Source organism: Pongo abelii, chromosome 19 (assembly GCF_028885655.2).
Source record: "Pongo abelii isolate AG06213 chromosome 19, NHGRI_mPonAbe1-v2.0_pri, whole genome shotgun sequence".
NCBI lineage: Eukaryota > Metazoa > Chordata > Mammalia > Primates > Hominidae > Pongo > Pongo abelii.
Genome location: NC_072004.2, coordinates 15948866 through 16073231, shown reverse-complemented (window position 1 = coordinate 16073231; position 124366 = coordinate 15948866). Strand labels below are relative to the sequence as shown.

At 45.3% G+C, this 124366-nt stretch overlaps 2 protein-coding genes, 1 long non-coding RNA gene and 1 pseudogene across 3 annotated transcripts; 2 read left to right on the top strand and 2 right to left on the bottom strand.

The window, feature by feature from the left end:
- The first annotated feature begins 3781 nt into the window (after positions 1-3781).
- Positions 3782-101409, top strand: LOC129051223 (ubiquitin carboxyl-terminal hydrolase 6-like). Its single transcript, XM_063718390.1, has 51 exons — positions 3782-4362; positions 7082-7223; positions 8401-8625; positions 9927-10042; positions 11762-11876; positions 13270-13371; positions 14269-16671; positions 17393-17570; positions 23702-23906; positions 24276-24348; positions 26387-26742; positions 27544-27666; positions 28039-28125; positions 32799-32933; positions 34077-34199; positions 35368-35492; positions 36354-36450; positions 36867-37578; positions 39579-39768; positions 41037-41160; positions 42355-43620; positions 43898-43970; positions 44133-44215; positions 45925-45964; positions 46438-46518; positions 46971-47078; positions 47406-47515; positions 48761-48809; positions 49335-49455; positions 50146-50240; positions 50627-50692; positions 51156-51255; positions 51626-51778; positions 52757-53178; positions 54368-54449; positions 56518-56656; positions 56914-57019; positions 58458-58631; positions 59173-59347; positions 59793-59944; positions 60863-60974; positions 62335-62546; positions 69517-69701; positions 75559-75636; positions 77795-77915; positions 82843-83034; positions 85025-85313; positions 86732-87168; positions 87837-87929; positions 89068-91483; positions 101046-101409. Exons 22-50 carry the CDS (start codon positions 43899-43901, stop codon positions 89239-89241), a joined length of 4221 nt encoding a protein of 1406 aa, XP_063574460.1. The 5' UTR covers positions 3782-4362; positions 7082-7223; positions 8401-8625; positions 9927-10042; positions 11762-11876; positions 13270-13371; positions 14269-16671; positions 17393-17570; positions 23702-23906; positions 24276-24348; positions 26387-26742; positions 27544-27666; positions 28039-28125; positions 32799-32933; positions 34077-34199; positions 35368-35492; positions 36354-36450; positions 36867-37578; positions 39579-39768; positions 41037-41160; positions 42355-43620; position 43898; the 3' UTR covers positions 89242-91483; positions 101046-101409.
- LOC129051145 (protein FAM106C) lies at positions 93968-95265 on the bottom strand. The gene is made up of 2 exons (XM_063718671.1): positions 95247-95265; positions 93968-95167 (listed from the first exon to the last, which is right to left on the bottom strand). Exons 1-2 carry the CDS (start codon positions 95263-95265, stop codon positions 94647-94649), a joined length of 540 nt encoding a protein of 179 aa, XP_063574741.1. The 3' UTR covers positions 93968-94646.
- A 1341-nt stretch (positions 101410-102750) lies between the features above and the next one.
- Positions 102751-103727, bottom strand: LOC134760585 (uncharacterized). Its single transcript, XR_010138360.1, has 2 exons — positions 103575-103727; positions 102751-103004 (listed from the first exon to the last, which is right to left on the bottom strand). It is a non-coding gene; the product is annotated as an uncharacterized LOC134760585 (long non-coding RNA).
- Positions 103728-120283: 16556 nt separating this feature from the next.
- LOC100434298 (zinc finger SWIM domain-containing protein 5-like) lies at positions 120284-123219 on the top strand (annotated as a pseudogene).
- Positions 123220-124366: the final 1147 nt, after the last annotated feature.

Below are 124366 nucleotides of genomic sequence, written 5' to 3'. Positions count from 1 at the left end.
AAAGCTCCTGCAGCGCAGGGCTCCAGGTATGCGTCCTTCCAGCTTGGCAACGCCAGCAGAAAGATGGCCTGTCTTCTCCAGCACTGACAGTGAAGGCTGGCCTGGCTTTGGTCAATGTCCATCCAGCCCTGGAGTCAGAATGCCACATGGCTGAGGGTGTTTGCCGGGGATGGCTCTCCAAAGGACAGCTGAGTTGATGGAACTGGAAGAACACAGAGAAGATTCAGGGCAGGCAAACACAGACGTTCACTCCAGCTGTCTGCAAATCAGCAGCCTAGATTGACCAGCAGTCTTGGCTGTGATCATCTGTAAAGAGAAGATGGGAAGGGAAGAGAAAACAAATCAGAGCAGGGACTTACTAAAATTTTGGGAAAATGTCTTCGGATGCTGGAGACTCAGCCTATGTCTTTCAGCCAAAAGTTCAAACCTTGAGCAAAGGAGTTAAGTCCCCAGGCAGAGCCCTTTTCTCTGGCCATAGGAACTGGCCTAGCAGGACACGAGGCCAGTTCCCCTTGCTCCCAACCCCAAGTGCTCCCTGTCCTTACCCCAACCCAAAGCAAATGCCCGCTTTAGAGCAGGGCAATGGCTTGATTACAGAGGCATGTGAGGAAGGTGGACACAGCAGGAGTGAATTAGCAGGGAGGAAACTAAACGCTGGGACACCCACCTAGGAAGATATTTCAAATAGAGTGGGGTTTAAGTATTAAATATTTGCATGAGACTTTTGTCAAAGGGTAGAGAATAGAACGGAGGCAGAGTCATTATAAAACCAACAACAACAACAACAAAAACAGGCTAAGCCAGCCATCAGCACATTGGGCCGGAATGGGCCAGAATGAGTGAGAGAATTCAGCAGTCTACCCCAGATGGAAGCTCCCAGGCACACACATGGCTGCTTTGCTTTGACTCTAATCCTACCCTTCTTGCTCTCTCTCTTGCTTTCTATGTGATGTGAAGGTGTGAAGAACTTTTCACATCTTCTCCCAACGTATCAGCTACTCTCTTTGCTTCCTGCTTCCCTTTGCTAGCTAGCACTTTGGGAGATCAAGGTCAGGAGATCAAGGCCATCTTGGCTAACACGGTGAAACCCCATCTCTACTAAAAATACAAAAAAATAATTAGCCGGGCATGGTGGTGGCTGCCTGTAGTCCCAGCTACTCGGGAGGCTGAGGCAGGAGAATGGTGTGAACCCGGGAGTCGGAGGTTGCAGTGAGCTGAGATTACGCCATTGCACTCCAGCCTGAGGGACAAAGCAAGACTCCGTCTCAAAAAAAGAAGAAGAGAAAAAATAGGAAGCAAGCTGGGTATGTGCGTTTAGAGGTGCTGTGCATTTTCAGCATTATAAATGAATAGAGATGAGTGGCAATAGTTTTTTTGGTCCATAGATTTTTGGTATCTTAACTAGTTTTGGATCTCTTCCACTAAAGGGATTGCCTGTTGAACGTTGTTAGGAATGTAAGTACTGAAGGCAAACTGCCTGGGTTTGAATTTTGTTCTGTCCGTTGCACCCTGCCTGGCTTCAAATCCTAGCTGTGCTTATTATGTTCTTTTAAGGGGATGACCTTTGAGCAAATGTCTTAGCTTCTGTTTTCCCAAGTAAATGGACACAATAGTTGCTACCTTGTGAAAGATTCGTGTAATTGACCAGCGTTTACCAAGTAGCATCAGTGTTTATTTAGTTTTAGTCATTGGTGATTCTGCAGCTGGACTGTGAGGGGGTGCTGGGGTGGGGGTGGTGTGTGTGTGTAGTACTTAATTGCATGCAGAAAGGAAAAGATACTTTTGATAACTGAGAGGCAGCTTTTCTCTGCTTTTGTGTCAAAAGGGAAGGGAGTTTGGAGAGGGAAACGAATTCTCTTTAATACTAAGCTCTCTTCCACAAAACCAGAGGTAGATAGGATGTGCAATAATTTACAGAATTTCTAGACTTCAACAATCTGATTTTTTAAAATATATTTTTATTTTTTCAGGTTGAGACTGAGCTATGAAGTTAATCTGTGGCAACATTCTGGATGCACTGGACAAACACCTCATCCCAGCAGCTACCACTGGCAAGTCCAGGGTTTTCTATTATGAAATGTAGGTTCTACACTAGAAAGGAAAATGTAAGATTAAAAGTTGGCCTTTTTAGAATCATGACTTTCTTCTATGTAGGTTTCCAACTTTTATTTAAAAATAATTGTTTAATGTTAGAAGGCTAGTTAATGTTGGAATAAAAAGATGGTCAGGCTATTATAAAAATGTATTAGCCTTTGTTTTACTTATTTATATTCTTTTGCTTTCATGGGACTTATCTCATTCCCCTCCCCCAAATGGCCACAGATTGCACAGTGCTGGCTGAATGTTTCATGCAGAAATTTTATGATTAATACGCTCATGTCATTTCTTGGAACCATTTGCTTGTTTAATTCTAGTCTTTCAAGTGATAATTTTGTTGATATTTAGAGGCTCCTCAGTGAATTTCTGTGGAATTTTTGGTTATATTTAATAAGGAAAATAATATGAAATGTCTAAGAAAAAAAAAGAAACAAAGCCAATTATTCCTGAGAGCATTTAAAATTATTGAAGTACACTTGTTAATTGTTAGTATAGAACCTACATTTCATAATAGAAAACCTTGGACTTGCCAGTGGTAGCTGCTGGAATGAGATGTTTGTCCAGTACATCCAGAACGTCGCCAGATTTTTAGCTCAGTCTCAACCTGAAAAAATAAAAGTAAATTTAAAAAAAATCAGATTGTTGAAGTCTAGAAATTCTGTAAATTAATACACATTCTATGCACTTCTGATTTTGAGGAAGAGAGCTTAGTATTGAACAGAATTCGTTTCCCTCTCCAAACTCCCTTCTCCCCTTTTGACACAAAAGCAGAGAAAAGCGGCCTCTTGGTTATCAAAAGTTATCTTTTCCTCCATCCCAACACCCCCTCACAGTCCAACTGCAGAATCACCAATGACTGAAACTGAACACTGATGCTGCTGGGTAAACGCTGGTCAATTACACGAATCTTTCACAAGGTAGCAACTATTGTGTCCATTTACTTGGGAAAACAGAAGCTAAGACATTTGCTCAAAGATCATCCCCTTAAAAGAACGTAATAAGCAGAGCTAGGATTTGAAGCCAGGCAGGGTGCAAGGGACAGAACAAAATTCAAACCCAGGCAGTTTGCCTTCAGTTTACATTCCTAACCATGTTCAACAGGCAATCCCTTTAGTGGAAGAGATCCAAAACTAGTTAAGATACCAAAAATCTGTGGACCAAAGTAACTTGCTACTCATCTCTATTCATTTGTAATGCTGAAAAGGTACAACACCTCTAAAACGCACATACCCAGTTTTGCTTCTTTTTTTTTGAGACGGAGTCTCGCTGTCACCCAGGTTGGAGTGCAGTGGCGCGATCTCGGCACTGCAGGCTCCGCCCCCCGGGGTTTAGGCCATTCTCCTGCCTCAGGCTCCCGAGTAGCTGGGACTACAAGCGCCCGCCACCTCGCCCGGCTAATATTTTGTATTTTTAGGAGAGACGGGGTTTCACCGTGTTAGCCAGGATGGTCTCGACCTCCTGACCTCGTGATCAGCCCGCCTCGGCCTCCCAAAGTGCTGGGATTACAGGCGTGAGCCACCGCACCCGGCCTTTTTTTTGAGAAAGAGTCTCGCTGTGTCACCCAGGCTGGAGTGCAGTGGCAGGACCTCAGCTCACTAGAAGCTCCGCCTTCCAGGTTCACGCCATTCTGCTGCCTCAGCCTCCTGAGTAGCTGGGACCACAGGCGTCCGCCACCACGCCCTGCTAAGTTTTTTGTATTATTAGTAGAGACGGGGTTTCACCGTGTTAGCCAGGATGGTCTCGATCTCCTGACCTCGTGATCCGCTGGCCTCGGCCTCCCAGAGTGCTGGGATTACAGGCGTGAGCCACCGCGCCCGGCCTCCAAGCCAATTTGTGACAAGCATTTGCGGGGTACTAGTCAGAAGGGTCCCGTAGTCATGGAAACCCCTCTGCGTCCCAGTCCGGTCTAAAAAAGGTACTTCCGGAACTAGCGCGCGGAGCGGGATGATGCCCCCGAAGTATTTCCCTGGGACTCTTTCCTCCCCCGCCCCCGACCCCAACCCGAACCACGTAGAAAAGATGGCTGCTGTGCAAGTTGCTTGCTGGTTGCTTTCCGGGCACCGGCGGGAAGCACCGCGAGAATCAATCCCTGAGTGAGGCAGTGGGTTTCGCCGCTTGTCCGCCAGGCTCTGCGCCCTGCGCCCTGATGACAGCAGCTCCACCCGCACCGAGATCCACCTGCTCTTCGATCGGCTCATCTCCGAGAACTACAGCGAGGGCAGTGGCGTGGCCCCGGAAGTAGTCGGCGCGCTCTGGAGAGAGCCGGTGCGGTCCCTGCTGGTCCCGGCATCACCCCTCGGTGAACTCAGCTGGTGGCCTCCGCCTTCCTTTCCCTGCTCTTCCCACTCTCGCGCCTGATGATTTAGTTTCAGGCTGGCGTGCCCCCTCCTACCTTGGCACATTCTTAGTTCTCCATTCGGAAGACCCTGCAGCGCTTGGCATGCTGGAGTCATTCAAAATGCAACTTGAGACTCCTACTCTGATAATGCGTCAGGTTTCCTCTCTGATACCCCTTTCCATCGGCCCGCACCCTCCTTGACTCTCTCTCTATGCACCCAGAACACTTTGTTGACAAAATGCATTACTACTGTTTATTGCCTACATGGTACATGGACCACGTGGGAATCTTAGAACTTGGGTAGTATTAGGTCTTTTTTGCTTATGAAAATACTGAAGCTCATAAAAATACACTATACAAAACTCCGCCACAAAGCCCCTGCGTTTTCTGTTCCTACACATTAGCTCTTCCCCTCTGCCATCTTTCTGAGTAATCTTACACACATCAGGCCTTAAATTAATGAATTCTTTCAACTGTTGACACCATGGCCTTCTGGCCCTATGTAGGAAAGAGGGAAGTGGTGCAAGTTGCCTGCTTACACAGGCATCTCAAACTAGACAGTTCCAAAAGATGAAATTCATTAGCTCCAAACACACATTCCCGTCCCCAGCCCATCCCACCTTCCAACACACATGCACCATCCACCAAGTCACACAAGACACAAACACTGGTTCTTCCCTCCTTCATCCCAGATCCTGTCCAATTCAGATATTTCAGAATGTGTCTCATATATATTTCTCAGTTCATCCTCTCCTGTCTGTTCCCATAGCGAGTGTCTTAGACCTCAGGCAAGGCGACTTATGCCTGGACTGTTCTGCTGGTCTCCTCTGACTGATCTCCTGCCTGCTGTCTCGCTCCTCTCCAAGCCAGTCATTCCTCTGCTGCCAGAATGATCTTTTCTTTAGGAGGCAAAAAAATAATTGATCATAAAATTTAAAATGTGCTTTGGAAAAGTCTTCAATACGTATTGGTAAATGGTTGGAGCAAGTTACAGAACAATTCATACAGAATGAGATCAGTATGAAGCTGGAGGAGGGATTTTAAAATATGTGTGTTTATATGTGCAAAGTAAAAGGTCTGAAAGAATTGACAACAGAATAATAGTGTGTGTCATTAGGAAGCAGACTGAGATTAAGGCAGTAGTCGAGGACTTTAGCTGTATTTGTATAATTTGATACTTTTGCAACAAAACTTCGTGCCTTTCCATTCTCTCCTTTTACTCCCCCGTTTGTTCCTGTGTGCAGTCATTTAAAACTTGCTTTTCTTCAGGCACCTACCGGTGTTTCACACCTCCAGGTTTTTGCATACTCTGTCCACTTTGCTTGCAGTGTTTTTTGATGCCCTATCTGGAAAATTTCTCCTCATCCTTCAAATCATTCCAGATTCTGCTTTACAATCACCTCCACAAGGCCTCCCTAATTACTGTTCCTGGACAGAGTTTGTACGTTATTCTTTCAGCACTTAATTCACCTTATTTTAATTATTTGTTGTGTTTCTTTCTCTCTCACTAGTTTGTGAGCTCTTTGAGTTTCAGGAACATGTTTGACCTTTGGAGCCCAAAAACCTAGCACGCTATGGCACATAGTAGGTGCTGAGAACCTTGTCATTCTATAAACATCAATGGATGAATGAAGAGTGGGACTTGCAAATAGGTCCCTCTTTTTTTTTTTTTTTTAAGAATTCCCTAATTATTCGTAAAATCCGTAGAAGTGTTAGGAGTTAGGACTGATTTTTCCCAACGGCATTGAAAATCTGGTTCACTTACCTTTTGATATTTTTAACTTCAGTTTGTGCTTTTATACCCTAGAAGCCTTTCTTTGGTTATTTAATTATACTGTCTCTACATATGTAGAGAACAGAGTCTTCAGCCTGACCAAAACCATACTGATTGTTTTCCTTTTTTTTTTTTCTCTTTTCTTTTTTTTAAGAGACAAGGTCTCAAATCTGTCATCCAGACTGGAGTGCAGCAGCAAGATCATAGCTCGCTGTGACCTTGAACTCCTGGGCTCAAGCAGTCCTCCCGCTTTGACCTCCCAAAGAACTGGGATTAGGTGTGAGCCACTGTGCCTGGCTTTTTCCTTCTTTTTTAGCACATCCTATTTTTGTGCTATCACTTCATTTTTTTCCTTCCTGCCTCACATTTTCTTTCCCCATTTTGAATGTGAATATTTACTTTTATTTTCCCATTTGGCTGTGTTTTGAGGATCCTCACTTGACTAATAAGTATTTTACCTCTTCTTTACCTTTTTTTGTTTTTTGGTAGGACGTTAGCACTCTTCTTGTCCAGGCTTACCGACTGGTACCTCTTAATCAGAATCATCTTGTCAGCAAAGTGTCCCAGCTTATCCACCACTTACTTAACAGATTATGGGTAATCATGTGGGTAACTCTAGAATTCATATCATGAACTTTGAGAGTAAGTAGATACCTTTGAAATACTACATCTGTAGTAGGTATGATAGGCTGTTGTTGGAGATGCTATAAGAATGCTTTTAAAGCAAATATAACTCTGATCCAAAAAAAATTATTCTGTAGAATTCTAGAAGTTTGTCTATTAGTTGTATGCCTTTCTGTTTGGTTCAGTAAACCAATATCATTCAGGTCCCCCAAGCTTATAATTTCCTTTTTTTTTTGTTTGTTTTTGAGATGGAGTCTCACACCGTTGCCCAGGCTGTAGTGCAGTGGCACGATCTCAGCTCACTGTAAGCTCTGCCTCCCGGGTTCACACCATTCTCCTGCCTCAGCCTCCCAGGTAGCTGGGACTACAGGCGCCCATCACCACGCCCAGGTAATTTATAATTTCTTATGAAAGATACACTTGAACAAAATATATCTAAGAATAAATTGAAATAATCCCCTGCCTCTCTCCTACCAATATTTTTCCCCTTTCCTGAAGCTACCATTTTTGTGGTCTACTTTTGATGCTTCTAAAATATAAGAAGTAGCTTGGGGCCAAGGGGACAGCAGGATAAAAAGACTCCAGTTATTTATTTAAGACTGTTACCACATGAGTATGTGAATATATTTAAGAGCACAAAACATATCAACTAGCATTATGTGAATTAGGATGCTTTTGGATGCAAAAAACAGAAAAACCATCCCAGAGTCACTAAACAATTTTTTTAAAAATAAAGAAAAAGGAATCACTCCATGTCCCAAGTGCCAAGGGAGGCATCTGTAGCTCCTTGATAATAAGAGGCTCATCTTTCCCTTCACCATCCTTAGCATGTGGGTTATCCTCAGCTAGCATCTCTCACAGTCGTAAGATGACTGTGCCAGTTCTGGACATCCCATGCCAAAGAAATGATTAATGTTCAGCAGAAGCTAAATAACTTTATTTTATGTTGTGTCTCTTGTACTTAAGAGTAAGGAAACATGTCCTATAAACTCTCTAGCAGACTCCCCAGTATCTTGCTGGAGAGACTTAGGTCATGTAAATACCTCTCTAAACCAGTCTTTAAGCAGGAGAATGGCTCCAGCTGGTAGTTTCAACATTCACTACACATTAGAATCACCTGGAGGAGGGCTTAAGCTCCCTCGATGCTTAAAATGTGCAGCCACAATTAGCCTACATCAGAACTATTGGTATTTTGGCTCAGATGATTGTTTTAGGGGCTGTCTTGCACATTGTGCAATGTTTAGCAGCATCCTTGGCCGCTACCCACTAGACTCCAGTAGCACCTCTCCAATTGTGACAGTCAAAAATGTATACAGCCATTGCCAAATGTTCCTTGGGGGTTAAGGTTGCCCCAGGTTGCCCCACTCTCTTAAACTAATTAGTGTTTACCCTTAGGTCTCACATGGGAGAGGTGGACATGTAATTAAATTAGTACTCTGCCAGTAGGGAAGGAAGAAATGGATGCTAGTAGGTAACCAACAGTGTCTGCTGCATGGAGTAAGGCTGTTTTCAGTTTAGAATCTTTGAAACTAACATGGGGTAGCTTCTGTCTGTTTACTATTCTTAGGTGTATCATCTTTGTAACACTGGCAATTGGAGATGTTCCGGATCACCAGTGGCACCTATAGCGCCTTACCAGCTTTCCAGCACTTGGTGACAGTTTCTCTCAATTGTCCATGAATTGACACTTGGATTAGCCTGGTCTGTCCCAACAACCTTATCAGCTCCTTGACAGGAGGGATATGCCCTCTCTTCATGGTGTATTCCTCATGTCATGTTAGAGATGCAGTAGGTATTTAGCAGTTATATTGGTTCACTGTGTATTTGTTGAGTGTTTATTATGTATAAGGCAGTTTAATTAAATTTCAGTGCATTGAAATACTCATATCTGTGTATTCACAGCTGCCAATGTCTGGTTAGTTCAAGGAAAAATTACAAGGACTTTATCAAGTTCTACTTTACTAAAGAGGAAGAAGCGAGCAACAGTGTGGGGCGGGGAAAAGGCCCCTACATTGATCAAACTTTTAGGCCCTTTAGAGGTGATCCTTTTGACACATAAATGACAGACACACACTCTTTTATACAGCTTGATTCAAGTGCACATACATGTCCATAAAAGAATAATATTTTTTAAAAGTTGCATCAGAATATATCTTTTCCTGTGCTGTAAGGTAATTGTTGATGAACAGCACTTGGATTTCCTGTTGGCATATACTATTTCGGCTATTCATCAGTGTAGTTCCTGGACACACATGGAAATTCTTCAAGCCCTGGCAGCTCTGGTGTACTGCAGTGGCTCAAAATGTCAAAAGGTAGTTTAAAGTGCTTTATCCTTCCTTTGAAAGGCCAGGAGCACAGGCTCTGGTGCCAACACTGTGTTCAGGTTTCTATCTTGCCACTAATCTCTAGCAATTCTTATTCAACCACTCTGGGCCTTGTTTCCTTGTGTATAAAATAGTTACTCTGGGCCGAGCACGGTGGCTTACGCCTGTAATCCCAGCACTTTGGGAGGCTGAGGTGGGTGGATCAAGAGGTCGGGAGATCGAGACCATCTTGGCTAACACGGTGAAACCCCGTCTCTACTAAAAATACAAAAAATTAGCCAGGCGCGGTGGCAGGCGCCTGTAGTCCCAGCTACTTGGGAGGCTGAGGCAGGAGAATGGCATGAACCTGGGAGGCAGAGCTTGCAGGGAGCTGAGATAGCACCACTGCAGTCAGACCTGGGCGAAAGAGCGAGACTCCATCTCAAAAAAAAAAAAAAAAATAGTTACTCTGAGGATGAAGTGAGACGATACTTGTCAAGTTCATGGCCCTCGGTAAATAGTAAGCATTATTCTTAATATTATCATTACCCATCAGCCATGCGGCCACACTAAAGAGCATCAGCAGCTACCCAGGCTGGGAGTAATGATTGTTACTGATGCTTTTTGGCATATCTTTGCATATCCATCTGACATTCATCTAACAGCTAGTCTTTTGGTGCTTAACTGCCATTTAGTTTAAAAAAAAGAAAGAGAAAGAAGAAATCTGTCTAAAATGTAATATTTTCCTAGAAGCTTTTCTTTGACCTACATTGACTCTTATTTTTCTTAGTACCTCCCACAGCTGCTAGGCAAGACCGGACTCTTAATGAAGTTGAGTGACTTGGCTCAGTCTGATCCTGAAGTCAGGAGAGCTACAGTACCTTGTATGGCAAACTTGTGTCTCAGGTATGTGGCTCCAGTCAAGTTTCTCAATGGTAATAAGATAGTGCCTCTATTGGGCCCTTTGTAGGTAGTTCCCTCTGCCTGAAGCCAGAACCAACTTAGACAAATAACTAACTTTGCATTTCCCGTGTACTTTACTAATAAAATCATCTTAGGTTGTTTGTTAATGTTAATATTGCTTGTAAAGAAGGAAAAAATAGACTAAGACCATATTCCTAAAATGTGGTAATAGTGACTTAATGTGCAGTATGTCAAAATTTTGTTTTCTATTGGTATAAAGTCTAAGCATATTAAGTTTTTAGAAGGATATATTCATGCAGATTTAAGTGCTGGTGAGATGTATCTGTAAAGGGCAATTTCTTTTCTTTGAAGAAGATGGAAACAGCCCCAGCTGCTCACCCTCGATTCTCACAGTAGGCAGTAGACAACGAGCAGCACAAATGTGAACTCGTCTCTGCATAGCACAGCGCTGTCCAGCGAGTAGGAAGGCAGGCACAGATGTGTGATTCTAGCTTGACAGGACCTGTCTGGATTATTTCCCTCCTAGGACTGAACAGCAGAACTAAAACAAGATTTTTCTTTCTCCATACTTTTTCTACCACAAACTTTTGTAACCTTTCCATATGGAAACCACCCTTCTTCTATATTCATTCTAGCCCTGTGCCTGTCCCCCAGCAGTAACTAATTAACCAAAATAATAATTTTCCATAGCATAGTTGAATTCAAAGGTATGTTCCAACTCCAATAGTCTATATGACTGCTATTTTTTTATTTTATTTTATTTTATTTTTATTTATTTATTTATTTTATTATTATTATTATTATTATTATTATACTTTAGGCTCTATAGTACATGTGCGCAATGTGCAGGTAAGTTACATATGTAAACATGTGCCATGCTGGTGCGCTGCACCCACCAACTCGTCATCTAGCATTAGGTATATCTCCCAATGCTATCCCTCCCCCCTCCCACCACCCCACAACAGTCCCCGAAGTGTGATGTTCCCCTTCCTGTGTCCATGTGTTCTCATTGTTCAATTCCCACCTATGAGTGAGAATATGCGGTGTTTGGTTTTTTGTTCTTGCGATAGTTTACTGAGAATGATGATTTCCAATTTCATCCATGTCCCTACAAAGGACATGAACTCATCATTTTTTATGGCTGCATAGTATTCCGTGGTGTATATGTGCCACATTTTCTTAATCCAGTCTATCATTGTTGGACATTTGGGTTGGTTCCAAGTCTTTGCTATTGTGAATAATGCCGCAATAAACATACGTGTGCATGTGTCTTTATAGCAGCATGATTTATAGTCCTTTGGGTATATACCCAGTAATGGGATGGCTGGGTCAAATGGAATTTCTAGTTCTAGATCCCTGAGGAATCGCCACACTGACTTCCACAAGGGTTGAACTAGTTTACAGTCCCACCAACAGTGTAAAAGTGTTCCTATTTCTCCACATCCTCTCCAGCACCTGTTGTTTCCTGACTTTTTAATGATTGCCATTCTAACTGGTGTGAGATGGTATTTCATTGTGGTTTTGATTTGCATTTCTCTGATGGCCAGTGATGGTGAGCATTTTTTCTTGTGTTTTTTGGCTGCATAAATGTCTTCTTTTGAGAAGTGTCTGTTCATGTATGACTGCTATTTTTAATTAGTCTTTTGCAAGCCTCATTTTTAAGGAGACTGAGTTTGAGTTGTTTTCTCTGTATGCATTTAGTGTGCCAGGACAGCCATATTTGGAGGAGCCCTACCAAAATGTCTGTTTCCAAGCTTTCCTGACTATTTTACAATCTCCAAAATCATCTGATATGAATGATATCACATTTTGCATGGTAAGTGGACTATCATTGATATAGTGAATGTTGCAGATGTGTCTAGAAGCAGATTGGAAAAGTGTTACTAACGAGTTTAATTTGCATTATTAGCTTTGTCTAGAGAAATACACATATATGAAATGTTTGTAACCTAAAAAGATGAAAATCATACCATTTTGGTTTAAATTATAAGAAGCTTTTTATTTGTTATATTTTGCAGTTCTAGGTTTTTAGAGGAAACTGTTCTTTTTCCTTCTGAATATAAAAGCAATAGTTGCGGGCTGGTGACTGTCTTTAAGATGAAAGTGAAGAGAGATTTCACCAAATATATCTGCAGTATTTTATTTCTTTTTTAAAAATATGATGCAAATGACAGTTTGTTAACATCTTTTAAATTTAGAGTAACACATTTCAAATGTTCTATATCTAAGATAAACTTCCTTCTAGTCTCCTGCTCAGATATAGCCACTGAAGACAATTTGTGCTACGTGCCCTTGGATTTTTTTTCTATATGTAAATGAGAATTACAACTTTAAATGGGATCATACTTAACATGCTGTTTTGTAACTTTCTTGTTTTGTTAAAACTTAATATCTCTGGGACATCTATTCGGTTGCTGTTAATATACCTCATACTTTCTAACTGCTATGGCTGGGAGACCTTGGACAAATTAACTTCTTGGAGCCTCCATGTCCCTCCCTGAAAAGGGACTGATATAACCACATTGTGGGGTTCTTATGAGAAGTATATGAAATAAAGCATTCAAAGGGCCTGTTGTTATTGTTGTTGAGTTTTACATTTAGCAGAGGGTTAGCTTCTTTTATAATCATATCATAATCATCAAAATTGAAGTTTTTAAAATTTTCCCACTATTTCAAACAAGGCTACAGTTCACATCATCCCAATGTAGGAAGTGTTTCTTAAGGAGAGAGTTCTAGAAATGAGATTACTGAGTCAAGAAATCAATCTTGGTCAGAATTGCCCTCCAGAAACCAAGTTTTTATAATTTATCATCTGTTCCCATATACATGGCCTTGCTTTTAAGAGGGCTGGGTTTGCCATATTACAGAGCTTCCGCAATTCTGATCTGTGCTATCTTTTTTATCCATTATCACATTTTTCTTGCTAGACATCTTCTGTCTTTTTTCTTGCTCACCATTTGTACATAGTGGTTTGTAAACATGTACAATAAGACCACTTCATTATTCTTTTCTTCTAGAAAAGAATTCATGGTAGTTTATCCCATCTCCTTGGATCTGCATCTCTGCTTTGTGTGTGTATGTGTGTGTCTAAAAGTTTTTTCCATCATCTAGAGACTGTCCCTCTTCTATCCTAAGCGGTGCTAGTAAATTGATTCCTGGACAACCAGATTTTATTCTGCCTTCTAACTGGGTCTCCCTTTTCCCCCTAGTTATTGCAAAATGCATTAAAAGATATACAGTCATTTCTAAATGGTGGGAGAATGAAACTAACACAGACTGATGAACTTGGAGCACTTTTAGCTGTGCTAAAGGTAAGGCAAGTCTTCATATGATCATTGTCTTTCCTGTTTCAACCCATGGTACAAGCACCACTTCACATCCTTATTCTAAGGCTAACTTTGAGGTATTAAAAGTTTTTACATATATTTTGAGAGAGTAGACAAAAATGTTCATATTCAAAGACACTTAATATTAACAGAAAATAATAAATCTCCATTTAATAAATGCATCAAAATTTTAAAATTATCTATGAGTCTTGGGAAGGGAATAGGTAGGGGGGTATGACCTGTAGAAGATTTAATTACAGACTATGTTGTACCTGTTTGTACTTAGAAGAAGAGCCAGTGCTTCTCCTTGGCTTTCTCCTCCAAGTAGTAGGCAGGCCAACCAAGACGTGTGTCAGTGGGCAGCTTCCGAGCGTGCCAGTCAGTGGGAAAGTCAGGCCAGCATCTCCGGGGACCCAGCTTCTTCAGCCAGCAAAGTAAGAAGTAATTCTTTCCTTGTGGCATTCTCTTGCTCCCACATCAAATAGAGAGGTAGCTATAGGTGGAGATAGGTAAATAAAAATGACAAATTGGTTTAAAAAATTATAGACAGATAAAGTAATTGGATAAATTTTATAAATAAATAAGGAAACTAAAACCAGACTTGATTTGATCTGACCAAACCAGATCCAGCTGGAGGCCAGATAAACTTCAGCTCTTCTTTAAGCCCTATGCCTTCAAGGTATCTATTTTCTGTCTCATTTATATTTCCTTAGTAGGCTTTTGAACATTAATCTGTGAGTGTTCTGATCCAGACATGGTAAATAGTTCTGTTTTATGATTAATGGTTTATGATTAATGGTTTGTGTGTGTGTGTGTGTGTGTGTGTGTGTGTGTGTGTGTGTGTGTCCTTATTCATCATTATTAGAAATTCATGTTTCACAGACTCCCTGGACTAAACATAGAGATGCCCACGGTGTTATACCCAACTCCACTTCCTCAGTATGATGGGTGAACACCTATCAAACCACAGCAATCAGAATCCAGTGCTTCTTGACCAACTTTGGTACATTTATGTTTATTTAGATTTAAGTTGTGGCTTATTTTTAATAGATTGCTGTGTGTGTTTTCTATGATTTGCATCACTACTACCCTAAAAGCCTACCTTGAATTTTATTTCAGTTTAGGGTTGTTAGCATAGTAAATTTAAACTCATCTGATGCTCAAAGTACCAGTTAAAGCATCTTATACTTCTTAGAGGTGTAGTCAGTATAACAGCTATAAAAATGAGCATTCACTTTATACCTCAAACCAAGCATTCTCATCCCCGTGATGCTCAAGACCAGGAGTCAACAAATGTTCTCTAAACTTTCTCTACTAGGCTAGTAAATACTTCAGGTGTCTGTCATAACTACCAACTCTATTTTAACAGTGCAAAAGCAGCCATAGACACTATGTAAATGAATGGGCATGACTGTGTTTCACTAAAACTTTATTTGCAGAAGCAGGCTGTGTGCTGGGCTGGATTTGGCTTTTGGGCCATAATTTGCCAACCCGTCTCTAGACCGTTAGAAGCCCACCTATCAGTTAGTGCACCATCTCCACACCTTACATTCACCTGATTTCCCAGCCTTTCCAGATAGCTGCCATCTCCCTCTTGCTTCGGTTGGAGAACGTGGAGCATACAGATGTGTGGCCAAGGATTCACTTCCAGAAATGTCATACCTGATGAAAATGCTTCTTATTAGAAATTATGTCACTCATTCACTCACTCAGCATTTACCCAACATCTGGTGTGTTCCAGACGCTGTGCTAAGCACTAAGTATATAGACTCTGGCTGCTTTTAGGATTTTGAGGGAGAAGGCAAAGATGGATAAATAAACAACTACAATGCAATATTATTGTTTCTCTCATTAGAATATTCACAGAGTATTCTGGGAACACATTGAGGGCACCCAGTCTAAATGCAGGAGGAAGAGGAGGCTTTTTAAAGGTATAGGTAAACAGAGATTTCAGAATGAGTAGCAGTACAGACAAGGAGGAATGAGTGTTTCATGCAGATAAAACAAAAGGTGCATAGATGTAGAGAATGAGAGTATACATTGCCCATTTGTTAACTAGTAGGACTAGAGTTTCAGTGCAGGGAGAGAAAGAGTGGAGCTGTTGTGTAGCAGAGGCCGAATGATAAGATTCTTGTACAGGAGGCTGAGGAGTTTGGGTTTTTATCTCATAGGCAATAGAGAGTCATCAAAGAATCTTACATAGGGGAATGATGTGATCAGATTTGTGTCTTAGAAAAATCACTGTGGTAGCAAATAAAAGAGTATGGGTCTGGGGGCCACAATAAGTAGTTCAAGATACAAGTAATGGGAACTTCCTGCCTCAAGGCCACAGACTTTGAGAACGTGGAGGAAGACACAGTTTCCAGACAACTTGTATATCAGAAAGAAAGTAACAGGGAGAAAGAAAGAAAGAAATTGGCTTCTACTTAGTATCTACTTCTACAGAGACCCAAAGCCCTGAAATGAGCATTGTATGTAATGGACAACTATCTCTTCTGTGCAGGCATGTGGAGTGGTACTAGCTATGTATCTTACTCCAAGAACTGATAAAATAGACACTCAAGTCATTTTCTACAGGCTTTAATGCTCTTGAGAAATTCCAGTTGAGAAGGCTGAATACCTTCACAACACCTGTGCAAGGTAGGAGGTATTAGCCGCATACTTACAGATAAGCAAGGTCAAGCTCAAGAGAGGCTAAATGATTTGCCCCAAGGCACAGAGGTACAATTTAAACCCAGGCCACGTGTTTTACTGTGTCTCGTGTATTTCATTCCTTCTTTCTTGTAGTAGACAGTAAGCACTTAGCATCGTGCCTGATGCTTAGGGTATTAAAGAAGTTCCACTTTTTTCTTTTCTCTTTTCTTCTTTCTTTAAACTACATGTTGGGGACATATTTAATCACTTTAAAATGAAGAAGTAACGATTCAGTGAAAAGCCATTCTGAAGTAGCTATTATATGTGTCTTCATTTGCTCCTAAAATCAGAATAAAAAGAAAAAAAATCCGAAGTAAAACCAAAGAAAATCCAGCAAGGAGAGGAGGAGGAAAAGGAATCCAGTGGTGAAGTAGAGGTGGCCCCAGTCACTGGCACAGGCAGAGTGAATCTGCATGAAGGGAACACTTGGTGTCCCTCCTCCCTGGGTGTCCAGAGTTTGCCTTTAGATGGAAATGGAGCTGCAGGAAAAGATGGAGTCTCCTTACCCTTCAGTTCTTCCAGTTGGAAAAGGGTCAGCAGTAGTGAGTCAGACTATTCTGATGCTGAAGGAGGCATGCAGAGTAAAATGAGGTAGTAGTATTTTGTTACATTTTATACCTTGTATTCTAAGTTGCATGTAAGTTTGTAACTTGACTGCTGCATGTGTTTAACTTGAAGAGCCTGATTTCTGGGGGCTGTGGTGGTATTCAGAACACGACTTGCTCTCTTGATCTGCCATTGCACATGTCATTCCTCTCCTTAGAATATTCTTCTTTGCCTTTTTGTCTTGCTAACCACTACTCATCTTTGATATGGGCTCAGAAATCATGTTCCCCGGGAAGCCTTTTCTGCCTTAGTGTTATTGATAATGTATTATAGTTAACTCCTTAACTGTCCCTTGCTGCCTAGCTTGTCAAGGCTGGGGCTTTGTTTATGTCTGGCAGCCTCAGCATGATGCCTGGCACATACGTAGGTCATTCAGTAGATATTCGTTGAATGGATGGATGGATACTCGGCAGTGTTTCCTGTCTAACATTAGTTTCCTGATATCAGTAGGTTGTCCTTTTGTTCTCCAGTTGTGTTTTTTAATTGTCAGCCTTAATAACTTGTTATAGAAACAAATTGTCTTAACATGTTTTGATTGTGGTTTGAAAGAAATTTTTAATAACACATTGACATCTTTAGGGATTATTTAGAATGTTTAATTTTTGAATGTATCATTTGAATTGGTGGAAATACCATTTCATGTTTGCATTTTGAAAAAAAAAACGATTTTTTAAGTCTTTTTCCTTTTTTCTCTTGGTTATGAAAGGTCTTACCAAGCTAAAGTTCGCCAAGGAGGCTTAGTTTGTTTTCTTTCTACTATGAAATCGATTAAAAAAAAAGTTCTTTATGGCTACTGGTCAGCCTTTATTCCTGATATGCCTGAACTTGGCAGCCCACAGTCAGTGTCCTTGATGACTCTTACATTGAAAGACCCTTCTCCAGAGGTAAGAGAATTTAAACTCGAAGCTTTATAACAGGAAGAAAAAATTTACAGATCCTTACTGTTTTCTCTGCCTTATCCTTTCTGATCTGAATACAGCTGTTAGTAACACTGACCCAAGTTCTGACCTGAGATCCACTGGACAGACAGGAAAATGGGAAGTGGGCTTATGTGAAGAATAAGCCTTATGAGGCTGATCATGTAGGATCGCTTCCTGCCCCAGGGCTTGCTTGAAGCCTGAGCACACTGAATTCTCACTTTGGTGTCTCCCTTGAACTGCACTGAAGCAGCTGTGCTTCTCTTCCTTTTATGAAAATGTTGATTGCTGTGGTATTTATAATAAGAAAACATCAGAAATGGCTTAAACAACTCAGTAGAATATCCTGGTACATAATGGCTATGAAGGATGCATAAGGCTTTGAAAAATGCTCAAAATGTTCTGTGAAAACACAGGATATAGAATTATATATACAGTAGAATCTCAAACATGTTTTTTTCCTTGCAACTTTTCCAGTTTTCAAATCGTGTAATAAATATTTACATATTTTAATGAGAAAAACTTATTTTTAAAAAAGAAGAAAAAAATGGCAGGTATGGATACCTATAGCAAGATATCTCATGGCTGATCAAATATTTGCCTCTGCTTGAATATGTTAATTCCTCTCCAGAATTTAACCACTTAACCAAATAAGGAAAATAGCCTGCTGTTTACAATAGTGAACATTAAAAAGTCATGCTGAATGGCATCTGGGTGTCCTCAGGTAACCAACTGCCCACAAAGAGAGAAGTTTTAATTAGGCCAACAGCATATTGTTCCTTTTCTATTTTTAAGATTACTCCTTAAAGGGTCAGGGGTGGTAACCATAATACGTTGGAATTCCATATGAGTCATCTCCTTGAGTAACTTATGATATAAAAAAATTTCTGGATGACCCATCAGAAGCTTTTACAAGGTAAAGAAAAATAAGTTAGCCTCAATTTTATATACACACAAAAAAATGACTTGTGGGGTATTTCAAATACTCCTTATCCTAGGAAATTAAACTGGCAGAAATTTTACAAATTAACTAAATCGATAGTGAAGGAGAACCTGGGAGAAAAATGGAAAAATGAGTGGTGGCGAATAAATCAGTAATGAAGCCATTAGAGTAATTGAAATAAAAGCTACTAAAAATATTGAAAATATATATATGAAGACCCTCCAGCTAGGCAGGGGAGCTGCCAGCAGTGGCCAAGGAGATGGTGCTGTGGAGCAAGAAGCAGCCCAGCTTCATCACCTGTATCACAGCTGCCCAGCCAAGGGGATGTGAGACATGGGGGTTTAGAACATGAATACAAAAAGGTTATGAGGTCATAGCTGATGAAAATGAATTGGAATAATTTTCATGATGTTTATATCTTCATAGGTTTTTAAATGTTTACATTTCACTTAAAGTGCCATGAGAAATTTCACATATAGCAAAGTGGTCTTATCCATCTTCTTGATTTAGGTACCTTTTAGACTTGTTCTTGCTGTTTAACTTTGGTGAATGCAAGAGATGTGCTGAGGAAAAAAGATACAGAACTTCCTTCTGGAGATGTCGTAGATCCAGTACAAAAAGCCACAAGAAAATTCTAGAGAAATTAAAAAAAAAAAAGTCATCCTACTTAAAGTGGATTTTAAAAGATGAAAGAAATTAAATTAGTTCAGTGTAATGGCAAGTGAAATGATGGTACTTAAGAGATTCTTTTAATCAAGTGTTAGGTTGGAAGGATTTAAATAAGTGTGGTGATTATTGTTTACAACAAAGCTTGGAGCATACCTCTGCAGTCTGTCCATAGTATAATTAACTGTGCACCAAGACATATGCTAGAAGAAAGTGTTGTGGCAGGTGATGTCATGGAACAGGCTTTTTGTTTGTTCGTTTGTTTGTTTTTTGAGACGGAGTTTTGCTCTTGTTGCCCAGGCTGAAGTGCAATGATGAGATCTCAGCTCACCACAACCTCTGCCTCCCGGGTTCAAGCAATTCTGTCTCAGCCTCCCGAGGAGCTGGGACTACAGGCATGCACCACCATGCCCAGCTAATTCTGTATTTTTAGTAAAGATGGGATTTCTCCATGTTGGTCAGGCTGGTCTGCAATTCCTGACCCCAGGTGATGTGCCTGCCTCGGCCTCCCAAAGGGCTGGGATTATAGGCGTGAGCCACTGCACCCGGCCCAGTGGGACGGGCTTTTAAAATAAAGACTTCTAAAAAGTTATGTGCATTAAAATTAAAAATAACAGATAATGGAATTAGAATGGAACAGCATTCTGGATTGACCAGGTTAAAAGAGCTGCTATGACTTCAGGCCAAGTGGTCATGTCAGGTGCTCCTTGTGCATAGAGTTAGATGGCTGGAGTTCCTCTTAGCCAGGATTAAATAAGACAACTGTAGTTTATCTTGTCATTGAAGTGCTTAGTGATTAGTTTTGACTTTATGGCAGGTCTGATATGACCCATGGCATACTCAGCTGGAAGCACAATTTTAACTGGTGTACTAAGAAATTTTCTAAAGACAAATGGATGGAAGGAAAGGTGATTAGACTCTTCCAGTCAGAATGCCAACAATAAACAGAGGCTACTTTTTAGGAAATTGAAACAGAATATGCTAGAATGGTTAATTGGGGAGAAGAAAACTTAGAAATGTCCATTAGGATTTGGCAGTGCCGTGATACTTGGGAAATGATCACGTTTCCATGTTGGAAATGTGCTTCAGAGAGCACATCTTATATGCTTCCAAAAGGGACAGAGCAAATTATCAATAAAAATAACAAGACTAATTTAAGAATTTCTTGTATATGATTTCCTTAGGTGTTATAAAGGCATATTATGGAGAATATCATCAAGACTTGTCTTAAACAAACTACAGGGCAAACCTTTGTCTTGGTACCTTGAGAATTATCCTGATTTACAAATTTCATGATGATGATTTATTGCTCTTTTAGATAACTATAAAAAGTGAAAACAAATCGAAATCTAGATAATAGATGGTATAACTAGAAAAGAGAATGAAAAGGTTGGAATTGTTAACTGTTACGGAATGGTAGATTTTCTCTCATATGGCCAGGCAAGAACAGGCAATCTTTGCTTAGTGTATTAGCAAAGAACAGGCAGTCTTTAATTAGTGTATCTGTATTCACACTTCTGATAAAGACATACCCGAGACTGGAAAGAAAAAGAGGTTTAATTGGACTTACAGCTCCACATGGCTGGGGAGGCTTCAGAATCATGGCAGGAGGCAAAAGGCACTTCTTTACATGGCAGCAGCAAGAGAAAATGAGGAAGAAGTAAAAGCGGAAACCCCTGGTAAACCCATCAGATCTTGTGAGACTATCACGAGAATAGCAGGGGAAAGACCAGCCCCGATGATTCAGTTACCTCTCATGAGTCCCTCCTACAACACAGGAGAATTTTGGGAGATATGATTCAAGTTGAGATTTGGGTGGGGACACAGCTAAACCATATCACTTAGATACCTCCCGACCCAGAGTCCCTGACACAGTGTTGAAATGCCGTTACGTAAAAGACAACTGACTTTGGAAGTGAGATCCAATAAAAGAACATGTGAACAGTCATGTGCCCTGCATGGAAACTTCAGTGGTACCCACTCCCAGCAGGGACTTCTCTGTCACCCTTCCAGAAATATTGTGAGACCAAACACACATAAAGAGAAAAAAATTAGGATTGACTAAGCTACCTCAGCAAACATTTCTGCTACGTTCTTAAGTAGCAAAAAAGGAAAAGTACTTTTCTGTTTTATTAGCTTTAGACAAGCCTTCGTGTCCAAGGAGACGAAACTATACACTAGTAAGACCAAGCACACTGACTTTTGTAAGACTGAAAAGCCTTTCATTCATTATTTTAAATATTCAGACAATAGAAACTTAACAAGATGAGCTCTCTGGAGACTCTACCTGTTACGATTTGCTTGTACATTAGTAATTTCTGCGGAAAGTGCTGATTAGAACTGGAAAACAAGATACTAAATACTGATACAAGAACAAATGAAGCAAAACTTGTACCAGATTCAGTATCTTAAGTAACAATTATAACAACAAATATATGTTAAACAGAGTTTAAAGGAAATTAACTCAGAACTGTGAGAAGTACAATTTGATATAGTATCAAATTTTTATGTAGATTTTATAACTTAGTGGAAAAAAATAACCAATTTCAATGACATTTGTTTTCATCTGTGATAGTCATGATTTTCCCCTGAAGATGCCAAAATTATGCTAAAATGTTTGACTTTTGGAACATTAGTTCAATTCTTTCCATTCAATTCTTAATTTCATTCAGTTTGTGAGCTGTTGGAATTGTGATTTTTAATTGTCTTCTAAAGAAGTGAAGGTTTAGCATAAGATCTATCTTGTTGAGTTTGGACCAGCCTCTGGTAGGGATTGGCCAACTGTGGCCTGTAAGGCAAATCTGGCCCAACACCTGCTTTTACTGTATGGCCTGTGAGCTAAGAACGGTTTCACACTTTTAAATGGTTTTAAAATAAAACAATAGTATCTCATGATATGTGAAAATTGTATGGAATTCAGATTTCATTGTCCGTAAATCAAGTCTTTTTGGAACGCAACCACATTTATTCCTTTACGCATCTGTGCTACAATCACAGAGTTGGGTGGTTGTGACAGAAACTGGCCTGCAAAGTCTAAAATGTAAAATGTGGACACTGGCTCTTTACAGAAAAGTTTGCCAGCCCCTGGTCTCAGTCCTTTTTGGATCAGCTGACTTGTGTTCATGCTCTCGCTCTCTCTTTTTTTCACACATATACACACGGTTTCCTAATACATTGTCAATTTCCCACCTTAGGGGATTATGCTTAATTCTGAAGTCTGATGCTACTGTACTTCAAATTTCTCTTCATAGCAGTAAGTCTAGATTTCTACGACTCCACTCTATAAAAGGCCTGCCTGGTGATTTATTACCTGGTTGTTTGGAGATAATATAATTGAAGGCTTTTGGGAAAACCTTTTTTGCTCCAAACTCAGATACGCTTCACATTGAGTAACTATTTAGGTTAGATTCTAGAATTGTAATGTTGATTCCTTGCTTTTAGATTTTTTGACTGGAAATGTTAATTGTCATTTTTGGATGAGCTGGCCAAAGAGAGTACAATATTATTCCGTATTAATAGTCCTATGCTTATTACCTATATCCCATTTTTGTAAAGTTGGGCTTTCTTTTCCTTTCTGATTTTTAATACTACAAAATTGTCAGAGTACCAATTGAAAGTAATCTTTCAACCTTATATAGAAAATCTTGGTGCCAATGACACCTTTGCTGACAAATACAGCAGTCCATGACAAAGATGTACTTTTTGTCCTTTCCATTCATAAGATTGTACTTAATGGTATTCCTTTTTTGAATTGTCAAATATTGTCACTGCAGGCAATGCTATTTCCTGTACCTAAGAATGTTTCTAAAAGTTGGATCACTAATGATGTCTGCCAAGTTGTATGTACACAAAGTTCCTAAAGTCCTATTTAAGTTAACATTGAACACACATACTTCAGAGTGGAATATGAGGCATAATGTTCTCAGGAACTTTGATAGGAAACAGACTCTAGGCACATGTATTTTTTCTACCCCATGGGCTGTTTAGTTCTAACTTTTCAGTTGGCATTCTGCTTGAATAAACCAGGCCTCTAATCCTTATTCTCATGCTTAGGATTTCAGATTTTTGTGCTATGGTATAGCTTAGGTTTATTTCTTACTGTAAAAAACCTAACAGCAATGGGTTTCTAGATTTTTTTTTTAGCCAGGTGTGGTGGCACACACCTGTAATCCTAGCTACTTGGGAGGCTGACGTGGGAGGATTGCTTGAGCCCAGGAGTTTGAGGCTGCAGTGAGTTATGATTGCGCCAGTGCACTGCAGCCTAGGTGACAGAGTGAGACTGTGTCTCTAAAATAAGAATAAAATAAAGATTTTTTTTTAGGTGTGGGATGCAAGTGACCTAGTTTTTAGGAACTAACAGATAATCCCATTGCCTTTATTCTTCCAATTGAAATGATTGTAAATACTTTGAACATTAAATATGTATAGGAAGAAGGGAATCTGATTCCTAATTTTCAACTAATCAGTGTGAATCATCCCAAAATTTCAGACGTGCCTGTGCTCTGCAAGTTTTATCTGCCATCTTGGAAGGCTCAAAGCAGTTTCTTTCTGTTGCTGAAGATACCAGTGGCACAGGAGGGCTTTTATCCCCTTCTCCGTCATGATCGCTTCCAGCATTAGAGAGTCGCACAGATGTCTTTTGTTAGCTTTGGTGGTTGGAATCATTCTCACAGATCCTTACTCAGATAATTAAGGTAATGTATCAACTGTGGGTTCCAGAGGGGGCTTCTCTGTTTTAACTTTGTATACTGTTTTACATAGCCCAAAAGTCACTTGACTTAAGAATATAACTATGTAATAGTTTTATTAAAAATACACTGTTTGGAAGTCTGTACCTACTTGACTGATCTTACCTATAATCTCTGTATGTCCTAATAAATTATTTGCTAAAAATACTTCTTTATCTTTAGTTGTACCAATGAGAATACAAGTGTTATTTTTTTTTAAAAGGGCTAATTTTTAGTTGTGTGAAAACTTTTCTTTTTTAATTAAATGCTGCAAAATTTGTTTCTATGCTGTGGTTTAATCAAGGCTTTTGATGAACTACTTTTTGTGTTTTACAGTGCCTTGCAAATTTAGTATCAAATGCACCTTATAATCATCTAAAACAGCCTGCTGACCAAAGTCTGGAACCAGGTAAAGCCTTATATTCACCACAAAGGTTTGTAGTGGCTTAAAACTGATGGCTTCTTTATATCAGTCAGATGCAGACTATTAGTAAAAATATATAGATATAGATATATGTATTTATTCAAAGCATTTTTATAACTCTTAAGAGATCTCTGCTTATTCTTCTCAGCTTTTCAGGGGTATAAGCTGTTGCAAGAATTGACCCCTCAAGTCCCAGTGGAAGTGAGCTAGAGAATTAATTGTAAAGTTTAATGCCTGTTTAATGCCCAGGGCAGTGACCAGAGTATCCCTTTAGAATTAAGATTGAGCCAGGTGCAAGCAGCCCCCCTCAGGAGTATGTTAGTTTATATCCCTTATGCATAGGTAGAGGATGGATGGATGGTTAGACAGACAGATGGACAGGTAGATATTACCTACTTTTTGGAAAGAAAAACTGGAATACAAAATTTAACTTCTTTAACGTTATTTCCTATGAAGTTCAGATAAAATCCCAGAACTTCAAATCTTTACTAAGTGCAGTCTTATTATTTCCTCCCACACATAATGTATGTGTGCTATAAACACTTGCCTTTTGTAGATTTGCCTTTCTTTTGTTTGCAAGCTTTCAGATCAGACCACATTCTGATAAGTTCAGTTTTTCAGGCAGAATTGTAACAAGGAACAGTGGATGTTTTCTGTGACATAGTGGGAAGAGCATGGGACCTGAAGTCAATCCAAGGGTCTGGGGCCCACTCCCATTTTTGCCATCTCATGGCCGTGGCCCTCTCTGAACCCTAATTTCTTCCTAACAGCAAGAATTATAACTACATCATAAGATTTTTATGAGGCTCAAATGAGATAATGAGGTGTAACTAAGTCCAGTTCACTACTTACACTAATGTGTAAAAGAGGGACCCAGAAAGTTAAGTCTTCCCCTGAGGTTTCCCATCACATTCATGGCAGAAATAAGTTGAAAACAAGCCCTGCTCATTCCACCGTACCAACTTTTCATTATCTGCATCTTCAGCTGAGGAGAGTGTACCATGTCTCAAAGGTTCCTTTCAAGTATCTGACTTTATCCTCAAGTAACTTTTTTTCATTAAAATGTTCAAAACCCGAAATTCTTAGGTATGAGCCTAACAAAATATGTACAAGATCTATATGAAGAAAACTGTGAAACTCTGATGAAATCAAACAACTAAATGAATGGACCAGAGATTCCATGTTCATGGATAGGAAGGCTCAATATTGTGAAGATGTTACCTCTTCCCAACTTGATCTATAGATTCAGTGCAGTCTCAATCAAAATTCCAACAAGTTATTTTGCAGATATCAGTGAACTGATTCTGAAATGTATATAGGTGTGCAAAAGACCCAGAATAGCCAACACAGTATTTTTAGAGAAGAACAAAACTGAAGGACTGACATTCCCTGACTTCAAAATCTACTATAAACCTACAGTAATTAAGACAATGTGATACTGGCCAAGGAAGAGAGAAACAGATCAATGGAACAGAATAGAGAGCCCAGAAATAGACCCACATAAATATAGTCAACTGATCTACAACAAAGGAGCAGATACTTTTCAACAGTTGGTGCTGGAACAGCTGGACATCACATGCAAAAAAAAATGAGTCTAGACACAGACCTTTTAGCTTTTTAAAAATATTTCTTGTTAAAATCCAGGGTTCATTCAAGGTACATGCATTGCATTTAGTTATTATGTCACTGTAGTCTTTTTAAATCTAGAGTCCCCCCACCCATCTTTCTTATATCAAACTGACTTAGGAAAGAATCCAACCCAATTGTCTTATAGAATGTGAACTCTAAACTCTGTCACCAAAGATAACAAAATAAATCACATTCTCAATTTGTCAGATTGTTTCTTTATGGTGTTAACTTACTCTCCTGTCCCATGTATTTCAAAACTGGAAATGAGGTTTAGAAGTTTGATTAGATTCAGGTTACACAAGGAACTACTAATTCTTAATTGCCTGCAGGGATAACTACCATATTTACGGTAGCTGTTCCCATGATAATAAGTTCTTACTGCTTCCTTTGACAGATGTTAATGTTCCTGTGTGAAGTCTCACACTCTTGGGAGCTATAGGGCCCACCCACACACCTTTACCTGAAGTCCAGCTACTTCTGCAACAGCCGTGTTCTTCTGGACTCAGTAATAGCAATTCAGCAACCCCTCACCTCAGCCCTCCTGATTGGTGGAAGAAAGCCCCTGCAGGACCCTCTCTGGAAGAAACGTCAGTTAGCTCACCTAAGGGGTCTTCAGAGCCCTGCTGGCTCATTCCACTCTGCGTTTCCATTGTCGTACTGCCCAAGGAGGATTCCTGTTCAGGTAGCGATGCTGGCTCTGCAGTAGGAAGCACTTACGAACCATCCCCTATGCAACTGGAGGCCTTACAGGTAGGAGGTTTCATTTCCTCATCTCTGAAATGGAAGTAACCATTCTTCCTTCAGAGTGACCGTGAGGAGCGAGCAGGTAAAACCAAGCCATGTGTCAGTTCGCGGGAGTTGTATTTTAGGTATGGGTGGTGTATTTTTGTTGTTGTTTTGTTTTGGGGAGGTGTTCCTTGGTTGTAAAATAGCAGATTCATTCCTTTTTGTTCTTTGATTGCAAATTATTTTAGTCACTTCAGGTATTATATGACAGGTGGATGTAATAGATTGTAGAATAATTCTGAGTGAAATTGTAGAGTTAATTTTTGATTTTTGCAACTTAAATGTTTAATTTTCTATAAGCTTCTCCTTGGTCTTGTACCTGCTTAGAGTAACAAAATAATTGTTCCTTCAAAGGAAGAAAACAATCCTAGATAAAAGAGTTTACTTTTTCTCTACAAAGATGATCTGAGACTAGGCCTGGTCCTGGGGTCTGCTGCTAATTAACTGGGCCACGTGAAACATGTCCTTTAATCTTGTCAGGCTTGGTTTCTTTAGCTGTAAAATTCAATTAATACCTACCTTAAAGAATAGTTGCAAGACTTACATGAGATTACATGAATGAAAAGCAATCATATACTAAAGCACCATAAAACTATGATACAGTTAATTGGTATTAGTCATGAAATAAAGATTGTGGTTCTTAATTTCATTCAACAGACTTCAGCCCCTGTTAAATTATAAGCGATTTCTGAAATATAACACTTTTCTGGATATTGCAGCCTTGCAATCAGGTCTTAGAGGGTTAATTCCATGCTCTCTTTGCAGCTATTGGCTCTTCTGGCAAGGGGCTACTTTTCAATGACTCAAGCCTACTTGATGGAGCTTGGAGAGGTGATTTGCAAGTGCATGGGGGAAGCAGATCCATCCATTCAGCTCCATGGAGCAAAGGTAATTTTCATCAAAACCACAATGCTTTTTCCTTCTCTTCACTTTATATCCTTCCTTTTCTTCACTTTATATTTTTCTGCCACATGTCTTTCAATTCTGAGATTTCTTAAAGAGATTTCAGGTGAGGAAGACATACATTCTTCTGTTTTCAGCTCTTACGTGTAAACCCCATGAATTGATTCGGTAATAAATTAATAAGATATAGCTGTTGATTTCAGTCCTTGAAAGAATACCTCTGTTAAGAGTGACTGAAAAAAGAAAGAAAATTAGTTGCAAATTATGTTTCCCCTTGATTTGAGGCGATCTCCAGACTAAAATGAAGTCGTTCGTTAGTTGTAATGCTCCGCTTCGGTAATACTTTTTTCTTGGCAGCTTCTGGAAGAACTGGGCACAGGCTTAACACAGCAGCATAAACCGGATTCCACTGCAGCACCTGATCAGAGAGTACCAGTCTTCTTGGTAAATAAATGTCAGTTCATACTTTTCTTTTATTAGTGCTTCAGTTGCTGTTTTATTTTGAAGCTCAGTGATAAGTGGAGTAGATGATATGGTTTCTTCCAGTGTCAAAAATTATGTTTTATAATCCAGGAAAACATGAAACTAGTATAAATAGGTTTTATTTTACATTTCAGTTTATTTGCAATTTAGTGTGTGGTAGGCTTATGTATAACATATAACCAGCAATCGTAAAACTAATATTTCTTTTGCATAAAATCTAGTCTGGTTACTCAGCCTGCCCAAGAGACAAAGAGCCAGGGATTTTATATCCAAAGCCATGGGATCAAATTTAGGGAACATGACTGTATTAGTCCATTTTATGTTGCTATAAAGGAATACCTGAGGCTGGGCAATTTATAAAGAAAAGAGGTTTATCTGGCTCACGGTTCTGCAGATGGTGCCAGCATCTACCTCTGAGGAAGCCTCAGGAAGCTTTTAATCCTGGTGGAAGGCAAAGGGGGAGCAGGCATGTCATATGGCAAGGGAGTAAGCAAGAGGGAGATGCCAGGCTCTTTTAAATAACCAGCTCTCATGTGAGCTCATAGAGTGAGAGTTCACTCATTACCGCAAGGACAGTACCAAGCCATTCAAGAGGGATCTGCCCCCACGACCCGAACACTTCCTGTTAGGCCCACCTCCAGTGATGGAGGTCACATTTCAGCATGAGGTTTGGAGGAGGCACACATCCAAACCATGTCATTCTGCCTCTGGCCCCCACAAATCTCATGTTCCTCTCATTGTAAAATACAGTCAGTCACCTATTCCCAATAGTTCCCCGAAGTCTTAACTCTTTCCAGCATCAACTCAAAAGTCCAAAATCTCAGCTGTGACTCAAGGCAAGTTCCTTCCACATATGAGCCTGTAAGATCAAAAACAAGTTATTGATTTTTAAGATACAATGGTGGTACAGGCATTGGGTAAACAGTCCCATTCCAACAGGGAGAAATCAGCCAAAAGAAAGGGGCAACAAGCCCCACACAAATCTGAAACCCAGCAGGACAGACATTAAACCTTAAAGCTCCAAAATAGTCCTTGACTCCATGTCCCACATCCAGTGCACACGGGTGCAAGGGATGGGCCTCCAAGGCTTCTGGCAGCCTTGCCCTTCTGGCTTTGCTGGGTGTAGGCCGTGTCCCATTCCCAGAGTTCCACTAGGCAGTGCTCAGTGGAGACTGTGTGTGGGGGCTCCAACCCCACGTCTCTCTTTGGCACTGCCCTAGTAGAGTCTCTCAGTGGGGGCTCTGTCCCTGTGGCAGGCTTCTGCATGGGCACCCAGACTTAGGGAATCCTCTGAAATCTAGGCAGAAGCTCCCAAGCCTTCTTCACATTTGCATTCTGTGCATCTGCAGGCTTACCACCACATGGAAACCACTAAGGCTTACAGCTTGTACCCGCTAAGCAGAAAACCAGGCAGTGTCTGGGGCCCTTTGAGCCACGGCTGGGGATGCTGGGAGCAGTGTCCCTAGGCTGTGCAGGGCAGTGGGGCCCTGGGCCTGGCCCCCAAAACCGCTTTCCTCCTAGGCCTCTGGGTGTGTGATGGGAGGGGTTGCCTCAAAGATTTCTGGAATGCCCTCAAGGCTGTTTTCTCATAGTCTTGGCTATTAGCATCTGGGTCCCTTTTAGTCATGCTAATCTGTCTAGCAAGTAGTTGCTCCGAGCTTGGATTCCTTCTCTAGTACAGGGGCAGGGTGCAAATTTTCCACATTTTTATGCTCTGCTAACCTTTTAATGATAAGTTCCAACTTTAAGTCATTCCTTTGCTCCTACATCTGACTATAGGTTGTGAGAAGCTGCCACGTCACCTGTTGAATGAGGCTTAGAATTTCTTTCACCAGATACCCTAAGTCATTACTCTTAAGTTCAACCTTATGCAAATCCCTAGGACATGGGCATAATGCAGCCAAGTTGTTTGCTAAGGTGTAACAAAGGCGACCTTTCCTCCAGTTCTCCATACTTTTTTATTTCTATCTGAGACCTCCTCAGCCTGGCTTTCACTCTCCATATTTCTATCACCATTTTGGTCACAGCCATTTAATCAGTCTCTAAGAAGTTCCAAACTTTCCTTTGTCTTCCTGTCTTCTGAGCCTTCCAAACTCTTTCAACCTCTGCCCAGTACCAAGTTCCAAAGCTGCTTCCACATTTTTAGGTATCTTTATAACAACACCCCGTTCCTTGGCACCAATTTTCTGTATTAGTCTCTTTCCTGCTGCTGTAAAGAAACACCTCAGACTGGACAATTTATTTTTCAAAGAGGTTTGTCTGGCTCACTGTTCTGCAGGCTATACAAGAAGCATGGTGCCAGCATCTACTTCTGGTGAGGCCTCGAGAAGCTTCCAGTCATGGTGGAAGGCAAAGGGAGAGTAGGCATGTCACATGGCAAGAGAGGAAACGAGAGAGATGCCAGGCTCTTCTAAACAATTAGCTCCCGTGTGAATAACAGAGTAAGAACTCACTTATTACCACAAGGATAGCACCAAGCCATTCAGTAGGGATCTGCCTGCATCACCCAAAAACCTTCCTCTAGGCCCACCTCCAACATTGGAGGTCACATGTCAACATGAGATTTGGAGGGGACACACATCCAAACCATATCAGCCACTTAATGGATATGTGGTTATAGGCATGGTTTCCTAGTTGTAAAAAGGAATAATAAACCATAACCCTTCAGTCACAAGGCTGTTGAAAAATCGAATGACATGTAAAGATGCTAACACATAGGAGGTAATTCCGTTACCTGCGTCCCCCCAACCCCCCACCAGCCCCACCGTGATTCTATTCAATTCCTGTGATTTCAGGTTGTTTCTGCTACCCCTACACTGTGCCAGTTCCAAAGATGGATGAAGGGCATGTGATCACACCAAAAAAGGCTTCTACTTAGTGCTGAAAGCAAAATCAGCTCAGTGTTGGTGGTCTTTGCTCCCTCTGCCCTCTGCATTCTGCCTGTTCTTTTCCCTTCACAATTTCTGTCATCCTTGCAGTGAATTAAAGACTCTAACCCTCGTCCCTGCCTTAGACTGCCACTAAAGCTTTCATATAACATGTGCGGGAAAATGAGTTGAGCTTTGTTATCAGACAGAACTAGGTTTGAATTCAAACTTCTCCCTTTGCTAGATAAATGACTTGGGGCAAGCCTCTTAACTGTTCACACTCAGGTATTGTTCATCTGTGAAAAAAAAAAAGACATGTTTTCTGTATTGCTTGTCTATTAGTGAGTAACAAATTAAACATTTAGCAGCTTAAAGCAATGTACATTTATTTTCTCAGTTTCTGTGGGTCAGGAATTAGGAGTGGCTTGGCTGAGTGATTCTGGCTTAGTTCTCACATGAAGTTGGGATCAAGATGCCCCCAGGATTGCAGTCAACTGACAGGTTGCAAGACTTGATGGGGTTGGAGGATCTTCTTCCAGGGTGGCTCACCCATAGACCCAGCAAATTAGTGTGGCTGCTGGCAGACGGCCTCAACTCATTTCCTCCCCGGGAGGACATCTCTAGAGGGCTGCTTGAGTATCCTCTTGACATGGCAGCCAGCTTCCTTCACAGCAAGTGATCCAAGGGAAAGAAAGCAAGACAGAGCTGTGGTGCTTTTTATGACCTAGCTTTGGAGGTGTCATGCTGTCATTTCCACAACATCCTATTGGTTACACAGGTCAGCCTGTTCAGTATGGGAGGGGACTACACAGGTGTAAATATTAGTAGGTGAGTGTAATTGTGTGCCATCCTGGAGACTGACAACCACTTTTTGTCCACATTCTTCTGGAGTGGGGCAGGGAGGACCCAGACTGGGTTTCCAGGAGCTGAAGTAGGAGAAAGACAGAACTGGTGCGTGAAATACACAGCAAAACCCAGGACTAGGTCCATGGGACAGAACCAAAACAAAGCTAAACCACAGAGATTCACAAATGAACATGAGATCACAGGATATGTATAAAGCATGGAAAAGAAACTGTTGACATGGCTACTTTAGAGGCTGTGAAGTGAGGTAGTTCTTCAAAGTGCTGATAACAGAACCTACTGCCCAATTTAAGAGTGTCCACGGTGTACCAGGCCCTGCGCTAGAAACCTTACACAGGGTATTACATTTTATTATCACACGGACTCTGCAAAGTAGTTGAAAAAGCCTTAGCCGAGCGCCAACTGATCTGGATTCTAGTTCACCCCTGCTGCTGATTAGCAAGTTGTATTGTCTGTGCCTCAGTTTCCTTGTGTGAAAAAGTAGGGATGATGCTACAGACCCCATTTATTTGTGCCAAGGAATAAAATGAGTTGATACGTGTAAAATACTTAGGGCAATGCCTGGCATGGGATGAGCTCTCTGAAGAACATTAGCTGCCGCTGCTGTTGCTGTTACTGTCATCACCATCTTCAGTCTCCTCTTGATTATTATCACTGTTGCTGCGTAACTTTATCAGACTGCAATCTCCTAATCAACAGGAGTTGAATGGGAGGCTTAAACACTGCAGTTGTTTTCTGAAGTCCTTTCATCACTGTGGAAGAAGAACCAATGAAAACATTTACAGAAAGCTGCTGCTTTGAGGAAAAATGTTTCACTACTAAGGCCATTTCTGGTAGGCTTAGCTCCGAGTTGGTTCCCCTGTTATGTCTTGGGCTGCAGCTTTTCCTTTGCCTCCGTTCCAGGTGGTGATGTTCTGGACTATGATGCTGAACGGTCCTTTACCCAGAGCCCTGCAGAATTTGGAGCACCCAACTCTCCAGGCGAGTGCCTGTGATGTCCTGTCTTCCATCTTGCCAGAGGCCTTCAGCAATCTGCCGGTAACGTAAGAGTGTTTTCTCACCCTTAAATCATGGCTGGAGCACCAGAGCTAGAATTTGATGCTTTTGCATTTTGAACCAGTATTCAGCAGCATCTCTGATGAAAAGGTGCTAGTTCACTTGAGTTGGGGATGAGGGCACTGGGGAACAGCAAATAGGAAAATTTGAAGCCTTAATATATCAGGAAAGCTGTTTCCCCCTGTGCGTTAGAATGTAGGTGGTAGAGGCAAGGGTAGCAGAAGCTTGGAAGGCAGAGAGATTTCAGGAAGATTTCATATCCAAACTTTAAAAGGCCTGAGTTGAAGCCCAGCTCTTCGACTTGCTAGCTCTTTGACTCTTAACCTCTCTAAAACTTGGTGTTATCATCAATAAGATGATAGTCATGTGAAAAATAACAAGTATGTGAAAATACTTAGATTTGTTGTCCAACACATATGGTATTTGTCTTAGTCTGTTTGAGCTGTTATAATAAAATACCATAAATTGGGTGTCTTCTAAACAACAGAAATGTCTTTCTCATAGTTCTGGAGGCTGGAATTAAGATCAAGTCACTGACAGACACAGATTTGGTGCCTCGGGAGGGTTCGCTCTCTGGCTCACAGATGGCACCTTGTGAGCTGTGTCCTCAAGTGGTAGAAGGGGCAGGCAGCTTTCTGGGGCCTGAATCATGAAGGCACTAAGCTCTTTCATGAGGGCTCTGTTCCCATGACTTAATCTCCTCCCCAAAGCCCCACCTCCTGATACCATCACCCTGGGAGTGAAGATTTCAACATAGGAATTTTGGGGGAGCATAAACATTCAGAATACTGCTATTCAGAATAGCAGTATTCAGACTGCTTTTTTCCTTAGTCCTCAATGACATTTGCATCCATTCTTATTTATATAAATGAGCTTCTATAAAGAAGGCAACTTTAATAAAGGTTAAATGTGATGAGATGCCGTGTGTGTCTTGCACAAAAGTGGGTACTCAGATAATCATGGAATCTGAACTGAACCTGCTCTTTGCCACGGTAGCCTCAAGGTCGCAATGGCGTTCAACTCCCGAATGTGGTCTCAGACACAGATATTTCACATCTTTTATGGAAGCCTTTGGCTCGTAGTTATTTCATTCTCATTTTTCCCTTGTCAACCTTCTCATTGCAGAATGACAGGCAGATCCTGTGCACCACAGTGCTGCTTGGGCTGAATGACAGCAAGAATCGCTTAGTGAAAGCTGCAACTTCACGGGCCCTGGGAGTCTGTGTGCTTTTTCCCTGTCTCAGACAGGTCAGAGTGAGCCTATTTAGCTCTTCTGTGCCCCTTTTGTAGTCCATGACACCCCTATTTTGTGGATATAGAGCTCCTGCATTGGATGGTAAAGGAAACTAAATTGCTTTGTAATCTGATTTCTTTAATTGCTACCAAAATATGGTCATGGGCCAGGCGTGGTGGCTCATGCCACCATGGGAGGCCGAGGCGGGTGGATTGCTTGAGCTCAGGAGTTTGAGACCAGCCTGGGCAACTTGGCGAAACCCTCTCTCTACAAAAAATTTTAAAAATTAGCCAGGCATGGTGGTATGCACCTGTAGTCCCAGCTACTTGGGAGGCTGAGATGGGAGGCTCACTTGAGCCTGGGAGGTGAAGGTTGTAATGAGCAGAGATCACACCACTGCACTCCAGCCTGGGTGGCAGAGCCAGACACACACACACACACACACACACACACACACACACTCTCACACTCTCTTTCTCTCTCTCCATATATATATATATAGTGTTATACGTATAGTTATATATATGTAACTACAGGTATTACCATATATATACCATATATATAAATGAACTAAGGCATTACCATGTATATAGATGGTATTTATTTAATTTTTAATTACTTAGCACACTGCCTGGGACCTTAGGCACCCAATAAATGCTTCAATTAATGAATGATCTAATAAAAATGAAATGGGACATTACCAGGTGATAGTCATCATTTAGAAAGCTGACATAGTTTTTACTAAGAAGGAAATAATGTCCTCTTTCACTCTTACTTGTGACATTTATCTCACTGAGTGGTGTGTAGTACATAGGATGTGTTTTGGAAATGGATTTCTTTTTCAGAACATCATTTCTCAAGATGGAAATCAACCAAGCAAAGAGTTCACAGATAACTGTCCCAGGCCAGGTTATATATTCAATGTTCATAAGAGCAAAATCCATAGGCTTCTCGGGTGTCCATGGCACATACCAAAATCATGGGAGCTTCCCCTGGGATTTTTTTGAGTGTCCAAATTGTAAAATATCAGAAGAACAGTAAATTGATTGAGTAGATGAATTTTTATTTCCAAGTAGAAATGTGCGTGAAGGCTTCTAGCTTTATCTGAAAATAAGTTTGAGAATTTCACAGGTAGCAGCATGACCTGCTAAAGTAACTTCAGTGTTTTGTTTTGTCTTATAGGATGTCATATTTGTTTCAGATGCAACAAATACAATATTGATGTCACTTGAAGACAAGTCTCTGAATGTTCGAGCCAAAGCAGCCTGGTCCCTGGGCAACCTGACAGACACTCTGATTGTCAACATGTAGGTGACTGAGCTTGCTTTCCCCTGCTGACTTCTGAGATTGAGGGCCCAAGAGAATGTCCTCGATCTCTACCATGAAAGAATCAGCAGTAGTTCCCGCATATTATGCAGTCAGTCTTCCTGCTTTGTTTTGTTTTGTTATTCCTTCAGAAAATAAAATTAATAAGCTGTTCTTAATATATATTAGGAATATGTTAAGACATATATGTATTAAAAATACAGTATGCCGATATAAGTAATATGTCCACATTATAGAAAACATAAAAGCAAATCCTTAGTAATGGTTACTGTACTTTTAAAATGCATTTAAAAAAATTTCTTAAAGTAGTATATTCACAGGCTAAAAAAAATCCAGATAGTACAAAGCAGCATTCAGTGTGAAGCCTTTCTTCTACCCTGACACCTTAGTTCCCTTCCCCAGAGGTAGCTGGTTATTCATGTGCAAGTGTCCTGCTTTTTGTCACTTCACCGTATAAGCGACATGTAAAATGTGTAAGCATTCTATTATTGACTTGTTAGAAATCCTTATTTATGATTACATAATGAACACTGTGTGATGATTATTTAACCATTTTTCTATTACTGAACATTTGTTTTAGGCTTTAGGCTTGTAGGCTTTTATATTCAGTGAATATTTTTGTGCATGAAATCTGCATTTTGAGATTTTTTTTTGGAGACATTCCTAGGTGGGGAAATATTGAGTCAAAAGATGTATACTGTAAGTTTCTTGATATAACCTAAGCAGATTTGTTAAACTGTTTTCCTAAACTTTTATGCTTATGCTAAGTGAATATATTTCTATATGTATATATTTAAGTGTATTTACCTTTTAACATGTGTTGCCTGCTTTGGGTGGAACAGGGAAACACCAGACCCAAGTTTCCAGGAGGAGTTCTCTGGTCTCCTGCTCTTGAAAATGTTACGATCAGCTATAGAAGCATCCAAGGATAAAGACAAGGTAGACTCACAACAAAACCCAGTATCTCCCAAACAGATACTTAATGTATTGTAGCTGCAGTGTGGTAGTTTAGTGTGGCTTGATGTTCCTCAGACTATCCCACCAAATATACTCTTGTTCAAAGGAGACTGCGGGTGTGCTCAGGGTGTAAACCCCCCACCCAACCACCCACTCCAGGCCTCCCACATAATCCGGTCACTAAACAAATCCCAGCGGGCCCAGCCCCAGCTGTTACCTGGCTTTTCAGAAACAGAATTCGGTTGGGAATGGCAGCTGCTTAGACAGGTCTGTCCCCAGAAAGCCCCGGGTATGGATGGAGTCCCGTCTACCCTCTGGTTTCCACTGGCACATTTATCTACCAACATTCTGTCCAAGTCTCCTCTTCTGAGCCCTCACCAGAATCACCCTTAATGAAGAGTCACAGGGAGAAGACGTCCACCCACGCATCAGGAGACAGGCCTGGAACAGAGCCTTCCTGCACAGCCTCAGAAGGGACCCACCCTGCTGACACCTTGATCTTGGACTCATGGCCTCCAGTACTGTGAGACAGTAACATTCTGTTGTTGAAGGTGCGCAGTCTGTGGTACTGTAAAACAGCCCTAGGAAACGAACGCAGCCTGTTAGCCCACAGATGGTGAAGGGATGGAATGCTCCATGGAGCTCCAGGCTCACTGTCTGCAGCTCCTAAAGTGTGCTACGGGACCCTTGGGTGGGTGTAGGTACGCAGGGTAATTTTGGGTGGTTCAAGGTGAATAATTTCAATTGACATAACAATGTATTTATCTTGCTGGGTAAATGAGGGATCCCCAACTGTTAGGAACCAGGCTACACAGCAGGAGGTGAGCAGCCAGCCAGTGAGCAAAGCTTCATCTGTAGAAACAGCCACTTCCCATCCCTCGCATTACCGCATGAGCTCTGCCTCCTGTGAGATGAGCGGTGCCATTAGATTCTCATAGAAGCACGAACCCTACTGTGAACTACGCATGCCAGGGATCTGGATTGCGTGCTCCTTATGAGAACCTGATGCCTGATGATGTGTGACTGTCTCCCATCACCCCCGGATGGAACCATGTAGTTGTAGGAAAACAAGTTCAGGGCTCCCACTGATTCAACTGATTCTACATTATGGTGAGTTGTGTAATTATTTCATTATATATTACAGTTAAATAATAATAGAAATAAAGCACACAATAAATGTAATGGGCTTGAATCATCTCCGCATCATCCCTTCCCCTTCTCCTGGGTCCGTGGAAGAGTTGTCTTCAAGAAAACTGGTCTCAGGTAGCAAAAAGGTTGGGAACCACTGGTGTAAATGCTTCAAGAAATAGTTAAGCAGCTTAAGGTTTACATGCTACAAAAAATACAGGTTTAAATGCTAATAAAAATGGGTGCAAATGAAAACACTCTTGCTGTGGTCCAAGGAATCTTAAGCATTCTGTCAGAAAGACTTGCAGCTTGGAGCTGCAGCTGCCCTCCCACATCCTGTCCACTGTAACCCCTGCAACACACAAACACGCGCACACACACACACATGCTGTGCTTCATGCCCTCACTAGAGTGGCCTGGGAGGGAATGCATGTGGTTTTTTTTTTGTTTTTTTTTTTTTTTGAGTTGGAGTTTCACTCTTGTTGCCCAGGCTGGAGTGCAATGGTGCAATCTCGGCTCTCTGCAACTTCTGCCTCCTGGGTTCAAGGAATTCTCCTGCCTCAGTCTCCCGAGTAGCTGGGATTACAGGCATGTGCCACCATGCCTGGGTAATTTTGTATTTTTAGTAGAGATGGGGTTTCTCCATGTTGGTCAGGCTGGTCTCGAACTCCTGATCTCAGGTGATCCGCCCACCTCAGCCTTCTAAAGTGCCAGGATTACAGGCGTGAGTCACCGCGCCCAGCCGGGAATGCGTGCTTTTAGGAGAAATGAAGACAACTCAGGCCCCTCATTCTCCTGGTGTTTGCACAAGTGCCTTCTCCGCAGACCATGCTTCAGTCTCTTTCTTAGTTCTCCTTCTTACTGAAAGAGAGAAGCAGAGCCCCAACATGTACCCAGCTGCTTAGGGCCCAAGCCAAGTACACAAGTTTCCTGGGGAGCCTAGTGAGTGGAAGGCACTGCAGATCCTCCCCAAAAGCGGCGTCAGTTTTTGATGGATCCTTGAGCCCAGGAAGGCAATAGACAAGACATCACGGTTCACCAGAAGAGAAAACAAAAATGCAGTGAGGGAGGGCAGTAGTCAAAGGTTTTCTCCTCCACGAGAAGGGGTTCTCAGGGCTCTGAGCAGCAGGCAGAAGACTTTATTGCACGTGTGGTTAGGTGATGGCGACCTACAGTTTTCACTGGGAACCGGGATCCAGAGTAACTCAACCTCCTACTCATGCACGTCTCTCTCTTGTCTCTTTGCGTTTTGTGTCTCTCTCTCCATCTCTCGCCCTCCTTATCCTCTCAGTCTCCTCTGTCTCTCTCCCAGTCTCTCGTCTTCTCTCTCATTCCCTTCTCCTCATCTCTCTTTCTCCTTTTCCAGTTCTCTCTCCCTCCTCATCTCGCTGCATACTACTGTTCAGGCTCCCGGGGCTCCACGTGGATGGGCGGACATGGGACTCCTAGGCTAATTTTCACGGGACAAGCACAGGGCTGCAGGACCTAGGTCCCCCACCTCCCAGCACCCTCAAAATGAGAGGTGTGGGGTGTGCCCGTGCTCTCCTGGGTGGGCGCCCCACGCTCCAGGAAGCAGAAACTGCAGGACAAACCTGGCACAAGTGACATGCCCACATGGCTGCCAGCTTCCATCTTGGGATCTGCTGAGGCCAAAGCAGAGGACACCTGCCCACGACCGACCCCGCACCAGGGTGGGGGGAGGGGTGGGTTTGGGGGTGGGAATGGGGATGGGAGCAGCCACTCCAAAGCAGTCCCTGGCTGGCTTCCTGCCCTGCACCCTGTCATGCAAGGCCTCTCCTCCCGCCCCACCCCTGCCCCTCACCACCTCCACCCCTAGACTGTCCAGATCCAGGCTCCAGAAGTCTCCCAGGATCCAAGAACTAAGGGCAACCACTGGGCTCTGCAGCCCCTAGTCCATGAGTCAGCCACTCCTCTGCATGCTGACAAACCTTGGCTATCACTTATCCTCCACCCCAAACCAGCCTCAGCCCCATCCTACTGCAGGCCTGTGTGGCTGCTGGAGAAGTTGGGCTCCTTTCCTCACCCCGAGGCTGCCTGATACGCTTTCTGGATCCTGAAGAAAACTGACCCACTATTCTCATACTGGTGCAGCTTCTTCCAAGACCTCAAAACTGGACAACGTGAACTTGTCTTGTTTCTTGTCTCTTCTTGGTAGGTCTGTCATTGGGACAGTACAAGATTGGGGGGTGGGGGGAGACAGTGGATGAATGGATGGATGAATGGACATCCCCCCAACAGCATTACCACCTCCTCCTAAACATAGTCCTGAGAGCTCTATTTCCTGGTAAACTTCCCCCTTCCCACCCTGGTCCAGGGAAGCCCAAAGGCCATCACCCTCCACCCACCCTTCCTGGGGTCCACTCTACTGTCTGCTTGCCCAGATGTCTTAACCCGGCTTTACCAAGCTAGAACAGATAGCAGGGATGAGTCCCCAGCCTCTGCCAGGAAGATTTGCCAAAATGTTCTCAGTTTAGAAGCAGGGGCAGTGACGGGGCCTAGGGATGACCCCAGTGTTGTCACTCAAGTAGCAAGAAGGGCAAGGAGCCCTGTTTCCTGCCCTTACCCTGGGAGAACTTGGCCGGGGCTCCACAAGGCCCTGCAGGGGCAGCAGGAGAGCAAATCCACCCTCCTCTTGAGGAAGTCACCACCATCCCTAGGAAGCAGCAGATGGGGGCACACTGGCAGAGACCTCGTGTGCTATAGGGCAAGGCCAGCAGATCTGTACTCAGCTTCAGTCCCAGGGGAGCTGCAAGATAGACTGATACCCTCACAGGTTTGGCTCTGTGTCCCCACCCAAATCTCATCTGGAATTGTAATTCTCCTGTGTCAAGGGAGGAACCTGGTGGGAGGGGATTGGATTTGGGGACAGTTTCCCCCGTGCTGCTCCCCGGATAGTGAGGTAGTTCTCAGGAGAGCTGATGGTTTCAAAGTGTGGCACTTACTGGTTCTCCACTCACTCCCTCCTGCCATCTTGTGAAGAAGGTGCCTGCTTCCCCTTCACCTTCTGCCATGATTGCGAGTTTCCTGAACTGCAAGTCAGTTAAGCCTGTTTCCTTTATAAATTACCCAGTCTCACGTATTTCTTTATAGCAGTGTGAAAACAAACGAATATAGTCTCCTTCCCTGAGGTGCCTTCTCCTTAGGCAACCAGCTGCCCCCATGCTCCTCCTCTGCCCCCTGGTATTTCCTTTCACCTCATGAGGCCCAAGTGATCCACATGGCCAGCCCCAGCCCCATCCTACTGCTGGCCCATGTGGCTGCTGGAGAGGCTGGGCTCCTTTCCTTACCCCAAGGCTGCCTGATATGCTTTCTGGATCCTGGAGAAAACTGATCCACTCTTCTCATACTGGTGCAACTTCTTTCAAGACCTCAAAACTGGACAGCGTGAACTTGTCTTGTTTCTTGTCTCTTCTTGCTAGGCCTGTCATTGGGACAGTCCAAGATGTGGAGTCGGGGGAGACAATGGATGAATGGACAGTAGTCCAGGGAGATGTCCCTGTGAGTCCTGAACTGGGCCCTTCCTCCAGTGAGAAGCCTTCCTGAGTGAGTTTATACAGTCATCCCTTGGTATCCATGGAGGATTAGTTCTAGGGTCCCCAGGGATGCCAAAATCCATGGATACTCAAGTCTCTGACATAACATGGCCTAGTATTTACATATAAGCTATGCACATCCTCCCATATACATTAGACCATCTCTAGATTATTCATGATGTGTAATACAATGCAGATGCTATATAAATGGTTGTGATACTGTATTGTTTAGGGAATGATGACAAGAACAAAGTCTGCACATGTTCAGTAGAGACACAACCATCCAATTTATTTTCTGAATATTTTCCATCTGCTGTTGGCTGAATCCACAGATACAGAGCTCCTAGATACGAGTGCCAAGTATCCTTTGAGAGTAGGGTGGGTGAGGTTGCTAATGAGTACAGGGGAGCAGGTGTTGATCAGGAGGGCCCTGCACTGGGGCATCTGGACGCCCTGTCTCAGGACTTGAGACTCCGTTTGGATGGCACAGGCAGACTAAGCCCAAGTCAAAGCCCTCCCCTTGGATGTTCATTTTATCCCAAGCTCTCTCTGGACCCTGGAATTTGGCATCCCTTAGGCCGTGGGTGGAAGGACAGCTGAGCCACATGTTAGATAACATGTCTAGAGGAGTGAGCCCCTACTGTGTGCCCGGCACTTTCCCCACAGGATCCTCTAGCTAAAATATCCAAGGGTCATGGAGAGAAATACCCAGTTAAAATACCAGAAATGAAGAAGTGATACCATTAGAGACACTAAAAAAGACCATTAGAGATACTAAATAACCATTAGTTAATAGTATTAGCTTTTGTATTCTGAGATTCAACAGAAACAGTCACTTCCCTCCGCCCCTATGTGTATCCCAGGACCACCCTGGCTAGGGAGGGCTGAGTTCAGGGAGGTCTGATGCTGGTCCTGGGCTCCGGGGATGACAGTGATGAGGAACTGGGTGCACACATGAGTGGGGGAGCCAGGCCTGGCCAGAGAAGTAACACACATGTGCACAGACATGTTTACCCACATACACGTGTGCACGCATGTGCACAAACACAATGCAGGCAGGCATGTTGATGCCTCAGGCGGCGGAGGACCTGACTCTGGGCCCTGCTGACCCGGGCAAGGCCCCATTGTGATGCGTGCCATGACATCAGAATGTCACTGGTGCTTAGCACCTATCCGCTCTCCAGCCTGTGTCTGTGTTCTACAGCAGTTACTCACACACAGTGGTGTTGGTGAGCAGCTTGTGGACTCAAAGGTTTTCTCCCTGAGAGGCATAACCCAGGCCAACTGATTCATCAGAATCAGGTGAGTGTCACCTGCTCTCTTCCCTCCAGGCTGACTTGGGGACAGTGGCTATGGTATGGGCGGTGTTGGCCTCTGGGCAGCTACAGAGGAGGGTCATCCCTGAGCAGTCACCGGGCGCCCGTTCTACACTGCCTGTGTAGATGATTTTCTCTTTCATCCTCATGGTGGCTTCGTAGAGCGGGTGCTGTTCCCGAATGTACCCATTCGACAGGTGAGACATCTGGGGTCAGAGAGGCGGTAACCGGCCCGAGAATCCAGACACGACCCTGGGTTTTGCTCTCAGCCCTGCTGTGTGCCGTGCTAGACTTCAGGCCTCAACCCTGAGACCTCCCTGCTCTAGATCCCAAATCTGCCCAGATTTCCGATCCCGATGGGGCAGAGCCTGGCCGTGGAAGAGACACTGAGATGGATCCACTGTGGGTGGGGAGGAGGGAAGGGTCCTCAGAACACACCTGGGGCCTAAGCTGGGTCCTGATGGTCACTGTGGGACCCACTGGACACACACAGTCCCTTGTCTGGGAGTGGCATGGGGAGCCTTCTGCCCTTGGGGAGTTGTGGAAAGTGAAGGAGCCCTGGAGGGCTGGCTGAGGGGAGACTATCTTCTCTTGTGTTCAAAGGGGTCCAGGCACTGGGGTTCTCCCCAAGTATTTCTTATTCTGTCTGGCCTCGCTTTCCTTTTGCCCCGAGTATTCTCAGGAAGGATGGTCCATCTAGATGTTCTCCAGGAGCGAGGACCCACTGTTCTTCATCAGTGACCCAGGAAAATGAAGCCCCCTCCTGTAGGGACAGCTCAGAATGGTGGAGTCCACAGTCCCTCCCTGAGAGACATGGTTTCCATGAGCACAGTGGCTGCTTTGGAGACAGTAGATCATTTTCATCCCCAAAACCAAACACACTCCTGCTCAAATGGCGTTATTCCTAAAGCAGCTTCACTGGTTAGACTGAAGGGCCACGGTAGCCCAAGTGATGAGCACGGTAGAACGGAGCAGTCAGGAGAGATCTTGTTCCCCATAGGAAACTGGGCATCTCTGTGGCCCTGAGCATCCAAGGTGGCCGATCGTACAGAGACCTCTGGTGCCTGACCGCAGTTCGCATCCACATCCCTGGAATAGCCCATCACAGGCTTTTCACCCTTGGCAAGTGGACACCATTCACCCTGCCGGGGCAGGTGTGTGTGCATTTCCTGGCATAAGGGGACAATGGGATTCTCTGTCCAGGTCCCACTCTTCTTGAGTCCTTGGGAAGATGCCCACCCCTGCTTGGGGCTTCAGACTGCAGAGACCCATGGAGGTGTGGACCACGGGGTTTGGCCCCTTTTTACTGGAGTGCAGTGGTGGAATGAAGGTTATACAACCAGCCAGCATCTGGGAGACCGGCGGGAGCGGTTCAGGAGTTCTCTGAAGCTGTCGGGTACAGTGTAACCTTTAGACAATTTTGTCTCACAGGATGGACATGATAGAGGAGGCAGATAGTTTGCAGGCACAGGAGCGGGAGAACATAATTATGAAGTATCAGAAGGTACAGTTGGGTCTGCTCCTTGGAGGGAGGTCTCTTCCAGTGCACCCTAGTCAAAGGGTCCTGGGTTCCCTAGGAGCACAGGGCAGGGATGGGTGGCCAATACCCCCAGGCCCTTGCACCATTTACCTTGGACCCCTCACCAAGGCTCCCTCTGGGTTACAGGGACACCGAGCTGGGCTGCCAGAGGACAAGGGGCCTGAGCCTGTTGAAATCTACAGCAGCATTGATCGCTTTGGGATTCTGCAGTGAGTCCTCTGTGCTCCCCTCACCCCTAAAGCAGCTGTCTCAGCTCAGGGATGGGTTTGCTTTTAGAAAAGCCTTTCTGATGCAGGACATGTCTCGCCAGGTCTGGCCAACCTCTTTTCCAGGGTCAGAACTCCTCCCTGGCTCCCCTGGAGGTCCAGCCTGAGGTTGTGGTTGGGCCAGAGGTGCAAGGCCCATGTAGGGAGCGGGTGGGAATGGAGACTGGGCTAGGCCAGGCCCCTGGGCTCTCAGCAGTTCTGTCGGCAAGTTAGCACAAGAGGAGCGGGGCAGCCTGAGGTTCTGGCCCTGTGTACCAGGAGACAACCCCGGTGAGATCCAAGGGTTGTGGCCACAGGGTGAGGAGACACCTGGCCCAGCCTCAGGGCTGTTGTCCGGCAGGTCTCTCAGAGCCCACCTGCCCCTGTCCTCCCCCATTTCCCTAGAACTACACCCCTCCCTGTCCCCATGGGGAAGGGGGAAAGGTGTGGGGACAGTGGGGGCTTTGGCCCGAAGAGAATGGGGGAGAAGATGGGAAGGGCCCCGCTCTGGGCATCTCACGGTGAGACTAGGGAGGCAGCAGGGCTTGTGGTTAAAGACCCTGGGTCTGGTGCTGGGAAGGGATCTGGGGCCAGGTAAGAGGAGCCCAACCTGGAGCCCATCCCTCAGGGATCATAGGATGGAGAGAGAGCGGATGCCGGGCAAGATAAGGTGGGAGGGAGCTTATGAGGCGTGCCACTTCTGAAACGCAGGGTGTGTGGCTCAGGTATAGGGAGAGGCAGGTGGATGCTTGGCCAGCCTTGGGGCTGTTGTCCAGCAGGTCTCTGAGGGCCCACCTGCCCCTGTTCTCCCCCATGTCCTTAGATCTACAGCCCTCACTGTCCCCATGGGGAAGGGGGAAAGGCATGGGGACAGTGGGGGTTGTGGCCCTAGGGGAATGGGGGAGAAGATGGGCAGGGCCCCATTCTGGGCATGTCACGGTGAGGCCAGGGAGGCAGCAGGGCTTGTGACCAAAGACCCTGGGTCTGGTGCCGGGAAGGGATCTGGGGCCAGGTAAGAGGAGCCCAGCCAGGAGCCCATCCTTTGGGCATCATAGGATGGAGAGAGAGAGCATCCCGGGGGAGGTAGGGTGGGAGGGAGCTGATGAGCCGTGCCACTTCTGAAATGCAGGGTGTGTGGCTCAGATGCAGGGAGAGGCAGGTGGATGCTGGGAGGTCAGAACCTGCAAGAGCCTTGGGGCTGTCAAGTGGGATGGGTCCCTGGTGCACCCAGAGTACACTGGGCAGGTCTCAGGGCAGGCTCCCTTGAGCCAGGTGGGGTGATGTGGTCACTCCCTGAGGGACTCCTGTCAGGGCCCGGTCGCCCACCCTAGGTGGCCCCCATCCCATCTCAGGGCTAACATTTCTCAGCTCCAGCAGAAAGCACCACCTCGAGTCCAGGATGGGCAGCCCCATTGTGCAGCCTGACCACCCCGCATGCCAGGGTCCCAGTAACCCCAGCCAGGCTGTCCCTGTACTCCTTCTTCTCCCAGGTCCTGCCCCTCCTGGGAGTCAGCCCCACAGGAAGGCCCTTGTCCTCCCTTCCCTGTGCCTTCTCCCGGGCTGAGTCCTGAGCTGGATAGGGACACAGCCAGTCCTTTCTGGGGGTCGGCTCCCAGGCTTGGGTGGCTCCAGGCCTTGTGCAGGTCCTCAGCTCTGCCTGGGTTGCCTTACAGTGAGACGGAGCTCCCTCCTGTGACTGCCCGGGAGGCGAAGGTAAGAGCCTGATGCACGGAGGGGCTGGTCCAGGGACGTAGGGGCTGGGCGGGTTGTCAGTGAGGCAGAGGAAGCAGCTGGCCTGGGTGGTGGCGGGTGAGGGCAACACGCTGTCATTGGGAGGGGCAGCAGAGACCTGACCCCAAGTTGCCGTAACTTTGGCAGTTTGTTAAAATTCCAAAGTGAGAACCACAGTCCTGGCTTGGAGGTGGCTGCCTGCTTGTATCAGGAACCCACCTAGAAGCTGGGACCTAAGACTGGTGTATCTGTGGCCTGAGGATGGCACATCCTGGGGTCCCAAAGCCAGCCCACTGGTGCTCATTTGCTCAAAGGCTCTCAGCCCTTAGGGTCTGCCCTTCCCTGGCTCCTTCCAGCTGGGTCCCACCAGGGATCCAGAGCCCAAGACCCAGCATCCACGGGTGGCTCTGGGAAGCCTGGCAGCTCCGCTAACTCCAACATGTCTCATTTGGCAGCAAATTCGGCAGGAGAGAAAAAGAAAGAACAAGTGGCTGGAGATGCTGGGTGAATGGGAGACATATAAAAACAGCAAAAAGGTAATGTGTGGAGGGAGAGGCCCCTGGAAGTACTCTCTGCAGAGACAGGGGTCAGGCACCCATGGCTTTGGCCTGGCACCGTCAGCCTCTCAGAGCGGGGGTGGCACACTGTCCTCGCCCAGAGGACTGCAGGCCTGGTCGCCAGATTGCCTGCCTATTCGTGCAAGCGTCACCTTGCTGGGAGGGAATCTGAATCTAGGGCTGGGACCACCTGGAGTTCAAGGCTAGGGATGCCCTAGTGACCTGAAGGAAGAAAAAGGTGCAGATCAGAGTTTCGACTCTGAGTGTCCATCCACTCTTTCAGTCCTGGGAAGGCAGACCCTGCCCCAGCTTGATCTCACCTCTACTGAGGAATCATGGGGCCAAAACCGACAATTTCCAGAATCCCCAGGCTCTGGTCCTTGCTGGGGTCACCCCGTGGCCTGTGACACCAGATTGTTTTCTGCCCACAGCTCATAGATCACATCTATAAGGGCGTTCCCATGAACATCAGGGGCCCAGTGTGGTCAGTCCTCCTGAACATTCAGGAAATCAAGTCGAAAAACCCCAGAAAATATAAGGTACTGTCAGCCAGAGCACAACAAACAGGACAGGCCGTGTCAGGGGCCCAGGTCTCCAGCTGGAGGGAACGTCAAGCCCACCCTGTTGGGGGTGGGGGGGGATGGTCAGATGCACATCCTGGGCATGGACAGTGGCATAGTCACCAGAGACAAACTCAGCTCTGGTGACCCTCCCTGGCTTCAGTAACAAGCCAAAAAGCACCTTTGTGCAGAAGGAAACCTTCCTTCTTTCCTTCCTTCCCGAAGTGCTGACTGTGGGCTGACTGCCATTTGGGGCAGGGAGGCTTCCATCTGTTCTGAGGCTGCTTCCTCCTCTTGGCCCTGCAGACCATGAAGGAGAAGGGCAAGAGGTCATCTGAACACATCCACCAGATCAACCTGGACGTGAGCAGGACTCTCCGGAACCATGTCTTCTTCAAGGATCGATATGGAGCCAAGTAAGCCTACGGGAGCCGCAGGGTCCCAGTGGAGATGGGGTGAACAAGAGGGATGGAGACTTCCCCGCAGCAGAAGCCAGGGTCACCCAGCAGGGATGACAGAGCTGCCAAGAGCTCTCCTGGCCCAGGGAGCAGCCGGCACCATGAACCGAGCACCTCCCTGGTTCCAAGCCCTGGGCCAGGCTGGAACATATGGGGCCAGAACCCAGGAGGATCCTGAGGAGACAGAAAACAGCAAAGAAAATCACGCACAATGGTGAAAGGTGCTCTCCCTGACCCATGGGGACGCATGGTAGGACCCACGGGAGGGTGGCAGGATGGAGGGCCCATGAGCCTCCCCAGGCAACACTGACAGCACCAAATGCTGGGAGAATTAGGGGTCCTGGAAACTCTCATCCAGGTCTGCTGGGAACATGACATGGCACAGCCACGTTGGCAGCCAGTTGGGCAGTGGCTCACAAAGCTCAATGGACTTGAACCACGCATCCCCAAGGTGTCACAGATATTGAACCCACTGATTTGAAAACTGACATCCACATGAAACCTGCATGCCACGTTCACTGCTTGATTCATTGTCATTCACACACGGAGCCTTCGGGGATGGCCTTCAACACGGGAATGGGGAGAGACAGGCTGTTCCTCCGTTCAAACGGGAAGACCTGGTGAGAAAAGGGAACAAACCAGTGATGGCTGCACGAACGTGGGTGGATCCTAGATGCATTTTGCTAAGGGAAAGAAGCCAGACCCAATAAGCTACCACAGTAGGATTCCCATTCCTAGGCCATTCTTGAAAAGGCCAAACCATAGGGACTGAGAAGCAGTCTGGGTGGCCAGGGGCTAACGGATCGGGGAGAGGCTGGGTGCATAGGGGAAACCCTGGAGATTTGGAAGATGAAGGAGTCTCTCCAGGAGGGGCTGGAGCAGTGGCCAGGAGACTGCACATTGGTTTGGAACCATGGAGGAACTGTACACCCAAAGACTGAACTGGTGTGTGTGCAAACTGGAAAAAAAATCATTCAGCGTGAAAAGGATCGGTCAACTCACTGTAGAACTGGGCTATTTGCATGTCACAGATGTGGATTTTACTGAAACATTTCTTCAACAGTCTCAGGCCCTGAAGAGCTCACTGCTTATCTTGTGAATCATCTGAACCTGAAATGGGATTTGTTGTTAGGATTTGTAGACAAAGTGAAACTAACAGCATCTGCACAAACCAAACCATAGCCCCCTTTCTCTGTTTCCTAGGCAGCGGGAACTATTCTACATCCTCCTGGCATATTCGGAGTATAACCTGGTGAGTATTCCTGGCAGTGAGGTTCCCGGGCCATATTTCCATCTTCACAGGAGTGGGTGTCTGGTGGGGGTGTCGTTGCTTCTTTTAAAGTTAGTATTTGTGACCCACCAGGATATAGGAGGTAGGAGTCCAGCTCACTGCTGGCATAAACCTCCAAGCAAGGCAGTGGTCTCAAGGGGTCAAGCTGAGACACAAAGGAGTTGGGGCCTGGACTCCTGGTGTCACCTGCGCCTGACCACCACTTCTCAGAACAGGAAATGACACCCTCCTCCTGGGGCTGCCCCAAAGCCCGGGAGTTTGGCAGTGTCACACGCAGGACAGTGCTCTCAGGAGACATTTTGGACAAGGTGCTGAAGTGCCTGATGGACTTGGCTCTTGTCATGAAATGAATTTGCATCCTGAGGAAGCCTCTTCTTCATAGGAAGCCTCCCCAGTCACCTCTGCCCTCTCCAATGACATGAGTCCTCCCAGGTGACCTCAGCCCTCCCAGGTGATGTCCTTCCATGGTGACTCTGGCTCTTGCAGGAAGTGGGCTACTGCAGGGACCTGAGCCACATCGCCGCCTTGTTCCTCCTTTACCTGCCTGAGGAGGATGCATTCTGGGCACTGGTGCAGCTGCTGGCCAGTGAGAGGCACTCCCTGCCAGGTAGGTGAACAGCTGCCCCTGGGGCCTCATGCAGCCAGACCCGGGGACGGCCACTGTGGCCAGATGATCTCGGCTTTCAGCCAAGGCACCATCCTTGTGTCGCCAGCTTGTTGGGAGCCTTTAGGACATCTCTGCTGAGGGTCCCACAGGAGTCCACAGATGCCTTTCATCCCCATCAGCAGAGGGCATCTCATCCTCCCCGTGGCCACCCTCTGTGTCCTGGAGCCACGCCCTCCGGCTCTGATTCTGTGCAGCTGACTCTCCCCTCCCTGAGAGTCCTCCTGCCCTCCAGCTGCCTGGGCTCCTGCTGCCCTTGGTGCCCACAAATGGGCTGACCAAGCCCAGGTGGCAGCATCTCCCCATCCCGTGTCCCCTGGCACGACCCCACTTCCAGGAGATGACCAGGAAGCCCAGCTCCCACCCTATTCTGGCCGCTCTGTTGTGGCCTCAAAGTCAGGCTTGCCCTTTTTGCGCCCTAGCCCGGGAGGCCTCCAGGGGAACCTCCAGCCAGGCTCCAGGGGATGTTCCTGTCCCACCTCCCCAGGGCAAAGGCCACATGGTGGGGTCACCAGATGGGAGGGTGGGAGGCCTTCGGGTTTGGGGGCCTCTGCAGCTGCCCAGCTCTTGCAGCTGATGGCTCCATATCTTGGGGGAAGGCTCTGATTTCATGATGGGCTGGGGGCTTCTCAGGATTCCACAGCCCAAATGGTGGGACAGTCCAGGGGCTCCAAGACCAACAGGAGCATGTGGTACCCAAGTCACAACCCAAGACCATGTGGCATCAGGTGAGTTTATGGTCCCCTCGGCTCTTCTCAGAGGCCCTGCCTCCCGTGGGGCTGTAGGAGCAGGGGGACTGGAGCCCCTCGTGGGACTGGTGACTGGCGGAGTCTCAGCCAGGGCCTGACCTGGGATGTTGGGTTCTCCATGGGCTGGGAGTTGGTTTCCTTTCCTGCCCTGGAGGAGACAGAGGCACAGGGATGGGGGCCCAGCTCCTGCAGAGCAGGGCAAAGGGCAGTGTGTCCACCGGGAGTGTGGGAAGGGGACAGTGTTGTGGGGAGCTCTGGACACTGCCCAGTGTTCTGCACTAGGGGAAGGGTCTTCAGAGGCCCTGGAAGATGGAGGTTTTTAGGGCAGCCCAGGGGGCCCTGAGCACCTCTGTTCCTCCCATCAGGACAAGGAAGGTCTATGCGGGCAGTGTTCCTCGTTAGGCTGCCTTCTCCGGATGTTGATTCAAGGGGTAAGGAGGCATAGGGAGATCCTGGCTCAGGGACCCTCCTTGCCCTGCAGTGCCCTGCTTCCCCATCCCGGGGGTCTGGCTCACTCCCAGCCCACAGGAGGCTCAGGCGGGTCCCCGAAAGTCACACAAGCAAAACCCTCTGCCCAAGAGGGGTCATCCCAGGGCAATGGCTGGGGCTCAGGCCCAGCTTCATGGGCTGACTGGGCCAGGACCCAACTTGAGAGGGCTCAGGGAAGCCTCAAGCCCTGGGCAAGCCCCTCTCTCCAGGAGCCACATCCCCACTCAAATGAGTGCCCCCTATGAGGAGCTGCAAGACCTTGTCTGACCCAGCATTCTGGATGGCTCAGGCGGCCCTCATGGGGAAGGTCACTGACTCTGGAGACTGAAGCCCCAATGTGCGCAGCTCGAGCCACCAGCCCCAGCCTGGAAGGGCCAGGTTCTCTCACACCTGCTGTCCCCACAGATCTCTCTCGGGCTCACCCTGCGCCTGTGGGACGTGTATTTGCTGGAAGGAGGACAGGTGTTGATGCCGATAACAAGCATTGCCTTTAAGGTTCAGAAGAGTAAGTCTACGTGTGCCCAGTGGGGCCTGGGGAGCCCTGTGGTCAGACCCCGACTGGCCCGAGGGCAGCTTCCTCACCCTGTCCTCATGATCCTCTGTTCTGGCCCAGAGGGAGGTCTGGCCAGGTGGGCTGGGCAGGGCACTGTGACGCCGAGCCCATCCCCCACATGACCCAGATGAAAGTCGGAAGTGTGGTGAACACTTCCCTGCCCAGATAACCCCCCAGCCACAATCTCCTGTGTACATGTGGACGCCTGGGGTGGCCACAAAAGGATCTGGCACCGCCCAGTGGGAGACTGAAGTGGCCACAGGGTATGAGCTGTGACCATTCCCAGGTAACTCTCTTGGCCTGATATCCACCCTGTCCCTAGAGCGCCTCATGAAGACATCCAGGTCTGGCCGGTGGGCACGTTTTCGGAACCAGTTCTTTGATACGTGGGCCATGGACAATGACACTGTGCTCAAGCGTCTTAGGGCCTCTACGAAGAAACTAACAAGGAAGCAAGGGGACCTGCCACCCCCAGGTGGGCTCCAGTGCCATGTCCCCTCCCATGTCACCCTCTTGGGCAGTCAGTAGTGGGCGAGTGCCCCAGACCAGCAACCCTACTACCTGGGCCTTCCTCTTCACCTTTTCTTCCTCCTCTTCCTCCTGGACTCTAAGAAAGTACAAGAGGCCCACCGGCCCTCAGGGCAGGCGCTCAGTGCGTGTGTACTGGACGTGTTGTGCATGCAGGAGGGGGATGTGGGCAAGACCCTCCAACAAGCCCCCTCCCACTTTCCATGGTGTCTTGCTCTCCCCCTCACAGGGCCCTCAAAGTTACTAGAGGAGCCAGACCCATTTGTGGGAGACCCTGCCCCTCCCTGCAATCACCCACAGCCTCAGAGAGCAGCAGAGGCCCCTCACTCCTGCACGCTCCTCCAGGGTTGCCAGGACAACAAGACTTGAGCAAGGGAGACAAGGGAATTGGGTGTCCCTGACCCACAGCGCATTCAGGGAGAGGGCACAGGTGGGACCCCGGGCCCAGAGCCAGAGCCAGAGCCAAGAGTTCAGCCAGATGTGGGAAGGGTCAGTCCTGGCATGGACTGGGCAGCCCAGGGAGGCAGAGGGTGACCCACGTCCGGGCCCAATCACCCACTGCGGAGACAGGTCCCCATGTGAGGTGGTAAAGGGCTGGGTGACATCCAAGGCCCCTCCCACCTGAGTTCTGACTGGGGGCCATATCCCAAGCCCAACAGCCGTGGGACGAAGGTGTGTGGCAGGATGCCCCCAGCCAGTCTGAACACTGGGGGCAGTCCCAGGAGCCACCCGCCATGCCCCAACGGCTTCCCCATGCCAGGCAGCACACACCACTCCCTCTGGGATCAGCAGACTACAGGCGTGTCCTCAGTGTCAGACCACGGGGGCCACACAGAGACCCCAAAGACTCCAGAGACGCAGGCAGGTGGGGCCCAGCCCGGAAAGGGCTCACTGGAGACACTGACCACGTCTGTTTTCCTTTCAGCCAAGCCCGAGCAAGGGTCCTCAGCACCCAGTCCTGTGCCAGCTTCACGTGGCAGGAAGACCATCTGCAAGGGGGACAGGCAGGCCCCTCCAGGCCCACCAGCCCGGTTCCAGCGGCCCATTTGGCCAGCTTCTCCGCCATGGGCACCTCGTTCTTCCACATCCTGTCCTGGTGACGCTGTCTGGGAAGACACCTACCCTGTGGGCACTCAGGGTGTGCCCAGCCTGGCCCTGGCTCAGGGAGGACCTCAGGGTTCCTGGAGATTCCTGGAGTGGAACTCGATGCCCCGCCTCCCGACAGACCTGGATGTAGGGGGCCCTTGGTTCCCTCATTATGATTTCGAACAGAGCTGCTGGGTCCCTGCCATATCCCAGGAGGACCAGCTGGCCACCTGCTGGCAGGCTGAGCACTCTGCGGAGGGGGTGAGATTGGCTTTCACTGCGCTCAGCCACAATGTGGACATGCACTTCCGGGCCCTGCAGTGCACCCAGCACTGATTCCAACCAGGACACCCCCTTCAGAGCTAGGGACAAACAGCCATGCGCTCCCACCTCAGGGCCTTGCCTCTGCCACCTCTACTTGGAAAGTGTTCAGTTCCCTCTAGGCTTCTAGAAGCATCTGGGCCAGGGCTCATGGCAGAGGTAATTTCCCGAGGCTTAACAACCCAAGCAGGTTTCGCATCCTCATTTTATTTTTTGTTAAACTTATGAAAATTTATTAAGAAAGTGGGCAGCTCGAAACTCATGCACAGATGGAACACACCAGCACCCAGATCACAAAGCCAACCATGCCCAGCCCCTCCCAGCACCCCCAGCCCTGCGACCAGCATTCTGAATTCTAATGACACCATGAGCCTGCCTTTGTACTTGAAACTCATGGAAGGGTAACCACCTTCATGTTTTAAAATAAATGTTTCTTCCTGTTGAAATGATTTTAGATATACAGAAATATTGAAAAGGCACTATAGTGTCCTCCTACACCTTCCATCTAGCTGCCCCTAATAATGATGTTTTGTAGTAGCATGGCACATAAGAAATTTAGGCCAGGTGTGGTGGCTCACAACTGTAATCCCAGCAATTTGAGAGGTCGAGGTGGGAGGTTCAGGTTCACTTGAGTCTAGAAGTCTGAGACCAGCCTGGGAAACATAGGTGGACCCTGTCTCTAGAGAAAAGTCAAAGAAATTAGCCAGGCATGGTGGCATGTGCCACCTAGTCAAGAGGCTGAGGCAGGAGGATTGGTGGAGCCTATGAGTTCCAGGAAGCAGTGAGCCATGATTGCACCACTACACTCCAGCCTGGGCAACAGAGCCAGACTCCATCTTCAAACAAACAAACAAACAAAACTTATTCATGTAACCAAACACCACCTGTTCCCCAAAAACCTATTGAAATTTTTAAAAAGAGAAAGATAATGCTTGTGAAGTACACATTGTCTTTCTCTCATACTGCCACCTAAGTTATGTTTACGAACAACTATAGTAGGCCAGATATTTGTGATATAAGTTACGTAACTACAAAGAAGTTTTTTTTTTAATTGTTACTCATTTTTATCTCTGTATTTGTTTGAAGTTTACTAACCAAATAATAAAAACATTTCCTCCTCCTTACACAGAACTGCCTTACTCTTCTGGATGATGAGGATCATAGATTGGAATATTTGAAAATCCAGGATGAACAACACCTGGTAATTGAAGGTACAAGATGGAAGCATGCATCTATATTAAATTTTCAAGGGGAAGAATTTAAAGAGTTACTAATAACCCATTTTATAATTTTCTCCAAGACAACTATTATTTGATCATTATGTTTTTATGACAAAGAAACCCTTTGGAAAAAAAAGAAAAAGAAAACCCTTTGAACTCTTATGTAATCCTACCATATGATTTAGATTGCTTTAAAGGGAAAATATTCTGTTTTTAGTCATTGACAAAGGATGGGAATGGTAGATAAAAACAAGTGAATTCAGTTTACAAATTTATACTTCCTTAAAATTTTCAAGTTGCTGCTTTGAGTTTGAGTAGAGAGCAACTTTCTTGCATAGTTAGTAGCACAGGCTTTCATTAGTCATCAACACTGGCTACTCACTGACAGAGCTACTTGTATATTCATAGATTTACACACTGGCATACACATGCCATTAAAAACTTTTTAAGTGTGTCTTTTCCCATCAAGTTTTGTGGCAACGTTGTTAGCTGCCTTTGTATTCAAATGAATAGGCCGGGCGCAGTGACTCACACCTGTAATCCCAGCACTTTGGGAGGCCAAGACGGGTGGATCACTTGAGGTCGGGAGTTCAAGACCAGCCCGGCCAACATGGTGAAATCTGTCTCTGCTAAAAATACAAAAATTAGCTGGGTGTGGTGGCACGTGCCTGTAGTCCCAGCTACTCAGGAAGCTGAGGCACGAGAATCAGTCAAGCCCAGGAGGTGGAGGTTGCAGTGATTCAAGATCACGTCACTGCACTCCAACCTGGAGGACAAAGCCAGACTGTCTGAAAAAAAAAAAAAAAAAAGGAATAAATTACTCTGACAGTTGTTACAATTTAAGAAAGAATTGTAATATTTCTAATGTTTTAAGTATAAGAAATTCCATTGTTTCTGAACTTCAATTACTTCTGTAGATGGTTAAGTATAATTTTACTTCAAGTAGGTAATTGAGGGAAAAGATTATTCAAACCAAGTGACTTTAAAGTCCTCAATATGAAGAATAGGAATGGTTTTAGAGCCAATTACAGGCATGTGCTGCATAAAGATGTTTGACAACAAAAGACCTGTATATAGCAGTGGTCCCATAAGATTATAATACTGTATTTTTAGTTGTACCTTTTCTGTGTTCTAACATGTTTAGATACACAAATACTTACCATTGTGTTACAGTTGCCTACAGTGTTCAATACAGTAACATACTGTACAGGTTTGTAGCCAAGGAGCAACAGCCTATACCATACATAGCCTAGGTTTGTGTAGGTACACACCGTGATATTCACACAAAGACAAAATCACCTAATGATGCATTTCTCAGAATGTAACCTCATCGGTAAGCAATGCATGTACTAAAATTAACTAGATTTTAAAACTTCTGATTTAGGAATAAGATGTCTTTAAAAAAAAAAAAAAAACAGAAGCAATCGAGTGGGTATAAATTAGATAGATAAGAAATTAACACATTCCTATCTGTCCTTCCAGTTCACAACAAAGATATGAGTTGGCCTGAGGAGATGTCTTTTATAGCCAATAGTAGTAAAATAGATAGACACAAGGGTAGGTCTCCAGTATTATTTTTTAAAGAGATTATTTTAAATGTTTTTTTTTCTTCTCTCAACTATTAAAGTGCTAACAACTTTTGGTTTTCTAGTTCAAAAGTAATTAGGGCCCTTCTTTTTCTTTTTTCCTGAAGCAGCATTTGATGTTGGCAAACCCACCATCAAATTATTTTCTAAATTTCTTTCTAACTCTGCAATTAAATAATTTATATGTTTTAAAAGACATACTAGAAGAAGAATTGTTTGAATTATTTTGAAAAATCATAGCAATTAAAAAGAATAATTGCTGCTTCTGGGTTACAAGTGAGCATGGATCATCACTGTTGCCAGACACTCTATGAAAAACCTTCTCTAGCATTTCAAAGACCTGCTAGAGAATTATTAGCACCATTTAGCTGATTATGAGAGTTATAAAAAATCCTTTGATTGAATATAAGTAACTGTTCGTGCCATGGCATATTACTACAGCTAAGCTTTGGTTCTCTTATTGTTTGTTCCAGTTCCCATAGAAAAGGGAGCCACAGGTCTAAGCAACCTGGGAAACACATGCTTCATGAACTCAAGCATCCAGTGCGTTAGTAACACACAGCCACTGACACAGTACTTTATCTCAGGGAGACATCTTTATGAACTCAACAGGTAATCTTTCTTGAGTCACTGGCCTCTTAAGCTGTGACTTTGATATAAACCCAATATCACCTAAATTTCCTCTTTTTTCACCCTGCGGGAAAAAGATTTTATCTTATTTGTCCTATTTAATATGAAATAGGCCAAGGAATACATCTCTTATTTCAAAAAGAAAAGATATTTTGATGTGAGATGCTAGGCATTTTTGTGCCCACATGATTGTAATTTATGAGAATCTTTGGCAACAAATTTTCCTCTCAAACTTCTAGGACAAATCCCATTGGTATGAAGGGGCATATGGCTAAATGCTATGGTGATTTAGTACAGGAACTTTGGAGTGGAACTCAGAAGAGTGTTGCCCCATTAAAGCTTCAGGTAAGCAGGTTAAAATAATATAAAAGTATTTAATTCCTAAATAGTTGTTTAATCATTTTTCTGCACTTGTTTTTTGTGTTTAGCCTTTTGGATCCTTCACTTGGTATAAACAAGAGGCCAAATTCTTTTGCTTCTATAAATATTTGCAAAATACTACTGTATATGTAGTGGGTAGGATAAAGACCAAAGGTACACTCTAAATTGGGGATGTCATTCATTTTCCTAATTTGTCAAACATCTTATATGAAGAGTAAACCTTTTTTGGTAACACTTCACTATTAGCAGTGTTCTAACTGCAAGGTGGACCTCAGAGTCTTCTTAACTACATCCAATCCAATCCATTTTCAACATAACTAAGATAGTTCTATCTGTAGAATACAAAGAAGGAGGCTGGGAGCAGGGGCTCATGCCTGTAATCTCAGCACTTTGGGAGGCCGAGGTGGGTGGATCACTTGAGGCCAGGAGCTCAAGACCAACTTGGGCAACATGGCGAAACCCTGTCTCTACTAAAAAAAATTAGCCAGGCATAGTGGTGCATGCTTGTAATCCCAGCTACTTGGGAAGCTGAGGCACGAGAAATGCTTGAACCTGGGAGGTGGTGTTTGCAATGAGCCAAGATCGCACCACTGCACTCCAGCCTGGGCAACAGAGTAAGACTCTGTCTCCAAAAAGAAAAAAAAAGTAGAAGAATGAATGAATGAAACTAATGAATATAAGTTTTATATTAATATCAGATGTAGTAGATTTTAGTGAAGTTAGGATTATTCATTATTTTTATTTAAATACAAAGCAAAAGCTTTTTATATTACAAATTATTAACTATAACAGCTACACATTTGACTACTTACCTCTTGCCAGGCACTATTCTAATTAATTTGTACCCTCTAAATAATTCTAATGCAGTTAATAAAAGTTAGGATGCAACCAGACCAGAAAATGTAATTGTTGAAGACAACATTACATTATATAAAATAATATATACACATATTATTTTATACATGCTATGTATTATTATATACACATTATTTTATGCATATGTTATGTATATATTATGTACCTATAAAATATACATATTTTATATGCATATAAAAATGTGTAAATCATTATAGAACAGGATGTCTTTCAATGTGAGCAAATGCTGTTTTAGTATTTCTGTCTTAAATAACATCTGTGTGCCTGAAGAACAGTTTGCTTACGTGATGCTGACTGAGGACACAGTATTGGCCAAAATAGTTCTCTCTTTTTTTTTTTTTTTTGGTCATTTGATGTTAAGATTCAAAAGATTTCATGATTATCCAAAATACATTTGTTGAAATGGAGGCAGACTAAGTACTATACTATTTATTTTCTTACAATGGCTCTGATTGGATTATACGACATGTTCATTCCAAATTTTATGGGTAGGAAATAATGACTGATACTTCTCTTATATTTATAGTGGACCATAGCAAAATATGCTCCCAGGTTTAATGGGTTTCAGCAACAAGACTCCCAAGAACTTCTGGCTTTTCTCTTGGATGGTCTTCATGAAGATCTCAACCGAGTCCATGAAAAGCCATATGTGGAACTGAAGGACAGTGATGGCCGACCAGACTGGGAAGTAGCTGCAGAGGTTTGTCAGTTTTGAGTTTCTAATGTAAGCAATAGACAAAATGTTCTGGCCACAAATACATGTAGCACAACTTAAATGCAAACTAAACTATCCTGAGATCAGAATTTTACTGCGAAAATGAAGGAATTTCTGTTCCTGTGGTTAATTGTTATGCAATAATGCCAAAACAAAAATACCTTTAATGAATATAGAAAACTGTTGCCATTTCACATTGTAAACTTTATGGGACTGGATGTAGGAATAATTATCCAGTGGAATTTAAAGAGTCCCCCTAATTGTTAAAGTAATGTATACAGTGACCTATAGGCATGCTTTATAATTGTTAATGGACAAATAACTTTAATATTTACCATTGTTACCTTGATAAGAACAAATGAAAAACAGGATTTTCCATCTCAATTTAATATTTTATGTTAAATGAAGAGTAAGGATTATATTCTTTACATTTAAATGCAATATATTTAACCAGTTTCTGTGAATTTATATAGAAATGCCTCTCTTATGGATTTTGAGAGAAAATTCTCATCTTTTTTATTGCTAGGCCTGGGACAACCATCTAGGAAGAAATAGATCAATTGTTGTGGATTTGTTCCATGGGCAGCTAAGATCTCAAGTCAAATGCAAGACATGTGGGCATATAAGTGTCCGATTTGACCCTTTCAATTTTTTGTCTTTGCCACTACCAATGGATAGTGATATGCACTTAGAAATAACAGGTAGGTCACAAAGTTCTGAAAAATTACTTGACTCCATTAAATTTACTTTATTTAAATAGCCTGAATTTGTAAGTATAGTTATTTGTTTACAAATAAAGACTGGTAGTCAGTATATTATAACTGAGCAAGCTAATTTTAGGCATGACTTGAGGTTTGAAAGATGTAGATTGGGGCATTTTTTTTTTTGTTTCAAATATGCCAGCAACTCTCTTTAAAACCCCGCAAAGCCACTCATACTTTTATGTCAGATGAACACCAAAAAAAATACGGATTTCACTTAATATTATCCCTAAGTACCATCTGTTTTAGTGTTTACACATAAAATAAAAATTCTAGGCTGAAATATTTGCTATTATATTTACAGGTCAGATATATCTGTACACAGCATTTAAGGCTTTCAATGAAACCTGCATTTTACTGATAAAAGATCTTTTCTCTTTACTAGTGATTAAGTTAGATGGTACTACCCCTGTACGGTATGGACTAAGACTGAATACGGATGAAAAGTACACAGGTTTAAAAAAACAGCTGAGTGATCTCTGTGCACTTAATTCAGAACAAATCCTTCTAGCAGAAGTACATGATTCCAACATAAAGGTAATGTTAACTACTCTAAGAAACTTTTGATTCTATCCTTCAAAGATGATATTTTTCTCGATTATTATGATCAGTTGTTAGGTTATGTGACCAAGAGAGATACTAAAACATAGTGAAAACTGAACAACAACAACAACAAAAAATGCCAAGTTTTCCAACCCAGAAACTTAAAAGAGTTTTCTACTAGAATAAAAGGATAATACTGATGGTGGTATTTTTGAAGAAGGGAAATATGTAAGGCTGCCTGTATGGAGTGTTCTAGCTGTGTCACTATAGTATAGGTTTCCTCCAAAGACTGCTGCTATTACACTTCACAGCTCTTCTATATTACCACTGTTACTAGAATTCTTCCTAGGTTAAAGTATTTTATGTATTTATGAATGTGTGTTTTTAGTATTTATGAATATATATACTTGGTCTTTTAACACACTAAGAAATTAAGAGTAAAGACAAATTGACACCAATCATGTCTTTCTACATACCAGCTGGGGAAACAAATAATCTAATAAATATATTGCCTACTCTAAATTAAGCTCCTGCAACTGGTATTATTTATATTCATCTTTGGGATTTCTGAACACACTCTCACCTCATTGATATTTTCTTAATATGAAATGCAAAAATGGGGTGTCTGAGGGTTGGAATTTAGATCCCTGAAACAAAGGACAAAACTGAAGAAGTCAGTCATATACAACACACTTCTTCCTGTGAAAAGAGATAATAGTTCAACAATTGAGGTTAGTTTTCAGTTATTTTTATCAAGCATTCATCCTTTATGTAGTTGAAAAATTATTCAATCATCTCGTTGGTTTTACGGATGAAAGCACCTAAGACATTCTTTTGAAACACATTAGAGAGAGAACTTTTCCTTTTTATCTGAAACATCCCCCCCTTCTCATCTTGCTGCTGTTTCTGTAGAACTTTCCTCAGGACAACCAAAAAGTAGGACTCTCAGTGAGTGGATTTTTGTGTGCATTTGAAATTCCTGTCCCTGCATCTCCAATTTCAGCTTCTAGTCCAACACAGACAGGTAAGATAGAACTAGAACTCCTTCTCATGATTGCACCTTTAAATATTTGTCTAAGAGTTGTCATCTTTGTTATATTTGTTCATGCAGAGGATATTATAGCAGAAGAGTTTTGGAACCCAAGGGAAACCTTACTGATTATTCCACATTTTTTAGATGAGAAACCTAAAATTTAGAGAACCCAAGTGACTTCAGTTAGATAGGTAGTTGTTAGCTAACATACTCTTGGAATTCAGATCTCTTTGAACTTTTATCTAATACTAACATGGCAACAGCTAGTATGAGAGGAACATACTACCAGAAAATATAAACAATAGATATAGCTAGAAAGAAATCCAATATTATATGTAATTTAATGTGGTCACTCACTGAGTCCTTTTAACCGCTAGTATGCTTTGTCTATTCTTTATGTTACTTACAATTAGGTCAATTAGGCTAATTCCCCAACTACAAAGGGCTTTATGAGGCTCCCCTCATTGATGTGTAGTAGGTAGATAGTCCTGATGGTGAGTTGGTGGATGATCTAATTTTAGTTTTAATTTAGAGCATCACTGTCCAATAGAATTCTGCAGTGGTGGGAACTTCTGTGATCTTTGCCATCCAATATAGTATCCACCAGTCACGTGGACTGTTAAGCACTCGAGATGTGGCTAGTGTGACTGAGAATAATGCATTTTTAATTTTTATTTTATTTTATTTATTTATTTTGAGAAAGGGTCTCACTGTCACCCAGCCTGGAGTGCAGTGGCATCATCTTGGCTCACTGCAGCCTCTGCCTTATGGGCTGGAGCAATCCTCCCACCTCAGCCTCCCAAGAAGCTGGAACTACAAATGTGTACCACCATGCCCAGCTGTGGTGTATCTTTTGTAGAGATGGGTTTTCACCATGTTGCCTGGGCTGGTCACTAGCTCCTGGGCTCAAGGGATCTGCTACCTCAGCCTCCCAAAGTGCTAGGATTACAAATGTGAGCTGCCTCATCCAGCCTAATTTAAATTTTAAATGTAACATCTGGGTAGAGTTTACCATATTGGACAGTGTCTTCAAAGGTGAAGAGAAGGAAAAGAAAACAAGTGGTAGAACTGTTTGTGTGCTACAACATGGTGCTGATACAGGTTTCTGCAAAAATTCTGCTTAAGAGTTTCCAGCAGTTACTCTTTCCTTTTCATTTGGTCAAAAGTGTGAGTTAAGGAAGTAAAACTGGAAATTAAAATCTTCCAATAAATCTAGAGTTATTTATACTATGATTTCTCCCTGCCCTGTGTTAAGAGACTACACTGTCTCTGGTCCTCAGGATACTTGAGAAAAGAGCAAAGATGAAAATACCACAAGCTTACGATGCTGTACTTATCTTTGAATTTGTAGATTTCTTCTCTTCGCCATCTACAAATGGAACATCCACCCTAACTACCAATGGGGACCTACCCCGACCAATATTCGTCCCCAGTGGAATGCCAAACGCTGTTGTGCCATGTGGAACTGAGAAGAACTTCACAAATGGAATGGTTAATGGTCACATGCCATCTCTTCCTGACGGCCCCTTTACAGGTTACCTCATTGCAGTCCACCGAAAAATGGTTAGTTAAATGTTAGGCAACTCACTGCCAGTCTTGCTAGTGTCATTTGTGAAATAGCCATTTTCTGTCTTTGCAACATCGTTGAATGCATTTTCTTCTCTTTTTTTCTTTAATTTTTTAAAATTTAATACTTTTACAAATTTTATTTTTTTACTTTTTTATCCTGTCCTCAAAATCTGTTGCTATGAATGCATTTTCAATGTATTATATATGCTAATATAAGTGATCAGAGCCAGGATTTAGTATTACTCATGATGGCTAATGTATGAAATGACATTCCTCATCCATATATTAAGAGGCAACAGGATAGTCAGTGCATCTGAGTACTACTTTCTTGAAAAATTTGTGTCTCCTGGCCAGGTGCAGTGGCTCACACCTGTAATCCCAACACTTTGGGAGGCTGAAGCAGGGGGATCACCTTAGCTCAGGAGTTCAAGGCTAGCCTGGGCAACATAGTGAGACCTCGTCTCTACCAAAAAAAAAAAAAATTTTTAAACTAAGCAGCCATGATGGTGTGGGCCTATAGTCTCAACTACTCTGGAGGCTGAGGCAGGAGGATCACTTGAGACTAGGAGGTCAAAGCTGCAGTGAGCCATGCTTGCTTGCACCACTGCATTCCAGCCTGGGCAAGACCCTGTCTCAAAAAAAGAAAAAGAAAAGAAAGAAAGAAAATGGCCGGGTGCAGTGGCTCACACCTGTAATCCCAGCACTTTGGGAGGCTGAAGCAGGTGGATCACCTGAGGTCAGGATTTCAAGAACAGCCTGGCCAACATGGTGAAACCCCATCTCTACTAAAAATACAAAAATTAGCTGGGCATGGTGGCGTGTGCCTGTAGTTTCAGCTACTCGAGAGGCTGAGGCAGGAGAATTGCTTGAACCCAGGAGGCAGAGGTTGCAGTGAGTGAAGATCGTGCCACAGCACTCCAGCCTGGGTGGTAAAGCGAGACTTTGTCTCAAAAAAAAAAAGACCAAAAAGTATCTCCTAAGCCAGACATGTTTAGGAGGAACTCTTGAGGACAGGATTTTGAAGCTATAATATGCTACAATGCTCACACCTGTAAATAACCACTCCACTCCAACTTGGGCAATAAGTGAGACCTTGTCTCTAAAAAATTAGAAAAAAACAAAAACCAACACACACAAAATTTATGTTTCCTGTGTGTTTATGTAGGTATGTACATCTTCACTGCCACATAAATGCGGATGGCTTTGGAAAAGTTTTTTGTTTTGGGTTATGTTTTTTTTTCTTAGAGGACACAAGAATGTTCTTGGGCAAAATCAAGTTGTGCATAATTCCTCTCTTGATAGTCTAATATATAACTATTGCATTAAAGGTTCACTCTTTGGTAAAAAAGAAAAAGGAAGGTTTGAAAAATGTGGTCAGTGGATAATTGTTAAAGAGGTAGTCTCCGGGTATAGTGGCAACTTGGTAGAGTAGAAAGGGCGCTGAACTAGGAATTTAGCCACCTAGGTTTTAGTTCTAATTCTGCCACTAGATAGCTGATTGAGCTCTTTGGACTTTAGTGTCCTAATTTTGTAAAGGAAAGGAAAGGCCAGGCACAGTGGCTCATGCCTGTAATCCCAGCACTTTGGGAGGCTGAGGTGGGTGGATCATGAGGTCAGGAGTTTGAGACCAGCCTGGCCAATATGGTGAAACTCCATCTCTATTAAAAATAAAACAATCAGCCAGGCATGGTGTCACACACCTGTAGTCCCAGCTACTCAGGAGGCTGAGGCAGGAGAATTGCTTGAACTTGGGAGGTGGAGGTTGCTGTGAGCCGAGATTGTGCCATTGCACTCCAGCGTGGGTGATAAGAGTGACACTCCCTCTAAAAAAATAAATAAATAAATAAAATAAGTAAATAAAATAAAGTAAAGGAAAGCAGGGTTTCTAGAGCAAGTAAATCAATTGTATAGCAGCAACAAGAGAAAATGAAATTGTAAAAAAGGTACTGTATTGGTTTCTTAGGACTGTTATAGCAAATTATCGTAAATTTGGTCGCTTTAAACAACAGAAATACATTCTTTTTTTTTTTTTTATGGAATCTCTCTGTGTCACCCAGGCTGGAGTGCAGTGGCACAATCTCGGCTCACTGTAGCCTCTGTCTCCTGGGTTCAAGCAATTCTCCTGCCTCAGCTTCCTGAGTAGCTGGGACTACAGGCGCATGCTACCATGCCTGGCTAATTTTTGTATTTTTAGTAGAGATGGGGTTTCACCATTCTGGCCAGGATGGTCTTGACCTGACCTCGTGATCTGCCTGCCTCGCCCTCCCAAAGTGCTGGGTTTACAGGTGTGAGGCACTGCACCCGGCCCAGAAATTTATTCTTTCACCTTCTGGAGGCCAGAAGTCCAAAACCAAGGTTTCAGTAGGGTAGGGGCTTCCTCCAAATGTTCTAGGAGAGAATGCTTTCTTGTCTCTTCTAACCTCTGGTGGCTTCAGGCATTCTTTGGCTTGTGACTGCATAACTGCAATCCCTGCCTCTTCATATGGCCTTCTCTCTGTCTTTCTCTGATAAGGATACTTGTCATTGAATTTAGGGCCCACCCAGATAATCCAGGATGATCTCATCTTGACATCCTCAACTTAATTATATCTACAAACATCCTTTTAACAAACTAGGTCACATTTACTGGTTCCAGGGGTTACAACATGGATATACTGTTTTAGAGGCTACCATTCAACTCAACTACAGACACTATTTATCTTAGTATCAAAAAAATTAAATGCTGAGAAAAATTAAGTACCTAAGAATAAACTTTAAAAATGACACATAAGACATCTATATAGAAAATAAAATATTGATAGGAGTTAAAGAAGACTTAAATATTGGAAGGAGTAAACCATGTTCATGGATTAGAAGACTCAATATTTTAAGATATCAGTTCTCTACAAACTAATCTACAGATGACATATTGCACAATCCCAATAAAAATGCAAAGTCTGCATGTGTTCGTGTGTGTGTGTATGTGTGTGTGTGTGTGTGTGTGTGTGTGTGTGGTGTGTGAGTTTATAAGCTGATTCTCACATGTGGAAATACAAAGCATCAGGAATAACCAAGATACTCTCGAAAAAGAATAAGGTATGAGGATATCATCAAGATTAGATATCATCCAGATATCAAGATTTATTTCACAAAGATATGATACTTAATGTCATATTGGTACAAGAAAAGACAAATAGACCATTGGGATAGAATAGAGAGTCCAGAAACCAGTTCACAAATGTATGAACACCTGATTTATAACAAAGATAAATTGCAGGGTGATGAGAGAAAGACAGTTTTCTCAGCAGGTGGTGCTGGGACAATTAGATATCCATATGAAACTTGGCACCTTCCTTTCACCACAATTCCAGGTGGTCTACAGAGCTAAATTTGAAAGCAAAACAATGAAACAGCCCTTGGAAGATAATAATGGTGAATACATTCCTGACACTACTCGTATAAAAGAAAAGATTAAATTGGACTTCATTAAAATTGATAACCTGGCCGGGTGTGGTGGCTCAGGCCTATAATCCCAGCACTTTGAGAGGCCGAGATGGATGGGTCACAAGGTCAGGAGTTCAAGACCAGCCTGGCCAATATGGTGAAACTCCGTCTCTACTAAAAATACAAAAATTAACTGGGTGTGGTGGTGGGCGAATATAGTCCCAGCTACTCGCTAGGCTGAGGCAGGAGAATCGCTTGAACCCCAGAGGTAGAGGTTGCAGTGGGCCGAGATTATGCCATTGCATTCCAGGCTGGGCAACAGAGCGAGACTCCATCTCAAAAAAAAAAAAAAGTGATCAACGACACTAGTAATCAGTGTAATGTAAATTAAAACAATATTATGATATCAGTGCACTCACCTGAACAGGGAAAATTAAACAGACTGGCAGGGTTGCTAAGTAGAGCAACAGGAACTCTCATGCTGATGAGAATATAAATTAATACAACTACTTTGGAATACAATTTTCTAGTTAAAGATAAGCAGTTCTACCTGTAGGTATCCACCCAAAAGATATGTGTACCAGGAGATATGTACAAGAATATTCATAGCAGCGTTATCTATAGTAGCCCCAAAATGAACACATTACATGTCCATTAGTTGTAGAAGGGATTGGGAAGTTAAGATATATTAAGATAATAGAACATTATACAGGAATGAAAATGAATGGACTTGTAGTTATATCCAGTATAAATGAATCTCATAAACCTAATGTTGATGGAAAGAAGCCAGAGAAAAAAGAATTAGGCTAGGCACAGTGGCTCACACCTGTAATCTCAGCATTTTGGGAGGCTGAGGTGGGCCGATTGCTTGAGCCCAGGAGTTTAAGACCAGCCTGGGCAACATGGTGAAACCCCATCTCTACAGAAAATACAGAAATTAGGTGGCGTGGTGCCACACACCTGTAGTCCCAGCTACTTGGGAGGCTGAGGCAAGAGAATCTCTCAAGCCCAGAAAGTGGAGGTTGCAGCAAGCTGAGATCACACCACTGTGCTCCAGCCTGGATGACAGAGCTAGACCCTGTTTCAAAAAACAAACAAAAAAAACAAATTAAGTAATTCTATTTATAAATATAAAAACTTTTAAAACACGGAAAATGAAATCTAGTGTTTATTGACTTCTACATAGGATATAAAACTGTAAAGAAAAGCAAGAAAGTGATTACCGTAACATTTAGAATAATGGTTACCTTTGTGAGGAAGGGAGAATTTGTGATTTGGAGGAAGCAAATGGGAGGCTTTTGAGTGCTCACTATATTCTGTTTCTTAAACTCAGTGATAATGGAAAGCTAGTTGCTTTGTGATAATTATTTGAAATGTCCTTTTTTTTTTTTTTTTTTTTGCAATGGAGTTTCACTCTTGTTGCCCAGGCTGGAGTGCAGTGACACGATCTCAACTCACCGCAACCTCCGCCTCCTGTGTTCAAGTGATTCTCCTGCCTCAGCTTCCCGAGTAGCTGGGATTAGAGGCATGCGCCACCACGCCCGGCTAATTTTGTATTTTCAGTAGAGACAGGGTCTCTCTATGTTGGTTAGGCTGGTCTCGAACTCCCAACCTCAGGTGATCCACCCACCTTGGCCTCCCAAAGTGCTGAAATTACAGGCATGAGGCACCACGTCCAGCCAGAAATGTACGCTTTTACCTCTGATTTTAATTTTTCTCTGAATTAGTAGCCCTTGGTTTAAGGTTTCTTTTTTTCTTTTCTTTTTTTTTGGTGGGGGGGAGAGTCTTGCTATTGTCACCCAGCCCAGGCTGGAGTGCAATGTCACGATTTTGGCTCACTGTACTCTCTGCCTCCTGGGTTCAAGTGATTCTCCTGCCTCAGCCTCCCAAGTAGCTGGGACTACAGGCACCTGCCACCATGCCCAGATAATTTTTGTATTTTTAGTAGAGACAGGGTTTCACCATATTGACCAGGCTGGTCTCGAACTCCTGACCTCATGATCCGCCTGCCTCAGCCTCCCGAAGTGCTGGAATTACAGGCGTGAGCCACTGCACCTGGCCCTGGCTGGAAGTTTCTAACCATGTTAATAACTGGGAGTAGAATTTATCTTGGTAGTAACTGAGAAATTATGGGCCCTAGGGCACTAGGAGAAGTTCCTTAATGAGAGGATGAAAATTGTGTGGGTTTAGCTATGTTTTAAAATTTTATAAAATATTTGTACTGAATTCTGTCTGGATTTCTCTGGGTCTTATAATAATAGTAGCATATGAAATACGGTCTTAAAATTATGTATTTAAGCTTAAATGAAAACGACAAAATAAAATGCTTAATAATCTGAATAAAGAAGGGTCTTTTTACTTAGAAACTAGCTAACTTAACCCCTAGTGAGTTGACAAGTTGTTGATTTAGCTTTTCTAACTACTCAATAAATACCAAACTTCTTAGGGAATTAAATGTTCAAAGGTTCAGCAGCTTTGGATAACCTGCCACTCCCACCAACCATTCCATTATACTAAATGTTTATTAAACAGCCATTTCCAGGATAATTCTGTGCAGTATCTCTATATTAAGGAATATCATAAATATCTCTTTAACATACTCAAAGCAAATTTTTAAAAACTTTACCTTACTTTAATCCTATCCTGTATTTAAAAAACAGAAACAAAAAAAGATTAAAATCACTTAACTGCTTTTAGGAAGGTGGATAAGCTTGCTACAAAATAGTATTACTAGGTTTCACAAATCTCCAAAACTTTGGGAATTGCAACTCCAACAACCACTATCAACAGCTTATTCCTAGAAAACTATAGTTGAGAGAGTCTTTTTTTTTTTTTTTTTTCCACTGGCATCTTTTCATTTCTTTTTCTTTTTTGAGACAGGTCTCACTCTACCTTCCAGGCTGGAGTGTAGTGGCACAATCACAGCTCACTGTACCCTCAACTTGCCAGTCTCAAGCAATCCTCTCAACTCAGCCTCCTGTATAGCTGAGACTACAGACACATGCCGCCATGCCCAGCTAATTGTATTTATTTCTTTATAGAGATGGGGTCTCCCTACATTGCCCATTCTGATCTCAAACTCCTGGGCTCAAGGGATCCTCTTGCCTCAGCCTCCCAAAGTGCTGGGATTACAGGCATGAGCCACCACACCAAGCTTACTGGCATATTGTCTGGAGAAAGAAAGAGTCTTAATTGTTTAAAAGCCTTTAGCTATGAAGCTATTACTAGTTTTTACATGTGATTCAGTGTATGTGAGAAATGTTTATCAGAGAAAACTGTGGTTTGAATATATTAATTGCTGAAACCCAAGTTTGTTAGAATAGACAACGATTCTAAAACTGACAATACCTCAGCGCTTTTAATGACTCCACCATAACTGTTCTCTTTGTGTCAATAAAGATGGTTTTATAAACATAGAGAAGAATGTGATAGTGACTAATCTGAAACGGTGATAATGCCTGTCATTGGCAGGGTTAGAAGAACTAAAGGGAGGAATCAGAGGCCTGTCTTCTCAACTCTCTATTCTCGTTTATACATACAGATGAGGACAGAACTGTATTTCCTGTCACCTCAGGAGAATAGCCCCAGCCTCTTTGGAATGCCATTGATTGTTCCATGTACTGTACATACCCGGAAGAAAGACCTATATGATGCGGTTTGGATGCAAGTATCCTGGTTAGCGAGCCCACTCCCACCTCAGGAAGCTAGTAATCATGCCCAGGATCGGTGAGTTCAGGGGATCCATCTTAACCTGTGGTTTCCAAACTCTAGAAAAATAATTTATATGAATTCTACATGACTGATAGGACCCAGCCTATGGCAACTTAATCACTCTTGGAAGAACCACTCGGAGAGCATACAATTCAACCATTTGGTTTGATATTTGGAGTAGGAGAGATGATACAGCTTCCTTTTGCCAAACATTCTAGTGTCTAATAATCCTTCCATTCTCTAATCTTTTGCCTGGATTCGTCCTGCTAATGCTTCAAGTAATATCCTTGTCTTCTGTGTTGCAAAAGTAGAGAGTATGAATTCACCAGAAAATTTGCATAATCTCAGTCCTCTGAAATTCAGGATGAGAGTAACTGCATAAATGAACTCTGAAAAAGTCTCATGATACAAAAAATAATTCTGTTGGATTATTTCCATACCATGTCATTCTTTTTTCTTTTTCCCTTAGCATGTCATTTTAACGTGAAGTAATTTCATAAATCTAGATTAAAATAATTAACATTTTCTGTTTTCTTTCCCTTTTTCCTACCACTGTTCTATTTGATGAGTAAATGCATTTACTCTGAATAATTTTTGGGATTGTGATGATGTCTTATTTTTATCTCAGTCAAATTGTAGATCATTTTCTTTTCTTTTCTTTTCTTTTCTTTTCTTTTCTTTTCTTTTCTTTTCTTTTCTTTTCTTTACGACAGAGTTCTCCTCTTGTTGCCCAGGTTGGAGTGCAATGGCATGATCCTGGCTGACTGCAACCTCCACCTCCCGGGTTCAAATGATTCTCCTGCCTCAGCCTCCTGAGTAGCTGGGATTACAGGCATGCACCACCATGCCTGGCTAATTTTGTTTTTTTTGGTAGAGATGGAGTTTCTCCATGTTGGTCAGGCTGGTCTCAAATTCCCAACCTCAGGTGATCCGCCTGCCTCAGCCTCCCAAAGTGCTGGGATTACAGGCGTGAGCCACCGCACCCAGCCTGTAGATCATTTTCTTACCATCATGGTACAAATGAGAGTTCTGTTTTATGGTAACTAAAAAAAGTTCTTTACTTATTTGTTATGATATGGGGTCTTTTGATGATTAGGGTAGGGCTTAGGATAAATACATCTTTTTTTTTTTTTTTTTTTTTGAGACAGAGTCTTAATTTGTCACCCGGGCTGGAATGCAGTGGTGTGATTTTGGTTCACTGCAAACTCTGCCTCCAGGTTCAAGTGATTCTTACACCTCAGACACCTGAGTAGCTGGAATTACAGAGGCTTCCAACCACACCCAGCTAATTTTTGTATTTTTAGTAGAGGCAGGGTTTCACCATGTTGGCCAGGCTGATCTCGAACTCCTGGCCTCAAGTGATCAATACCAGTACCTCGGCCTCCCAAAGTACTGGTATTATAGGTGTGAGCCACCACACCTGGGCAGATTTAAATTTAAAGATTTAAATAAATCTTTATTTAAATAAATTATTTATTTATTTTTATTTTGTATTTTTTTGAGATGGAGTCTCATTGTGTCACCCAGGCTGGAGTGCAGTGGCATGATCTTGGCTCAATGCAACCTCCACCTCCCGGGTTCAAGCGATTCTCCTGCCTCAGCCTCCTGAGTCACTGAGATTACAGGTGCCCACCACCATGCCTGCCTAGTTTTTGTATTTTTAGTACAGGCAGGGTTTCACCAGGTTGGCCAGGCTGGTCTCAAACTCCTGACCTCCAGTGATCTGCCCGCCTCAGCCTCCCAAAGTGCTGGGATTACAGGAATGAGCCATCACGCCCGGCCAAAATAAGTTATTTAAATAAATAATTATTTAGAATATTTATTTTAAGATTTAAATAAATCCTAAAGGAAAACTGCAAATAATAGATAAGCAGTTTAGTTAACGAATGTTGTGTTTAGTAAAGATGAAAGTTGGACAAGATTAAATTTGAAGTCAAGTAATTGAATGAAAGAGCTTCTAGATGAGGGCTTTTCCCAGGACTTGCTAATGAATTGGATGTGGAGTATAGGGAAAGAGGAATCCAGGCTGACTTCTTTTTTTTGTGGGGGGGCGGGGAATGGAGTCTTGCCCTGTCACCAGGCTGGAGTGCAGTGGCATGATCTCGGCTCACTGCACCTCTGCCTCCCAGGTTCAAGCAATTCTTCTGCCTCAGCCTCCCGAGTAGCTGGGAGTACAGGTGCACGCCACCACACTCGGCTAATTTTTGTATTTTTAGTAGAGACAGGGTTTCACCATGTTGTCCAGGATGGTTTCAATCTCCTGACCTCATGATCCCACCTCAGCCTCCCAAAGTGGTGGGATTACAGGCCTGAGCCACTGCACCTGGCCCAGGCTGCCTTTTTACCCTGAACAATTGTTTGTGAATGGTGGTACCATTTAATGGAAAAAGGAAAACTGGGGAAGGAGCAGACTTTAGCAAGAAAAGTCAGGAATGAAGTTAAATTCAAGAAGTCTATTATATATTCAAGTGGGAAATTCACTTGAATGTCCTCTGCTGGAGATATAAATATAAATGTCATCAACAAATAGGTGGTATTTAAGGCCCTGAGACCAGATGATTGACATTTAGAGAGTGAGATTTAAATAGAGAAGATTCCCATGATCTATACATGAACTCTGAACTGAGTTCATATGCATTCTGACATTTAGAGATTGAAAAGGGAAAAAAAAGCATCAAAAGAGATCGAGGCTGGGTGCAGTGGCTCATGCCTATAATCCCAGCACTTCGGGAGGCCGAGGTGGGAGGATCAGTTGAGGCCAGGAGTTGAAGACCAACCTGCCCAACATGGCAAAACCCTGTCTCTACTAAAAATGCAAAAAATTAGCCAGGCATGGTGGTACATGCCTGTTATCCCAGCTACTTGGGTGGCTGAGGCATGAGAATCGCTTCAACCCTGGAGGTGGAAGTTGCAGTGAGCTGAGATCACACCACTGTACTCCAGCCTGGGTGACAGAGCAAGACGCTGTTGAGAGAGAGAGAGAGAGAGAGAGAGAGAGAGAGAGAGATTGAGAAGGAGCAGCCCGTAATGTAAGAAGAAAACCAGGAGTTAAGTGAAGGAAGTATTTCAAGAAAGGAGTGATAGTTGTTTCAAATGCTACAGAGGACTGGGAATTGCCCACTGGATTTGATAACATGGTCTTTGGTGATCTTTGTGAAAGCTATTTTAGTATAGGTAAAGGAGTAGAGATTGGAGTGGGTTAAACAGAGAATGGTCCTTTGGACATTAAAAAAGATAGCCAGGCATGGTAGCTCTCACCTGATTCTAGTGGTACTTGGTAAAGTTATGGATGAAATAAGAGTGGCCTGGAGTTGATGATTTTTAGAGTTGGGTAATGAATACATGGGGTGTTCATTGTATAGTTCTCGACTTCTTGAGTGTTTATGTCAATAAATTGGAAATTTTAGATGAAATGGACAAAATCCTGGAATTAAGGGTCTATGTAGAAGAGTGATTATTTTCAGGGACAGTGGGTAAAGAGGCAAGTGAGGATTTCAGGGCAGTGACTGGAGGTTTCTCTTGGGTGAAAGAATCATTAGAATAGGGATGTTTGAATAAGTAAGTAACCTAAAAAGATAGGAGGTTGTGGTTGCAAAGTAGGATACTGGGAATTGAGATTTTGGAGGCAGAAAAGTTTGTATTCACAAGGTCTAGAATATGACATTTGGAGAGGGTTTACATATGGGGTGGGGGAAGTTATTGTTGGAAGAGAGAAGACCAAGTTACTGTTGTATTAATTGCATTGATGTTGATGTCACCAAGGATAATAACAGGAGAAGTGGTGGAGAAAAAACACAGTGAACTGGGTGCTACAATCTTTAGTGAGTAAAGAAGATATGTACCTTCCAAGGAGGAATAGCCGGTGGCATAATTCAGTAGCACATGTTACAAAAAAGCTGGAATGTTTTAGAAAAGGAAGGAAGAAGAGATCATGTACAAGTGGCATAGGAATAAGGAAGAGATCTATTTTACCTCCAGGTTCTGGAATGTATTAGAAAAAAAAGTGCAGAGAGTAGTGTGTGGTGACTCAAGCCTGTAATCCCAGCACTTTAGGAGGCTGAGGCAGGAGGATCACTTGAGCCCAGGAGTTCAAGTCCAGGCTGGACAACATGGCAAAATGCCATCTTTACAAAAAATGTAAACATTAGCCAGGTATGGTGGTGCATGCCTGTAATCCTAGCTACTTGGGAGGCTGATGTGGGAGGATCACCTGAGCCCAGGAAGGTGGAGGCTGCTGTGAGCCATAATCATGCCATTGCACTCCAGCCTGGGCAACAAGAGTGATACCCCGTCTCAAAAAGAAAAATGGAAAAAGTCTGCAGGGGGAGCAGGATTCTCAAGAAAGCCAGGCTTCATTCAGTTAGAGCAAAAGGTAAAAGAAATTTTCGGAAGAGAAGTGCTGCACAGCTTTCTGTGAGAGTGCTACTCGGTTGTTTTATCCTGTTATCTTTCTTTTGATTCCTCATTTATTGCTGGCCTGAGTTGGACATGGTACTAGACAGTACAGTCTATCAGTGATCATTCACTGGATGAGTTATGCAGAAAGATGGGAACTCCTATGCCAGATGTGATTCTCACTTTTGCCCTTACAGTGACTCTTTATCATGGTTTCATTACCTTTAATAGCCCATGTAATAACTCCTATCAGTTGCCAGATGAGCTGTAAAGTATGCCACTCTTATGTTATATTCCTTGCATTGCTTCCTTCTCCCCCACCCCCAGCTTTATTGAACTATAATTGACAAGTAGGAATTTTACATGCATCTAAGGTGTACAGCTTATGTTTCAATAATACGTATAAATTGTTGCACTGCTCCTTGTTAGGGCAAGGATGAGTAAATTTTTTTAAAAGTTGGAAAATCCACAGGGCCATCTTGACATAATCATTGGCAGTTAAAAGAAGTTACTCCATGGTGTATATGTGCCACATTTTCTCAATCCAGTCTATCGTTGTTGGACATTTGGCTTGGTTCCAAGTCTTTGCTATTGTGAATAGTGCCGCGATAAAACATACGTGTGCATGTGTCTTTAGAGCAGCATGATTTATAATCCTTTGGGTATATACCCAGTAATGGGATTGCTAGGTCAAATGGTATTTCTAGTTCTAGATCCCTGAGGAATCGCCACACTGACTTCCACAATGGTTGAACTAGTTTACAGTCCCACCAACAGTGTAAAAGTGTTCCTATTTCTCCACATCCTCTCCAGCACCTGTTGTTTCCTGACTTTTTAATGATCGCCATTCTAACTGGTGTGAGATGGGTGCAGCACACCAACATGGCACATGTATACATATGTAACTAACCTGCACGTTGTGCACATGTACCCTAAAACTTAAAGTATACTAAAAAAAAAAGAAGTTACTCCAAAAATGGTATGTAGCTTATAACTCTGAGTAGTTAAGGCAGTACTTAGCATGTACCACATCAGCGATTCTGATTCAAGAAGACTTCTAAATATACAGCTTTCTGCAATGTGTCAGTGTTCTTGTCATGGAAAGATCTAATTATTTTAGTTTAATGTGAATTAAATCCTCTGATAGAATTAAGGCTGAAGGATAATTGGTATTTGATTTCATGATTAGCTTATCTTGTAAAATTTTCATGGGCCACATGGCTCCCTTAGAGACATCTGGCAGTCGTATGTCTACCCTTCTGTAAGCCCAGATAGAGGATGGGAAGCCAGAGTGTATTTGGTACTGGGCTGCAGCTAATGGATTAGGGTAAGTAACGTTGAGCTGTCAACATGAGCATACTGCTGTGACAAATGCCCCTTCCTAGGATTACTTCAAGAGAAGATGAAAAGGAGTTGGACCTCGAACCAGAAATGCTTCTTACACTCTTTTTGTTCTCTTCTCTTTCCATGATAACAGTATCGGCTGTCAATATCCATTCACTCTACGAGTTGTGCAGAAAGATGGGAACTCCTGTGCTTGGTGCCCAGAGTATAGGTAAAGTGACCTGCAAAAGAATTACATTAGTAGAATTTCAGCTTTAGATATGATACAGTTTTCCTAAGATTTCCAATTTTGAGAAGTAAATAGTGAATAATGAGAAACTCAAGAATTGTGGCTGGGCACGGTGGCTCACGCCTGTAATCCCATCACTTTGGGAAGCCGAGGCAGGTGGATCACCTGAGATCAGGAGTTTGAGACCAGCCTAACCTGGTAACACCCCATCTCTACTAAAAATACAAAAATTAGTGGGGCGTGGTGATACGTGCCTGTAATCCCAGCTACTTGGGAGACTGAGGCAGGAGAATCACTTGAACCCAGGAGGCGGAAGTTGCAGTGAGCCAAGGTTGTGCCATTGCACTCCAGCCTGGACAACAAGAGTGAAACTCTGTCTCAAAAAATGTTTTTCACTTCCTTTTGAGGTCAATAGATAAGTTTTGCTTTTGAGACTTAGCTGGTTTTATAAACTACAGTCCATACCAAATTCATAGCTTGTGATAAACATTTATTACTCTATAACTTCACCTCTCCTTTTTTGTTTTGTTTTGTTCTGAGATGGAGTCTCACTCTGTTGCCCAGGCTGGGGTGCAGTGGCTCAATCTTGGCTCACTGCAACCTCTGCCTCCCAGGTTCAAGCAATTCTCCTGCCTTAGCCTCCCGAGTAGCTGGGACTACAGGTGCACACCACTGTACTCAGCTAATTTTTGCATTTTTAGTAGAAATGGGGTTTCGCCATGTTAGACTGGTCTCGAACTCCTGACCTCAGGTGATCCACCCACCTCAGCCTCCCAAAGTGCTGAGATTATATGTGTGAGCCACCATGCCAAGCTTCTCCTTAAATATAAATAAGTTTGCCAGTTCTGAGCACAGTAGATCTTAGTCTTTACTAGACTTTGCTGGAAATCTGTTCTTGGTTTTTAAAGAGTTACAGAGATTGATTGGTCATTACTGTTACAGCAGGGAAAGTGCCTAATGATACTAAAGTCCACCTTTAGAGAACTGCGATAGACTTAGTAAACTGAGTCTAAAGTAGGCATTGGTCGGGCGTGGTGGCTCACGCATGTAATAACAGCACTTTGGGAGGCGGAGGTGGGCAGATCATAAGGTCAGGAGATCGAGACCATCCTGGCTAACACGGTGAAACCCCGTCTCTACTAAAAATACAAAAAATTAGCCAGGCATGGTGGCGGGCACCTGTAGTCCCAGCTACTTGGAAGGCTGAGGCTGGAGAATTGCTTGAACCCGGGAGGCGGAGCTGGCAGTGAGCCCAGATCGTGCCACTGCACTCCAGCCCAGGTGACAGAGCGAGGCTCCATCTCAAGAAAAATAATAATAATATTAATAAAGTAGGCATTGGAACCATGACTTTATTATATCCTCCTCCCCTACCCCATCTCCCACTCTACCGCTGCAACTCTATAAACTTTTTTTTTTTTTGAAACATAGTCTCACTCTGTCGCCCAGGCTGGAGTGCAGTGGTATTACCTCAGCTCACTGCAACCTCCGCCTCCCAGGTTCAAGCAATTCTCCTGCCTCAGCCTCCCAAGGAGCTGGGATTATAGGTTCCCACCACCGTGCCTGGCTAATTTTTGTAGTTTTAGTAGAGACAGGGTTTCACTATGTTGGTCAGACTGGTCTCGAACTCCTGACCTCAGGTGATCCACCCACCTCGGCCTCCCAAAGTGCTGAGATTACAGGCATGAACGACCATGCCCAGCCTCTGTAAACTTTTATATGCATTTATTTAAACTGCCATTTTACAAACAAGGAGCTAGGTGTTATACCAGATAAATTGTCCTACCTGAGAGCATTAAATAACTGAATTTGGAATTTCTTGCATGCTGTAGTATCTCAAACAGTCAATTCCCATGTCATTTATTTACCATAAAGTTCACATCTTCCTGTGATTAACAGATGGTTATCAAGTACTTTGTAAAAATAAAGACTTGAAAAGTGAAAAGCATGATTCCCTGAAATGATAATAATTATTAATAAGTATCCCTACATTTATCAGAGTCTGAAGTTAGAAGCCCATGACAAATTGTGAGGCCCAAGAGGAAAGCAGAAAAGTAGGAAGGGAGAATATTTTTTATTAAGAAAATTTAAATTCCTTCATAATTATTTCTTCCTCTGTGGATCTTTCCCCCCTTTTTAGATTTTGCAGAGGGTGTAAAATTGATTGTGGGGAAGACAGAGCTTTCATTGGAAATGCCTATATTGCTGTGGATTGGGACCCCACAGCCCTTCACCTCCACTATGAAATGTCCCAGGAAAGGGTAAGTGTTTAGGGCCGCCATAAAATGGTGGATTTTATATGGGAAATTTCCCCCAGTGTAAATCTTAGGCCATTTCTGTTTGAGACAATTTAAAAACAACCAGAAAAGCCTTCATTGGCATCCTCTATGGCACCTAATATATTGACATGTTTGCTTGAGCTTTTTCATTTTCCAGCTTCTGAAGTTCATTGTATTGGGGCATTGTCTTTGTCCATTTTGTGTTGCTATAACAGAGTACGTGAGGCTGGTAACTTATAAAGAAAGGAGGTTTACTTAGCTTACTGTTCCACAGCCTGGGAGGTTCAAGGACATGGTCCTGGCTTCTGGCAAAGGCTTCTGTGCTGCATCATAACATGGCAGAGAAGATCAAAGGAGAACAGACACAGGCAAGAGGGAGGACCAAACAGGAGATCCTCGCTTTCTAACAGCCCGCTGTCTTGGAAACTAAGTTCTCAGAAGAGAACTCACTACTGCAAGAATGGCACCAACCATTTATGAAAGTTTCACCCCTATGACCCAAACACCTCCTACTAGGCCCCACCTCCTAAAAACACCACATTGGGAATCAGATTTCAACATGCATTTTGGTGGAGACAAATAAACCATATCCAAACTATAGCAGGCATGAAATTTCAAAAATATTAATCAGTGAACCTTGAAACCAAACTGTGTCTGGCCATGGCGTATCAATAAGCATCTCTCTGTTAAATATTATTGAAGTTGCAGCATTTGGTAATCACAGTTACTTAGTTCAAATGTGTCCCAGGGCTATAGCTGCTACCTTTAATAGGCATAGTGATCAGAAAAGTTAGAGAAAGGATTGAAATGTTTCAATTTTGGGTACCTAAGAGCACATCTCAATGGCCACTCCACACTTCACATTCTTCTATTGTCACTGTCTGGCCAGAGCAATTTTTAAATTTTGAAAATGTTGCTTCAGAAATAATTTTAACTCCATACCTAAAAATGTTCACCTCAGGCAGTTTTTAATCAACCAAATATTATTTGAAAGGTAAAGACATTAAGAATCTGATAGAGAGGTAAAAGCCACAGAGTCAAAGGGGTTCCTTAAGTCACATGAGGAATTGTAGTGGTTTTTGCATTTTTATGGCTCTTGATAGGCAGAAATTTCCTTTACTATTTTTTAAAGCATTCCCTTTGGATAAGTTAGTAATGGTAACTGACTTTTCTGTCTTGTTATTCTGTGGAGGACTGGGGAAATTACCAATTCTAGACCTAGTTTCCTATTTAGATCCCAAAATATGCCCCACACACCAAGGCTCCTGGGAGCCCTTTCTAGCCAGGAATAAGTATAATTTGTGGATACTTGTCAAATGAAAGATCACTAGGCTAAAGCTAAAGGAAGCTGAAGAGAAACTAGTGTTCTAGATCATGCTCACTAGCAAGGAGGGAAAATTTTACCAGTTGATAGATTCATAAATCTTTGTCAGCACAAAATCTGACAGGGCATTATTCTGACAAGACATTACTGTCAATGATGATAAATTATTTGGCTCTATAAATCTCTTCCCCTTTTTAACAAATCCAGTGTGCAATCTGAAATGCTCTTTAGGACATCCTGCTTGTAGGAAATGGCCTACATGACCTGTTAAATCTCACCCTACTTCCACTTTCAGTGATGCACTTAGGATACCATGGAAAGGAAGGGCTATTGATGCCTTGCTAGGGAGTGGGGCCATATGCCTAATCTGGGCTCCACTGCATGTAGAGTTTCTGCATGTGCTTAGAAAGTCATGTAGACAAAAGAGATACCGTGGTTTAAATTGGGATTATTGCCCATATGCTTTATATTTTTTATTCCAGTGATTTCCCTTTTAGGAATTTATCTGAGGGGAGAATACTCTGTAATTACTCCATAATTTGCAGGCAGATATCATCATAGCATTTTTTAGGAGAGTAAAAAGTTATTAACAACTTAAATTTGTCTCACATTAGAGGAATGGTTAAATAAAGCATGGTGTATTCATTGGATAAAATATAATGCAGTTGTTGAAAATGATTACCAGGGGTTTTTGCTAACATTTATGGGAACATGCTTATGATATGTGAACATGTTTTAAAAACAAGACATAAAGTTGCATGTACTGGAAATAATACCTTCAATATTGAAAATAATACTATTTGGGAAAAAGGACAGAAGAAAATCTGCCAATATTTTGACAGTGGTTGCCTTTGTATTAAGAATATAAAAGGATCCCCTGCCTTTTTACATTTTTCTCTGCTTTCCAAAATTTCCACATGAATATTATACTAGTAATCAGAAAAAAATAGAGGGACAATCACTCTTATCCTTTTTATTTCTCTCCTGTTTGGACCTCAGATTCCTCAGTAGAAAATTAAACTAGATGCCAGCCTGGGCAATATGATGTCACCCTGTCTTTACAAAAAATGCACAAATTAGCCAGGTGTGGTGGTGTGCACCTATAGTCCCAGCTGCTTGGGAGGCTGAGGTTGGAGGATTGTTTGAGCCCAAGAGATCAAGGCTGCAGTAAGCTGTGATCTCACCAGTGCACTCCAGCCTGGGTAACAAAGCAAGACCCTGTCTCAAAAAAAAAAAAAAAAAAGAAAGAAAGAAAGAAAGAAAAAAAGAAAATTAAACTAGACAAATTCTTAGGCCTCTCTCTTTTTTTAATAGTCTTATATGGAAACTATTACTTCATTTCCTGTGTTTTGTGTTAAGATGAGCTTTAAAGCAACTCTGAAAAGAAGAGGGTGCCTATAAGTAATTTATAGAGTGTTTAAACAATAGTAGAGGATCTAAGCATGGATCCCAAGAGGTAAAGGGAATCTTTATCACTTTGGGAAATTTTACTGATAAATAGAAATTATTGTCAGTACAGTCCACAAATATGTTTTTTATCAGCCTTCTTTCCTCCCTGTCTTCATCTAGCACTGTAGCCTGTGTTCCACAGAAAATATAGTCAATAAAAATCAACATTCTTTACTAGCTTACTCTAATTTGTGGTTGGCCATAAAGTATTCCTGGTAGAGATAATAGAGATAATATTTAACTGGCTATGAGAAAGGAAACACTATCGTATATGATACACCCCTTTTTCTACTCATTGCAACAACTATGATACAGCATGTTTGCTTTTGAGGCACGTCAGTTTTTTCCTTGAGTGACCAGTTCAAAAGATGATGACAGTTAATATCTTGTTACTACAGAATTTGTACTCAAAAAAGAAGTCTATAACCCAAGTCCAAGCCAGATTTCCCTTTCTAAAAAAAGAATTTTCCTCTAAGTTCCCCTTTTTAAATGAGCTTTTTAGCCTGGATAGTTATGCAGTGCTAGAACCTTAACTGCATGATCAAACCCAACCTTGCTAGTTTATAACAGCATTTGACAGCCTCGTGACTCTCATATAGGGAAAAAGTCTCGCCTGAAAAACCCATGCTAAGCTGAATGTCCTGAGCTGTGCCAATTTGTATTCCAGGCAGCCTGAGGTTCCCATCATGAGTTTCAGGAAGGGAAATTCATGGAGGAGGTTCACCTCTGGAAGGGAGGAGCAATAAATAGGGTGGGTGATGGACATATGTGATGTTTGCCACAGAGAGGCAGTCAGTGTGGGCCTTGTGGTCCGGGCTCTGCTTTGGGACACAAATATATACTGTGTGAAGTCTTATGGTAGCATTCATAACCCTGATGATTCACCCACCTTCCCATACATTAGAGGGACAAACAGAAGGATCCCAGCTCTATGGTTCTTGATTGTTTGTCAGGTAGCAGCCAGGCATGGAGAGGGAAAAATTCTTTCTTTTCTGCTGCACTCTAGATCCTTCTCTCCTTCTTCTTCATTCTACACCACCCCCAACATACATCCATGCACCCCGCCCATTCTTTGCTCTCTCTCCTTTCTTACACTTAACTCCTTCTTGCTCCACAGCCTAACATGCTGATTAACAGGACCCCAAAGGTTTGGGTGGGTATTAGGGGCCTTCTCAACAAAAGCAGCACACTCTTGAGCTTGTTCTTCCTTTTGTTGCCATCTCAGATAAAAAGGCCCCATGAGGGAAGAGACAGATAATTGTAGACTTGGTATTCTGATAACTCTGTGATACATGGGATCAGATGCAAATGAGTTGTACCCTGTGGTGTTTCATGCTCTGCTGTGTTGTCTTCTCATGGTGAGCTTTTCTGTGCCCTTATTTCATCCGGCTCTGGTTTCTGTGTTTCACGTTATTTCTCCTAGCCTCTGTAAACTCTGCAGCATACTAATAATGCTCTGGCTTTCTGGTTAAAAATAAATGGCTTACAATCAGCACCCCTGGCTTGAGGGCCAACTCACATGTAATCCCTTATAAGATTCCAAAGTTGTTAAATAAATGCAATTCGTTTTGTTTTTGTCATTTTGAAGCATTCGAAAATTTTTCAAGAAAAGCTATGGTCATATAAATAGAAATTTTATCCAGAATGTTACGATGTAACATTTGTGAATAAATGTGTAGGTGCTGTATTTGCTCAGACTCTAGTTTGGGTTGTGTTTTCTTTTCCCTTTTTTTTTGAGACAGGGTCTCTCTCTGTCATCTGGGCTGGAGTGCAGTGGCATAATCACAGCTCACTGCAACCTCTGCTCCCAGGCTCAAGCAATCCTCCTGAGTAGCTGGGACTACAGACGTGCGCCACAATGCCCAGCTAATTTTTAGATTTTTCTTTTACAGAGACAGGGTCTCACTCTGTTGGCCAGGCTGGTTTCCAACTCCTGGACTCAAGCAATTCCCCCCACCTCGGCCTCCTAAAGTGCTGGGATTACAGGCCTGAGCCACCATACCCAGCCAGTTGTATTTTCTTTTTCCTTATATAGAGTAAAAGAAGGGTGAGTGACCGAGAGGTTGATGCATAGCTATATCACCAGTTTAAATGCCTTCCCACATACCCCTTTCCTCCTGTTCCCTCTACCTACAGGTTGTAGATAAGCATGAAAGTGTGCAGCAGAGTCGGCGAGCGCAAGCCAAGCCCATCAACCTGGACAGCTGTCTCCGTGCTTTCACCAGTGAGGAAGAGCTAGGGGAAAATGACATGTACTACTGTTCCAAGTGTAAGACCCACTGCTTAGCAACACAGAAGCTGGATCTCTGGAGGCTTCCACCCTTCCTGGTATGTTACAGTCCTGCCTCTGAGAGAGCAGGAATCTAGCATAAAAGAAAGAAGACATGAACAAACAGGAGGTTTTGTTATTTTTGAGAATAAGACTTTTCCTGCAGCAGCGTTTAAAACACTTTCTGTACAAGGTTTTTATGTTGAATACAGAGATGAATCTGTCTACAAATATTTGGTAGTTCCTTTTCCTAAAAAGCTTATAACCTAGAAGAAGAGATCAATCATGTAGACCAGTAACTGCAATTCAGTGCGATGTGAGAACTGCCACAAGGGGTACAACGTGGTGAATTTGAACTTCAGGAGAGGTTGAACTTCTGGCTCTGTGGAGAGAGGAAGCTTAAGCTAGCCCTTTGTGGACTCTAGAAGAGCAACTGAGCCCGGAGCCCCCAACACCCACTGCACATAGTCATGTGGCTGTGGCACGCTGCTGAGTTGAGTGTGTGTGCACAAGCACACCAGTGCACTAGGGCCTGCGTGTTCTTTTAGATTTAATTTACTTCTGCCTTCTCCCTTCATGGATTAGGAGACTGTCCTTTTGTTTGTCAGGAGAGTTTGAAGTGACAAATCTTCCTATTCATTAAGATCAGTGTAACTGTAAGGTACTGGCATATTTTAATCAGATATTTATATGTATTTTCTTTTTTTGTTTTTTTGAGACAGGGTCTCACTGTGTCACCCAGGCTGTAGTGCAGTGTTGTAATCTCAGCTCACCGCAACCTCCACCTCTCGGGCTCAAGTGATTCTCTTGCCTCAGTCTCCTGAGTAGCTGAGATTACAGGCGCGCACCACTACCACCCGGCTAATTTTTGTACTTTTGGTAGAGATGGGGTTTCACCATGTTGGCCAGGCTGGTCTCGAATTCCTGACCTCAGGTGATCCACCCTCCTTGGCCTCCCAAAGTGCTGGAATTACAGGCATGAGCCACCGTGCCCAGCTGTATTTTCTTATTCCATTCATGTCTCTGTCACACTACTCTGTGAAGCTGAATGTAGGTTTTTCTTAGACCAGAACAGCTTCCTAGGGAATGATGCACAAGAAATTAATAACACTGGTTGTCAGCTAGCTCCACAGATAGGAACTAGAGGGAAGGGGCAGGCTTGGGGACAAGGTGGGTGACGGGGAGGGGGAGACCTTTTTTTTTGAGATGGAGTCTCACTCTGTCGCCCAGGCTGGAGTGCAGTGGCAAGATCTCAGTTCACTGCAAGCCCCACCTCCCGGGTTCACACCATTCTCCTGCCTTAGCCTCTGGAGTAGCTGGGACTACAGGTGCCTACCACCATGCCTGGCTAATTTTTTAGGTGTTTTTTATTTTTATTTTTTGGTAGAGATGAGGATTCACTGTGTTAGCCAGGATGGTCTCGATCTCCTGACCTCGTGATCCACCCGCCTCAGCCTCCCAAAGTGTGGGGATTACAGGGGTGAGCCACCACACCTGGCCGAGGGGGAGACCTTTTAAAAAAACTGAGGTATAATTAACATACAATTAAAAGCATAGATTTTTAATATCCAGTTTGATGAATTTTAACAAGTATATATTTTCATATAATCATCAAATAAAACAAGCAGAGCAGTCATGTAGCCCAGTAACTGCAATTCAGTGTGATGTGAGAACTGCCACAAGGGGTACAACGTGGTGAATTTGAACTTCAGGAGAGGTTGAACTTCTGGCTCTGTGGAGAGTGGAAGCTTAGGCTAGCCCTTTGTGGACTCTAGAAGAGCAACTGAGCCTGGAGGCAATACCCACTGTGCAGTCATGTGGCTGTGCCACACTGCTGAGTTGAGTGTGTGTGCACAAGCACACCAGTGCACTGGGGCCTCTGTAGAGGCCTTTATGAAACCATATTTTTGAAGTCTTTAAAAAATAATGAAGAGTAAATGTTCTGTTATATACTCCCAAACATTCACATGTATTTGACTTGTTTTTTCCATGTAAATTTTGTATCTTCAGAATGCTTTAATGCGATGTTTTCTACCTTTGCTTCTCCAGATTATTCACCTTAAGCGATTTCAATTTGTAAATGATCAGTGGATAAAATCACAGAAAATTGTCAAATTTCCTCGGGAAAGTTTTGATCTGAGTGCTTTTTTGGTATCACGAGACCCAGCTCTCTGCCAGCATAAACCATTCACACACCAGGGGGATGAGCTCTCCAAGCCCAGGATTCTGGCAAGAGAGGTGAAGAAAGTGGATGCACAGAGTTTGGCTGGGGAAGAGGACATGCTCCTGAGCAAAAGCCCATCCTCACTCAGCGCTAACATCAGCAGCAGCCCAAAAGGTGAGGCCTGGGGGCCTTATGCAGTTGCTTTCTTGGGACTCCTGTAGGCTACATATGTTTCTCTGTCTTCTGTTCTGGAACATCAGGTTGGTTCAGTGGAAGGAACCTATCTGGAATCAGACCTATCTGTATTTAAGCTATGTAAGTTTTAGCAAGAGATTCAGCCTCCCTGAATCTATTTTCTCATCTGTAAAATGGAGATAATGCCAGGTTTACAGAGTTGAGAGTTTGACACATGGAGAGTAAAGCACTTCACACAGTGCCTGATGTATGGTAAACAGAAATGGTAGCTGCTGTCTTGTCCCCTTATAGTGAAAGTTCTGAGGTTCCCCATCTTTCAGGGGGTCTAGAGGATCAAAACTCTTTTTTTATTTATTTATTTTATTTTTTATTTTTTTGAGACAGGGTCTCACTCTGTCACCCAGGCTGGAGTGAAGTGGTGCAACACAGATGACCGCTCACTGCAGCCTCGACCTCCTGAGGTCAATCAATCCTCCCACCTCAGCCTCCTGAGTAGCTGGGACTACAGGCATGCACCACTGCACCTGGCTAATTTTTGCATTTTTTGTAGAGACGGTGCTTCGCCATGTTTCCCAGGCTGGGCTCGAACTCCTGCGCCCAAGTGAACCTCCTGCTTCAGCCTCCTAAAGTGCTGGGATTACAGGTGTGACCCACTGTGCCTGGCCCAAAACTATTTTCATAAAAATACTAAGACAATATGTGCCTTTTCACTTTTATTCTCTCACAGATGTACAATGGTGTAAGAGACAACATGACATGGAAGAATATCGTTACTTTGACAGTGAAGTCTGTGCTAATGTATTGTACTTTTTCATGCCTCAGTTTAGTTTCTAATACAGAAAATATTGATAGATAAAATTCACATAAAAGTTCTAAAGATTCTCAATAATTTTTAAATGTATAAAAGGGGGTAGGGGTAAGAGGCTATAACCAAAAAGTTTAAAGCCTTACAGGATTTTTGTGAGTCATAGAGGTAACAATGGACAGCAAGAAATTCCCAGTACCATGCCTAACAATAGGAAGTTCTCAGTAAATGGTGGTCACATTTTTTGTCTAATTTTACAAAGGGGAGGAATATGTATTTGGAGAACTCCTTACTCTAATAGTTAGATTTTTTTTCAACTGAATCTGACATAAATCATCTTTCTGCTATTTTCTGAGTCCCTATAATGTACTTTACATTTTCAGGACATTGTTGCTTATAGGGACTCGGCATTGAAGAAGACAAAAATGTAACTTACTGGCTACATAATAGGAACTAAAGGGTAGCCAGTCACGACTCCCCTGTCTTTACCTTTGTGTGTACAGTTGTGAAGCTAACCTCAGAGTTAGCATTTGGGGCTGGCTTACTTTGTGACATTTGGATTTGTGAATCTTTTCTTCTGTCCTGTTCACAGGTTCTCCTTCTTCATCAAGAAAAAGTGGAACCAGCTGTCCCTCCAGCAAAAACAGCAGCCCTAATAGCAGCCCACAGACTTTGGGGAGGAGCAAAGGGAGGCTCCAGCTGCCCCAGATTGGCAGCAAAAATAAACTGTCAAGTAGTAAGAAGAACTTGGATGCCAGCCAAGAGAATGGGGCTGGGCAGATCTGTGAGCTGGCTGACGCCTTGAGCCGAGGGCATATGCAGGGGGACAGCCAACCAGAGCTGGTCACTCCTCAGGACCACGAGGTAGCTTTGGCCAATGGATTCCTTTATGAGCATGAAGCATGTGGCAATGGCTGTGGCAATGGCTACAGCAATGGTCAGCTTGGTAACCACAGTGAAGAAGACAGCACTGATGACCAAAGAGAAGACACTCATATTAAGCCTATTTATAATCTATATGCAATTTCAGTAAGTGGTTTATTGTACGGTTTTCAGAGAGTGGTCCGTGTTTTGTTCACTTGTCTTCATGTATTCATGAGCAAGTATTTTTCAGGTCCTGCTTGTTTCCTAGCATTGAGCTTAGTGATAGACAAAGTTAACATAGAAATCTGGGTTTGCCCAGGTGTAGTGGCTCACACCTGTAATCCCAGCACTTTAGAAGGCTGAGGCAGGAGGATCGCTTGAGCCCAGGAGTTTGAGACCAGCCTGGGCCCCATCTCTACAAATAATTTTAAAATGGAGCGACGTATGGTGGTATGTGCCTGTGGTCCCAACTACTTGGAAGGCTGAGGCAGGAGGATCACCTGAGCCCAGGAGGTCAAGTCTTTAGGGAGTTGTGATCACTCGACTGCACCCCAGCCTGGATGATAGAGCAAGCCCCTGTCTCAAAATAATAATAATAATAATAGTAATTACATTATAAAATGATTGTTTATCCACACAAGACTTGGAGCTTATGACTTTTGTGTTTTGCTTTTTGCTTATTTTGGTTTTAGAGAAAGTTAGAGGGTTCTAAAATATTTTCTCACCTACTGATCATTTACATGATCAGTGTTCTTCTGCTCAGATCTTAGTGCTATATCCTGGCCATAGTACAGTTAACTACTAACATACCTCCACTCTCTTATCTCTTACAGTGCCATTCAGGAATTCTGAGTGGGGGCCATTATGTCACTTATGCCAAAAATCCAAACTGCAAGTGGTACTGCTACAATGACAGCATCTGTGAGGTAAACATTCTCAATCTTTGAATGAAAGTTAGAAACAGAATATCAACAGAACTGGGGAACATTTGTTGAAATAATGGACTATCTCTTGAATAGGAAATAGATATTTCTTTTAGAATCAATATATAGATGCTGTCGGTATTAAAGGAACAAAAGTGATATGCAGAGTAGGGAATGAAAACATGAGTAGTGAGGAAAAATAAAGAGTTAGTTGACCGGGCACAGTGGCTCATGCCTGTAATCCCAGCACTTTGGGAGGCTGAGGTAGGCTTAGGAGGTGGATCACTTGATGTCAGGAGTTCGAGACCAGACTGGCCAAAATGGTGAAACCCCATCTCTACTAAAAATACAAAAATTAGTTGGGCATGTTGGCGCATGCCTGTAATCCCAGCTACTCGGGAGGCTGAGGCAGGAGAATGGCTTGAACCTGGGAGGTGGAGGTTGCAGTGAGCCAAGACTATAGCACTGCACTCCAGCCTGGGCAACAGAGCAAGACTCTGTCTCAAAAAAAAGAAAAAAAAAAAGGAGTTAGTTAATGCAAAAAGCTCCTATCTTCTAGACTGTTAGAATTCGATGGGGTTGGGCTGAGTGCGGTGGCTCACGCCTGTAATCCCAGCACTTTGGGAGGCCAAGGAGGGTGGATCATGAGGTCAGGAGATCGAGACCTTCCTGGCTAATATGGCGAAATCCTGTCTCTTCTAAAAATACAAAAAATTAGCCAGGCCTGGTGGCACATGCCTGTAGTCCCAGCTACTCAGGAGGCTGAGGCAGGAGAATCACTTGAACCCAGGAGGCAGAGATTGCAGTGAGCTGAGATCACACCAGTGCACATGAGCCTGGTGACAGAGTGAGACTCCATCTCAAAAAAATAAATACATACATACAAAATAAATAAATAGAATTTGATGGGGTTTTAGGTCATTCTGTTTTGACTTGTCTGTGGTCAAAATATTTTCCCCAAAGCAAACATTGGAAATAATGGGGCTCATTTTAAAGGGGCAGGTGTGAGACAGCCAAACTAGTGAGCTTATTGGAAGCAATCAGGTTTAGTAATTACAGAGGGTTGGTCTTCCCTTTCCTGGCAAGGATTTAGAGCCATAATAGCGATGGCTTTTTGTTAAAGGTTTTCTTGCCCTTTCAGGAATGTCACCCTGATGAAATTGACACCGACTCTGCCTACATTCTTTTCTATGAGCAGCAGGGGATAGACTATGCACAATTTCTGCCAAAGATTGATGGCAAAAAGATGGCAGACACAAGCAGTATGGATGAAGACTTTGAGTCTGATTACAAAAAGTACTGTATGTTACAGTAAAGCTACCACTCTGGCTGCTAGACAGCTTGGTGGTGAGGGAGATGACTCCTTGCCAAGCTGTACTTGGCAAAAGTGTCACTGAAAGGCAAGCTAAATGTAGTTATTTTATCCTGTTAGAATACAAATTCTAATTAAAATAGTTAACTTTAAGAGTAGCAATAATTTTATTTTAAAGTCTCATACAAGTTGTCCGATAGAGAACTTTCAGGCAGATCCCACCATTAGCCTGCAAACAAAAGGTTTGGCACCAGCCACCTGGGACCAAATAAGAATTCAATTGTGCTTGTCCAGATACGAACAAATATGTAGTGAGTATAGAGTTTACCAATAATCATAACAAATATTAAAGATTTCCTTGGAGTCAAAGTAAAAAACAAAAAATTGTAATGTTGTCTAGGGATGACATGATATGCTACCTCCTTCTTCCCGAAGTTTATTCCATTATATTGACAAGATGGAGAAAGCCAGATCATGAAGGTGTGCAAATGATTCTTACGGCACGGGCGAGGATTTTTCAATTTATTTTTTAAAGTTTCCATACCCTTTCTTTGTCTTTCTTGCTTTTTGTTTTTGCCGTTGTGTTTATGTTTGAGGCACAACCAGTCATTGGTGGCAGGGGCATAGAGTGATCAGTCTGAAAGGGAGGCTCTCTTAAGAGCTATGTGCCTTCCACCCAGAGGGAGACCCAGTAGAAAGAAAAACATCCTGGGAAATCCAGCTACCATGGCCCTCCCAGTGGAGGCATCTTACATTTAGGATACTTCAAGTATCCTCAGAAATGTATTCTGCACCCCTGGCCCTGCCCATGCTGAGGGAAGGGAAGCAGTTGCCAATATTTGCAGCATCTTCACGTGCACATGTTGCAACAAGAGCTTCTGGGAAAGTAAGCGGCATCAGAGCTAGATCACGTTTCGCAATTAGTGGTTGTTCTTTTCTGTGTTTATTTTGCACTTTAAAAAAGAGAGAACACATGCAAATGAACTTGCTTGTGTGTATTTGATGGCTCTAAGGGCTATAAATTACAAACAAAACACGTCCCAGACATTAGGAGTTCATAAGTATATTTAATGAAATTGGTGGTTTTAGGAAGTCAACTTTAGTTTTGCTTTGTTTGCATGTTCACTAATTTTTTTATTTTGATATTTGCCTTTTTTTTTAATTTTACAGTAGTCATTGAAAGTTATGTTTCTTTGTTTACTTCGTTTTTGCTCTAATTATTCAAGACTGGAACAAAAGTATAAATATTATTTATTTCAGGTAGAGTTTTTTTCATGTAGTTTTTTAATACATACTTGAAGGAAATGTTTCACCTTATTTTTGGGCTTTGTTTATTCATTTAGACCTTGCAAGTTGATTCTCATTAACTGTCAGATTCCACTAGCCTTTCTTCCTCATAGGTAGTAATTACCAGTGTAACTAAGCATTTGCGTTCTGATATCTGAGGCCAGTAACTATGAATATCTAGTTCTCAGAGCATTTGGAAAGGTTATCTGAAATGGCTACCTAAATTGAAATCCTTTTCAGAAAAAATATAATTGCAAGTAGGTAGGAGTGGCCTAAATTATCTAATGTAATAAAGTCAGACAAAATGCATACTTTATAGTTTCAAGATGTTCAGTATATAAAATCTGTCCATTCCTACCTGGACATGTCCCATTAAAAAGTGGAAGATTTTAAATAATTTCTTTACAGATGTTTTATTTAAGCAGGTAGCACAATCTACTAATGTTGTTTGCTCTGTGTTTGTTATACTGGTTGTAATTAATTTTTTTAATTCATGAACTAGCTGAAAATTTATTAAATTAACTATTAACTACATTCATCTTGTAAATTAATGTATAAAACTTGTTGACAATGCACTGGCTTTAGAAAGATGTTAATGTACATAAATAGAGTGTAAATAAAATAGTGTTGATGTACTGAAATATGAACTGTATAAAAAGTATTGGTAATTGTATATGGATGTACCTGTTTATCGTAACTGTTATCCAAACGAATTAAATACTGTGGATGCCTCTATGTGCTGTTTTTCCTCATACAAGTAAACACAGAATGTCAAACTCTTCAGCCTCCCTGTCTGTGATCCTGTTTTAATTCTCCTACTTGAATAATTTCTTTCTGACTTACAGAGGGGATGCTTCATCTCTGAGGTTGGAAACTCTGTAGAGCAGGATTCCCCAACTCCTGGGCTACAGACCAGTACCGTCCATGGCCTGTTAGGAACCGGGCTGCACAGCAGGAGGTGAGCCATGAGCTGTATTTATAGCCACTCCCCCTTGCTCCCATTACCACCTGAGCTCTGCCTCCTGTTAGATCAGCAGCAGCATGTCATTCTCACAGGAGAATGAACCCTATTGTGAACTGCACATGCTAGCAATCTAGGTTGTGTGCTCCTTATGAGAATCTAATGCCTGATGATTTGAGGTGGAACAGTTTTATCCTGAAACCATTCCCCCATCCCCCCAGTCCATGGAAAAATTGTCTTCCACAATACCAGTCCCTGGTGCCAAAAACGTTGGCAACCACTGATGTAGAACAAGATCCCTACAGTGGGTACTACCCTACAGAGGTACTACTACAGAGGGTAGAACAAGATCCCTCCAGTGACCAGGTGACTTTAAACATGGCTCACATCCCTTTTAGAAAGTTATGGCAGGGAAGCAAGTAGAGAGCAGGTGGTAAACTGAGGATTGGTGACTACATCGGTACCTACAGTGGGTCCTACAGTCATTTTTGTGCAGATCAGGAGATGAGGTGAAGAGAAGGAAAGCTTCTCATTTGCATAATGCCTTGAAATGACCCTAGGTTTCTAGGGGGCACTGAGAAACCAGAGATGTCCCTTGTCTGTCTGGGAGATCCAAGGGGACAGTTGGCAGTGTTGAGAAGAGATGAACGTGACAGCTGTAGGTCCTTCACCCTCAGCTTCTATTTGTTCACCTATAAAATTAAAATACCGAACACTCAGGCTTGTAAGAATTAAATGAAGGACACAAATGCCTGGCACAGTTGCTTGATAAGTGCTCAATCCAACGATACTCAATCCTATTTTACAAAAAGGGTTTTTTTTGTTTGTTTTGTTGTTTGTTGTTTTACCTCCTTGCTATACTGATGCTAAAAGAGTTTAATAGTCCTCTGTTCACATTTTCCAAAAACAAGAATACACATTAAAAATGTATAAAATGGGCCAGGCCCAGTGGCTTACGCCTGTAATCCCAGCACTTTGGAATGCCAAGGCAGGCAGATCACCTAAGGCTGAGAGTTCCAGACCAGCCTGACCAACATGGAGAAACCCCGTCTCTACTAAAAATACAAAATTAGCCGGGCATGGTGGTGCATGCCTGTAAACCCAGCTACTTGGGAGGCTGAGGCAGGAGAATTGCTTGAACCCGGGAGACAGAGGTTGCAGTGAGCCGAGATCACGCCATTGCACTCCAGCCTGGGCAACAAGAGCGAAACTCTGTCTAAAAAAAAAAAAAAAAAAAAAAAAAAAAAATATATATATATATATATATAAAATGAAACATGTTGAATCAGCAGCAGTGGCAGCTTGTTTAAGGAAAGGAACAAACAGAAAATTAGTACAGAAAGTCAAAAAATGAAGCACAACTCTTTTAAGTGCCAGTCTGTTTTTAGGTTTCTTTCTTTCTTTTTTTTTTTAGATAGAGACAGGGTCTCTGTTGCCCAGGCTGGAATGCAGTGAGGTAATCATGGCTCACTGCCGCCTTGACCTCCCAGGCTCAAGCAATCCTCCCACCTCAGCCTCCCCAGTAGCTGGGACCACAGATGTGCACCATCACACCCAGCTAATTTGTGTATTTTTTGTAGAGATGGGGTTTCACCATGTTGCCCAGGCTGGTCTTGAACTCCTCGGCTCAAGCTATCTGCCCACCTCAGCTTCCCAAAGTGCAGTGATTACAAGTGTGAGCTGCCATGGCTGGCCACGGCTGTCTTTTAAAAAGCTAAAAATGGGCTGGTTCAAGACCAGTCTGAGCAATATGGCGAGACCTCATTTCTACTAAAAAAAAAAAAAAAAAATCAGCTGGGTGTGATGGCCCGTGCCTGTAGTCACCCCAGCTACTCAGGAGGCTGAGGTGGGAGGATCGCTTGAACCCAGAAGGTTGAGGTTGCAGTGAGCCTCGATTGTGCCACTGCACTCCAGCCTGGGTGACAGTGAGACCTTGTCTCAAAAAGCCTCAGAAGGAGCGGCCTAGGGAGATGGGCAAGCATTTCGTTTCTAGTTTCTGAACGGCCCTGTGCATTGAGAGAGGTCTTCGGCCTCCCAGCCTCTCTGGCTGAAGGTGGCGATTCTGCATGGAGTCTCTCCACCACTTGGTGGCACTGCTCACAGTGACTTTTTACTTCTAAACACCATTGAATTGGAGCAAGTAGATGATTTGACATGTTTTTCCCAGCTAGTTTGGAGGCTGAATATAGAATTTTACTGGGACACACCAGAATGTGTAAGTTGGGGAGCAGCGATCCCAGTTTCCCTTGATAATGTGCCAACAGCTTCCTTAGTATTGAAATCACAAAGTCAGAAATGCACACACCTCTATGATCAGAGATCCATACAGGAGAGAGCAACAAAAAGAGGCCTTTTAAGTTTGCCAGACTTCCTGAGGAGTGGGAAGCAAGAGAGTAGATAAGTGTGCAACAGTCACAAACCCGGGCCTATAACAACCTAGTTGGGAATAGAATGTAAGAGAATGGGGAGCGATGGGGACTCTAGTGTGTTCTAGGCACATGCCCATCTAAAGGCTCCATGTGACTGTTGCCCTGCAGGAATGTGGGCCCCAGTGTTCACCAAACCTTTTTTTTTCCCCCCCCCCATGAAGAGAAGCCAGAAACCCAGATATTAATACAAAGTATCCAGTTTAGAAGTGTTGGTAAATTTTTTTAATATTGAACATTGTGCTGCTCAAAGAAGGTATCTGCAAGCCAGGTACAAACCAGCAGTTCACGCCCTCTGGTGAGCAGAAAGGTCATAGATTTTGAGCCCATTATGTCGGAAGTCAAATTCTAGTTCTGCTGTTGCAACGGCTGTAAACAAAAGTTTTCAGATTTCTAATGCCCAATGAAAATACCACTTTATTTCCAAAGGTTATTAAAAGGAATAGATCATGTATGTAAGTAGGCACACAGCTTGCCACCTGTTAGGTACTCAAAAGCATTCTTCCCTCACTTAAGGAAACAATACAGGCACAATACAACAATAATGTTATGATCAAGTTCATTATCAGGAAGCATACACCCAAACAATAGGGGAGTGAGCACCTACCATGTACAGAGCTCTCTGCTAGGTTCTCCGGGGGCAGCAGTTCCCAACCTGGCAATTCATCGGCATGATTGGAATCAGCCAGCAGCTTGTTGGATATGCTGAGTCCAGAGTCCCGCCCATATTACACCTAATGTTCTGTGCCTATTACACCCAGATTTATGAGATCCTCCTCTCCCACGCAGTCCGAGAATCTGCATTCTAATAAGTTTCTCAGAGTAAGCTCTTCCGCAGCCAGTTTGCACTGGTCTGTGAGTTGGTCATTTATGGAAACCACTGCTCCAGGGAATGAATCATTATTTCCAGTCTCATTAGGGAAAGATGATATGCATATGCACACATGTAAGGAGGAGTGACAGTAATGAGCCAAAAGCTCTGTAGACATAATTGCCTCTGATGAAGTGCTGACTGATGACATCAGACAGTAGGCTATTGACAGTGTACCCCGGGGAAAGCTAAATGCAAAAGGGAAGCAAACGGCCTCATGAAGTGAGATCAGGATTACAGGGTCAGAAATGTGGAGAGGGTGATTCAGATGGACAAAGGAGCAGAGGCAGGATTCAAGTGATGCGTTTTGGAGGCAGTGCAGCCTGTTGGTGCCGAGTGGAAGGTGAATGAGGAACATAGTAGACGGTAACAGGAAGGCAAGAGCTGCGAAGGCCTTTGAAGGTCAGGCCAGTTGTAATAAAAGTATTTCACATCATCAGGTATCTTGGGATGGTTGCCAAACATTTTTCTATGGTTTGCATAAATACGTATCTATTTTATTTACGTATTTATTTATTTTATTTTAGGTTTTTTTTTTGTTTTTTTTTTGAGACGGATTTTCGCTCTTGTTGCCCAGGCTGGAGTGCAATGGAGTGATCCCAGCTCACTACAACCTCCGCCTCTCAGGTTCAAGCAATTCTCCTGCCTCAGCCACCTGAGTAGCTGGGATTACAGGCATGAGCCACCACGCCCGGCTAATTTTGTATTTTTAGTAGAGATGGGGTTTCTCCATGTTGGTCAGGCTCTGTTCCCTGTCTGCTCCCCCAGCAAGAGACCCTGAGGAAAAGAATGGGGGATCATGTCTTAGTCATCAGAGCATTGAAGTGCCCAGGCCAAGGTTGGCCACATAGAGGGAGGGCAGGTGGCAAATGTTTGCAGCATAAGTGAATAAAAGGAAAAATGATAGCAAAGAATGAAACTACTAGGCACCATTCCAGGACTGGGACTAAATATTTACCTTGCCCATTGTGCAAAGATAAGCCTGGTTTTCCAGGCTCTATTTATGCCAGCTTTCCTTCAGGGGCTGACACAACCTGGTATTGTTACAGCTTGAAGAGTGGTTTCCACATGCGGCGTCTGGGTGTACGAGGTGCTTGATCCTCAGCTTCTGCTGTTCCCTAACTCCATGTGTCTTCCCCAGGGAATCTGCTTCCCAGTCCTTGAGCCCTAGGTGGCTTTGCATCTCCATTCTGCTGCCTGGTCTGTCCCCAGTCTCCATGAGGCTATTGAATTGGGGTTCATTCTACTCTAGATGAAGCTGTGTATCCTTGTTTAGCCCCTGGGGTCAAGCCACATAAGGAGCTGCTTGCAACATGATAGGACAGACTTGCCTGGGTCTACTGCCTGAGTGGCCTCCTGGGAAACACCTCTCTTAATGCAATAGGGTTGGGTATGACAAGCTGGGTCCAAGTGAAGCTTCAGAGATGTAGAGATGTAGGGGAGGAGGGACTCTGAGTTCAATGTGGCAGCCACTCAGCCTCTGGGACTCACACCAGGGGCATAAGGAGAGTGGAAGCTGCACGTGAAAAAGGGAAGGGTGCTTTCTTTCTTTCTTTCTTTCTTTCTTTCTTTCTTTCTTACTTTTGGGAAGGGTGATTTCATGGAAATATGAACAGCTCTGCTTTGGGAACACCTTCGTGGAGCGTAAAGGGAGCAGCGAGCAACTCTGGCCCCTGGTGTCCAGCCTGGGAGGCAATGTCTAGAGGCAGTGGTCACGTTGGGTGAGGGGTGCCCAGAAGATCGGGTGGTCCTGCTCAGAGGACACCACGTGGCAGCTGAAAGGACTAGTTTAAGAGCATAAAGGACCATCACTCAGGCCCCCTGCAAGGAGTGTCACGGGGATAGAAACAACTCCCTGTTTTGTTACGGGAAACAGCAAAACGCCTTTCTTCCTTTAATGCTGCTGCCGATTCATTCCACAGGGAACATGCCCTCTTGGTGACAGCAGGTGCCAGTGAAGACTCAGGTCACTCTACACTCCCTGGCCCCTGAGCACCAGGATGGGAGAGTGTGAGTGTGTGTTTGTGTGAGTGTGAGAGTGTGGGTTTGTGTGGTAAGTGTGAGCGTGTGTTTGTCTGCATGTGTGTGAGAGAGTGAGTGTGTGCTTGTGTGTGTGTTGTGTGTGTGTGTTTATATATCTTTGTGTGTGTGAGAGAGAGAGAGAGTGTGTGTGTGTATGTTTGTTTGTGTATGCTGGGAACTGATATCTGCCTGGGAGGCCACCATCACCCCTCGCCTTCCCATCCTTCCGGGGTCTCCATTTCGGCCTGTGTGGTGCCCACCATGCAGAAAGAGCAGTCCCCTGGACTGGCTGTACTCACCCAAGCAGGTGTAGTTGGAGGACTCGGCTTGAACCTTGTAGCACCAGTATGACTCTGGAGCAGAGAGGAAGGGTGTGAAGTGTGCGTGCATGTGTCTTGTTGCTCTCACACACAGGAGGATCAGAGGCTGGGCTTACCCCTGGGGTTGGAGCTCCTCTTGGGCTGGGATGGAGTGTTCCTGGCAGTAGGATTGAGGGCCCAGGGAAAGAGACTCAATCGAAAACTAAGCAGGGGCTGATCAATAGGTCAGCTGGTGTAGGGCTCTGTTCCCCAGGCAGGGCCAAGCCACCGGCCCTCCAGGGAACCCCTCTGAGGCCACTCATCTCTAACGTGGGGATGGCCTGGATACTCCATTCCTTGGTCACCAGCTGCCTCCTTCCCCGCTTACCTCCCCCACCCCAAACCTGGAAGGGAGACTCTGGTGAGAGAGGAAGAGGAGGACTCAGCCCAGCCTCCGCTCCTGGGACAATAGAGTCAGGTTCAGCTGGGCAGCCTTCCCAGATCCGAGAAGAGGGAGGAGATTAGGCAGCCCCTCCCCAGAATGCCTCGCCCTGTGTTATTAAGATCCCTTCTTGGCTAGCATCTCACAGCTTCCACTGCGGGGAAAGCAGCCAGGCTTTCTCCTCTGCCCCTCAGCTGCACAGTCCTGGTCTTTGGGGCTGGGCTGAGGGCTCTGCCTCAGGGCAGTAGAACCCAGCATCTCTGAAAAAAAGGCTGCACCTCAAATGTCCCACATGGATGCAAGATGTTAATAAGATGGGAACCCTCCGTACTTCCTGCTGAATTTTTATGTGAGCCTAAAATTGCTCTAAAAATAAAGTCTATTAATTTTTTTTAAAGGCTGCACCAGCAGGGCGTACACAACATCTCATCCAGAGCTTGGAATTTTGGCTGAGCACTCAGGGGACTTAGATGGGTTTGGGGGCAAGTCCCTTAAGCTCTCTGAGCCTCAGTTGTATCATCTGTAACATAAGAAAAACATACCCACCTCATAGGGCCGTGGGGAGGATTAAATGAGGTTTCAGGCGGCTTGGCACTTAGTAAAATCCCATCGACAACTCCTTCCCTCCCCCCACCCCTCCCTCCCACCCCGTGGCCTCCTTTTGGGAACAGATGGCCAAAGCCAAGGAGGGGCCAAGATGGGAGAGAAATGAAGTGACTTGGAAAGAAATCAGGATAAGGAAATTCCTAAGAAAAGCACAGTTCCCACTCAGCCAAAGCTGAGGCCTCTGAGCTCATCCGCCCTCTCCCTTCTTGCCTGGGCTGCCTCCACAATCCCATCTCCTTGTAGTCTAAGCCAGGGTGGAGTCCCCGGAGTGAGGACAGGATGGGGAGGGAGCCGTGAGGGAGCATCCGTGGGAAAACTAACTGGCCACAAAGAGCCACTTTGGGCTTTGGAGTTTCCCAGCCCTGATCACAGCCTCTCCTGCTCTGCTGGCATCACCTTTTTCAGCGTTGCAATGTCTTCCCTGACAGCCCATCCCCAGCTCCGGGCAAGGCTCTGCTATCCCTGGGAGTTGCTGCACCTGGGCTACCCCCATGTGGGTGGATTCTGCAGAGGGCAGTGGCAACTCACCACCCAAGCCCCACCAGCAGTGGGGCAGAGCTCTGAAGCCTCCAGCTCCAGCTCTGCCTTTGCTCAGTCTCCACAGGAGAGTTATCTGATGTTCTGAGCCCCATAATCTTCCTCTGACAGAAGGCATGTTACAGGAAAGGGGTCCTGATCCAGACCCCAAGAGAGGGTTCTTGGATCTTGCACAAGAAAGAATTCAGGGCGAGTCTGCAGTGCAAAGGAAAAGCAAGTTTATTAAGAAAGTAAGTGGTGAAAGGACAGCTACTCCATAGAGTAGGACGTTCCCCAAAGTCAGAGAAGGAATGCATGCAATACGTTGTATGTATGGGGACATGTGCTCTGCTACAAGAGTTTGTGATAAAGGATTAATTTTCTTAATTACTATATTATGCAACAATTGATATTATTATTATTATTATTATTATTGAGATAGAGTCTCGCTCTGTTGCCCAGGCTGGAGGGCAGTGGCGGGCTCTTGGCTCACTGCAAACTCCACCTCCCAGTTTCAAGCAATTCTCCTGCCTCAGCCTCCTGAGTAGCTGGGATTACAGGCATGCACCACCACGCCCAGCTAATTTTTGTATTTTTAGTAGACACAGGGTTTCACCATGTTGACCAGGCTGGTCTCGAACTCCTGACCTCAAATGATCCACCCGCCTCGGCCTCCCAAATTGCTGGGATTATAGGTGTGAGCCACCGTGCCCGGCCGACATTATTATTTTTAAAGCAAAATTAGGAATGCCTTTGCTCTCCAGATATCAGAGTATCTGGACCTTCCCAAATCTGGGTCTGTGTCGTAAACATTATTAATTTGTTCCCTTAACTGTAAACATCTAGAGGCTAGAAATGCCTGACTTTCTGAGAATGCAGCCCAGCAAATCCCGGCCTCATTTTCCTAGCCCTCACCCAAAATGGAGTCACTCTGGTTCAAACGCCTCTGACGGGTACAGCCACCAATTTCCCAGTGCTGGTGACTGAGAAGATAATAAATCAGAGGGCATTTGCACCACGACACTTCCTTGCCATAATCCTCTCGTGTCCCCACCCGCAGAGGTCTTGAAGGCGGAAGGGGTTTTGAAGATTGGGCTGGCCTCTTCTCTGATTGGAGGCCCCAGGGGCAGCCATTCCAGGAGAAGCCTCCCTTCAGCCAGCATCCCCAAGAGCCAGCTGTAAAGGGTGGAGCCCCCTGTAACTCACCTCACAGCCTCCCTGGTGCCCATCTGGTCCAGGCTTAGCTTTTCTTAGGAATTTGGTCTTCCCTGGCTCTGGCCACAGCTCCTAGGTTTGTAGTGGTGACCTCTGATCCACTGTCTTAATCATGGAGACTTTTGACCTGCTTGGCTGAACGCGCTTGTAACTACCTTCTTCAGGAAGCAGCAGCCAGGAAAACATAATGGTGGTGAGGTCAATGCCAGGGGTCAGGTCCATGTCCGTGGATGAGGGTGGGGTGCTGGTGGCAGGAGCACCCACCACTCAGGTTCCTGTCCTCGTTGAACGAGAGGGCCACCCTTGCAGATAAGTACCAGCCCACTGACTCAGGCCACTCCCAAGAGGGCCTGGGAAGGAGAGGGGCTACCTACCCAGAGGTCTGGGTGTCCAGCACCACATCCTACCTAGTCCATCCACCCTGACCAGAGGTTAGAGACCGAAAGTCGGTTGCCTGTCACCCAGCTACTGCCCCCCACCCTGACTGACCTGCGACCCCTCCCTCTTGTTTCAAGATGGCTGAAGAAGCCTCTCTAATGCACCTTGCTCACCCCACCTCCCCATCTGAGGGACAGGGGATAATCCTGAAAAACAGCTCAGCGCAACCCAAATGTGTCCTGGTCAAAGTCTCAGCCACTCCTGGCCAGGGGTCTGGGGCTCTGAAGGGGACCAAATATCCTCTACCATCCTCCTGTCTCAATGGACAGAGATGCTCTGGGGGTCTCCATTTGCAACCTCGTCCTTTCTCAGCTTGAGTCCCCAATAAGATGAATGGAAGGCAGGTCCCAGTCAGAAAGCCTTGGCACTAAAGGGGATTGCAGCTTGTGTGAGGGGTGAGCTGAGACATATTCCCGACACTGGCCCCAGACTTGGGGGAGAGCCCCATAAACTTGGTATATGGAGCACCGGCCAGGTGCCACACAGGCACTGCACTAATCACTTAAACCCATTATCTTATTCAAACTTAAAACCCCTGAAGTCAGAATGACTACACCTGTTTTGCAAATGGGACAGGAAGTGACTTACCCAAGACCACACGGCTACAAAGCACCCCAACTGCAAAGCATTTCTCTTTCTACTGTCTAGCTGCTTAGTAGGTTTCCAACGTCCAACCCTACCAATAAAAGTTTCCACATTCTGCTTTTTCTCTTTCTTCTCCCAGGGGCCCGGAGGAGAGGCTGCAAGATGCCCTTCCACCCTCTACCACAGCTCAGCAAGTCCCTGCTGCAAAGGGCACACGCTGCCTCCTCTCTGTGCAGAGGACACCTTCACCCCTCACTCCGCGGCTTTGAGGGTGGAGCACCTAACTTGGGAGAGGAGGTTTCAGCCTGCGTGGACCCCAAGAACCATCGGAGGGGTGGTTGGGGTGAGAACTGGCAGATGGGGTCTTCCGGTGATGGGGTCTGGGGTTTGCAAAGAAGGTGCCTCCAGGATCGGATCCCTGTGCCCAGCCGCTTGAAGCGCCTTTAGCTCCTTATCAAATATTAACATGCCTTTCCTGCCACCTCCCACCTAGAGGAATAATTAAGAACTCGGCTTCACCATTAATCTTTAAATGAAAATCACCCTGTCCGGGAAGACCGGCTCCTCAGAGGCCTCGGGGCTCCAGGTCCCCCACCCCCGGCCCCCGCCAGGCTCCCAATTCAGCGCTGGGGGTTAGGGAGGCCAGGGGAGCTTGCGACCCTCGGGGGCAAGGAACCCGGGTGGGAAGCGCGGCTCCCAGGACCCTGCCACACCGCCCTTTCTCTGGCCGCGGGGCAGTCACCCAGCGCTGAGTCCCAGCGGGACGGACGGAAATCCACGGACAGATGGAGGAGGCTGGGTGAGAAAAGAAGGCGTGCGTTGAGGCGGGTCCGAGAAGCACCCTATTTTTTTTTTTTTTAAACGGAGCACCAGGCTGGAGGGCAGTGGCGTGATCTCACTGCAGCCTCCACTTCCTGGGTTCAAGCGATTCTCCGGCCTCAGCCTCCGGAGTAGCTGGGATTACAGGCGTGTGCCACCACGCCCGGCTAATGTTTATATTTTTGGTAGAGATGGGATTTCACTATGTTGGCCATGCTGGTCTCGAACTCCTGGGCTCAGGTGATCCACCCGCCTCTGCCTCCCAAAGTGCTGGCATTACAGGCTGGAGCACCAGCGCCCGGCCTGAGAAGCATCCTTATCAGGGACTCCCAACTCGTCTCGCCGGGCCACGCGCACACACCCTTACGTTACCTTACGTGTGCCGCTGCGGACACGCGTGTGCACACACAAGCTCGCGCGCTGCCCAGTCCTCCCGCACCCTCGCGGCCCCCGGCGCACACGCAACCCGGGACCCACGCGCCGCCGACGCTCACCGGTCGCCCGCGGGGAGTCTCTGCAGGGGCGGGAGCTGGGGGCACGGAGGGGACCGCCGAGGGGCACCTGGGGCCGGAGCCCGGGAGCTCACCTGCACCGGCCGATGGCCGCGCCGAGGAGAGGGCCAGGAGCGCCAGCAGCATCCGCATCTTGCGCGGCAGCAAAGAGGCCTCTGGGCCGGGGGTCGCGCACCGAGGAGGCCGCCGCGGGTGCAGCAATCCTGCCGGCCTGGGTTTTACAGCCCAGGCGCGATGGGAGGGAACCCGGACAGCTGGACGCGGGAGGCGGCTCCTCCCCCTGGCGGGGCCTGCCCTCCCCTCTCCACCTTCCCCTGTCCCTCATCTGAAATCCTCCGCTCTCCCCGGTACCCCGTCCCGCCTGGCCACCTCTTGCCCTGTGCGCGAGGCCCTCTTACCCACTCCGCGTCCTCTCCACTCAGAAGCGGCGCCCTGCCCCTCCCCCATCCTACTCCTGGTCCCTGGTTTGGGAACAGGGACGCGACACCACAAAGTGCTTGACCCACACAAAGATGAGTGCCCCGATGATGACTTCGATCATTTTGGTGCCACCCCTGCGCAGTGGTCTTGAATGGGACCTTGAAATGGCCTTGGGGTGGGGGTGGGGGTGGAGATGGCCTCGAAGAGATGAGAGGCTGAGGGGCGTGGCATGCAGTTTGTTGAATCAGTGGCGGCAGAAAGGCTCTCTTGTCTCTCCCAGGCAGTGGTCATTGATTCTCTGGGTCTCATCTCTTCCATTTCCTCCCAGTCTGCTCCAAACTTCATTTCTAAGCAGACCAAAGACCTTTCTTCAACACAGAGCGAAGCTGTCCCTAAACTGCCCTTGCTGGTGTTTATGTGATGACCAGGGAGGGTTGATGGGGCAGAATTAAGAAATGGATTGTAAGAGGACTCAGTGAAGGAGAAACTGATGGGGTCAAAGGGGAGGAGCTAGGTTCTTTGAGCCCCCCAGGTGGAGAGATGAGATGGGAAGAGAACAGACGGGTCTGAATGGACCCCTAGTTCTCCCATCTGGCAAGATCTCCAGAAGAGTCCAAGGAAAGTTCCCTTAAGGGCGGCTCCAACATTTGGGGAAATAGGGTCCCCCCACGCCCCCAAGCTGCCTCTTGTCTCCTCTCTTAGCTGTGCCCCCCTGCTACTGCAGGTCCTCTGTGTCCCACATGGGGTGGGGGCTTCTGTGGGAGTTTGGGAAGCTCAGGCTGGGGTGCGGGAGAGGGACGAGGAACCAGGCAGTGGACCTGGACCTCCTCCATCAACCCATCAACAGGAAACCCCCTTTTTCTGGTTTAGCCACTCCCCATCCGCTGCCAACCTCTCAGTCCCAGCGACCTTCGAACCTGGGCTAGGGACCTCTGAAGGGGGATTGCCTCCCCCAGAAGGATTCAGGCAAAGACGCTTCCTTCTTGCTTAGAGTTGAGGCTGACTCCCCCGCTCCTGGCCCAGGATCACACAGCCTCACAGAGCAGCTTTGATCCTACAGAGAGGCAGGAGGGAGGTGAGGGAGTGTCCGTGCCAGGCTTAGGGCTCTATTGTCAACACCACTGTAGAATTACCAGCCGGTGACCATGACAGCCACAGGAGGGATTCCACACCCAGAGCCTATTCCCCAGCCCAGCAGCCCCAGCCTCCTTCCTCTTACTCTGCAGAGGCCCCCAGTGTTCTGAGTTCAAGTCTTTACTCTTCCTCTGACTCACGGATGACCTTGGGCAACTTTCCTGCACCCGGCTGATTGCAACTTCCTCATCTATCAGCTGGAGATGGTAATCCCTGCCCTGCTGACCTCCACCAATAAACAGTTATTTGGAGTCTGCTGTGAACCAGGGCCTGCCCAGCCCAGACTCTCACAACCGGCCTCTCAGTGCCTGGGTGTAGCCGCTGGCCCATGGCAGATGCAAAGCTTAATCACACTCTTGTCCTCTGGGGATGATTGCATGCATGGCCCTGTCAGGAACAGAAGGGAGGACATGGAAAAGCTAAGGGGCTTTGAGACACATAACCCTGGAGTCACTTCTGGCTCCACCCACTTGCTCTGTGATGGCAGCTGAGCCTCAGTTTTCCTCATCTGTGAGATGGAAATCACCCACCAATCTCTCTCAAAGGTTGCCGTGAGGCCTCAGTGAGCTAAAGTCTGAGGAGGCTGGGCCCACGGCTTGGCACATTGACACATGTGGCCATGACCTCTAAGCACAGCCCCCTTAGCTGGATTAAACCTGACCCTAGGCAGGTGTGGAGGCAGCATTGGGTGGGATGGGACATTGAGTTAGCACTGGGGAGGGGCCCTGGCACATCCAGGCTCTTCCTGGGCTCCCAAGGGCAAGGAGGGGAGCCCTGACTGTAGACCTGGGAACATGAGGTTCAGATGCAGCCCCTGCTGGGACTGTGAGAGCCATGGGGTGGAGGCACAAAGGGAGCTGAGACCCTGCACCCCTGGGTTCACAGCTCAGGGGAAGGTCAAATACATTGCCCTAAACAGAAACCTATCATACCTTATGCTCAGCGTAGCAGGAGGGCAGAGAGAATATAAGGCAGAGGATCAGAATAGGAGTAGGAGCCACACTGCCCGGGGTCTACATCCCAACCCCAACACTCAGCTTTCACCCCCGTCAGGCTCAGTGTCCTGATCAGGAAAATCACCAGCCTTCGACCATGATTTAAAAAATAGTAATAATAACAAAAAAACACAGCAGAAATAAAAACAGCAGCTGCCGGGCACAGTGGCTCATGCCTGTAATCTCAACACTTTGGGAGGCCAAGGTGGGCAGATCACTTGAGGTCAGGAGTTTGAGACCAGCCTGGCCAAGATGGAGAAACCCCCGTCTCTACTAAAAATACAAAAATTAGCCAGGTATGGAGGCAGGTGCCTGTAATCCCAGCTACATGGGAAGCGGAGGCAGGAGAATCGTTTGAACCCAGGAGGCAGAGGGTTGTAGTGAGCTGAGATCGTGTCACTGCACTCCAGCCTGGGCAATAGAGCAAGACTCCGTCTCAAAAAAAAAAAAAGAAAAAGAAAAAGAAAACCAGCAATACCTTCACAAGAGTGTGGTTAGAATTCCACAAGATAATGCTGGGTGAAGGGCCTGTCTGGACACTTACTGAGTGCTCAGTAAACCTCAGCTATAATTCTTAGTTATAAGACCACAGTGACCTTATGCCCAGAACAGCACAGAAGCCCAGAGGAGCAGCCCCTAACCCAGCCTGTGGTAAAGAGACTGGGGAAGGCTCCCTCAAGAGATCAGACCCACAGTGAGTCTTCAAAGAAAAGCAGACTTTAACTTAAAAAGGGAAGGGAGCTGCAGGTGAAGGAAACAGAAAGAGAAAAGGCATGGAGGTGAGGCTGGAGAGGGGTTTGGGACCAGACAGGGCTTGTCTGTTAGGATTGGAAGGTTGGACTGATCTTTCCTTTGGTGGGGGATAGATATCAAGATCCTAATTTTATAGACCAGGAAACATTCTCAGAGAGGGTCACTCGACCCCAGAAGCGGGTAGGGATCCTCCGTTACTTCTTTGACTTACAGAAGAGGAAGCTGAGGCTCAGAGAGGGCAGTGGTTTGCCCAAATTCACAGCAAGGAGAGAGGAGTAGAGGTGGGATTAGAACTTTGGTCTCCTGCCCCACTTCCCAGTGCTCTTTCTGTGCCATTTCACCTCCTCCCAACACCACATACTTCCCTCCCACTGGGAGCCCCAGCCTCCATCTGCCCTCGCTTTCCTCACCTGCAGATTCTCTGCTGACTCACAAATTATTCAGGGAAAGGTTTGCAGAGATTCCAGCTTTTGTGTTCCCGGAGAGTGAGATTAAATCCACACAAAAGAAGGGTTAGTCAATAGCCTGGGCTCCACCTCTCCCCAGCCTGGATCTCCACTGTATTCCAGCAAAGATGAAAAAACTCCTTTCCTGCCAGCACCTGTGGAGGCTGCGTGCCCTCTTCCTACTCTCTGTGCCTGCCCTATTTCTCTGGACTGTGCAGAGAATCTGGGGGAGGGGAGAGGGGGGCCAGCACAGAGAGCTGGAGACTGTCACTAGGGAAGGACAGGAGCCTTTTTGGTAGAGGAGTTGGCAGAAACTTCTGGCCCCGAATGTTTTGAAATAACAATAGCAGTAATATGTGTGGAAAAACCCAGTGATAGAGGTTACATATGCTCTGTTCCTCTCCTGCAGAAAACTCAGGAATACTCCCCCATGGTCATCCCCTCCCTTCTCAGCATCTTGGCCACAAGAGGCCAGGCTCACACCAGCAGGAGGCTGGGATCAGAGCGAGGTCGGATTTTGCAAGTGTGTTCATTTACATTCTGGTTTTGTGGTGGAGGGACCCCCTAAAGAGAGTGATGAGGGGGAATTGGGTGGGGAGAAGAAGAAGAGCCACACGAGCAACTTTGGTGGGGAAAGGAATGCTCCTTCCTTAATTAACAGGGTGATAACATTAAGAAAAAAGGCTCGTGGGTGGCTTGGTGGTGGCTCACACCTGTAATCCCAGCACTTTGGGAGGCCAAGCCTGGCAGGTTGCTTGAGCCCAGAAGTTCGAAACCAGCCTGGGCAAGATGGTGAAATCATCTACAAAAAATATAAAAATGAGCTGGGCATGGTGGCACATGCCTGTAGTCCCAGCCACTTGGGGGGCTGAGGCTGGAGAATCACTTGAGCTCAGGAGGTGGAGGCTGCAGTGAGCCAAGATCACACCACTGCACTCCAGCCTGAGGCCTGGGTGATAGAGTGAGACCCTGCCTCAACAACAACAACAACAACAACAACAAAAAGAGAGAGACAGAGGGCGAGAGAAAGAAGAAAAAGAACAGAAAAGGAAAGGAAAGGAAAAAGAGACTTGGCCAGGCACAGTGGCTCACACCTGTAATCCCAGTCCTTCAAGAGGCTGAGGCAGTAAGGTCACTTGAGCCCAGGTGTTTGAAAACAGCCTGGGCAGCATAGCGAGACCCCGTCTCCACAAAAAATAAAAAATTAGGGGAGTATGCTGGTGTACATCTATAGTCCCAGCTACTTAGGAGGCTGAGGTAGGAGAATCCCTGGAGTCTGGGAGCTCGAGATGGAGGCTGCAGTGGGCTATGAGCATACCACTGTACTCCAGCCTGGGCAACAGTGCAACAGTGTGAGACCCTGTCTCAGAAAAAGAGAAAGAGAGAGAGAAAGAGAGAAAGAAAGAAAGAGATAAAGAAAGAGAGAGAAAGACAAAAGAAAGGAAGGAAGGAAGAAAGAAAGAAAGAAAGAAAGAAAGAAAAGAAAGAAAGAGGGAGGGAGGGAGGGAGGAAGGAAGAAAGAAAGACTAGCAGGGGTGGGGGCTCACGCCTGTAATCCCAGCAGTTTGGGAGGTGGAGGCAGGTGGATCATCTGAGATCAGGAGTTTGAGACTAGCCTGACCAACATGGTGAAATCCTATCTCTACTAAAAATACAAAACTTAGCCAGGTGTGGTGGCGGTGCATGCTTGTAATCCCAGTTACTCAGGAGTCAGGAGAATCGCTTGAACCCGGGAGGCAGAGGTTGCAGTAAGCCAAGATCATGCCACTGCACTCCAGCCTGGGTGACAGGGTAAGACTCTGTCTCAAAAAGAAAATAAAAAAGAAAAAAAGGAAGGAAGGAAGGCAAGCAGAAAGGAAGGAAGGAAGCAAGCAAGCTCTTTCAGGGGTGTGTATGTGTGTGTGTGTGTGTGTGTGTGTGTGTGTGAACTTCTTTTTCCTGATTACCCAAATAACACTTGCTCATTGTAGAACATTTGGAAAGGAGAAAAAGAAACATTATCCATAACCTTATTTTCCAGAGGCAATCATTTTACAAGTTTGACATATTTTTAAGAAAAAACACCCCACCTCAATCCGTGTTTAATTTTTGTGTCCCCTGCAGTCTTTATCTATATGCAAGCACGCTATTGACATAGTGAACAATGGAGGGTCCTGCTTTTTAACGTCCACATTTCAGTGTAAACATGAGTCCATGTTATTGGGCAGCCTTCGCAACTTTCATTTTGTGGCTCCACAGTACACCCAGGTTGTATCATCAGCTCACTCCCCATTATAAAGAACATTGCAGCAAACGCCTTCCTGCTAGATGGACAGGGCCATTGGATGGGCAGGGAAACTGCCCTCTCAGTTCCTCTCAGTCTTAGCTCCTCTCCCCAGCTCCCCACTGAGGGGAGCTGCCCTAAGTTCATGAAAATAGTTGAGGGGTGCGGTGGGGGCTAGTGAAGGTCCCCTGGCGTCCAGTCGGAGAATCAGAGCCTGGAGTCCTCACTCTGACCTCTGATGTGCCTGTGAGATGGGAAATATGTGTGAGGTTGGGGGAGAGGTGGTTCTGAACAGATTTGCAGGGTGTGAGAAAAAAATGTGCTTGTGGGTGCTTCCTCCCTGAGTGCCTTTGCATAACATTGGCGCCCTCTGCTGTCCCTGCTCGTCTAATACTTTGGAAGTTCTTTCTAACTGTAGATCAGTCTGTCCTTCCTGTCTCCTTTCCATTTAGGGGGAGAGTATCATTTAACAGCAATGAAATAGCATTCAGAGAACTGAAAAAAAACTCTTTAGGTCCATCCCAAACCCAGTACCCAGAACTTTAGCCTCCTTCATGAGACTTCCCTATCGGAACTACTCTCTCTCTTAGATATTGAGTTGGGGGTTGGGGGGATGGGGACTGAGACAAGCAGTTGAGAATAAGGTAACAGGTTCCCTGAAGACCCTGTCCTAGCCACTCCCTTCTCCAGGTGTGGCCCTGGGGAGGGATAGCTATATTATGCCGCAGAAAGAAGCTGAGCGTTTGGCAGCTTAGCTCATCTCCTGCATCTGATAAGGGTGACACATGGGTACACGTGGGGTGGTTAGATGGGTCTTCTCTGCCTCTCTGTTTATTATGCAAATGGAGAAGTGGGGAATGGCTTTTTCCTAGTAAGTAACTCCGAGATTTCTGAAGTTTAATGAGCCTGTGTGGTAGAGGATTAGGGGCAGGCCTGGCTTCATGGGGCAGGGGCTTGCATAGTTGCAGAGGGGCTGCACTTAGAAGAGCTCCACATTTTCTTTTTTCTTTTCTTTTCTTTTTTTTTTTTTTCTTGAGACAGAGTCTCAATCTGTTGCCCAGGCTGGAATGCAGTGACATGATTTTGGCTCACTGCAGTCTCCACCTCCCAGGCTCAAGTGCTCGCCCTACCTCAGCCTCCCGAGTAGCTGGGATTACAGGCACGAACCACCACGCCCAGCTAATTTTTGTATTTTTTTTTTTTTTTTTTTTTTTTTGAGACGGAGTCTTGCTCTGTCGCCCAGGCTGGAGTGCAGTGGTACGATCTCAGCTCACCATAAGCTCTGCCTCCCTGGTTCACGCCATTCTCCTGCCTCAGCCTCCAGAGTAGCTGGGACTACAGGCGCTCACCACCTCGCCCTGCTAATTTTTTTTGTATTTTTAGTAGAGACAGAGTTTCACCATGTTAGCCAGGATGGTCTCGATCTCCTGATCTCGTGATCCGCCCGTCTCAGCCTCCCAAAGTGCTGGGATTACAGGCGTGAGCCACCGTGCCCGGCCTAATTTTTGTATTTTTAGTAGAGACGGGGTTTCACCATGTTGGCCAGGCTGGTCTCTAACTCCTGACCTCAGGTGATCCACCCGCCTCGGCCTCCCAAAGAGCTAGGATTACAGGCATGAGCCACCTCACCCTGCCCACATTTTTATTTTGTAGCTTATACTGGAGGCTGGGGTTTGGGGGAGCAGTGTCTGTCTTCTGGCTGTATCTCCACCCTGCCAGGGCGGGCGGCAAGGGGGTTGAGATTCTAAAAGCCGTGAGGCAAAGCTCCCCAGGGCCCAGCCTCCCCATACAATTCACAGGACAAGTCTGGAGTGAGCCAGGACTATGTCCATAAAAGGAAGGAAAAGACAAGACAATATTGCCCAATGAGTCAAGCGTGATCGTAGCACAAAGAAGCAGGGCGCTGTTCCCTAGAGCAGGGACCAGTTCAGAAAAGAGGTCGGGAGCACCTGGGCGATAGAGAACAGTCCTCCTACCAGCAGTCCTAGGGCCCTCGGCTGGCGCAGGTTCTGCTTTCTGGCGGGAAACGCTCCCCTACAGATGCTCGCTCACGGCCCATCGCGCCGCGACGCTGCGGCCTCTATGCGCCGGAAAGCCTCTCCAGCAGCCTGGCAGTGCTCGAGGTGAGGACAGCGTTTCGGCCTCCCGAGCCTGCCTACTCCTCGCGGCGATGTCTGACAGCTAGGTCAGCGGCGCGACGTCCATGGGGGCCCTGCGCGCTGAGCGCGACGTCCAGCCCGAGCGCGGTCCCTACGCGGGCCAGCCTCGGCCTGGGGCGCAGTCTGAATTGGGCGCTGGCTGCACACTCAGCTGGCCTGGAATGCCCTGGACGGCACCTGCCTGCCTGACTTCTGCCTCTACCATCTGGTCTGGCATTTCGCCCCGGGCTGATGATAAGAAGGTGTCAGGAGGCCCTGGGACACCACGCAGGAGCACGGCGGGAGCCACACTGGGGCATAGCCCTGGACCGCCTCTCTGAACTGGCCTGCTCTGGGGAAGAGTGCCCTGCTTCTTTGTGCTATGATCACGCTTGACTCATTGGGCAATATTGTCTTGTCTTTCCTTTCTCTTTCTTTTTATGGATATAGTAGTCCTCATTCACTCCACACCTGTCCTATGAATTGTATGGGGAGGCTGGGCCCTGGGAAGCTTTCCCTCGGCTTTTAGAATCTCAACCCCCTTGTGGTCATCCAAGCATTCCAAAAAGGAAAAACATTTTTTTTCTTTTTCTTTTTCTTGACATGGTCTTGCTCTGTTGCCCAGACTGGAGTGCAGTGGTGTGATCATAGCTCACTGAAACTTCCTGGGCTCAGGTGATCCTCCCACCTCAGCCTCCCAAGTAGCTGGGACTACAGGTGCAGTGCCATCACTCCCGACTAATTTTTATGTTTTTTTGTAGAGACGGGGTTTCACTATGTTGCCCAGGCTGGTCTCGAGCTCCTCGGCTCGAGCGATCCGCCCGCCCCGGCCTTCCAAAGTGCTGGGATTACAGGAGTGAGCCACTGCGCCTGCCCAAGCTTGTGATTTTATGTGCTCAGGAGCAAAAATCTGGTCCCGAAGTAGCTGTACCCAGTGTCAAAGAAGGGCATATTCACTTTGTGAAAGATGTGCGGGAGGAATTCCAGGGGTTTTTCTCTCCTGCTTCGCAGGTAGCAGTGTTGGCACAGCTTGGATGGCCACACCGGGGTTGAGATTCTAAAAGCCGAGGGAAACCTTCCCGGGACTCAAACAATTACAGGACAGGTCTGGAGTGAGCGAGGACTATCTCCATAATAAGTGAATTTCTGCCAGTGCTGGGACAGAGCATGGGGTTCGAGCTTCGCCCACCTCTTCCGCACTGCCTGGGACTGGACAAGGCATGGACCTTCGCCGAGCTTTCTCAGACAAGCTCCGACCTCCCCGGTGCTTCCGGGTGAAACCCGCGGTGGTCTAAACAGTTGAGGCAGGCGACGATCCGTGAGGGCTGTTGGACCAGGGCGGACGCGTCCTGGAGTTCGCGTCGAATCCTGAGTGGAGGCTGCAGCGCGGACGCGGCTTCTCTTAGACGGCGGAGGGGCGTGGGGCGCTTCAGCACCACGGGGTGGACAGCACCCTGGAAGCAGCTGCTGAAGCCTGCAGCCGAGGTCGCAGCCAGGCTCCCCAGACCCCCGCCTGGTTCCGCGGTCTTTACCCTGGAAACAGAGGCGGAGGGACAGCCCCAGTGGGGCCGAGCTTCGGGACCCGGACCTCACGGCCCACAAGCTGTGCGGAGCTTGGGCCTGCGCTCGGGGGATCTTGCCGAGTTGGGGTCAGGGATGAGGAGGAGGCAGCCGCGGGGGAAGGCTGGCGATTCCTCCAGGAGCGCGCAGCCAGAGGCAGAAGACCGAACCTTGGTCGCGCCCCTGGAGCCCTCTTTCCGTTGGCTTGGAATTCCAGTGTAGACACCTTCGCGGGTGCTGGTTGCAAGCGACCCTCAGGCCCCCCCCGGCCCAGACTTTCAGCCTCATCTAAAACCTCCCGCCCCAGGTTAAAAGGCAAAATAACGGCGCCTGGAGGGGCAATGGAGTGCGGACGGGCTGTTTGAGGGCAGCGGGGCAGAACGGCCCCGCTGCGCAGCGCTATGACAGGGACGGAAGCCATGGACCGTTTCTAGGAAGCAGGTAAATGGAATTAAGTAGAATTAAGATTCCAAGGCATTTTACACGCAGTCCTTCTGAACCTCTCAGCAGCCGAGGAAGGTAGGCCCAAGCATCAGCTGTCATCCACGAAGGCTCTCAGAGGGCAGCCGACGCCTCCACGTCACACAGCCGAGGGCCTCTGAACCCGGGACTCGAATCCAGGGTTCTGCACACCAGATCTGCTGCTAGTCCTCGGCACCTGCTGCCTCGAGGGAGCCCAGTCGCCTGCAGGACAGGGCGTCCCTGCAGCTGCACCGTTCGCTGTGCCTCCGGGGTCAGTCGTGGGCGCCCCAGTCCAAGCGCGGCCTCTGAACCGAATGGACAAAGACGGGGGCTGGAGACGGGTAGGGATGGCGACGGCAATTACGGCCCTAGGAGGGGGAGCGCACCCCGCACAGGGACCGTGGACAGGCGGGGGCCCCCGATCCAGTCGGAATGAGGCGCGGAGCTCCCGGTTAGCGACTTGCCTATACACAACGCCCCATCTCCTGAGTTCACTTGCAAGGCCCACCCACTGTTCCACTCATTCAGCACCGGTCCATTCCACAGGCAGTTCCCCCGAGCCGGCCGGGTTCCACCTTCTGGCTGTTTCAGCTTCCTGAATTTCTTATCCCACCTACCCGCAACAGCCTTCTGGATGAGCCTGGCGGGACACAAGGCGAGCCCCTGGTACTTAGGAATGTCCACTAGTCAGGGTCTGCACAGTTGCTGCAGCCAGCCAAACATCTTGTTGGGGAGGAAGGAGAGGGATCTCTGGTGACTGGGGAGAGCCCAGGTCCAGCTTTTTGGGGCTAGAGAGCTACACTGTGGAGGGAGCCACACCCTGTTCTCTGAGTGACCAGTGAGGACCATACTCACTGTGCACCAACAATGACAGACATTTCTTTCCTGGACTCCCAGGAAGTTCTCCTCAGACCAGAACTTAGTCCCCACCTCCCAGCAGCTGCTCAGAATATATAGTCTCTTGGCCAGGCACGGTGGCTTATGTCTGTAATATCAGCATTTTGGGAGGACAAGGCAGGAGGATGGCTTAGGCAGGGGGATGGCTTGGCCAGGAGTTCTAGACCAGCCTGAGCAAGACGGTAGACCTTATCTCTACAGGAAAAAAAAAAAAAAAAAAAAAGGCTAAGCCTGGTGACGCATGCCTGTAGTCCTAGCTACTCCAGAAGCAGGATCACTTGAGACCAGGAGTTTGCAGCTGTAGTGAGCTATGTTCATGCCACTGTACTCCAGCCTGGGTGACAGATGAAGACCCTATCTCTATAAAAAATTATATATAATATTATATATTACATATAATCTCAGCAGGTGGGGAGACCTGGGTAGGTTTTGTAAAGAATGAGTTCACTGGAGTCCCCTGCAAAACTCTACCTGTGGAACCCAGAGCCAAGGCCTTGCCACTTCCTCCCCACTGGCCAAGGCACAAGTGGCAAGTGGGCCAAGGATAAGTGCTGGGGGACACGAGGGTGTCCAGCCTGTTAAAATTGTCACTGCAGATGTCGTGCTGGCCTTGGAGCAGTAGGTCTTGGAAAACATCTGCTGCTGCCTGCCTGCCCTGATGGTCTCAGAGATAGGGTGAGGAGTGAATGATTCAGGGCAGGGCGCCACAGCTGATCAGCTGATGGCTTGTTTGGGCACAGCAGATTCAATTTTTTCCTTTTTTATTTCTTTTTTTCTTTTTTTTTTTTTATACAGTCTTGCTCTGTTGCCCAGAATAAACTGCAGTGGTGTGATCTCAGCTCACTGCAACCTCCACCTCCCAGGTTCAAGCAATTCTCTGCTTCAGCCTCCCGAATAGCTGGGACTACAGGCTCACACCACATGCCTGGCTAATTTTTTGTATTTTTAGTACAGACGGGGTTTTGCCATATTGGCCAGGCTGGTCTTGAACTCCTGGCTTCAAGTGATCTGCCTACCTTGGCCTCCCAGATGCTGGGATTACAGGTGTTAGCCACCATGCCCGGCCTAGCAGATTCAATTTTTAACAATCTTCCTTCTCTGTCCCACCTTGGAGCCCTCCTGATTTTGTCTGTTTATCTGGTAGGGCCTGCTGTGCTCCTTGCGGATGTGACCAAAGCTCTGAAGCACAGGGTCCCCATCTGATCGTCCCTTGCCCCTCAAATGTGGCACCCTCCTTCAGCTTGTATGTCTGGGCTTCATGTTCTGAGGCAGGAAACTGGATATTGCTGAGGTACAGCCGCTCAGCTGGGACCACAGGAGGCAGAAGAGGAGGGTTAGAAACAGGAGAGGACATAAAGTGGTCACCTTCTCATCAAGGACTGGCGCCTAGCCTGGGAGGCCTCCTTCCTGCTGAATATAATCACAATAACACAATAATAACAGTAGCTCCCAGTTCTTGCCCATTTACTGTATGTCCCTGTCAGGCATGCTGCAAGTAAGTCATATCCATCATTTCATTGAATCCTTTCAGCAATCTGTGAGGTATGTGCTGTGATGATGTTCATTATACACATGGTGCTGGTAGAAGTTAAATTACCCAGACCACACTGCCAGAAAAAGCTAGGATTCCAACACAGGCCTTCTGACTTCAGATACCTCTCAGATGCTTTACTGGCCTTGCAGGGGTTTTTCTCGGTGGTGCTTCAATGCCCCATAGAGCACGACCTCTCTGATGACCTCATAACAAAACTCTGCAAGAGAACCCCAGCAGGGTATCAGGCTGGAGGAGTGTGTGCGTGTGTGTGGAGAGGAGCGTGTGTAGAGAGTGATTGGGTGCATTCTGGATAAATCAGAGTGCCAAGAGGGACTCCCTCAAACTTCCAAGGTCCTTTCAGTGTTGGACAGCCAGGAGAAGGTGGCTTCCTCAAGAAAAGAGTTACTGTACTGCTGGAGCCTGTCTGCCCTGGCTCCTTTCAGATCTGTGGGTAGAAAACAGCCAGTGGCTGAGCTGGGAGTTCAAGAGGAGCCCAGGAGCATGCAGGCCTACAAGTCTGTCTCCAACCTGTCTGCTGATGAGAGCAGCTTGATGAGAGTACAGCTCCCCCCTAGGGATCTCAGAGTCTGCTGGAAGTGACATAGCTTATAAATGGGGGCACAAGGACCATGCCTGTTTCTCATAGGGGACCCAGCACCAGGGCAGTGCCAGATACACAACGGGAGCACAATACATATTTGTGGATGGACAATGCCCATTTTTATTTTTCTTATGCCCGGAAACACCCTGGGCGTTTCTCTGTTCCCACGCTCCCCACGGGGATAGATGCCACCCCTCCATGTTGCCTCCTCAGCTGGATGGCTGACCCCGGCAGGGCAGCACCCTAGCTTTCTCTCGCTTCCCGCCCTGCACTCTTCCTCCATGTGGCCCGCCCCTTCACTGCCCTCCTTCTCCTCACGACTAGTTCTCTGCTTTTCCCTGGGCCCGCAGGGCTGTCCTTGCCTTGGGTGGGGCCTCATTATCTGGGCGGACCCAGGCTGGGGGGTTCGGGCTGGGGCCACGTCCTTCAGAGGTGGGGTCTGCATTCTGGCCGTTGACAGCTCCTCAGGCACTGGGCGTGGCAGTGGGTGCGGGGATGGCAGGATCGGGCTCATGGGAGGCTAGGAAGACAACCAGGTTTCGGGTGGGCTGGTCCTGCAGGGACTGGGATCTGGGTACAGGTGCTCCATATGGCTTCAGTGGGACCGGGTATGCCACCAGGCTCTGCAGGGACAGACCAGGGAGGGTGGGCTGCCTGCTCCATGGCACGTCCCCACCTGCAAATCGGGGTCTGGGGTGGGAAGGGACTTTAGTTGCCACTTCCTCCATTGAAGGACAAGGGGTTCCTTGAGCCTGAGGACAGCTAAGTCAGGACAGACACAGGCAGCAAGAAGCAGGTGAGTGTCTCTGTCCACAAAGCCTGTGCCCTGTAATCCTGGCTCAGGGCTGAGCAGGTGTGTGTGTGTGTGTGTGTGTGTGTGTGTGTGTGTGTGTGTTTGTACCTGTGCCCTGAGCAAACTCCTTATGTGTCTGCATTACGACAGGAGTGAGGAGAGACTCACCTTGTGCATTCCCTCCAGGGGCTCCGCTGGCCTCTGCATAGGAGGAGTCTGGGAAAGGGGTCCTGGGAGCCTGGGGGAGGCCTGGGGGATGGGGGCTCAGGCCCCGTGCTGCCTGGCTTGCTCTTGGCCAAGGGAGAGTTCTGCTGCTTTTTCATCCTTGTTCTCTCTTCTACCTGTGATGTGAAGGGATGTCAAGCAGGCCAGCTGAAATTAGCAGACAAAGATTTTAAAGCTCACATACATGAAAAGAGATCGTTGAAGTCCAGTAAATGATATATATGTTTAAGTATTTAGAAGGAAATATTTATTGGTGTCTTCAATTTACTCTGAAATTCATTCCCCCCAAAAGGAGGATTAATAATGGATAAAAGAATGGATAGGAGGATTGATATTTGATAAAGCAAGTGTAGTAAGTAATGTTAATGGCAGAATCTATGTGGTTAAAGGCAGACTCTATCTAGGTTTGCAATAATATAAAAATCAGAAATTGCAGTAGAGGAGAACTACAACGATGAACTGTAAACTCTAGAACTAAAAAAAATGCAATGTCTAAATAAAAAAATTCATCAATAGACTTAACAGCAGAATGAAGATAACAGAAGAAGAGCAGTGAACTTGAAAAAAGATCAGTATTATTGAATCTAAAGAAGAGAGAAAAAAGATACTTGAAAAAAAATAGTCTCGCCGGGTGTGGTGGCTCATGCCTGTAATTCCAGCACTTTGGGAGGCCGAGGCGGGCAGATCATGAGGTCAGGAGATCGAGACCATCCTGGCTAACATGATGAAACCCTGTCTCTACTAAAAAAATACAAAAAATTAGCCAGGCTAGGTGGCAGGTGCCTGTAGTCCCAGCTACTCGGGAGGCTGAGGCAGGAGAATGGCGTGAACCCGGGAGGCAGAGCTTGCAGTGAGCCAAGATGGCACCACTGCACTCCAGCCTGGGCAACAGAGCAAGACTCCATCTCAAAAAAAAAAAAAAAAAAAAAGAAAGAAAAAGAAAAAAAAGTCTCAGAGACCCTCAGAACAATATCAAAAGTTCCAACATATACCTATTATAATTAATTGGAATCCCAGAAGAAAAAAAGAAAGGGGATAAGACAAAATATATGTGGACAAATATTGTAGATCTTCATAGAGATTTGTATTACACTGACATACATTTGTCAATATTTAATAAATATACACTTAAAATCCACCAATATAATAATTTTTGTCCCAATGGCAAAAATGAATTCAAATACATTTAATAGAGTATAATGTACACAGGAATCCTGTTATTCTACTGCTCAGTAATTTATCACAAAGAGAACACATGCTTGGAGCTACCACATAGTCCAAGAAAATGAAATAAAAATAACAATCTGGAAATCCCTCTCCTGAAGGTCTGCTCCCTAACCACTGCCCATCTGTCTTGTCAAAGCAAAGAGTCACCTGGTTTCTAGCAGCCCCAATTAGTGTTGCTTGTTTCATAAATGGATGCATGGAAGGCCATTCAGTAGGAATGGTTTCGTGTGTGGCTTCTTTGGCCCAGCATTCCATTTGTGACACTCCTTCATGCGGTTTCATGAAGCAGTTCATTTCTTTTCCCTGCTCGGTGGCGCTCTGCATGAATATGGCACATCTATCAGTTCTACTGTTGATGGACATTGGTTTGTTTCCAGTTTGGGGCTATTAGGAATAAAGCCACTGTGAACATTCTTGTTAATTTCTTTTGGTACACATGTATATTTTAGTTAAGTACAGCCCTACAAATAAAATAGCTTGGTCATAGTAACTGCATATGTTCAAATGCAGTGCATGTCACTAAAAATGTCAGCTAGGAGGAAAAAGCTCAAGAGCTCTGTTGTAAAACATGTTGACTATAGTTAACAACAATGTGGTGGCCGGGCGTGGTGGCTCACGCCTGTAATCCCAGCACTCTGGGAGGCCGAGGCGGGTGGATCACGAGGTCAGGAGATCGAGACCATCCTGGCTAACACAGTGAAACCCCTTCTCTACTAAAAATACAAAAAATTAGCCGGGCATGGTGGTGGGTGCCTGTAGTCCCAGCTACTTGGAAGTCTGAGGCAGGAGAATGGCGTGAACCTGGGAGGCAGAGCTTGCAGTGAGCCGAGATCGTGCCACTGCACTCTAACCTGGGAGGCAGAGTGAGACTCCGTCTCAAAAAAAAAAAAAAAAAAGTGGTAATATTTGAAATTGCTGACAGCAGATTTTAATGTTCTCACCAAACACACACAAAAAGATAAGTATTGATTGGCCAGGCACAGTGGCTCATGCCTGTAATCCCAGCACTTTGGGAGGCCGAGGTGGGTGCATCACAAGGTCAGGAGTTTGAGACCAGCCTGGCTAAGATGGTGAAACCCCATCTCTACTAAAAATACAAAAATTAGCCAAGCCTGGTGGCGGGTGCCTGTAATCCCAGCCACTCAGGAGGCTGAGGCAGGAGAATCGCTTGAACCTGGGAGGCAGAGGTTGCAGTGAGCCGAGATTGCACCATTGCACTCTAGCCTGGGTGACAGAGGGAGACTCCATCTAAAAATAAAAAAATTAAAAAAAAAAAGATAAGTATCTAAGCTAACTGATATGCTAGGTAGCTTGATTTAGCCATTCTACAATGTATGTCTGTGGCTATATATCTATATATACAGATTTAGCTATTCTACAATGCGTGTCTGTGTGTGTATATATGTATAATGTGGTACACCACAAATACACACAATTTATCAATTTTTGTAATTCCAAAGATTTTTTTGACTAATATACAACCCAACCACAAGTTTAAGAGCATTCTAATTAGATGTCCTTTCCAACACCTGATTTTGTCAGTCTTTCTTTTATATATTCTGGTTAGTGGGTAATGTTATTACATTTTTATTGATTTTGGTCTTCTAATTATTAAAATGCCAGAGCCCATTTTCATATATGTTTATTGAAAATGTATATAATCAGGCTGGGCATGGTGGCTCATGCTTGCAATCCCAGCACTTTGGGAGGCCGAGGCAGGTGGATCACTTGAGGTCAGGAGTTTGAGACCAGCCTTGCTAACATCATGAAACCTCGTCTCTACTAAAAATACAAGAAAATTAGCCGAGCTTCCTGGTGGGAGCCTGTAATCCCAGCTACTCGGGAGGCTGAGGTGGGATAATCACTTGAAGCCTGAAGTCGGATGTTGCAGTGAGCCGAGAACTTACCATTGCACTCCAGCCTGGGTGACAAGAGTGAAGCTCCATCTCAAAAAAAAAAAAAAAAGTAGCTACTTGGTTGAAAGGCTGAGGTGGGAGAATGGCTTGAACCCTGGAGGCAGATGTTTCAGTGAGCCGAGAACGCACCACTGCTCCAGGCTGGGCACAAGAGTGAAACTGCGTCTCAAAAAACCAAGCCAAAACAAAATGAAAAAGAAAATGTATATAATCATATTTTCAGGGATCTGCACAATTTTTTTTTTTTGAGACAGAGTCTAGTAGCTCTGTTGCCAGGCTGGAGTGCAGTGGCACGATATGGGCTCACTGCAACCTCCACCTCCCGGGTTCAAGCAATTCTCTTGCCTCAGCCTCCCCAATAGCTGGGATTACAGGCACATGCTGCCATGCCCAGCTAATCTTTTTTTTTTTTTTTTTTTTGAGACAGAGTCTCACTTTGTCACCCAGGCTGGAGTGCAGTGGAACGATCTCAGCTCACTGCAAGCTCCACTTCCCGGGTTCACGCCATTCTCTTGCCTCAGCCTCCCAAGTAGCTGGAACTACAGGGGCCCGTCACCACACCCAGCTAAATTTTTTGTATTTTCAGTAGAGACGGGGTTTCTCCACATTGGCCAGCATGGTCTTGATCTCCTGACCTCATGATCCGCCCACCTCGGCCTCCCAAAATGCTGGGATTGCAGGCATGAGCCACCACACCCGGCCAAGACTACTCTTTAATTCCCAAGGCCAGCCACTGTGGTTTGAGCAGGTGCCACAGCCTGTGTTCGAGTTGATGCCCCATATTCCCATGGTTATCCAAAAGAGGCCCTCAGACTCACTGTGGCTATTATTAATACTCTGAGGTTCAGCAGTGGTGGCACCTGAAAATCTACAAGCATCAGAAGAAAGAAGCGCTGCAGAGAGGAACCACAAACATCACAAACCTGGAAGGCTGGGTGGGCCACCCCCTGGATCCCATCGGCTGCCTGTTTCTCACTTTGACGGAGGCCTGCCTCCTGAATCATGACGGCTACCTAGATATGAATGAAAGCAGACCCCCCATGTACCAACATGTACCTGTGGCTGTAAGCTCCCCAAACAGCAGTGAGTCCTACTTGTCATTGGCCCTGGAAGCTGCATCAGGTGCACAGGACAAGGTGTGCCATAATGAGGAGCAGCTCCTCAGTCAACTCCAAGAGCTGCAATTGGATGATGACCCAGTGCAAACACTCCAAAAATAGTGCATCTTGCTGCTGGAAGGGGGCCCTTTCAGGGATCTGGGAGAAGTCATCCACCGAGAGAGCGTTTCCATGCATATCTCTGCCAAGTATTTGTTCTCAGCTCTGCTGTCTCACGATCCAGACCCTGCCTATAAATTAGGCTTACGTGTCATAAGGTTACCTGTTTTACAAAATTCAGGTTGTGCAGGTGACACGTCCCTCACTCATTGTATGGTGTCTCTGGTGCCCCAGCCATTATCCTCCCTGGTTCACGCTTGGACACTTGGAATCACAGCGGTGGGAACTGGCCTCCACCATGCTGACTGCTGCCAAAGGAGACACTTTGAGGCTCTGAACAATTCTGGGAGCAATGCAGAAGCACATTCATTCTTCCCCCCTCATCTTCAAAGTGGCCCAAAATGCGTTCAAGTTTGCTACTCCCACTAACAGTAGTACTGACAGCACCCTGCTCAACGTGGCCCTGGAACCTGGCTTACAGGTGATGCGATGAACTTATCATCCCTTAACTGCAGACGCGGAGAGATGGTACGATGGTTGGTGACCTGTGCTACAGAAGTGGGTATCACCCACCTCCCTCTACTCCCACGGGAAAGGAGTTTCTATACGCTACTCTTGGGACAGGACAATGAATCCTTGGAGCTCTCATATTCCTATTCTTGATGGCCTAAGAAAGGATGGGGCTGCTGGTGGGAGAAGATGGCCTCTGTTCAGCCAGCCCAAGTTCTGTCCTCACTGCTTAAACCAACCATATTCTGATGTCAGCAGCACTTTGACCCTCTCATCAGAGACATGTCTAAGAGAATGAATTTTCAGCTGCCCAATACTCAAGTGTGCCCTTGGGAGATAGTGGGCCTGGTGATTTTGTCCCCATCCCTGTCCATGCTTGTGAGAAACCCCAGACAGCTTGGAGGCTCAGGACCGTTTCTAAAGCCCAAAGCCCCAGCACAAGACTCTACCCTGAGAGGCCCCACTTCAGCTAGAACCCCTGGCAGATCTGCAACCCTGGCCTCGGGGCAAGCAAACCCCAGGCTCTACTGCTCCATCCTTGTGAGGGGCTAAGAGCACCTGCAGAAACCTTCAACCCTCTGACCTGAGGAAGGAAGGGATAGGAAGAGACCCCAAACAAGGTTTGGCCATCTGGGATGCTTCCCTTGCCCTGGTTTGCCTCAGATCATCTCAAGGTTGCCGAGGAGGAGGGAGAACTCATCTCTGCAGGCCAAGTTCAAACCCCACACAGTAATCTGAGCTGACCTGAATCAGGACCCAGATGGCCACGGCTGAGCTCAGGCTCTCCCTGACAGGTGTGTGGGCCCCAGGGAGCATCTTGCAGAGCTGGTACACACTCTTCACCCCTACAGAGGCTGCTAGTATTGTAGCTGCCACAGCCATATCCCACACCACTATCCTGTGCCTCAGTCTTGACTATCCACAGTGGGAGGAACTGGCTAGCTGTGCTTGCACACTGGCCCTGCAGTGTGCTATGAAGCATCCACAGAGCTGTGCCCTGTCAGCCCTTACACTCTGTGAGAAAGACCACATTGGCTTTGAGGCAGCCTGCCAGATTGCCACTGAGGCTGCTGCCGGTGGCATGACCCATTCACAGCTGTTCACCATTGCCTGCTACATGGAGCTCCATGGCTACGTGCTCCATGCCTTCAAGCTGGCCTCATTGGCCATGAGCCATCTTAACCTGGCTCATAACCAGGATACCCACCCAGCCATCAATGATGTGCTCTGGGTTTGTGCCCTCAGCCACTCTCTGGGCAAGAATAAGCTGGCAGTTCTCATCTCCCTGGTGGTGAAGAGTGCACATTGCCATGGTGCTTTCAGACATCCTGTGTGCGGGGCTGCACGGTGACTGCACCTGGCCTGGCTGGCACCCCAGGCCACCGCAGCTCTGGAAAGCTCATCTCCACTGACAGAGCTCCATTGAGCCAGTTGCCGATGCAATGCTTACATCAACACACTACACCTAACACACATCAGCCATTGCCAGTATGGACAGTTCATTGAGTTTCTAAGCAAGGCTTGGGCGACCCTCCTGCTGCCCTAGGATGGCTACTTGCAATTTGCCCTGTTCATCAGCAACCACAAACAGATCTACAAAGGCAAGAAAAAGCTGATGCTGCTGGTTCGAGAGCCCTTTGGCTGAGAAAGCAGACAGCTCACCGTTCAGGCAGCCTGGGTCCCCAGGGAGTATCAGGTCAGGCCAAAAACACTGAAACATTTGTCCACACTGAGAGGACTCTGAGCACCTGTGGCTAAGGCCAAAGGATCACAGGGCTAAGGATGGGGAGAGTCCAATTCTAGTCAAAATGTATACCTTGGCAAGCTTCTCACTACAGCCCATTGTCGATGGAGGAATTAGGCCCTGCAAATCAACCAGAAACCCCCACGATATGCCACCTTCTGCCCCTATGTCCTGCGTGTCCTGGGCATTGGCCCTGTCTCCCTTGGCAAACACAGAACACTGTTCCATCTCAGAGATTGCTTAACCAGAGAAATAGATGCATTTATGGTACTGTAAAAACTATAGTATATGTGTCGCCAATTACTGTAAAGTCATAAGTACTTATAATCCTGGTTCTGATTTGATGGGCGCTTGAGGTAGCTGTGGGTGGGAGGATATGCTTATTGACTGAGGAGACTCACAACCATTTCTCAGGTTTCCCTTGCAGAGTGTATGCCATTACCAGTGGGATAGTGGGGGTGCCAAGGAGAAAAATGGCCAGTTTGAAAAAATCCCAAGACTAGTCTATGCAGAATCTCTCGCCTACAGACAGGACATTAATAGCCCAGTGGTGGGTGAGCGGCACAGGCCAGGACTGGACTCAGACTTTTGCCTCACAAAGCTGTGAGGACTCTGAAGCTCCTGCCCCTGCCTCACACAGCCTCGCCAGGAGTCTGCTGAGCACCTTTGAAACAAGTGCAGGGAAAAGATGAAGGTCTGGGAAGCCACGGAGCTCAAAATATTCATCGACACTGGTCACCTTTGTGTTAGAGAGTGTATCTGTATGACTGAGTACATGTGTCTATGTGCATAGATGTATCTGTGCGTGCCTGTCTGTATGTGCACATTATATGTTGATGTGTATGTATGTCAGTTCTATGGCTGTGTACCTGTGTGGATACGTGCACACTGGACTGTGGGTCTCTGTGTGAGGATGTAACATTTGTGTACATGTGAGGGTGCATATCTATGTGTAAATGCTGTCATGTTTTGCATGTTTAGTGTGTGTGTATCTGGGCACACATGAGCGCATGTGTAGAAATATGTGTCTGTGTGTATGATTGCTCTCCATGCATCTGTGTTTTTATATGGGTAACTGAGCATATTTCTACATATAGGGATGACTGCATGTTCATCTTTGAGGATCTGCATGAATGTGTCCTTTTTGCGAGGTTTCTCTTCGCATTCGTCTTCAATCTCTCTCACTAGTTAAATGTTTGTTCCCCATCTCTGTGCCTCCTCTATTCATTCCCTCTCACCAAATGAGCTTCTAAGCACCAGTCTCCCTCTGCCATCAGATTGGCTGCTTTCACTG

Coding starts and splice junctions, on each gene's coding strand:
- LOC129051223 (XM_063718390.1), top strand. CDS start 43,899: ATGGACATGATAGAGGAGGCAGATAGTTTGCAGGCACAGGAGCGGGAG. Junction 45,965..46,437: donor TGACTGCCCGGGAGGCGAAG/GTAAGAGCCTGA, acceptor CTCATTTGGCAG/CAAATTCGGCAGGAGAGAAA. Junction 75,637..77,794: donor GCTTGGTGCCCAGAGTATAG/GTAAAGTGACCT, acceptor CCCCCTTTTTAG/ATTTTGCAGAGGGTGTAAAA.